The 121896-nt window shown below is 44.7% G+C and overlaps 2 protein-coding genes across 5 annotated transcripts; both read left to right on the top strand.

Annotated features, from left to right (window-relative positions):
• The first annotated feature begins 14040 nt into the window (after positions 1–14040).
• On the top strand, positions 14041–18231 carry LOC120903417 (structural maintenance of chromosomes protein 5). Of its 3 annotated transcripts, none has more exons than XM_040312841.1 (5): positions 14041–14243; positions 14318–14459; positions 14525–15081; positions 15157–17131; positions 17211–18231. In XM_040312841.1, exons 1-5 carry the CDS (start codon positions 14191–14193, stop codon positions 17589–17591), a joined length of 3108 nt encoding a protein of 1035 aa, XP_040168775.1. In that variant the 5' UTR covers positions 14041–14190; the 3' UTR covers positions 17592–18231. The 3 variants fall into 3 exon arrangements, 2 of the variants coding, with proteins under 2 accessions (XP_040168775.1, XP_040168773.1); XR_005739597.1 differs by lacking the exon at positions 14041–14243 and having other exon boundaries at positions 14262–14459; positions 17211–17650; positions 17722–18231; XM_040312839.1 differs by lacking the exon at positions 14041–14243 and having other exon boundaries at positions 14262–14459.
• Positions 18232–24728: 6497 nt separating this feature from the next.
• On the top strand, positions 24729–63729 carry LOC120903766 (protein cortex). 2 transcript variants are annotated; one of them, XM_040313372.1, is made up of 6 exons: positions 24729–24975; positions 60033–60164; positions 60256–61102; positions 61201–61350; positions 62753–62872; positions 62957–63729. In XM_040313372.1, exons 1-6 carry the CDS (start codon positions 24922–24924, stop codon positions 63199–63201), a joined length of 1548 nt encoding a protein of 515 aa, XP_040169306.1. In that variant the 5' UTR covers positions 24729–24921; the 3' UTR covers positions 63202–63729. The 2 variants fall into 2 exon arrangements, with proteins under 2 accessions (XP_040169306.1, XP_040169304.1); XM_040313370.1 differs by having other exon boundaries at positions 60253–61102.
• Positions 63730–121896: the final 58167 nt, after the last annotated feature.

Genomic DNA, 121896 nt, shown 5'->3' with positions numbered 1-121896 from the left:
TTTAAACTTCTTTCGGTTGCTTTCTAACCATTGATTTGCTTCCATTAAAGCTCCAGCACAGCATAAGTTGTCTTTTGCAAAGATGCAATTATATCGAAACCATCAGATTTTGTGCCCGAAAACGTATAATGAACGCCTTATTACATTATTTCATTCAATTAGCTAATCATATCCATTTGGGCGATTAGGACAGTGGCCCAGCCATCGGTGGCACATTGTGCTTCCACAAATCCGATGGCTTGGAAACGCGAGAAACACATGATTTTAATTTGATTGAATATTTCCACCGTTCTACACCGGGGCCGGAAAATTCTCATAATCTGAACACACACACACACGATCACTGGCTTCACACACAAGAAGTGGTTCAGCAGCAACAGCAGCATCAGCTAAAAAAGGATCCATCGCTCGAGGACATCACATTGCCGCACTGTGCCAACACGGGATGAGCTGCACTGTTTGTGCAGAAGCTCAGCAACGCACGAACGCACTCCGCACAGCCAGAAAATCAGCCAGAAATGATAGTTCAGTGTAATAATGAACGAATGAAAAAAACCCCTCCCCAAACACATCAAAACTGAAGGGCCTCGCACCGATGATGCATGCACTGATGCGGATTTGATTCAGTATTAATTCCAGCCTTGCTTGCTTGCTTGCTGCGGAAAGCTGCAAAAGCGATGAAGCAAGCGGGTGGAAGCGAACGGGAAGAGCAAACAAACCCGGACGGGACCTAATCTCTTCCAAAACCCGACCCCTGTGTGACCCCTTTGCTTTGGGTTGAGCATGTTTGGCAGCTTGTTGTGCAGCAAAATGGAAACAAACCCATATGGGCTAATAATGGTGAAGTGGTGTTCAAAGGATTAGTGCCACTTGGGACAGAGGGACATGCACAGTGCTTTGCGTGCGGTGCGACATTAATCGGTGGCAATTAATTAGAATATGTTGCACAATGGCATACACGGACTAAAGCACACACACAAAAAATGCTTCCCTTTTAAAGAAGGACGAATGTTTACAAACTTTTATCAACAACTCATGCGTTTTTCCGCTCCTTTCAACACCATCTGTGATCTGTCCTTCTTAGGATACGCTTATCCACCCTTGCTGCTGCGGTTCGTCGCTTACCGAAGGTCGTTCTAAAAAGATTCTTGCAATCAGACGAAAATAAAAGCAAAAGTAAATAAACATCGTCCTATCTTCAGGAAGGGTCCCTGATTCTGATTTTTGATCAATTTAAAACAGATAAATCTATTGATTTGAGGCACAAGATTTCACTCCCAAAACGTCTCAGCAACGCATCTCAGGACGATGAGCAAGCCGGGGTGGAGAGTGGTTTCGCGACGGTACAAGAATGGGGAAGCGAAAAGAAATGAAGTGATCAAAGATTCAATTTACATTTCAAATGTGAATTTTTCTTTCGTTTTCCCCCGCGGTTGTTGCCGGACGTTGCCAACTGAAGTTCCCCTGCCTGCCGCCTGACGCCCTTCCGTAACGGTCGGTGTTGTACGATTTTTTTTAGTTTAGATTTTGGAAGTGTATATGTATTTTTGTTCGCTTTTATCGTGATTTATGATAATGATCACAATACCCTGCGGTGCTGCTTTCCCGTTGTTACGTTACCGAAAACAATCTGTAATTTTCTCATATTAAAAAGTCATAAAGTGCAACTCCACAAACGCCCCCATTTACAGTGCGGGGCGTAAAATATGAAGCACCTTTGAGTTAATCTATTTTTATATTGTTTTTGAATTACTATGAAGTCCGTTTTTAGTATAGGTGTTGAGTTGTCGTCAATAATTTATTTTACTTTGGTGGATCCTTTGGCTTTCTTTTCCACAACTAAGACTTTTGCTACGATGGATGTAACATTGTAATTGTTACCACCGAACATGGTAATTTTTGTAACAAAAAGTGTGTTTTAGCGGGGAACTCTGCTCCAATATTTAAATATGAAGAAAAAAACCGAAAGGGCCTATTTGACACACTTTGAATATCTTGTTCTTCTATTTGGAATAATGTCCTAAGCGGACATACCGGCCACCTACATATGCTTTCGGAAATTATTCAGTACCACACGGTCGAATAGTCAGTTCTTGTAACGGGGGATGGTCCAAATGATGCTTGAATCCATGATGGGACATGTAATTGAGTCGTATGAATGGACGATTGTACCATGGTTTTTCACCTTTGAGGAACTGCTCCAACGGCATCCTCAAAAAGTACTAAAAACATTGAAAATGGAAGTTTTATTCCTCCGCTGTGTAGCCTAAACATTGAATTTTCGAATTATTGTCTGTTATAGTCAATGGAACACAATCTGGCTGATCGAATTAGGATTAGTTAAAGAAAAATGAATAAACAAATAAATAAATGAATGAACAAATAAATATATAAATCAACTTATAACTCAACAAATCAACAAACAAATAAATAACTATTTAAATAAATAAATATATAAAAAATTAAATAAAAAAAATTAATAAATATATAAATAACTTAATAAACTACAGATAAATAAAATGATGCAAAGATAAGTCAATAAATAAATTTATGCATAAAAAAATAAATATATAAATCAATAATTAAATGAATCAATACATCAATAAATCCGTAAATGAACATAAATCAAACAAATAAATAAATTCGCCATCAAAACCATGCATTGCCAAAAAAGATGGAAAAATAATATTAAACGACAAAAAATATTTTGAACATTGAAATTATCAACAAATATTGTTACAAAAAAAAAAAAAATCTCAACTAAAGCAAACGAATCTATTTATAGGTTATTAATGTAGTAAACCCCTAACGATGTTTTCATGTTTCTTCATGAGTTTATGTGCTTACTATTATTTTATCTGTAAACGTTATATTTTCTGATTAGTTGCATTTTTCAACATAGTGTTTGTTATGTTTTCAATTTGATTTTATTTATAGTATGTTTATTTATTTCATGGTTAGCAACAATGATATTCCTTTGATTTATCATTGGCAGTACCATTTTATTGCATGAAATGTATCACAAATCCCCTGTAATGAAGTGTGTCACACACTGTCGACACCCAAAGGTGATTTCTACTGCTCCTTTTTTATTACATCTTTAAAGTTTCGCTTGATTAACCTCCCCACTGCAGAGGGGGGAGCAGAAGCATGTGGGTACTGGGGAAAACTCTACCGGCCGCAAAACTTTGTCCCACGCCCCGCAGAAACCAGGAAGAGTGGCGCTCATCGCCATGGTAATGCGATTTTAATGATGATTAAAGCACATTAGAATGTCGTTCAAAGTTGGTCGGTGTGCGGGTGGCACTAGCTCCCAGCTCATCGCCCAGCTTGACAGTGCGACCAGGCCAGCCACTGCCACTTGACCTGCCGAGCTTGCGGGGAACAGAAAAAGGGAAAAACCATCCTGTGGGCATTAACAATTGTCACCAGCAAAAGGTGCGCACCGTGCCACACATTCATGCATACCGCCCCAATGAATGTGACGATCGGTTTTTGGCAAACAAATGAACACATTCGCCCAAACGGGAACAGCAGCAGCAGGGCCACAGTAAGGTAGGGGGCGAAAAAAACCTCCTAAAGCACCAGATATCTATGCTTCACGTGCCTTATCCCGACAAGGGGGCCTTTGGGCCGTGTGGCAGTGGCGGGTATGTGACACATCTGCAAATAGCATCCGCCCAGGAGGATCGATTAGCGCAGCCCCTGCCAGCCGAGGGGCTCATATGTCCACAGATTTTCAAACAAGTTGTCAAATTCACCCCTACAGGTTCATGAAAAGGGACATTTAATCCTTCATCAAAGGGAATAAAGGCGGAAAACGGCGTGTGGGTTACCGTAAGCGACAACGACCTGTTCCGTGGAAAAGCGTTTCCGGTGATGCGCTCGGTAGTGTTCTGCTGAATGTCTGCTGCTGATCGCTGTTGTTGTCGTCCAATGTGCTTTGTTACGGTTCCGTTTTATTTTTTTCACCGGTGTGACACTTCTTGGATGCGTTTGTATAAATTAAACAATTTTATTATTAGGTTTGAAAATGCAACATTGTGTTAAACTACAAGGAACAGATAATAGTATGAATCGAAAGTCAAGTTATAATTAACTGTTTTGTTTTCAATTTTGGTAGTTTTGGAATTATTAGGCTTGTATGTTTTTTTTTGTGTGGTTTACTTATTAATCTAAAAATATGTGATTATTATTTGAGAATATACTATTATAATCTTTGTTTTGGTTTGATATTTAATTATATTTAAATCATATTTATGACTTTCCATGTTATGTTTTTCGGTGTCAACTTTTCTACGTTTTCTCTTTATTTGAAAATATTTCTTACCTTTACTTGACATTTGTATTTCTTTTCTTTCTTACTTACTTACACATTATGAAAGTCTTATTTCTTTCTCAACGTTCCAACCTCAATATGCTCATTACACATCTGTATATGTTATTGCAATTTGTCGCCTGGTAACCACCAGGATGAATTGCTTCTCTTTAAGATGGGTGGATTAAATACAACTCCCATCAAACACCGAACAGCGCAAAGAACCGCCATGCTCACGACCATTACAACTGAATGCGTCGTGAGCATTAATTGAATCCCAAATTGAGGGTGTAATAGCGTATTAAATAGTTTGGTTTCACAGTTTTAGGTATGTCACCCTCGCGTTCAAAAGTGGAAAAGTGCTTGTCCCTTTAAAATCTCTGGTGCGAGAAGGACGAAGCGAACAGTAAAGCAAGGGGGAGAAGCAGATAAAACATCCAATCCTGCCCCTATCCACCTCCGGGACATCGAGTGTTTTTAGATTTACTTTTCCGGGGAGAGTTTCTTTACCCCCTCTATAGGGGAAGGCAGCAAACTTATTTGTGTTTTGATGTGTTTATTTTACGGTTCCCTGTTTTTTATTCACCAGCTTGGCACGTTCGTTTCACGGTGTGACGCATTTTCTAGTGTCTCTGTCGGCTGCGTACTTACCATTTTGTGAGCAAAATAATGAACTACCAATGCGATACGGAACAGCGTGCGGCCGCTCTGGCTATGGAAAAGCAATTTTTCACTCATTTGCAGTAAGGACGAATTGACATTACGAGTTGAGTTTGAGCAAAGCGGAGAAAAACCTCCTGCGTAGAGGAAAGGTAGAAGTCGAGCAAAGGAAATCCACCTCTCCCCGAACAAAGATATCAAAGTCCTAATTTCAATTACAGCAATTGAGCCATAATAACAATAATGAGACAATCGTTCCTCATGAGCTAACAATTTATCTTTTTTTGGTTTGTTTCGCTGTCCACGCTAACGCACCTCCACCGGCGGGACAGCCAAATTCGTACCGCGATCAAGCGAATGACAGCGAAATGGTGGCTTTGGCTGGAAACTACTGCTCAAATTAGATCACCAATGATCCTCACCATTAGGGCTGAAGCTGTACGCACCAAAACGGCTCGGAGGCGGACGCATGTTGCCCCCCCCCCCTTTCCGCCTAATGACAATGGTATTAAAGCCAAATTATCACCGAAAGAAAATAATCATTTCCCTTCGGGTGGTGAACCTCGCACACAGGTTGTTGATAATCTTTGTTGTCGATGAAATGGAAACCATTCCCAGATGCTTAATCCTTTCTGTTCCGTTTTGAAGCAACAACATTTAATCGAATCTGCCCAAACCTGCCAGCAAGCATGGGGATTATGAACAAGTAGCTGCTGCTGCAAGGATTGCGCCGGAACGCCGCGTACGGTGGACGTTGAGATGCTTCCTCGCGCGGGATGCAATCTTCTCGCAAGGCGCCTCATCCCGGCACGATGGTTTTGCTCTTCAATTCGCCAAAAACTACACTTAATTATACGTGCTGGGAGGCTATGATAGCTGGGTTTTGTGCTAAGCGAACGACATAATTGAGACAAGTTGGGCTCGATGCGGACTAAATGGGAGCTTTTGTGTGAATGTTTCGGACAAGTTAAATATGCGCGAAATAAAACATTTATCTTCGATCTGCTGCGAATGACAAACGAGCGTCCGAGTGGAGCGTGAAGTGTCGAGATGGTTAACGGAGCAGTTTGCGGGGAGTTTGAATTGATTTTAGTGTGTTTTTTTGTAGTGTTTGGCTGTTAATTTGACAGTTAGTGAATGATATTCCTTTGAAATCTTTGTTTTTTGTGAGCACCTTAGGCTTATTTGGTTTAACCTAAGAGGCAAACCTGTATTTTTGAAAAATGTGTATTTTTTCAGATTCAGATCATATCAGATCCACGCTTACAATACCATTTGGACATATTATTCAAACTCCCACTTCACACACTAGAAATAATAGTAATTTTGCTATGAAATAAGATTATATCACAAAATTCCTTTATCTAACTGCCTATATCTGAAGATGTGCTAGATATAACCAGCACAATTCCTATCAAACAATATTATATACAATTCAACATTATGTGTTTAGTTGGTTCAGTTCAGCTTAATTATCTTATTAACAAAAAAAAAATCATTAAAATACAAATAATTATGTGTCTACAAATCTACATATTGTATCAACAAAACATAAACACAGATAAACCTAAACAGATGTGTATTGAGGGCTTGTAGGTTGGTTCATTTTATTGCGATAAAACACCAATCGTCGTATGATATTTGCCTCAAATGTAGAAAAGCTAGAAAACATATAATAATTGCGCAAAGATTCTTGTGGTTTTGGATACAAAACGAAGCTGAAAATAAATTGTTTGTAATATTATGCACACTAACAGTTCACTTTACTAATAGTTGGTGTACGATATCATATAAAATCATCAAGATTGAACCTTCAACTCTTATCTCTAGCTTGTCTCATTTGAGGATAATTAAAGACATAATACCTTAGTTCTAATTTTCGAGAGAAGAAATATTTGGCGAAATTCAACGGTTTGGAATATTTCAGAAGGTGTTTTCATTTCATTTTGATAAATATTTTACTATTCAGCAGATTTGAAGAGCTTTGATAATATATTCCGAAAATAATACTGTTTAATAACTAACAATAAGTAAACCCTAAAATCATTAAGAATTTGAACTGGGATATTTATGTTGCAACCTACTGCTACTGCTACTGAACAATACTGTTACTGTTTCAAAAGAATCTCGGAATGAAAATCGAGCGAAAATAGAGAGGATTTCAAGTTTTGAAGGCATACACAAGCTGTAGGAGTCATAAAGTGGGTTTAAATCATAAATAATAGCAAACATATTTATGAAAACTCAAATGTAAACACTAGTGATGGAAATCGATCCGGCCAGCTCAGAAGTTTTTTTTTTAAAATCGATTCTGTATACTAGGTCCGGAATCAGTTTCTGGAATCGATTCTGGAATCGAAATCGGCTCCGAAATTGGAATCGATTTCGGAATCGAAATCGACTCCGGAACCTACGCTCCGGATTGCTACGTATTGGCTCCAAAATGCTACGTATTCATATCTGAAAAAACAAAATTCACTAGTAAACGATCCATTATCATGGAGATTCCCCGACTGATTTCGCTTCTTATTTCAATTCAAGAACTAATTCCAATGTCGGAGCTAATTCCATTTGTGGGGTCAATTCTGATTCCGTAAACCGGAGCAAATTGCGATTCTTGTGGTTATGAGGTTAAATCCGACTCTGAAACCGATTCTGATGGAGGAACCAATTCCGAGCGTGGAATCAAATTCCGGAGCCGACTCCGGAATCTGCTCCAGAGCCGGTTCCGGAACTGGCTCCGAAGTCATCTCCGGAATCGGCTCCGGATGGGTCCAATTCCGTGGTTCCACCACTTTTTGCTGAAGATTTGAGATTTTAGTTCAGTTTTAGTTTTAGTTTAGTTCAGAATTCATTGTGTAAGAAGAAGTCAACTCATTCTACATATGAGCTCACGGTTTAATAAAACCATAACACATATGTCTACTGACTTTATGTTCTACTCCCCAAAATTAATGATTTTATGTTTCATTTCAATGATTGCTTCTCTCCTCTTACTCCTTTTTGCATGTAAATTCAGAATAATAACTTGATACACTCACTTGCAATTAACAATCGCAGCAGGTCCTTAGTTTGTTCTCTTACATCAGACACACACACACACTTCCGGAAAACCTAAAATAAACTTTATATTTATTTTCGCTGCTCCGTAGTACCCTATCCCACGTACTCATCATCGCCAATTAGTGGGCGCGTGAACCGACTTCTGTGTGGAAGTTAAAGTCAGCGGCGAAGGCGTGAGCAGAATACGCTCGCCGGAGCACCGAACGTTCGTCACCCAGCAGGATACGTTCGATGCCCGAAAGGCGTACGTGACCGGGCGTCTCAGGGAAGGGCGTGTGTGTGTGTGTGTGTGTGTGCTTTTTTTTCGTCCAACCTGTCTATGCTCGCTTTAACCAGCAGGAGCCGCAAGAATTAAACTAAACCACAGCCGACCCAATACCCAAACCCACACAACTGGCCACTTTTTTTCGGTTTGCCCGAAGGCAAACGCCGTCACCGATTCCCTGGTGGCGGGTGGGCGCGCTCCTTCGTTTGACGACTTGCCGTTCATCACCATCACCATCATTGGGTGTCACTTTCAACGGTGACGGTTTTGTTTGGTGACGGATTCGGTTCGGTGCTAGATTGATCTTGTTGGCTTTCCGAAAACCCACCACACCATTATTCATCCCCTTAGCCTGGGCGGATAGGTAGTGATTATCGATTGGAGTAAATCATAGTGTGGACAAATGGTCGCGGTAGCACGGTTTCGAGAAACACCACACCACACATTTTATACGCCTACACTTTGCATGGTTGTGTAACATGTAATTTCTGTTCTGTTTTTTCATGTGTTTTTGGTGTAAGTTACCCACGGGGGTGGTAGTAAAAAACAGTCTTCCTGTTTTCTCGTTTGTTTCCCCGCTCGGTGCGAGAAGCATATAACAGCAGCATCCGTGAAGCCGGTACACAACCGTATGCACCTTCTGGGCAGCGCCGTGTGTGCACGCTGCAAGATCGTTACAATATTAAAACGACACCTCCAACCAGCTCTTCGCTCTTCCGAATGCGTTTGTTTGTTGATAAGCATTTTACACGCAAATGAACGCAACACATGTCGCACACACTGGCGAAGAAAAAACACACGGCTTTCGGTTTACTTTTTCGTATTCGCTTTTCCACCACGCATTTACCAACAAAGTTGACTACCGGAGGGCAAAAGAAGTTGGCGGGTGTGTGTGTGTTTTATTTTTCTGAAAACTCTTGAGGCTGGGGTTCACTTTTCGGGCGGAAAACATATCCCTCTCATGCATACGTTACGCGAAGGATACTTTTTTACACACAATTCTTCGTGGAAAACTATTTTCCAGGTAGCGAACACACTCATGCACCGTCTTTCTCTTTCCTGCCCGAGCGTCGACGATCATCGCATTTGTGGTTTTGTACTACACGCTTACCAACACGCTCGGTGGCACTTGGCAATGGCACAGGGTGTTTGCCTTCCGGGTGTCGATGTAATAGAGACTCAATTAGGAATGGTAATAAGGCAATGGTAGAAATTATTATTGTGAACACGCCGCGTGTGCGGTTAAGCAAAGCAGGACCTTTCATGTGGTGGTTAAGTTTTTTTTTTCTATCATAAATGGGAAGGAAATTGGGTTGAGCGGGCCAAATTGTTGGCTAAGGGCTTTTGTGTTGTTTCCACTATGACTGGGGAAGGAGCATGTAAGTGTGTATTAAATAATGGAAAATATTATAAGAAGTTTACCTTAAGAGACTTAAGTCAAGGAGCACAAATTGCCAGAGTCAGACAAATTCTAAGATGCTCTTCAGTGTACATCGAATATGATGAATATAACATATGGAGTTATCATTGTTACTTTCTGCTTCCTTCAACCTAGCACTCAATCTAAAAAGTTGGATGACATTTTTAAGAAAGTCTCATAAGAATGAATTAGAATTAGAGTTGTCTGGTTTATGTTTCGATATATTAATCCTAACCTTTGAACCTTATATGGCCCTTATAAACTGACCTTTAACCCGTATTTGAATCCTTGGGTTGTTATAGCAGCAGGTGCATCATCTACTCGCTAGATACCTGAGGATATATTGAATTTCCTAACACAGCTATTTAGCGAGTTATTGTTATTATTGCACCGAGGCCGTCTGTAACCTCAGACAGCCCGAGACGAAGTCATTCGGAGTTTGGAGTCTAGTTGAACCATCCGAAGCTAGGCGAAGTCGAAGACAGACAGAAGGCGGCCTGTAAAATGGGTTTGAGATCTGGCCAGTGATCAGCAAATGAAGACTCATCAGTTGTAGCTCTTTGATGCCTAAATGGCAGCTCTGGTTTGCATTAGAACCTCCCACACTGACTTAGACGCGTTCCGGATGATTTTGAATCCGGCGGGTTGGATAAATTCCTGTGGAGTCCGGAATGGACTATTCTGAAAGATGGTAATTGACTCCTGATGATTCCGGAGCTGGTTCCAATAATTTTGGAGCATAACAGGGGTTGACTCCTGTTCTTTTTTTGCCAGCTTTGCCATCACTGCAGCTAGTATGTTACGATTTTTATTTGGTTCTATGTTTGAGTAGCACTGTTTTGTAATTTTATTCAACAAATTACTTTGTGCTTTTCATGCTTTATTTTGATATTTTGTCTTTATGTATTATTTTTCTTTTTTAGTCACTTTATATTTTCTTTTTCATGATATTTTTTTATAATTCTAATCTTTTTCGTTTTATTCCGAGTCTTTTAAAATGGTTTTAAAGACCTTAAATCTACTCACAGATATTGCTACATTTTGATTTCATACCTTGGAGTAATTAATAAACCAGGCTAGTCTATTTGAAAGATAGAAGGTTACCATTATGATCCACTTATGCAATGCTCTGTTTCACTTATCACCTTACAAAACGATTAACTGTCGCCTGAACCTATAAGTAACAGCAATCAACCCAGTGACAACCACACCCACCCAACCTGCTTAACCGATGCACGCGAAAGACTAAACATTATGATACTTACCGCGCGTACTTAAGCGACCGTATCGGTGGGTGCGCGTGCGGCTCTCCCTCATTAGGTATTGGTAATTTATTCCGCAAAACCCCGTATCACCACATATTGCGGCATATTGCGGGTTGAAGCAAGTGTCGCTCGGTGCCATCGACACAAAGGCGCGCGATTTCTTAGCGCCACTTTTTTCCCATGGGACGGACCGAACCGCCTGGCACGGATCGCGATGCGCTGCTAAAATGCATACATAATCCCATCAGCGGTCTCGCGACCGCGCTTATCTCGCAGTCAGACCCTCCGTTTACTCCCCGGCCCGGGTGCGGGTCGGTATTTGCATGTGTCCCGGCGGTGCTGCAAGATGTAACGATATCATAATCAAATTATGAGGATTATCATTAGTCGCGCTCGGTTGCATTGCTTTATCGTGCCAAGGAGCTTTACCCACCGAAGGCAACCATAAAATGGGCTTATGAATGCAAATTATTGCCCAGCGATACATACACGTATCATATCGCTTCTCTCAATGCTGGATGCCCCGGAAGCAGGTCCGAAACGTTCGCAGCCGAAAACCCGCGTCGAGCGATGGTGCTGAGAATATTCCCATCCGAACGGCCTGCATCATTAGCGCTAACTACCGGAGAATAACTAATTGGATCATCGGCACCACTCTTCGGCAATTGGGCATTGGGAGATGGGTAACACTGGCGAGCATCCTTGCACGGCTCTACGCTTGGTTCGAAAATTATTACGCCTCACTGCAGCCTCGCCAACAAAGCCCTTGCCGGTCTGGAAGAAAGTGAGCAAGTACTTAGGCTGCAATAGAAAAGAAATGCAAAACACACACCAATGGAATGGAAGAAATTTCACGCTCCTTATGGTGGGATCGGTCGAGGACGTAAGGATTAACCTTGCTCTCGAGGACGAGCGATCCGTTCTAATCCTTTCCACAAACAGCTTTAGTTGGAACGTTTTTCGGTTACCGCCAAATGGCAGTCTCTGCATGCTGTGCTGAGTTTATATGTGTGTGTTTGTGCACAGGTTTTTGGTGCCTTTTCGTCCAAGACGCATCCTAGTGTGGGTGAGAAAATGGAAAGTGAAGGATAATCCAATTTCGATCGTACACAAACATATCCTTTTTTCCGGCTTCCCCCGTGTGCTCTCAGGGGTCTGCACTGTTGATGTGAAAACCGACCGACATCGGCTACACAAGCCGGTACCTAATCTAATAACGTCTCCAACAAACGATGAGAATGACGATGACGAGTCCAATTGCTCGCATGGCTGGCGCATGTATGAGACTAGGGAAGGAAATTTTCTGGAACGTTGAATTTCTTCCTTTTTTTTGGAGGGTATATTGAATTGATTGTTGGTACGAAATGGGAAATAACAAATGCGATAAATGAAAAATTATTAGATATTTTTTGTAGATTTTGCGTTTATATTACAATGTAAAGTTATGCAACATTTATTTTTACTCATTATGTAAAAACCAACTTTTAACTGTTCAGAGCAATACATATTTGGTTTAATGATAAAATACTTTAAAGGTGTGATGTATTTTTGCACAACGAAACATGGGACACTTGATTAATGGTTTTAAAGTATAATTCATGTGTTAATAAATAACTCATTTGTGCTCTGAAATCTGCAGCGAAAGTTACGGGAAAATTGATTCTGAATCCTATCTTACCATTGATAATGGTCAATTGACCTCAGGTATTAATACCGTACAATACATGACTTAACAACATGCCCATTTTTAATTCAAAACATAAACGGACACAACTCTCACATACGGAGAGTTCCAAGCCTATCGTAGACAAAGATTTTTTCGGATTTGTTTTTAACGGAAATAACAATTATAGCAGCAACGAGCACAAATATGAAATGATGATGATGATGGTTTGAGTTTTCATTTAATTTTGATTTAAGCATGTCTTCAACCATCGTTGAATATTTTATACAGAAGAAACTTAACTGTGCTATAAAATAACTGCTATTTTGAAATGTGTGGTGTGGTGTTACTGTTTTTCCGTTAATCCGTGATTACGGATAACCCGATAGCGATTATTAGCGGACCCAAACAGCATGCTATAAATGGTTGGGTATCTCACCAACAGATGGCGCCAATAGCTTTTTTCACTATCTCTAGAATGCATCAGTCGTTCACCGTCTGCTAAACGAAGTCTTTCTATATTCCGTTTAGGTAGAGAGTTTAAGCCATTAAGAGCCCGTTTAGTGGTCGTTTGATGGATTTGAGGCACTTGGATACTTTTAGCATGTTCATTTATTTTTACAATACGTAAAACATTTATTAAAACATTTATTATTTTATTTATGTACATAGTCATTGTTTGCTGTGTATACCGTTAAAATTGAAATCTTTTTTACTTATTTTATCACAAGTTATACTTTACGTGCAGTTTTCTGCATAAAAACACTCATGAAACAAAAGAAAACAAACAATTATTGCATCTCGGTGAGATGTGAACAGCAAAGCTTTCTCACTCATGTATTAGCGCAGTGTAAACACCACTGAATAAGCCGTTTCGTTCATTGGGTAGTTCAATGTTAAGCTACAGCCAGAGTGACCAGAAATAGCTATGCATGTATATCTAGGCTTTGAAGGAATTAATCTCATTTTTTTAATCATTGAATTCTAAAACTCAACCAAATAAACAAATCCAGCGAAAATCAAATGACAACACGTTTGATAAAATAGTATCCAATGAAGCACTGTAGCGACCCTATGCGGTCGCTTGGAGCCCCGAAAAAAAGAACTTGCCTCCACAGAGAAGAAAATGTGCATCTTAGTTCTTCTTTGGCTTAGAATTCCTGATACAATTTTCAGATCAACACTTCATAAAAACCTTCGTTTGTGTAACCACTGAACCAAATCTTATTCATATCCTAGATGAAGGATGCATATTATTTTTTGTTACTGAGTTTCGAGTTTTAACCTACCGAAAACTACAATTAAAATGTTGGTGCTCCTACCGAAATGTGCCAAAATAATCTGGCCACACTGCCTACAGCTGTCATTTGCTTGTTGACGTTTTTTTTACTGGAACAAAAATTTCAAAGCCGCAACCAACGCGCGAAAAATAACGAAAAAGTAAAGATTGTGTGTTGATCATAGTTTGTGTTATTTTGCCATTGAATTGCTACTTGAACCGCAAAACTCTCAGTGCGTTCAAACCAACAGTCCACCATGTCTACATCGATCGTAGGGAAGATAGCGTCCGTGTCGTTGCAGAACTTTGTGTATGTTTATCTTCTGGAATGGCTGCTGTAATTGCTTCGAAAGTGTGTGCTCTAATCTTTATAATCCTTTTCAGCACTTACGATTCGGTGGTGCTGTACCCGGAGGAGTATTTGAACATAATTCTTGGCCCAAACGGAACCGGCAAATCAGCCATTGTGGCCGGCATCGTGCTCGGGATGGGTGGCAACTGCAAGCTGCTCTCCAGATGTGATAACGTAATATATATAGCCAGCGTAAGGCACGTGAAAGCTTGTTTATGTATGTGCTTTTCCCATTGCAGATCGACAGCTACATCAAGAACGGGAAGGACAGCGCCACGATCCGGATTTCGATCTACCGCAACAACGAGCGAGCCGTCCGGTGGTTTAGCCGGTCGTTCGATCACAGCGCCAAGAGCACGTTCGTGATCGACAACCAAACCGTGTCCCAGCAGGCGTACCTGCAGCAGATCCGCGCCTTCAACATTCAGGTGGACAATCTGTGTCAGTTTCTCCCGCAGGACCGGGTGCAGGACTTTACCAAGATGAATCCGCGCGAACTGCTGCTCAATACGCAGTCGTCCGTGTGTACGCCCGAGGTGCAGCAATGGTTCGAGGAGCTGAAGGAGAAGCGTTCGCTGCAGGAAAAGAGCACCAACCAGGGCGCGGAAGGTACTGCCCGGGTGCGCGAACTGGAAGCCCGGCTGGAGGCCCTGGAGGCACAGCTGCAGTCGATGCGGGCACGCGAAGAGTTCCAGCAGCAGATTCACGTGTGTATGGCCCGGAAGGCTTGGTTAGAGTACGAGGAGCTGTTTTTGCTGTACTCGGCAACGCTGAAGGACCTAAAGCTGGCAAAGAAGTGAGTCATCAGCAGCCCACCTTCCGTAACATTAGTTTTCTCACCGATTCCATCGTTTGCCCACCACATTTATAGATGCACCGAAGAGAAGGAACAGCAGTACAATCAGTTTAAGCAGGAAATGGAAGCAATACTGGCCCGCAAGAAGGAGCTGGAAACGTCGAAAGCGAAACAGGTAGCGATCGGCCAGCGCAGCACGGACGAAATCAACAGTCTGGAGGAAAAGACGGAACGGCTGGAAGATGCCATCAGCAAGCAGAAGCGCGAGCTGATGGACGCACTCGCCAAGGCAGACGAGCGCAAGACCGAGCTGGACGAGGCCAAGGTCATGCTGGCCGCCTTCGTGCAGGACTGTGCCGATTCGGCGACCGCGCTCGGGTCGGAGGACCAGGTGCGGCAGGAGATTTCCGTGCTGGATGGGAAGGAGGCCAAAATTCGGGCCGATAACGATCTGCTGATGGGGCGCCGGCAGGAGCTGAATCAAAAGATCGACACGGAGCTAAAACCGGAGATGATGAGCATCGAGCGCAGCATCGAAACGATCGAAAACGTGGCCAACAACAAGCTGCGCATCCTGCAGACACGCTTCGAGGGCACGTACAAGGCGGTGCTGTGGTTGCGCGAGCACAAGCACCTCTTCCAGGGGAAGATCTACGAGCCGATGATACTGGAGCTGAATGTGCCGGCGCTGGAGAATGTGCAGTTTCTGGAGAATACGATCGGCGTGCGCGACCTGATCGCGTTTACGTGCGAAAGCACGCAGGACATGAATCTGTTTCTGCGCAAAACGCGCGAAGAGCTGCGGATCGACGGTGTGAACGCGATCCAGAGCGATCCGGCGGACAAGCTGCACTACACCGCCCGGCATCCGATCGGCAGTCTGAAGCGCTTCGGCTTCCACACCTACCTGATCGATATGGTGCAGGGCCCGTACCCGGTGCTGAACGGGCTGTGCAAGCTGTACGGGCTCCACAACATACCGGTCGGTGGGGCCGACTCGGCCAAGTACGTGTCCGCCCTGCCGGACGAGATCGGGCTGTTCTTCACGCCGTCGCACCGCTTCCAGGTGTCGAAATCGCGCTACACGGGCGAAAAATCAACGCGCAGCGATGCGCTGCGCACGCTGAACCTGCTGAACCGCTCGACGGACCACGCGCTGCTGGCGCAGAAGCGCCAGGAGCACCAGCGGCTCGTGCGCGAGTGTGACAAGATCCGCAACCAGCGGGGCCAGATCGAGAACAGCATCAAGGAGCTGCAGGAGCGCTGCGCGGAGCTGCGCGAGCAGAAGCGCGACCTGCAGGAGCAGCTGTCCAAGTACCAGCAGACGAAGATGAAGGTGAAGCGGCAGGAGCAAAAGTGTAAGGAGCTGACCGCCCGGCTGGTGAACGTGGACGAGGAGAAGGTCAAGTTTGAGCGGTCGTGCCACACCATCATCGAGCAGCTGCTAGACCAGCAGCGGCGGAAGGTGGCGGCGCTGGAGCGGTACGCAGCCGCCAGCCGGGAGCACGATCTGCTCGAGCAGCGGATACGCCTGTTCGAGGAGCGAAACAACGATCGGGAGGCAAACTTTCGGCTGCTGGAGGACGCCTACCAGTCGGCTAAGAAGACGCTGGCCAACGTGGAGAAAAAGCTGGCCGAGGTGAAGGCAAAATCGTCCGACAAAAACAGCACGGCGCGGGCACTGTGCGCAAACAAAACGCCGGACAAGCCGGACTTCCCGTACAGGAAAGAGTTTACCGAACTGCCCGACACGATCGAGCTGGTCGATGCGCATCTGGAGGAGCTGCGCGTCCGGTTCGAGTGTCTACCGCAGGCGAACGAGTCGGTCGCCGACGAGTACGCCCAGAAGAAGCGTCAGCTGGAGCAGTTGCGGGCGGGCGTGGCCTGTTCCGAGCAGACGGTGGCCACTTTGGAGCAGCAGATGGCGGAACTGCACGACCGCTGGTACCCCGAGATACAGAGCGTGGTGCAGTGCATTAACGCGAAGTTTTCCCATTTCATGAGCTCGATGGGCTTCGCCGGGGAGGTGGAGCTGATCCGGCAGGGAGAGGTAAGAGAGAGGTCAACATGTTTCGACATTGAAATGTTATTTCGTGTTTATTAAATGCAAATTTGCTTTTTTTCTGCAGCGCGATTACGACGAGTACGGCATCCGCATCTACGTGAAGTATCGCAACGAGGAGAAGCTTAGCGCGCTCGATCGGAAGCTACAGTCCGGGGGGGAGCGTGCGGTGGCCATCGCGATCTACACCCTCTCGCTGCAGCACATGACGCAGGTACCGTTCCGGTGTGTCGACGAGATCAACCAGGGTATGGATCCGACGAACGAGCGGAAGGTGTTCAACATGCTGGTGGAGGAAACGTGCCGCACCGGACAGTCGCAGTACTTTTTCGTCACGCCCAAGCTGCTGCCGCGGCTCAAGTGCAACGCCAATATGAACGTGATCGTCGTGCACAATGGGAAGTACATCGCGAATCCGGATGTGTTCATACCGGATGTGAAGCCGTGACGGGGGTAACACTGTGCCGACAGATTTTGGATGTGTAGACACAAACCAACGTTTGCAATGTAAGTAAGAACACGGACTAGGGTTACTTGAAAGCGTAATTTTTCTTTCGTTTCCTTTATGCTTTTTTTAGAACAAGTAGCATTATAAGGCGTCTATTTCAGGTTCAAATCTAGACATATATATTTATAATCACATCTTTGTTCCATAGTCATTGTCTCGGACAATCCATCTATTTGAGGATAAATGTTGGACGTTAGCGATATTACGCAGGAGTTTAGACACCTTTGTTACATGACAGATAAACATTGTTAGATCATAACGCAAAGTTTTTATAGTAATGTATAATGTTCAGAATCAGTATCACATCAATTGAATCCAGCCATATCATTACCATTACAATGTTACTTAGTATTAGCATGTACTTCATAGGTGCGACACGATACGATATATAAATCGTTTTAAATTCAAGTACAATCCAAGCCTAACGAACAAAGTTTCACAAATTAAACGAGCAAATCCTTTGCGATTCTGAAGCTGAAAATACTTTCCGTGATTTTGCATGGTTACATTACATTCACCTTAGTATATTCGCCAAGCTCTAAAGCTAAGAATGAACGGAATAAGAATCTATCTGTTTAAATCCTTCTTTTTGATGTTTTCAATAATTACTAAGTTAGTTCATCGAAATAAAACGCTTTGCGTTACGACTCCGAACGACTCCGAACGACTCCGACTCCGAACGACTCCGGACGACTCCGAACGACTCCGAACGACTCCGAACGACTCCGGATGACTCCGACTCCGGGCGACTCCGGACGACTCCGGACGATTCCGGACGGCTCCGAACGACTCCGAATGACTCCGAACGACTCCGAACGACTCCGGGCGACTCCGGGCGACTCCGTACGACTCCGGACGATTCCGAACGACTCCGGATATTGCAGCGCGGACCTACCTTCCGGAGTCGATTCCGAATTTATCGGAGTCGGTTCGGAGTCGACTCCCGATTTTTGCCAACTTTACCCATCACTAGTGTGGATGTCTCCAGAAAAGTGACACCTGTGTATGGAAATTATTTCTTAACAATTTGGGAATTTTATGCTGTGTGTAGTACTTCACGTTCTCGAAATTCAATTAATTTGGTCCTAAAAGCAATGCAGTATTTCCATTTATTACCGACATATCTTGCACAACAATTTCAAAAGTTTTCCATTTCCTGACGCTTGGAAGGCACGTAATGAAACTAAAAACAATGATCATAATGATTAGTTGTTTTTTTGTTAACATAAACATGTAAATACATTGTCTTGTGATTTTCTAATCTCTTATCGTTAAACCTCTGCGACTTTCAAATAGTTGAGAAAGGCTAATAACGATGATTTACCATCCGTCTAACTCGTGCTCGATCAACGCAAGAATATGATACCATGACATTCGAATTTAATTTTAAAAATTTCCTGTAATGTTTTTATTATGTTCCATTCTTGTCTTAATAATACATTTCACGTTACTTCTCTTTTCTTCAGTAGATTTGCAGATTATCGGCAATTATGCTGTTATCATCCCATACAATATTTTTTACAAAAAGCTGTCCTTTCAGAAATCTAAACATATTTCGGATCAGTATTCCTCGGTTGGCATTGGAAGCAGCGTGAGAGAATAGGGTTGTGTTGACTTGTAGTGATTATATTTCTCAAACTCAAAATAACACATAATTTCGGATGATTTTTATGTATTAGTTGCTTGTAAAGCCAATATTAAAGGCAAAGAAAAGTATTTCAAAACGAATAACAGCAGCAAACAGGTGCCTGTAGGAACAAATCGTAATTCAAAGGTGGATACATTTAATTAGTTTGAACAACTCAAGTTAAAGGACTCTAATCACGTGTGCCTCTGTGCCTTAGCTAGAAAAGGAAGGTACAAATAATGCACATTTATCGAGGAACTTTGCTCTCGGGAAGATAGAAAGAATGTTGATAGTGATTTGATGCCAGTAAACGTTGGATGTACGTATGTTTTATGACCATGCCACGCTTCCCCGGGGCTTTTAATGTATTGCTTTAAAATTAATATCGCCATTAATGGAGCCGCTGTTATCAGGTAACCTTCGCTATCGTTGCGTACCGAAACTTTCTCATCGGCAGTTGCGCCACAGATCCGCGTGCTTCACGAAGAACCGTTCGTTCGGCCACTATCAGCTGCGTGTAGGAATTTGTCGTCCCATCATGCGGATCATGCGCAAAACCACCACTACAAGGCGACCGTGCCGCCGCGCAACAGGTTCTCCCTGGACCGCGCGAGCTGGTTTCGCGCGGGCTCAAGATAACGCGACAACCATTTGCGTACTCACACGCGACGACGACGACTACACTGCAAGCGGTCAGTACACTCCCGGTGCGAAGATTAAAAACCGTTCGATCGTCGTCTTCGTCGTCGTCGCCGTTCCGCGCAATCGATCGCGATCGATCGATCGCGAAATGGCTAATAGCGATCGCCAATACAAACAAGACAGGCAGCGGGCGGGCGCATACTATTTATGTCAAACGGTGCGGACAGAAGCTGGCACGATTTATAAGAACATGACACGAAAAGTCAATTAAAAAAAAAAAAGAAGGAGGGAAGCCCAAACCGCCGGGGTGTCGAAAAGCGATTGTTGGGGATGGCGTTTTCATGGCTTCTTATCGCGCACCGTAGCCCGATGTTCGATGTCACTCCCCGATCGATCGGCTGATGATAATGATGACTTTTGAGCGGGGTTTTCGATGGTGGTGGAGTGGTGCATCCGCCTGCACAACAACCCAAACCCCAGGCCGCATCACCTGTCACCCGTCGCCGGCAAACATCATCCAGCGCTGACACAGCGACACAGGGGCCCTGGAAGGAGCCATAAAATTAATCCTATTAGAGCAGCATGCCGCGAATGTGCCAATTATGGAGCAGATTGATTTAATTGCCAAATGATGATGATGCGTACCGCTAATGCGTCCCCGGGCCGTCATCCGGCAGCATCATCCTGCGCCGGGTAGTTCGCCGCGTAATTGCATTCGCGTCCTAATTACCGCCTCTCGCTTCAACGGTGGACAAATTACTCGTCAACGCTACCATTATCAAACTGTAGCGCCTGTTGAGCACTTAGCGCGCGAGCGCTGTTCTCCCCCCGCCTGGAGGGGTGGCATTATAATGCGGATCTCAGGTCAATAGACGTAGCATGTCCGATCGGATCGGTTCGACCCAGACGGCGGGGAGGAGGAGGGTTCTGGGGAGCAAAATCGGTCGGTCGGAAAAGAAATTTTGCCCTCGGGGCGATCGGGTGAATCGGGCGCGCGATCCCCTGTTGGGGTGCGTTCGCATCCATCTTTTCTAGCCCGGATCAATCACAGTGCGGGACAACAGGCACGGCGGGGAGAGGACAGCGGGTGATTGGATGCATGTGGAGTGGCCACCACGCATGCTAATGGATGCGGACGCCCGGAATCGTCACTTATGCGGTGCAATTAAGTGACCGGTGGCTCGTTTCGCTTCCGGTGTTACGCCGAGACGTCAGATCATGATGTCTGACATCGACATCGGCCACTTGGGTTGGGTTGGGGCGTCGTTGTTGGTATGAAATCGATACGAGGACACGGGGAGTGGATGGATAGCCGACGGACATGAGCCGGGCAGAGATGAGTTATCGTGCAAAGTAAGCTGTTGATTAGAGAAAGATGTATGTTATTACGGAATTAAGATGCTGCGCTAGTGACAATTTTCTCATTTCGTGCAGTACGCTTTATCAGATGTTGCATTCAAAGGTGCCTGTAATTCTTTAATGCCAGATTTTAACGGACTTACAATGGAAATCTTTTGTTAGCTTTGATAGTTATAGCTGGAATTGGTTTTATTTAGTCCAAATCTTGTAACAGTCACTTTTGAGCTATCGAAGCAAGTTCCAGGAATTATAAGCAATATCTATATTACAATTTGTGAAAGGGGTATGTCAATTTGCTGTGTTATTCTTGCCAATATCAGCATACTGTCAGTAAAATGTTTTCTTCTTTTGCCGCCTGACTAATCGTGTACTCCTGTAGTGGTTAAAGTTAGTGATACTGCTCCAGGAAGAGATTAAAGAACCTCAGAATCCATCAGTTCAGTCCAATTACCCTGACTTGAGTCTCGAGTTGTATTGAGATGGCTTTATATCAGAGAATAAAGCTCAAGGAAGCTGGTGAGCGAAGTGATAGCTGATGCTGAAGATATTCGGAACATTTTCAATGCTATCCCGAATCTCTTTTTGAAACGATATTTCAGACTACTCTAAATCTTTAACCTCCGTTGGAAACAGGCAATAATTGATTTATTATATACAGCTGGTACATTAGATATTTTCACATTATTGGTTATATTGCATCGCAGCTATCCTTTCACATATACGTCGTTAGCAGAAGTATGAATCTGTATTGTTTTCCAATGATGGAATAAAGGATATTACCGATGAAAGTAGCAATAATGACTGTAACAACATCTACCTCATGAACTGAAGAATACACAAGAAAATCGTTTAAACGACTTTTCCAGAATCAATATCAGGCCTTTCTTAACATTCATGAGGATTCTGTTTATGGTCACATTCTACGGGACAAGCAAAACTGCTTCTTCTCTTATAGGCGACTTACTTCTAGGCACTCCTTAACGAATTAGTCAAAGACAATGACATCGGACGTTAAATACTAGTTGGATGTTGGTGGCAACATGTAATTCTATAAGACTTGTGAGTGATAAGATAGGCGGAGCAGAAAAGGTTCCTGGTAACTCCGATCCTTCAAAGCACCCTGGCAATGTTAACTTGACAAGTAAAGATAGCAATATATATGCTAATCAGATCGATTAAACTTGCCCAACGCCTTTTTCTTGCAGAGGAGTTCTCTCGCACCATCGGCCTCCTGATTACGTTCCTGATCGATGCGCAACGGAGTGACATTGGTTCTCTCGATAAGATTCCACCGAGAAGAATCGTTTGGGTGTCAATAAAATTATTAAATTTTTAATTGATTCTGTGCTCCCTCGAGGGCAGAGTTAAGGACTTGCGCATCTTATCGTGTAGTTCGCTCGGCGAACCAGCTCTGGAATGCCCCATGAGGTGATGTGGTTTGTCGTGTTCGTCCAGTGCGCTCCCGAGCTCGGTGAAGATAAACGTAAATGACTTCATTTATTATGTCGATAATTATACGCTTCATCATTTCGGCATCCCAATGGTATGACAGCGGCCAGCGCAAGGTTGGGCCTCAACGCAATGACACAACCGTAAGGGTGGTCTGCCGTTCACTACGCAGAAGGCGCATGTGGCGATTGCCTGAACAACTGTCAGAGAAAGAGAGAAAGAGACAGCTCCCTTCGATTGAAAATAATTATTCACAAATTATCTTCGGCGGCCAGCACCGTCAACGGGGGCACTCTCAGCACACTCGGGCACAGAGTCGGGCGCGCAAATGACCGCTACCAATCACTGTCAACGCGATCCACCCGGGACGTCCTGCCGGTTTTAGTCATTCCGCAATACGCAAACCACCCGGGCTAGCGCAACGCGCAACGTGTAATGGTGTCGTTGAGTTTCGGAATCGGGCGGCATCTTTATCCGGCAGATCGGTGACCACCGGGTTTGCCGGGAAAACCGTTTGGTTCTTTTGATATCGTTTATTATGACTTGCACGGACGGTCGGTCGACCTGCTGCTGAGTGTGTTACAAATTAAACGCCAATCGGTGAACCATTTCGAGTGCTGGCGGGCTGCGCAGGTTAGGAGCACCTGTGAAATAGGAGACGGTTGCAAGAAGGCTCCAAGGGAAAGCGATCTAATCTGGTAATGATATGAAAGATTTAGGTTTTTTGTAGCTCTGGTGCATTAATTCCGTCCTTAAATGGGAGTGGAAGGCCTATTAAAAAAGGGGAGCAATGTGATTAAACAGTGCAAATGACTTTAAGATTAAGCGTGTGCTGTCGTGTGGTGCGATTGTAATAGGCGTGTGTAGAGCTGTTAAAAATGATAATTGGAGGTTGCTCCTGAAGGGTTGATTAATTGCATTGGCTTAATGAACCTAATCATCCAGTAGGTTTAGTTTTGGTTGAGGTAATGCAAGATCAAACGATGTGCTCCAAAAAGGAGATTAATGATCTGTTGAATATGCTGTTAGGAGTACTAAAAGGTTGGATGTTTGATGTTAGATCTTAATATCACTTGAGATTCGTTAGAATATCTTTGCCGATCATGTCTCACATCGTAGGCACGATGGGAAGACGGAATGGTAAAGGTTTTCGTCGGATTTGGACAGCGTCCATATCCCAGAGGCGTATGTGAGAGAGGCGTCATCCGTCGCGACACGTTCTTTGAGGTGAACTGCTTTGAGGTGAGGCTGTAGAAAGACCGGTTGGCATCCAGCATTCTTGCGCGCAATACAGCTTCTATGCTATTGTCGTTTCTGACCGTTGACCCGAGATAGGTGAATTCAGGGAAGGCTCCAAAAGTGCGTCCACCTATGTGTACGTCACATTTACGTAGGTTTGGATTCTTTTGGATCTGTTTGGTCTTTGCCTCGTCTGCCTGCAATCTGAGGTTCTCTGCCGATCCCTCGATCCCTTGGTATGCTTCTGCTACATAAGAGAGCCGCAGACCAATGATGTCTATATCATCAGCGTATACCAGGATCTGGGTTGACTTATAGAAGTAGTTTAAGTTAGCCGTAGTCTCCACCCCCAAGTCCCAGATGACCCTCTCTAGCGCCTAGTTTCATGGATAACAGGTAAGCATGTCCCCCTGGCGTAGACCTTTGGTGGTAGCAATTTTATTGTTTTATGTATTTGTTGTTTAACAGAAAAAGAAAAAGCAAATGAAAAATGATAAAACTCAAAAGTAAGTCATTGTATTTTTCTATAAAAATCATTAACAAAAAACACTTCACACATGCCTTCACACAAAACAAGGAACAAAAAAATTTGTCTTAAAATTAATGAAAAGCACCAGCAGTATAAAGGATTTAATGTCCAAATCACGTCGTATTCCTTTTTTTGACCGCCACTGTAAGCTTTTTTTGTAAAAAAAACACACACGCACTAATAACTCGATCACTCGGGCTAACGATCTGTCACACGAGATCAATCCTATCGTTATCTCACAAACACATTTACCACCATTACAGCACCGGATGGCTGGCACGCATCATTTTATCGGCTACACTTATCAGCGTACTTATTTATTTCGTTCGACTTAGTCAGTTTTTGTAGGACACAAAGATTAAAAAACCGCATTATTTCGACCCTTGTGTGTACTAGTCTGTCCGTGAAGACAAAGCTAAGTGAATATGGCATTCGCGGTAAAGAAGCGCACCAACAACCGGCTGAACGAGATCGAAAAGGTAAAGTGTGTGCGCTGCACTGGTTTTGTGATATGGTGGTGACGTGCAACGTTTTGGGATTTCCAAGGGCATTACGAAGTGTGTTTAACTGCGAGTTGCATGGGTAAGCATTGGTAAGCAGGTGCACTCACAATGACACTGGCAAGGAAACGTTAATGTCTCTCGAAAATCCCAACACAGTGCAGACAGGCAGAAAACCGATCCTCGGAACAGGAAAGCAAACATACACGCACGTCGTCGTCGTCGTTGTAACACATTTCCAAACAAGTTGGGACTTAGTAGGCCAGTAGCATTTATCGTACGCAGAATGGAAATCTTCTGGTCCACAAAATCCCAGTTCGATTGAAAATTTTGCTTTATACACTTCCGCGGTTCCTGTAATAGGTGTAGTGAACGATGATGTGAAACGCTTCGAAAACACAGGGAGTAGTGTGGAGGGCGTGTTATTTCTATCGAAAGGTGGTCGGTGAGGTCGATCGAGATTACACGCCCGCAGGGAAGCATCTGTGCAGAGGACGCGCACCGTACCGTGTACAGTACATTTACCACAAAGGTACAAGTCTTGCGTTTACATCGTACAGTCCCAATCAACCTGTAGAGGAGTAGAATAGAAGCTGAAAATAGACACACAAGGTGGTGATCGTTTGGGTTGGTGAAATCCATGAACCATTCGGATGCGATCGGATCAACAAAACCCTCCATGGAATGGAGGTGATGGTGGTCGAGGCCAAAACAGTCCCCCAGGCGCCGTTGCGTCCACTTTAGTCCCGGTAGTGTTCGGGCAATTACTCAGCGTCTCGGCGGTTGTGGTTCGGGTACCTCGGGTATGCCGAATCGTTCCCGGCGGCACTCTGTACCGATAAATAATAGCAAAATCATTTGTACCGAATCTTTGCATCTGCCGGGCCCCGTCTGCTACTCCGTTGGGTTGGGAGAAGCTGGAGCCGAAAAGTGATCGCTGTATCGCCGTACCGGATCGGTGGGGAATGCCAGCACAGCTTCGATGGGATTTCTGCAACAACAGCAAAAAAAGACGGAGAGAAAACCATTGATGTTAGGGAAAAACTGCACACACAAAATGATTGCTATAAATCTGGACAAAATTTATTGTCGAGCGATGGATAGAGGCGGCCGCTAGAGGGGTGTTTCGGGTTGGTTCTCCATATCGTGTTACCCCACAAAACAATCACAACAACCGCGGCCTGTATGTTTATGCGGTTACTCTTCAAACTATTCCCCTCAGGGTGGAGGGGTTTGGGATAAACAGCTAACGATCATTCTTTCAGTGTCGTTTGTTCTCTCCCCTCCCCCGCTTAGTGTCCCGAGACCGTTAAAATGTTGTGTACCATATGACTTCTGGAATGCTGCCGGCATACCGAACAACCATATATCCTTCGTTCGCATGAGGTTCGTTGCGGATCGTGCGGAAGCGTTTAAAAATGAATCGCCGTGTACGTTATACCGTAGCCCGCTGTAGGCGTATGCATAAATCATCTCCTGGGAAGAATGGTTGTGCAAGAAAGCCGCGTGTGGGGAGAGGTTTTGATTTTTTTCCCACTCCACGAAACGTCACCGTTTTACGTTAATCAGAAATTAAACTCCCTCGCTCCACTCCATCCCGAGGATGCTGTTGGCGGGTGACATGTTAAAGATAATTATGTACAAATTTGAACAATCCCTGCTTTGCCAACGGTTTCACAGCGGTGTGGTGCAAAAACGGAAGGCATAAGCAACAGTTCTCGATTGGGGGTGTACAGTTTATTGGTTTCGGTGCTTGACGGTGCTTGACATGTCGGGCATAAGGAGGGCGTTAAATGAACTTGTATCGTTTTCCTCCAAGTGGCACTGCTAGTACTGCTTGCAGGCGTTTCTGTCGCTACACTGGGTGTAGAGTATGTGACAGGCCATGCCGTTGCCGTTGGGTAAAGTAGTTGTTTGTTTTACCAAGACGTCACTTTAACACACACTGCACGTTTGACACATAAAAGTGGATCGTCATCGTGATCCCGAGACGAGTGTGGAAAGGATTATAACCCAACTAAAAAGGGTAAAGTGGGGCAAAAATGTGCACCAAGTGATAGAATTTGAGTTTTAGCGATTGAAAATAATTTATATACAACGTCCATCTTTTCAAAAGATTGACATATTATGATATAATATTTAACAAAGTAAAATATGCATTATAGTCATATTTGTATCAGAAAGGGTGATATTCGGACGAACTAACAATTCAAACTGCTTATCATTATGGGTTTCAGCGATTTGTTGTCAAAATATAAAAAGATTTTTATTCACGATAAAGCTCTCGTGGTTACATTATGACTTCCAAAACTGAACTGAACGCCCTGGTCCTAGTCCTAATTAGCTCGGGCAAATCACGCCGATGCTTAACACTGTCTGCTTTGAAAAGATGCTCCACAATGTTATCCTCGGGTAGATGCTGCTGATCGCTGTTCCATCGCGTATGACACATTTTATGCCAACTTCGCATTTTATGCCAACACTATTTAAGCAGTCTATTTCAATGTGATTGAAAGGTCATTTTATCGAGTTTTTCAAGTCACCTTCGAATGTGCAAATTATTATTCGCCACCTCCAAGATGTTTTTCAACAGCTGTAAAATGGTATATTTACATAATAATAAAAATTCAATTCTTAGACATGATTTTCAACACATTCTAAAGAACTGTCATACTCAATCTAGCTTGAAAATTTTGAAAATTTTACATAATAATAAAAATTCAATTCTTAGACATGATTTTCAACACATTCTAAAGAACTGTCATACTCAATCTAGCTTGAAAATTTTGAAGATTATCTTTAAGAGCTCATAAATTAAGTTTCCTGTTGTAATTTATTTGACAGCTGTTGAAAAACATCTCGCAATCAATGAAAAATGTTGTAGACATTAGAAATTGACTCGGAAACCCTGCAGTACTTTATTAATAATAATGAAGAATATGTGTTTTATTACTAGAATTGAATCAGTGAGCATCTTTAGTAGCTTAAGCGCGACATTTAAAAACATAATTTGTTGAAAATGAATCATTCACACGTTTGCCCCGGTATACTCAAATACTCGGCTAACTGTGACTCGGCTTGCCCGTGAGAGGAGCTTTCACCGTTGTTTAGTTTTGTTGCCACTTTTTTATGATTTCGCTACCATTTCGCTACCATTCCGCTTTACCGTACTCCATCATCTTCAAGGAGAAACCCTCGGAAGAAACATTTGTGCGCCCATTCACATTTTGTGCAAGTGTCATGCATGTTGTCAGTCACGGCCCCAGCACTAGCGTACCGCAGCCATCCTTCCACCGGCGCGCCGCGTAGGACTTAAAATTAAATCATCAACAAATGAAGTCCGTATCATTCCGCATCCGAATCAATTCAATTCATTCCACACCATTAGCCCAGCTACCAGCGGGCGAGCTGAAGCGAGTCGCAGTTTGAAGTGCCGCGTTTGATCATGATGGCTGGGCTGGGCTGGTGGAAGTGCGATCACGACGACGACGACGACGACGACTCGTTCCGTTGGAGTTGGAGAACACTTCTGCTCCACGTTCGCTGCTGCTCCTCAACATTGCGAGCGCGGATCGCTTCTTCTGCTCTGGTTTCGATTAACCTTTATTGTAATGATACGTAATTTAAATAGCATTAGCAATCGTCCAAGGAGCAGCTCCTCTCGCTACGGTCGGCAAGGAATTACTTGTTTCACGGATCATAAACATGAATGTCACGAATCACGAGCGTGGTTTGGTAGTTCAAATTAGCTACAAAGAAGGTACAGTGTAGCGCTTGGCACGCTGGTCGGTACTTTGTGTCTAGCGCTTCAATTTAGCGCTTTTTCTTCTCAAACCCAAAGATTACTGATAACGAAGCATCTGGAGCAACAATTGTTGCCCCATTGCTAAACCATTACATCGCAAGCGGGATGATTTTGTTGTGTTGTCTCTTCAGGCTTATTCCCTTCGCTCCGGAAGAAGATTACACACTCCCGTAACTGGGAACTGGACATTACACTGCACACACACACATATACACAGATAGACGTAGCATCCCACCTACATATTATTTGTGCCACCGGGGGCTTTTTTTTAATACACGCGTGGCAGCCATTCCCTTGCGGTCAGTTCCGCGATCATAAATTATGTAATTTCTATGCTACACAGAACGATTGATCGTGCTGGCCGGAGCAATGGGCGGTATCTTTCGGGGTGGTATTCTGGGGCGTTGCGTTTCGAATGATACTCTCGTTTTGGTGGCTCGTTGGTTGGCCAAGGGGTTTGGCGCGTAATGATTGGGTTTGTCGTTCGCATTTCGTACGATTACGGTTGGGCAAAACAGATGTACGTAGTACGTATGTGTGTTATTTTTCCAAAGCAAGAACACATTGTAGTGGGATGCAGATATGAAGACTAATGCTAGCAGATCAATTGCCGTTGCAGAGGTAACATTTACCAGTGGGGGGCATTAATCAGATAACAGTGATCGGTAATTGCACCGATGGGCGAGGTGCGAGTTAACCAGGAATGGTATACACATTGGAAATATTGCGGATTGCGAATAAGCTTTGCTGATTAGTCAATTGAATGAAATGATTCGAATGATTGTATTTTAATTTTACTTTTTCTTTTGATATTTTTATTGCCTTTTTATAACTCTTTTTCTTGTTGTGCATTTGTTAATATTTTTCAATGTTTTGGTCGATTTCTTGAATTGAATCATTGTGTATCCTCAATTTTAATCATTTTTATTAGTTTTTATATATTATGTTTTATTATTTCAGTTTGATGTCGATTTTACCATTTACTTACTCACATGAACTATTTATTCTATACGTTAAATCTTCTTTGTCTAGTAAGATATCGTCTAGAAAGAACCTTCCGTAGCAAGGACTCGCTTTGCTGTGATTAACAAGGATTTAAAGTTGAAGAGAGCTCTACGCACATCTATTTTCGAAAATAGTTGAAAATCAAGTGATTGGATAGGTATGGCCAAGCTAAATCCCTAAAGGTATGGTATGTATGGCTAAATGATCATTAACTAAAGGGCAATGATTCCTATTATGAAAGGCTTTTGCTCAATATGAACTCATTAGAAATAAAAGGGAAACCTTGTTTCGAGCAAAGCTCCAGAAAAAAGTCTTTGAAGTCTGATGACTCTAAACTATTACAACAATGACCAACACTAGAATTTGAGTTAATTCAAAACCACGTATACAAGGTGTCTAAAGATCATTGAGATGGCTGCAATGCTACAGTACAAAATGATAAATATATTTTGGCTTTGTCAAGAGTGTTGCTCAAACTCTGAAGTTCTTATTTTGAAGAATAAGATTTGAAACATTTTATTTCCTCTGAAATCTAAATTCAATTGCCATAAAATTAAAAAAAAAAAACTTTGGCAATAGCAGTATTCCATCCATAACGATTCCTCCGAAACATTTTAGTTTGAATATTCCAATACTTTCAGCACATTATTTTAAGATCACACAAGAAATTACATAGAGTAAGGGTCCTTTACTGCACAATGTACACAGCTTATCACAAGAAATTGCCCAAACTCATCAAGTTATCACTATTACTTGTGCCTTGAAGCTATAAAATTACAAAACGATCCATTAAAGAAAGGCGTTAAGTATGTCACTAAGGTTCGAGGAAGTTTAAAATCTCCTGAAAAGGCAGTTAGCGTAGAAGACACACTGTTAAAAGAAGTTCAGGTGGATCCTGGTGGATAGTGTAACAGTTTTGGAATGCGAATTAAATTCAAATATTTTAAGGAACCATTCAACTGTGACAGGAGAAGTTCTCAAACTTTTTTAAAAATCTTAAAAGATCTCAACAGTCTTTAAAAAGACTATAAATATATCGTAACTGTACTGGTCAACATCTCACACTCAGCCTATTGGTGACCACCGACGATTATTAGCCCATACATTGTATTGCGCCCGGGCCGCGTCCTATCCATAAATAATCCATTTAGGAAGGTATGGTTGTAGTCGTGGTTTTCTAAAAACTACACCTCGTTACATTTAGTTACGCTCCGGTTACCGCCGCCGCAGTTCACGCAACCAAGACACACGGGACACCCTGTATCCCTTGAGCACGGGCGACGCGGGTGCATGATGAAGCGACGGCGAAGGTGAATTTATTGCACCCTTCAAACCATTTACAGCGCGAAAAACAAAAACAAAAAAAAAACACATGAAAACAGAAAAAAGCGCTCTGTTCGGTCTCCAGGCTCTCAGGGCTCCGGGTGGTGCGTACACGTCTTCCGCCGGGACGTCGTGTTAAGCCAGGGGGTTGAAAGGTTTGACATCTCCTCGGTGGCGGGCGATGTGCTGCGGCAAGCGCACACTTGTTACTGTTGACACATCCTTAACCCGCTCCTAATTATATATTCGTGTAATGAGTCGCGCAAAACACATCTCGTTTGTGTGTGTTGTGGCCGGGCCAGTTCGGCATTCAAATTGTGTGGTGTGCGATCGATGCACACCCCACTGCTGGCGATGATGCTCGTTTTGGGTGCAAGGTTTGGAGGCACGACGATCGCTTCTCGTCGAGGGGCGGGGGGGGGACCACCACCGATCCGCGTTCTCGGTAGGGCTTTTTGCAAATTATTTATGACGCGGGGCCATGCTTCGCACCTTTCGACGCCTTGTGTTTTTTTTCCCCCGTTCTGCTGCGTTTAGGGCGGCCAGGCGTTTCTCTCCGGAGCTCACGAGCTCGGCCCAGCCAAACGTGGAGCGCGCGCCGGTTTGTGTGTGTGTGTTCACGCACTAAATAAATTGTGTGTTCGCTAATAAGTGCAAGATTTTGCTTTTTAGTACGACGGCCATTAATTTCACACCTCTTCTTCACCACAGCTTCCCGTCCAGCGGGAGGTCCTGCCGGGAGGGCCTCCCTTTGGGTCCGGTTTTTCCAGCTGCTGAACTGCTGCTGCGGTTCCATCCTCCCGACCGACCGAGCCGGGGGTTGGGTATGTGGGCGTCCACGTTTGTCGCGACACCGACTGTGTGTGTGTGTATGTGTATCATTAGGAAATGACATTTCAATAGGTGATTATTATCACGCGTTTGCTGCGTATGCTGTTTTTGCTCCACCGTCTTCCCACAGACCGTTGCAAGCGCTCGACCGTACCATTATTTGTATCAGATGCAAACATCCAGCGCTTGGTGGATGAGGCTTTTGAGGACTGTGTGTGTGTGTGCGCGCGCTCCAGTTACACATCACCCTTGCGAGGAAAAGCCTACGCGTGCAGCGAGTGTTATTGAACTCTGTGGAACGCCCGTGGTACTAATCCTATCCGCACTACTGGAAAAGGGTACCTGCGAAGGCCTGGAAGTACCTAAAGGGGCAGGGAAATATTACAATGTAATCAATAAATTCTCTGCTCTACGCCTGGGACAGCGAATTTATGGCACTTTCGTTCCGCGCGCTCCATCCGTAGATAGGCATAGGGCTACGGTTACGCATAACCAGCGCGAAATGGTAAGGCAGCAAAAAAGAAAGAAAAAATCGGTCCCATAAATTGTAGATTATGCACGAGTAGTGTTTGGCGAGAGTAGTGTTGTGTTCCATGCTTCCCCAACCAGAATGGCACTCGCGACGTCCCCAAGGGATGTGGAAGCGTTTCGGTAGCGGGCTACCGAAGTTTATCAGGAAGGTTGACATCCGGTTGGCAGATTGTGGCGATGTTTGTTGATTGCGAACGATTTCATTTCTAAATTGTCACTGACATTAGTGAATGGTGCCGTGCGGGGGGGACATAATTGTGTGCGCTGCAACCGCCATTACCAAGCGTATAACAGTTTGCCTGTATAACAGTGGCACTGGAGCATTTCTGGTGCGATTACTGTGCATTCTTTTGGTGCAACGACGCTGCTGGTGAAGCGTCCAACATCCTCTGGAAATGGTAATTACAACCAGCAGCAGCACACGGTGTAGAAGAAATAATTCAATTTCCTGCACCTCCGATGCCGATTAGATTAGATTCGCCATAATATTCTTCGGACGAGAACATGCTCCAAACGTTTCCTCTTTTTGTGTGTGTGTGTGTAACGCTTGCTTCTCGTTTAATGTGGTTCCAGTGGTGTAAGCAAAAACTGGCTTTCCCCGGCAAGGTTGCGTTTGCGTGTGCAATTTGCGTTCGGAGTGAGTGTTGCGTAGGTGTCCCGGATCGCCCGCGATGGCCACCACCGCAGTGGAGCATTGCATGCGCTGCGCAGGGCACGCATATCGATCGTCCGGAGAATATGGCACATGGTCCGGTTTTGGAGCTCGTACCCACGGGGATACAGACAACATCAGTCTGGGGGCTTTCTGCCCTCCGCGCCCGTATCGCCAGCTCATTCGCACTTGAGAACGGCCCCATCTTTAGGGGGCAAAGGAACTCCCCGATCTTGGAGTGGAGTAAAAGTCCGGCGGGGCAGTAAGTAATTTAAATACAATATCAAGATTGGCGGAGCATGGCGTTTGGGTTATTCCTACGCACGCCAAAAAAACACATACACACACACGCTGGAATGGCTCACAGGGTCTGGGCTGGTGGCATTGGGAAATCGGACAAAAAATCCGATGGCGTCCGAGGCGTTCCACCCGAGATACCAATTAAAATTCCTGCACCGAAGTGCGACATCTTGGCGCTTTCGGAAGCACACGCATCGCATTTTTTTGGACGCCTCCAGAAGGGTTGGAGTTCGGTCGGGGTGAGAAACGTGTGGAGAATTCGATTCGATGAGGGGGCTACAAATACTGTAATAGTACTCCTGCAAATACTGGAAGGTAATTAGCAAATCGTTGAAATTGGAGGAGATGAAGTGAACACAGGGCAAAGTTACTAAACATAAGCTTAAACTAGGGATTATCAAATCAGAATAAGATCTACTGAAGATGTGCTTACGATGTATAAAGGAAGCCTGTGTTTTGATTGGGCAAAATTTATTAGTATCTTTAACCTTATGTCTATGTCCTAGAATAAGGTCCAGACATCTTGAAAATTGAAAAGTTGTGATTATGTCAAATCCATTTAATCAAAGTATGTGAAGATCCTATTCCTATTCATTCATTCTTAGAGGCATGTTCCTACTCATGTACTGGTAATTCTAGTTTGTGAGGCCACATAAACAGATATCTCGATATTCTAAAAATTGGTATAAGTCTTCTGAGATTTCAAACTTCAATATTCCTGAAGTATTTATGGATTAAGGTTAATCCATACATATTCTTGACAGAGGAAATATCAAAAACTTATAAAGTACAATCAGTTATGATCAAATCTTGAAGATCTTCCGGTAGAAGAATAGTATAATAATATTAGTTCATATATAAATGAAATAATCTATGAAGATGTTTTCACGACAGAAATGCAAACTTAATAAAATCAAGCCTTTAACCTTGATACGCCTACTACCAATCCTCCTTTAAAGCATCAATCCCCATCGATCGGTGATGAGTTGCACCGTTGGCATGACAAGTTTGACCCAGACCGTACTGTCCCGTAATGTCCACTGTTCGCACGAATCTCTCCATCACACCTCAACGACTCACTCGCTCACCAGCAAAAAGGAAAAGCTATGCTAATCCATCACCTTTATGTCTGTGTACGCATTTCCCATGGGACTCACCGAGCGCACTCCGTCCGCCCCGTGATGGACACAAACGGCTCATTCAATTTCAAAACCTCGTCACGTAGGCCCAGACTGATAGACACTATCGCTCAGACGCATCGTCAACGTGTGGATTTGTGAGTGTGCAGACATGCGCTCAATATTTATGAAGTCCTCAGCGTCGGGAAGATGCTGTGAATCGCGATGGTGGCTTGGGAAGTTATGAAATTTTTCAATCAACGCCAAACACCCATGGGAAAAAGCGGGCGTGCGAGAAAGGACGTATTGAAACGGGCAAGCGACGCCGTGCTAGGTGTCATCCCGATCAACACCTCAATAGTGGAATCTTGCGTCCAGCGTTCTTTTAATTAATACTATCTATTCCCAGAAAAAAATGAGAGCAAACATTCCAATCATAGAGACCATTAATCACGACATTGTATGAAATATCACACTGACTATCCCCGACTTTGGAGCATCTCTCGTGCAAGAATGAACAAAATAAGAGGTTCCTCTCCGGGCAAACCCGTTCCAAAGGTTCTCTCCCTACATGGACAACGACATTCCCGGCTACCGAATGCTCGCTCACACATAAATCATAAACCATCAAACCAAACCGATAAAAGCCTCATCCGGCTGCCACCTTATGGGAGCGTACGCAGCACATAAATTGATGCCGATCGCATAGCCGCGGATGGGGTGAATGCCGCATAATGATGTGCTGCTCGCGTGGATGTTTTTTTTTATTGTTTAAGATGGACCAGCAGATGAATTCAATTTAACCGATCGCCATCCACAACGTGAAACCCAGCGTCGATCGATGCATAAATGCATCCACAATGATGATCTCACGAACGCGATGGGTGATGGGTGAGCAACCGAGAGACGTTCCCCACAAGTCGCGATCGATACTCGTGATGCATGGGGATTTGGAAAACGGGAACAGCATAGGTTTTGCCTGCGATAGGTGCTGAAAATGGTGAGTGAGATAAAACCGTTTGCACCCCCTTGCTTATGATTATACTCCTCGCCATGTTAAAATGAGGTGGACATCTTGAGGTCTTTTTCTTGCCCGCACGCAAGATGATGAAAAACTCAATCATAAATGGTGCGAACGGCATAACTGAGCATGAGAAGCAGCCGCTTCTCCGTTCGGTGTAATGGGGCATGGTAATGGGTGAAGGTGATCTGGGAGCTGCTCATCTTGATTTGTTGTATCTTGCGGTGATCGATTGGACATTGGCAGTATTCTTCTCGTTAGCAGAGCACCACACGGAAATGGTTGAAATGTTGTCACCGTTCTGGGAAGTCTTGATGACATCCAAAATAAGCGAGCCGGGAAAAAAGGGCTTGTAGCGTAGGAAAATAATAAATAAGGAAATAAAGGTACCGTGAGATACTGAGAGGAGTATCTTCGAGCAAGCTGATAAAAAAAAAAGTTTCCCTCTGAACTAAAGCCTTCATCCGGCGCAGTATCGAACATTGAAACCATTGAAAGGCATTGCACGAGACAGCTTTTCACAACGGTTTGTTTTTCTTGTGTGATTTTCTATTTAAAAAAACGTCACCGGTGTCGGTTGATCCCGTCCTGGGGGAGATTTCAATGTCCCGCTAATGATCGGTGCAACTGATTTATCATGCAAAAGTGATGGTGGTGATGGTTTGAGAGCTCAGCAAATCACTGTTGACATTAGTGCGAAGTTGCGTCATGTTTCTGGTATGGGACGACAGCGTCCTCTAGCGGACGGCGGTCGGAAATGTCAGTTTTATTGACATCTCGCACCCTCGCAGTAAACGGGGCAACGGGGTACACCCGGGACATTCTTCTACCGTTTCTGCAAAGGGAAGAAAAAAAATCCTCTCCACCGGAGCCGGTCGGTGTCGGTCAGCACAGTGGATAATGGATGGACTTTACACACTACCCCAGCAGTACTGTCGCACACAGCACACTTGAACCAGACGGTTTTGTAACGGGTTCTTCGCTACACTCCATTTTACTCGTTCCCGCGCAGACGAGCGGAGTTGAATCAATTTTAATGAACTCTATTATTCTTTCCCGCACACAATAATGGTCACATGCGGTGAAATATCCCATTTATATGTGCTTCCTTCGTGTTTTTCTGCTGTTGTGGTTGTTGTTGATCGTAGCCGTAGCGACCGCCGCTTATCCGCCACATTTTATGACTTGTTTATGATATTAAGACGTTTCAATAGTGTACTCACCGGGGATTGAGGTGCTTTCTATCGCACTTCCACTGTCCAGGTGACCAGATGGGCTGGGACAGGAATTCCCTGCCGGGTGTTGGCGGCCATCACCCGGGTCATATTATGTCTCATTGTCCGCCTGCGCGCGCGCACGCGGACAGCGAAAACGAACGCAGGGGACCTTAACACTCAACTCACTCCGGGCAACTCTCAAACGGTTCCGTTTCGATCGTTTTGTTGATCGAGTCGTTGTTGTTGCTGCTCTCTTTCGCGCTCGCTGCAGTTTGATGGCGTTAGGTTTGATGCTTCGCGGGGGGTTGCGGATGAACAGAAGACGATAATGACATTTCACGACACAGTCCTTTCGATCGTAGTTGCCCCGTTTGCATCGCTGCAACTTCCCGCACTTGGAACGTTGGGGACGTTGGAAAAGCTGCGAAGCAAAACAGAGAATAGGGGCCGATAGTGCGATATAATAATCAATAAATTATGGAACATTTCAATTTATTGGAATATACGATCAAATTAATATGACATCTATTTCTGAGGGGCCGCCAACACCGCTTGGAGGGCCGATTGGGTCGATTGTGTTGCCGATGCGGGACTGTCTTTGCCTCGGTGTGTGTGTGTTTGTTAGTGTAGGTAGGTGTTGTTACGATCGTTTTTGAGCCCGTTTGGGGCACAGCACAGCACCAAACAATAGACCATCAATTATCGTTCGACATTGTACGGGAGGATCTCTCTCTCGCTTAAGCGCTTGTGTCGCTAGATGTCTCAGATTGGAATGTGCCCAAAAGCCTACAAAACACACTCAAGTAATGCATCCAGAGCAGACTGCAGTCGTTTTCTTGACGGTGTTACTCCCCGCCTTGCAATGAAAGGGACCTCTGCCGTCTAGCGCTGCCTCTGCAAACAACGCCTCCGGGAAACCGGGGCGAGAAAGAATGGAGAAAAATCTCACCCCATATGTCTTCACGGCGCCCTCGATCGCCCGGGCAGTTGATTATCCTTTGCGGCGATATGGCGAATTTGTGTGTATGTTTAGCGTTTACCGTGTGTATGATGCGTGTGCCAATTTAAAGCCATCTGGGCTCTAGGGCCATGCCAAGCAGGAGAACGGGACCGGTGCGGTAGATCTATAAATCACGGACCGGTAAAGTGGGAAAATGTGTTTAGCAGTTTATATGGCTTAACGGAGAGGCGGGCAGACTAACGCACACACCGACACACACACGCTCAGGTGAGGTGATCGTTTAGACATGGGAATTTTAGAAGAAATTGCTAGTAGCTTGTAGAGGCGTTCGAGTAGAAAATGGAGCTCGTTAGCTCGTTGACGTGTGTGGAGCGGTTGAATTGGTGTGTATACAAAATTCCATTGCTTTACAACATTTTTCAAAAGTGCTCCAAATTCCACCGAAAGAAGTGTTTGCATTGGTAAAGATGAATTTTAACATTACATCAACGCAATCTACTCCCTGTTCAGAGCGATATCTTCAAACTTTTCTTCAGCATCTTTCATCAAGGGAAGGAAATTCACTCATCTCTTCTCGGGATCGTGCCACAGCCATTAATTATAAGCCTCAACCGTTTGCCAAGCTGCGACGCAAGAAATATGCGCGGATCGTGTACGTAGCAGTGCGCCCCATTTGGCATGCAATGTCGACAATGGGAGAGGAGAGCAAAACCCCGTCCGAAACACGCGGAACATTGACGTGCAACACCGGAATTCTGTTTCCGTGTGATTATAGTTAGATCACGAAGCTTTTTGCTGCCCAGACGACGACGACGACGACGGCGGGTGGGCTAGATCTTCGGTCGATCTTCACTCCCTTTGCTGCAACCAGTTCCGCATCTAGGGCCTGCTGCTGCAGTCGATTTGCAACGGGCGATTTGACCCGCCGCTTATGATGATGACGGCCACCACCGACCGGGTATCACCAACTCCATAGCACGGGAGGTTGGTGCGTGATAATTTCCGCACCACTACCACCATTCGGAAGGGCCATAGACAGCTTTTCTCCCAGTGAATGAATGCTTTTTGTATTTATGTGTGTGTGTGTGTGTGTATGCGTCGGGTTAAAAAATTTATGGCCGAATTGAAAAATCAATTTTAAATTTACTACCGTTTTGTTGAGCATCTCGAGCTCACCTCACGCGGGTACATTTTTCATTTGTCTAGGTTCGGGCAACCGCCAGCCTGCACGGGTTGCGCATAAATGGGTTGCGTTAAATTTTCGCGTAATGTGCGCGCGCACGCTTTTGCACGCCGTCTGCCATCTGGGGTGCGAAACGTGTCGGTGGATGGTTAGGAGACGGTTTCTGGGGCGGTTTTGAATGCGGCGATAAATTATCGTACATCGAGAGTGTCACCGGCGTAACGACATGGCGTTGTAAGTGGTTACACGTACGGCTGGGTGAAGATGTGGGAAGGAGCGCTTGGGAAGAATTTTGCGTACGTTGTAGCAGGATTGTTAGTGTCGGTAAAAATAATTATTCCCGAAGAAGAAAATACTGCGAGGAAAGTTGGGCTTGATGGAATTATTGAACAGTTGTAGGAATAATTGGTGAAATACTTCAGAAAAACTTGTTCTAGTTGTATTTCAGTTATTGAAATAGTGGTTACTTTAGCATTAGTAGCAATTAAGTAGCCGAAGCAGGTGATCGATACTATAGAAGTAGCGGAAATAGGTGTAGTATGTTCTGTACTAATAGAATAATCCACTACAATAATAAAAACAGGATTCACTTATCAGTCTCACGTGATTGGAACAGGTTTAGGTCAACTTCAAATAATATAAGAATGGCTGCACCTCTTGTGATGATCTAATGCATCATGTTTTGTCTTTCAGTCAACCACAATGTTTCTACCTCTCCATATAGTTTATGATAATAACCGGTATCTCATCTCATTTGATCTGATTTGATGTGTTACATTTATAATCATCTATTTATTACGATTTTGGAATTAAAGTTAAAAAATGTTTTGCAGCTTTGCTTGCTGGCATGGGAAATTCCTTTTACATTAAAAATGATCCTGTTTAACAAAGGTGCCGTCCAACATCCTATAACAATGAGACAATATTGCAGTAGGCACCCTTATCATTAGGCCACAGGATATTAGGATCTAGCATTTGTAAAAACTTTTAATGACTTATATACTAAACAAAAGTCTACTTAAAAGGGATTAGTGGAAACCCAATGAACCCAGAATTTAAGATTAGATTTAGATGCAGTTATATCTAGACAGGATTTTTTTGAAAATAGATTGCTTTTATTGCAACATTTATGCCCATTCATCAGTAGTAATGGTCATCTCATGAAATAGTAAGAACTCTTGAGACTTTGACTATTTTCCTTGCTTCGAACTGGAAGAGCTGCAGCTACTGCTATAAAATATGATCATGGTTGTTTTTACTATGCAGATCTATCGATCCGACAGTGCATAAAACCCCTTCAAAAAAGCTCCCATACACTAGTCTTTCGTTAAGAAATCTTCACTGAATCGCACAGAAAACGTGATGTTCGTACCCCAATTGACCGTTTTTTTGTGTGTTTGTGTCGCTGATGTTGCTGTGCTGTACATGTCACGGACGAGTTGTTAGTACATGCTCTAATACGGCCCCATCCGCCTGGTCGGTTCCCCGGAACGAAATCAAAACACATACCGCCACTAAGGCGTGCCATTACCGACAAGGGAGTCGATCAATACACCCTCTCCTCCACCGTGGCGCGCGTAATCGTGGTGGTGGAATCACAAAAATTAAAATATTTACATGGCCAGCATCGAATCCGGTCCCGGTTCCGACGTTCCGGGGTGTTGCTCGGGGTTTTTTTTTTGTGTGTGTGCTCTGATGTTTGTTGCCACAGTGCGACAGCACACGGTGCGGAGAAATTATTGACCCGGTTGGCATTACCATCGCGCGGAGATTCGGGCTGACGCTGTACGCTGTTTTAGAGCGAACTCGATGGGGGAAGAAAAAATCGATCATGGTGGGCAAAAAGGCTACGCTGAGCGTCGATTGCTTTTACTGGGGGAGCAGTAGGGTAGGTGCCATGCAGGGCCGATTGAGTACAAAAACCCCGCGTTGACACAAGAAAATGGTCCTCCGATATACCAATTTACATACATCGATACATCGATCGAGGGCACTAAATCTAGCGAGTGTGTCGTTTCATTCGTTCCGGGGAAGAGGGTCGGAGTGGGTTTTTTCGGTCTATTGCGACAAACCACCCTTAGCATGCTCTTACCCATTCCCCCGCGTTTGGTTGCCCGGTGTGTGTGTGTGTCTGAACTGCCCCAGAATGAATGATCGTCTCGTGCTGCGCGCGCTACATCGCAGCCACACATCGTCGCCACATCGTCGGCGGCTTCTTATTTCGCGAGCTTCTGGCACACTCGCACAACACCGCCAACTGCATATGATAAAAAGAGGCGGCCAGGGCAGCGACAGCGGCAACGGGAAATTAGAATCGACTCAATGTGGAAGTGACCGAATGTGTTCATTCCGTGTGCGCATGTAGCACAAATTAATTAAACTGATTTATGTGCAACAGAAGCGGCGGCAGCAGCGGCAGCAGTAACAGCAGAAGCGGGATTTGTGGTGACGATCGTGTTAACAATGCCGTCGCTCCTGTACCCCGCATTTGGTGGTTGGAATGGTTAGGCAATGGAGAGATTGCCACGGTACCGTTACCGTATGTGTTGTTTAGCGATTTTGCATAGGAAAATTTGATCTCGGAAATGAATCATCGCTCGGTTGGACCGCTTAGGTTGGAAGCTGAAATATTGTTTTGTGATTTGTATGGGATTTATTGGATTGTTTGTAAGTGACTGGTTTTATGGACGGACATGACAGCATACATATTGTTTTTAGTATTTTTTAATGCACTTTTCAGGTGATGTCTTAACCGTACAATGAAGTTTGAAGTAAAATAAATCTTGAAACTTATTAGAGGGTTACGGATGTAAATTATTTAGTTTTATTCTCATTTTATCTTCAACTGTTTTATAAATTTTCAATAATCCAATTCAGATTATAACATATTACTTTTGTACTGCAAATCGTAAAAATCTTATATCTCTACAAAAAGTTTATAATCTTGTCTCCAATGTTACTACAGCTTTGCAAGAATAATAAAATATTCTGCATTTTTTTATGTATCATTTCAAATAAGACATCATATCGAAACAATTGTCAAAAAAAAAAAGGTTAATTTGTTATATCTGATGATGTTGTTTAAATATTTTGCCATATTGTACACAAATCTTAAGAAGGAACTATGGCAATAAATTGAAACAATTTACGTATCAAGACAACTGAACCTAGGAATCTTCTTGACACTAATTTTAGGAGTTTTGATAGAATAGCTATTTGAAGGTTTTATCGATTGAAATATTCTTGAACTCCAATAGATATTGAGTCGTATTTGCATTCGGGATATCTACACGACGAGTTTAAGAATATTTGATCAATATAATAGAATATACCTGAGAATAGCTCAAGCTTAAGATGACTCAATGGTTTCCGATTGAAGACTTTTAGGAATCTCTTCTGTTAGTCTTCATATGATCGACATCGCAATGACAAATGCATCATTCATCTGTGGCTCTCTTCTGAAACTGTAGCCTAGCAAATGCTAACCTATGAAAAGGAACATCAGATCACAGGTTACCAAGCTTCAAACAAAATAATAGGTAGCATCATCATCAATCTCCAACAAACTTTCCAGAATAACTCAGCTTGTGAGATCCTATTAGACATTTTTAAATGTACTTGTAGATATGTACACAACTGATCAAGAATAATCCTTCTGGAGTTACAGTCCATAGACAATAATGTGTGGGATTAGCTGTTGGAAGATAGTGGCTTGGAATCGTAACTGGTTTTAGTCACGATTGAAGAATGCTGATCCTTTATCGTGTGTTTAAGCTTTCAGCTAATAAGCTTTCAGCAACTACTGAAAAAAGCTGAATCGGCAGTAAGATTTACGACTATGCTGCCTTTCCTGGAAAGTAGATCAATATATTACAAACAAACTGGTGCATTTATTAAGAAAGGATCTCAAATGAGGAACACATATTAAAGAATATCTACACTGTCATGTAGTTTGAGTGCAATTTAATGTCACCTAAATGTTTACTATCATTTGTTCATAAACGGTCCTGCTTTGTGCATTAATGAGCAATCCAACTGGTATCATCAAGCGTACCTTACTCAATGAGTACACCTGCTGGACGCCCACAGCAACAGTTTCAAACAAACCATAAATGTGTGCTCCTTAATAGCCTCCGCTCATAATGACCAGCCGCGAAATAGCACCAACCGGGCCCTCCAGCAATGATACTACAATGCTGCCTGCACTTCGACAGCCTCAAACTCAAACCCCCGATAGGCAGGCAGATACTTTCAGGGGCTGTGAGCATTAATGAGCACCCCGTTGTTTAATCGAACGATCCATCCCGAACGATCGTACCGAAGCGCGTGCCGTCGTGTGCCTGAACTTTGCTGCCCCAAACCATCCTCATATGTGCGCTGCATGGAGGCGTGGATGTCGGCTGCCTGCACACGCGGCCCGATTCGTAAGTATCGATATTATTACCCTTTTATTGGGTTCATTAACATAATCTCATTGCGATTCTGATATATTTTACATGTACGGGGACGCCTGCGCACGCTTCGGTCACGGGGATCGTTTCGCTGGCGGGTAAATAGAATGTATCTGTAACGCTGTAGCATACTCCGGGGTGTGTTTGTTGGGAGCAATTTCTTGCGTCGTCGCATCCGGGGACGATCGACGGCTTGCCTCCGTTTTCTTCCCGTGATGTTTCCCCCATCGATGCTCCGGAATGTCTGCCCGGTGCGCACGGGCACAGGTTGGAATTTATTCGCCCTTCACCTCAGTGTCAAGTGAACCTCTTTACCACCTCTTTCGGGTGAGTGTAAACTTCATTCTTCTGCTAGACAGTGTGCCGTTCGCCGTCCGCTGAGGAGATGGTCGCCCCCGGGCACGAGTCACGCGTAGAAACTGACCTGCGCTAGCTTGGGATACTGTTGCTTCAGTTTTTCCTTCGTGGCCCCGTTGGTGAACGATGAAACTCCATTCCAACTGTACTGAAAAAAAAAACACCCATCCGTACACACGTTTGTTGTACCCACTAAATGAACGATTTCAATCACGTTGTTTTCACGCTCGAGGATTCATTTTTTTGTGTTGCTGTCTCTCTCTATTCCTTCGCATGCGAAGCTGTGAGGGAAGATAAAAAAATCGCACCTAACGCGCTTTTGCGATCGGCACTAATTGTGCCGTCATCATCGGTGAAACCGAGCGGCAGCAGCAGCAGCAGTTTCGCCCAGGACGCTTATAAATTGGGTCAGACGCTGGTACACATGGTGCCCGGTGCAAAATGTCAGCGGTCGCGGGGCCGTCGTCTCGTTCAAATGATGGTGATTAAAATGACCGGACAAGGTGCAGCGATGGACACCGAGGGTGGATGATGAGTGGTGGAGAGATGGGGGAAATTTTATATTTTTCCACCTCCCACACTATCCCACACCATGAAGCATGAAGCGGCCAATCATTTCTTTCTGCGCACCGTAAACCGTTCTGTTGGCCGGCTTGATCATGCCGGGCCAGGACCCGCGGGTGCAGCGATTTTTCGTGCGCTTCAAGCATAATAAGCTGCTATCAACATTCCACAAAATTACAGTGGTTCACTTTAGCACAGCATTGCAAGTATATTTACCATCAACCTAACTAGCTAGGGATTGGGAGGTTTTTTTGTTGGAATTAAACATGGAGCTTGATGTTGGGTTGCGCGATGAAATGGAACGAAATGGAGCTGGTTTTGAAGGAAGCTACCATTTAGAGTTCGATTTCGGTGGAACAAAACATCACGACTTGAGCCGTAAAATGCTCATTATGATTGAGAAGAAGCATCCGCAACGTTTGTAGTCATTTGGATGCAACATAAGATCTACATCTGAAGCTGTCGAATTCAAAGTTATCTCTTACTATCAAGTCGCTTATAGCGTGCATCTCGTACTGTAGCTAATTATTTTAGGTTGATCTTTGAACTTGAAAGTAGCCCTATCCTGTGCTAGAAACGGATTACGGTGCTGGCCAAACATCACAACAGATCAAATCGAGTAATGTTTTGCCTAAATAATAACACAAATTTAGGAATGTGCGGGAAAGATTCCAGCAAATCACTGTGTTCAATGAGCAGTTACAGTTGTTGTTCGCTAAAAATGTGATGAAAACTAATCAGACGGGATTAAACTGAAGTCTTTTCTGCGCTAAATGGACTTGTCTTCAAACACTGCCTACCATGCTACAACGTCATGATTTATTGTTTGTTACCTTAAGTCATTGGAATCATAGACACCGTTTAAATATAGCTCCATCAAGCGGCATCCAGTTGTCTGTGGATTAATCTTCGATCAAACGAGCCTCGGTCAGCTTACAGTTTGCTGACATAAAGACAGCAATGGAAAATCTCGGCTGCGAGCTACATCCGGAGTCTCGTGAGATGACTTAAGATGACTTGCAAATTGCGATGATTGCGCTGTAATTAAAGCAGAAGTGTGCCCATGCTATTAATCAATTGCTGCTTCATTTCGATCGATGGCACGATACGACTTCGGGGCTAAACAGCTCGATCTTTCCTGTGCCCAGAGTGAGGGCAAGCAATCTGGTCCAGGTTGTGTTAATCGTGCACAAGACCCGCAACATTGTACCCGCAGTGCGGAAGGTATGAATGTGTAATGGAATTATAATTTATCATTACACACACGAACGAGACAGTTATGTTACGATTCTGGGAAAAGCGTGCGCTACCCTCCAGGCTGATTGAGGACGCGATCCCGGCATGATGTCTACCCGATGGCTCAGCAGCACCAAACAGCAGTGCATCATGGGAGATGATTCCTGAGCTTTTATAAGCCCCAACCAGTTGGAAAAGTGTTACTGTGTTGTATCCAAGCAGACCATTGCGAGTGTGCACTGTGACGCAGCTTCTGGATGTGACGGCGATTAATCTCAGAATCAAACGACGCAGATGCAGGGATGAGCAGCGTCAGTTCGCTCAGCGACCTCACGCAACGATGCCATCGGGGTGTCTCTGCCGCTGCTTGTCTAATTATTATCTCCCACTGGTAGCACAAGGCTTATTATCATTCCGACGATCGCTGGAGCGCTGGAGCCACCGGCCTGACAACCAACCAATGACATGGGGATGCTGTGTTCGTGTACCCAAGGGGGTCTTAGTACGCTGACTGCCCATAACGTGCTACTGAATGTGTTTGGGACGAACATGGCCAAGATGAGACGCAAGACAACATCGCCTTCAAGGTGTGACCGATGCAAAGTGCTTACAAATTGAGCAGTACCCGTGTGATCACTTCGTTTCATGCGCCAAGATACGGGGAAAATCGTGGAAAAGGGATAAACCAAAGGCGCCTATCGTATCTTGATTTGGACAATGTGAAACCGGTCGTGAAGTGATCAAACTATGCATATAAGATGACCGAAAGAGACTCGAATAAAGATCGGGAGAATGGATAAGGATAATTTCACATTGTGGCCATAAACAAAGGATGCCGATGGCGCTATTAGTTCAAGAATAGTTTGATAAGCATCTATTGATCGATAATTAGGCTGTAAAAGAATAACGTGGTTTTCAAGTAGGGTTTTATTTCGCACATTGCTGAACCATGAAAATATGATCCAAATTCTTATGTTCACTGCACATGAACGATCATCTCCTTTACAGTCAGCTCGTTACAACACGTAGACACCTGTGCAAACATTCGTGAACTTCCATTTAATGGCACCTGTTTCGATCCCTCCGAGCGGCCCCAAAAGACTCACCTCAGCCCAACCATTACTAAACGTATCACCATCATGAATCATACAAAACCCAACCACACGAACACGGTCCAACGAGCAACGACAACGACAGCGACGGTATGACTGCCCTCGGCCACCACGGATTCTACGCGTTCGCACAGTAAGGTGCAAATGGGCATGTTTTTGTGTGGGCCGAAACATATCATCAAGATAGGCGGCTCGGACCAGGCCCATAGCCTCGACGGGATTACCAAACACATTCCAGCAGTATTTGCATTGGTCAGATTTATGCACAGCCCCGTGGAAATTGTATGACTAACTCACGGAGTAACTTCCACGACCGTTCAAACGAGGTTAGGAGTTTAAGGGTTTTTTAGGGATCGCTAAAGATACACTCTCTGGAATGGAATGTGTTGTTGTTGTTGTAGGGACTGCTTTGCACTTGTCCGGAAGGGATTCTGTGTTGTCGCTGACACACTGTTGACAATCTGATCGAACCAGACAATGAACGAACTTTCGAGTAACAAGAGATTGGACGATTCATAAAAAACGGACAAAGAATCATAACGTTGGAGTATCATAGTTGGACCTCCTTGCCGAAGTCTACTTCCTTGTGGATGAACTTTGATTTTCTCCCTTCAAGTTGTGCTACTTTTCTTATACTGCAGCCAAGATGCTTGTATCATACAAGTAAGTCCACAGCACAGAAGGAACTGTCTCCGCAGCCGGCATGTCAAAGGAACGATAATTGTACAATTATGGGCCATTCCGTGGAGGAAACGTTTCAATTAATGCTTCTCTTTGATATTCGAGGACATTGCTATCAAATCTCAGAGCTTATGCAGATTCAACGACGGCCATTTTTTCTTTGCAAAATATCATCTTCGTGTGTGTCTAAGCACTGGTCTTACGGTTGCCGACGATGATAAGCTAATTTTTATCATTAGACGCAATTACTATTTTTCAACTACCAATGATCGTTGACGTTGGAGCTTCTTGTCGTGTGACAAGATTATGGAGCAGTTTAAGGCAAGACTAATGTTGTACGTTTAAGCGTTTTCTTTGCCCACTGAGCAGAAGGTTTCGATGCAACAGGCCAATCCTTTAGTGGTTTGTTTGGACCGGGACACTCAATTCAATCAATTCGTACCGATTGCTCCTTGGTTTGAGGCAAACTTCGCTTGAGACGTTGTCACTTTGCGGACGGGTGAGTCGTGAGTCGAACAGCAGCGCGGTGCAATAAACGACCACCAGAAGCACTCAACTGGCGCACAAGTTTATGCATCCGAGTGACATAATAATTAGCGCCGCTACCATACCAACGGCAACCGACGGCGACAGCAACCGCGATCGGGACGGACACACGATTGCGCTCACGATTTGCGCGAGATATCACGCAGAAATGGGGTCGTTAATTATTGTAATTGTGTACTCTTTTTTACATTCTGCACACAATTTCCTGACCCACAATTATCCAAAGCTTTACGATATCGCGACAACGGAGCGGACGGGTTTTTGCGAAATAATTTGTTTAGTGGTGATTGCTTGAGTTGCAGAAGAAATGGCCCTTACACAGGGTAACATACTTTATTAACCCAAATACTTCCACTAAAATACGACACACACACACACCCCCATACACACACCATGCACACAAACGAACGATAAAGAGAGACATCGCGTGCCTCGCGCAAACAAACAGCGAACGCGATTTCATTTCAATAATGGACTGTTTGTTTTATGAAACATTGAGCTGGCGCGCCCAGTATCAAGCTGATCGGATCTCGACTTGTGGTCTTCGGGACGAGACTCCAAGCAAACCAAGCAAGCAAGCATCTCGCTTTGGGGGGTCTTCCTCTCTCACCCTAGGGACGGCTACTGGAAGACGTCCCATCGTTTCGCAACCGTTCGCGCACATTTCATTTGTGCCATTTTACAACATTTGTATTTAAATTAGCCTTGTATCTGTTTCAATTCCAGCCACCGAGCGTCCTGAAAGCGATCTAAATATATAGAAAATAAAGAATAAATAGCGGAGGAATATGACGTCCTGGGGACGGGACAAGACTGCCCAGTTGGGTCATGCTGTGGACTGTGGGTTGAAGAAGCATTTGGAGTTGTTTCCAAGAAATCGTAGGCTGAGACATTGCTGAATAATATCTCCATCGTGAGATTTGCAGCACTAATAAGAAAAGGAAAAGGAAATGCAGAAGACGTTCAAAACCAAATAGAAAGATGTGGGTTTGCTCTATTTTTGATAAGTAAGTGGCTCCGTTCGCTAATGAAGCTAAAGCGAACTGATAAGTCCATGATTTCTGAAGTATATGGGGTATTGTGTTGATGCCTAAGTGAGCATGGATGCAATATTGGTTCAATGCAATGATTTCGCTTCCTATAATAGGAGCACTCGACATTTTTCTCTATTCTGCGATTGGTTTTAATGGGACTTATTGCATCTAGCCCGCAATTATTTGTTGCTTTTATCAAAGGAACTATTTTAATGCTCCATAGAATGCACAAAACCACATATTTTACACCACAATTAAGCGTTATCAGTGTGTTTAATGTTCACCTTTGAAGGAATTCCACCTTTAACTACCAAATGCTCACTCGCAACCTCGAACTTTCAGCCACTTCTGTAACCTGGACTAACTCCACCTCTGCATTCCGCACGGCAAAGGAATTCGTTTTCTGTTTGAGACCTTCCCAGTCAAGGGAAAGTGTGAAGAGTCAGCAGGGGTTGGAAAGGTGTTCCTTTGCTACCCTCGACTGTACAGTTTCTTGGCCCGGCATGCTCCAACTCCAGTGACAGTTCGGTTTGGCTGGCTAAGAAGGTGGTTCGAACGATCGTTGGTTCGTTGGTTGGGATTAAAACGAGCCGTGGTCAGATGCTTTGGGGTGGTTCGCGGATTGGCAGTAGGGAAAGAGTTGTGGTCGTTGATAAGATTGCCAATGCCTAAGGGTATGTTGGTTCCGGAGTAGCGGAAACCTTTTAACGGCGAAGAGCTCAATTCGTTGTGCAAAGACGATTTTTGAAATTTACTTTAGTTTTCTGTGACAAAGAATGCACACAGAGTATTTTGTATACATTGTATATAGCTGATATTCTTTAAATATTTATTGTATATGTGATCTTAAGTTATTCATTCCGCTGCATGATCGTCCAGCCACGCTCGACATCATTCCTGGTGCTTGTTTTTATTGCAACAAGTAATTAAAACTCCAACCAATCGCGGAATATTAAACAAAGCACCTGCAATAAAGTAAACCCCTTGGCATAATTACAAACACGGCGTGATTAAAGCATTAAAGCTCGGGTGTGGACCGTGTTTCCGACCGACAAGAACATGCACACAGAACAACGTTTAACATATGATAATTTGATCAGCGTCCTGCCTTGATTACTTAACGGGCGACATTTATAACATCTCTTTTTTATGACCCGACCGCACCTGCTGATCGCGGCATGTGCAGGCAGAAAATCAATTACATGAAAATGATTTCTTAGCACATAAATTAGTGACTCAGAGCAAACGGGAAGAGTGTGTCGTTGTACCTCTGTGTATGATATCCTCTTGCAATTTAAAACATGGAAAATATTCTGTTTCGAAGTTTAAGAAAACGCTTAGGAAAATCAATTAGTGACAAGATTTATGGATAATTTTAAAACCTCAAAACAAAATTCCTCGATCAAGCTTTTGTTTGCCCTTTTGAAACAGGTACTTCTTCAGCAGGGTGGGAAATATAAATCTGTCACGCGACCTATGAATATTCATTATGCTCAAGTGCATATTTCAATTACTTATTCATTTCACGTGTGATGTACGACATCTTGTAACACAGTCACCAGGAAGCAACTCTCGGCAAGAGCCGCATTGATCTTCACTCAGCCTCACGCAACGCAAGGATAACATGCACGCAAATGCTAATAACTGTCCCAAACATCGACAGGATATCCTTGCCGATACGGTACGCTTGTCTTGTGAGATGTCTTTTGCATATCGGTTCAGACTTGTCTTGCGTTGCGTGATTTATCTCCCGACAAAACACTCTCCACCCATCAAGCGGACAGGGCGAACCTGTTCCACGCGATGACGCGCACCGAGACCGATTTCGTTCAGGTTCGACAGGAAAAAAAATCAGCTGTTGTCACATGCGAAGGAACTGTACCGGTAAAACCTGTCCCAAAATTGCTGGAAGTGAATCAAGAGGAGACAAGAAGAAAATTGCTGTTGATGCAGTGATCCTTCTACTTTTAATACTTCGAGTTTTGCAGTTGGAACTGACCTGTTGTACTGGGTGAAGATTCAAAACTGGATAGTGATGAAGTCATTTTGGCTACTGTCAAATAAGATTGAACGATTGGATCGTTGTTTGTTTGAGCAAGGGTTGTTCTACAAAACGGTTCGTTGTTTAATGTTCCAGCACACGTCAAGATTCAGAGATAGATTTGGAGATTGAATAGCGAGAATGAAACACATCATTGCGTAGAATATTGTTCCTTAGAGCTAAGACCACACACATCTCCAGAAGGGAATGTCTTGCGTGTTTGTAATGATGATTAAATGAACCAAACGTAGCAGCGGAACAGGAAACTGGAATACTTTTGCTCCATATTTGGCAGCGTATCGTTGAGCGATAATTAAAACATGATTCAACGCACGCGAATGATCGGCTGTCGATCGGGAATACCTTTTAGGGCAGTCGTAGAATAAGCAGCAGGTACCTGAACTTCTGCCACGCGTCTGTAACATTCTTAACCGAGGAGGAAAATGTTTGCCCCTGAAACATTATCAATTAAACTCGAATTCGCTTGAAATTCCAGCAGCATCAAGCTGGAAGCTCGAAGGCTCGTGCCTCGTGCTTGTCGTATCTTGCCAATATCTTACGTCTCCAAATAAGGAATGGTATTTAATTAACATAGTTCGTCTTTCGTTCGCTTCCTACCAGAAGGCAAACGCGAGAGGGCATCAAACACCAACTGCACTGGGGTTTGCTCTGTGATTTCAATTAAATTTTAATGGTAAGATCGGTCAGATTGTTATTGCGCACTGATTCGCTGGCAATAGATAGCTTCTTGGATGGTTTACGTTTCGCTTCCCGCACTGCGGTGGGATCGAAATGCAGGTGGTGAATTATTTTAGCGACCTCCCTCTTTTTCTCGCTTCGGTAGCTTCCCAGTGAGGCGTGTAATGCTTCACGACGCGCACCGCGCGCACTTTGGTAGGGATGTGAACAAACGCCTCGGCTACTGTTTTGTATGAAAAGAGGGGCTGCAGTACCTGCATGCATATGGCCATTAGTATTTGGACACCGAGCGCCGCGCAACACGTATGGTCAATATTGGTTCCCCTTCCAATGCGCCAGCAATTAGGTGCGATCGTCATGGGTGAAGTGTCTCCCGAGTATGGAGATACGTTTTACACACTGCAGTTTTCAAAGGCGTGGTTTATAGTTCATCCATGTTGTTGGAATGCCACGAAATGTATATAAAACAACTTAAGATACCAATCAAGACGGTTAACATGAACTCGGAAACGCATAACGTAACATCGGTACCATAATTATCATCTCTTTCTGTTTACCATCGATGGCAAAACGAACGGCCGCGGTAGAAGTGTTTAACCAGATTTATTAAGCTTCAATTAATCAACTTCATGCTGGGCTGATATGAGACTGCAGATAATTTCCCAAATCAGCTGCGCAACATCGCGGTGTATCATGCTGGGAAGCATAAAGAGCGCCCTAATACGTTTAGGAGCTACACGAGTGAGGCTATAGCACAGCAAGAGTTCCATTCGATCCACGAGTGCTGTGGACCATACGGTGGAGATGATGCTTCCCTCGGTGGTAGGTTGTGGTGCTGTGTGAAATATTGCCATGTCATAGAAATTAATAGAAACATTGTCTTACCAGCTAACATGATTGACTTTTATCGACACTCTGAAATCATCGATACGGCGGGGTGAGTGTTTGACATCGTTAACTACGGTTGTGATGTTTCTATTTTTGAGGAATGTTTCTGCAAGGCAAGAGGAACTGCGCTATTCCTGGAATGCTCGTTGGTGTAGTCGATCGGACAGACGATTACAGGGATGGGGAGAGCTTTTTGCATATGCTTTATCAATTTATGTTTGCAAAATCACTGGAAAGCAGTGGTGGGGAATGTTTTGGATGTGTTTGGTGATGAAGATAAATGGTTGATTGATATGTAGGTACGCTTGCTTTATCCTTTTTCACGGTGTGGAGAAATGCGGGGCCATTTTTGCGTTTAGGTCAAACAATGATTATTCGTGTGATTATATATTTTTATTCCAAAATTATTTGCGTATTGCTCATTTGGAATCCAATTGGAATTTCTAAAAGGAATTTTCGGAAAAGCGTGCCTTAGAATCTAATTCCCAACTCACCCGTAATAGACAGTCAAGAAACTGTCCCAGCATTATAAGAACCCCTGAAAACCCCTGTAGTGTATTTAAAAACTTAATATGAGATGCATTTGATCATCTAGGGAGTATTTTCGGGAGCTTGTTGTCACCATATGCCACCATATGCACTCGATAATCATAGTGTGAGGGAACGCTGGAAGTACTTTCAGTAACAGAGTGCACACCTTTCATTTTGGTGGCTCCATCATATCCACCTGGCCCGGTAGCAGCATGATATTTATCACTTGATTGATGAACGTCGTTTGGAAAGGGGCAAAAACTGCGTGGAAGCAATCGAACACCAGAAAAAACAAAATCAACTTTCCCCCTTCTGCAAGGAAAACTGTTACCACCCTGGGGGCAAAAGTTTGATTGATGAGACTCGTTTCAAGCCGATCGTCAAACGGAAACAAAATTCAATTAAACAACCATTTTGATCACTGACAACAAAAGGCGCAGCACACCGTTTGCCTGCGTATCACTTTCATGCCAATAATTCCAAAGAAAAATACCTCTTGCATACTAAAGCTTACCAAAAGATAAAAAGGCACCAAGAAGTAAAGTTGGCAAGGAGTATCATTAAAAAATGGCACAATTCGGAACGATTGTGATTGATTGAGTAGGTGATTTCGACGGCAGGCGGTTGGCTGCCACTTGGGCTGTGGTGAAATTATACACCAACTCTTATCATCTCTGCTCAATCTCAGCTACTGGGCATTTTGCTTTATAGCTGCAGGGGTATTAACAGGGAGTAGAAAAGAAGAAAAAAGCCCCAAACTGCATCCGGCTGCCGCTCCATGCGTTCATTATCGTACCCATAAAAGGTGCAGATCGAATGGCGCTGAACGGTGCGCTGAAAGGAAACAACTTAATGTGGCCCGATGATCGGTTTTCGGGGATTCGATTTATGTATGCGGAGCAGTGTTCGCTGATTTGGCCGTGCATGCTGATTGCGCAAATCATGCCGCAGTGTGCAGTGGCAGTCAATAATTATAATTAACCGAAATGTGCCACCAAAATTAACACATTTCGGCATCGTTTCGGCGATCGATTGGAGGAAATCCTTTCTACTTGGACGATTGTAACTGAAATTGGCAAACAGCCCTTTGGGCAAGAAGTTTAATTTGAGTTGATTCTTACTGCTCCGAGCAATGCAAGAGTGAGTGGTGGGAAGTAAAAAACTAAAAGCAAGTGAATTGCTTTATACAGTTCACATACACATCTTTAAATCTTCCCACGTAGCGCATTATAAAACACTGATTACACCTCGTACCGATAATCACACCTCAACGGGGCAGATTATATCCTTGACTCTGCAGCCTCTTGCAAAGCTTATGACCCAGCAATCACTGGCACGGTATGCTTTCTGGCTTTAATTAAAAGCATACACCAATCGTCATAAACGTCTGCCTCATCGGGATGCGATGGACGGCCCTTCGATCTCATCCCCAGCCGCGGTTTGCAACTGCCGGGGAATGTTTTAATGATGGGCAAAATGAGGAGTAAATATCCACACGGACAAACAGACAGACAGGCTGAGAGGCCCGCGAGTGCTGCATTGGGTCGTGATTGTGCAGTCTAATAACTTAATTACAGACGAATGAATTCATCCCATTTAATGCGTCAGTCATCCGAGTGAGATGCCATCCTATCCATGGGATCGTCTTCTTATTAAAGACTCCCAAGAGTCCTCAACTACCTACAGAATTATGCGTTTTTTTGGTCACACAATACTGACCACAGACAACCGTTTCCCGCCTTGGAAATGGAACAGGTTTTGTGGTGTCCCGTTGTGGGGAGACGAGTGCGTAATTGGTGTCGGAAATGGAACCACAACCTCCACGGCCGTAATCGATGCTCATACATTTATATGAGCGCTGATGATTGTTTGCGGTAAATCGTGCATTTAACAAAAACATTAACGCCTTCTCACACAGCCACCGGACCACCTAATGGTACTCGCAAAGCTCGGACAATACTGGAGAGCGCTGTGTGAGGTGGAAAACTGTACCAGTTGAACGGGTAATTGCTGTAGAACAGGAAATCGGACCATCCTGTTAATTGGTCCGGTAAAACAACCAATGCACTCTTTCTCCCCTGGGTGACACTCTTCTTCCTTTACTCTGAATTAATTCAACAATGTACCTTTAACGGAGAGTATGGTCACGGAATGCCAGCATCGATCTTTATGATATCGATATTCTCTTTTGCTTCTGCTGTACCACTGCGACTAAATGGAATCTACTTTTCTTTATTTCTGATGATGATGGATCTTCCCCATTGTTGTTATGTTACTCCCGCTCGCCTTCCTCTTCGCTGATCATGACTTTAATTAAAGGTTGTGAAGTTATGCTCGGGCGAAATAATTAGTCGCTTTTAACATTAACGCTCCTCTCCTTGCTGGCTCGGCGTGTCAAGTCGGTCAACGAGGTTTGATTTCTAAAGCATAACAAAATGCTCTCCTGCGCTACCGACCTCGATCGAAAAAAGCATCGTTTTCATCATCATCTCCGGCCAGCCCGGAGAGAGAGTGCTGATGCCATTTTTATCAGCTCACGTTTATCATTCGAAAGTGATCGTCGGAGTTGCTTCGACACTACCCAGGGGCTATTTGAAGGGCTCGTTCGTGCCTTCTCCGGGCACTGTCTAGTAGAGAGCTTAGGTTGAGAAAAAATCGCGCGCACAACCCAGTAGGTTGGTTGATAGAAGGGGTTGTTATTAAAATTCAATTTAAAAGCAGTTCCGCAAGGCACTTTAGCACATGGCATTTGCACGCCCGGGGTCGCCCATAGTCGATGGGCTGGGACATTGGACACCCCTACATTCCATACACTGCTGGAATAGAGGGGAAACGGTTGAGTAGGTTGAAGCAGAGCTTGTGACGCTTGTAAAAGTTATTATTATCATTCGCAAAAATGTTAATCAATGGCCTGGGGAATGATAACAAATGCTCCGATCGTTGCTTTTGATCATGGAGAAAACACAGAATTCTTGTCTAAAAAGGGTCTTTGGTCCTGCAGAGGTAACAGATTTAATCCAACTGATCCAATTTACGGGTGAAACGTGTGTCTAATAAGCTCAGAAAATAGCCATCCACCCGCTTAAAGAAACGTCCAATTTCATGCCCAAGCATAGCCGACACAAATTTTCGATTCATTTTCTGCTCAAAATCCAATGGTCAAACACGCCTTTCAATATTTCATTCAACATGATCGGCCACTTCGTCTAAAACGAGTTTTTTTGTTTCGTTGTCCGCTACTGCATATACAGGTAGACATCATTTCACTCTTATGATCTCGTTTTGGACAGCGTAAAAAGGGGAGAGAAAGAAAAAGACACCAATGGGAGGGGGAGGTGAAGAATCTATCATCCCGTTTGGTGCCATGTTTGAATAGGCAGTTCATCATACCGTTCGGCGAGGGAGTCAGGGCGGAGAGGAGTGGCAGGCATTCGGTAGATTGATAGGCCCTGTCTGCTGGAGTTAATATTCGGGTTCACCTCATCAACTGGACAAAGGGTCCTACTATTGTGAACGAACGGTGGCAGCTTGCGCTGAAGCCGCCGCTGTATTCAGCCATGGACAGTGTTCGATTTTAGGAGCTGGCTTCTGGACAAGCGGAACTGACAGGGCGTCAGGTTCAGACGCTTCCAGCAAGACTGGTGTCGTGTAAAATTTATGCTAATCATGGAAATCTTGAACAGTTTAACCGAGGATTAAAAAAAAAATACTCACCATGAAACTAGATGAAGCTACGACCCGTAGCTTTTGTAAAGACTGTCTTCAACATTGGAGTTTTGTTTTCTGAGTTAATTTTGAAGGAGCTCTTAAATCACATTTTTGCATAAGTATTACCAGCACAGTTATTATTTTCTGTTTTATAATTTTTCACAAAACCACTTGAAGAAGGATATTGATAGAATAGTTTGGCTGAAGTTCACTAAATGAAGAAGTGGATTTCATAAAATAATAATATCACTTTCACAGATTCAACTAAACTTGTCTCAAATCGTGTTTTCTAATAAGTTAAACCACTTTTATAACTCTTCAAAGGAAAGTGTGGCCCAATTACCTCCAACCTTTTCCTCTTTTCATAATAGGAAAATTTCCGTTCGCTTTAAACACTTCGACAATTGCCAACGCTTGCAGTCACTCGTTTCCTGCCAACTTCCTCTCGGGCAACTTCCTTTTCCCAGCAACGGAACGCACCGTGTTTCATCACTCACAACATCACTGTGCGCCTCACTTTAACAGCTTAATCATTACATCCAAGCTGCACCGGAGCAGCAAACGGCACTGATCGAACAAGAAAGAAAAAAGAGTCGCGCTAGGTGAAAGGCGTCACACGTCCGGTTCGGGGCGCGTCATGTAAGCCTGGGACCGCTCGACCGCTTTCATCAAACACTGCATATTCACTGAACTGCATCGCGTCCGTCAGATGCACCGTATGCTCTGGTTACATACTGTTTTTTCTGGGTTAACTGCTGCTGCTTTCCTGCATGTGATCGCCACGATCATCGAACCACACCGCTCGGGATGCAGGGGACAAACTGCAGCAGTCGGCAATGCTTCCACTTGCACGAATGGTTCAATTGTTCGCGTTTAAACTAGGACCTCGGTTCGGCTCACGATCGGGCTTGATCTCGTTTGTCTAGCGCTTTTCTCGAGGCACGGCAAGACACGGGAAGCAAGGCACCTAGACAGTTCGGGGTTGCTGTTTTGCTGGCTCTTCGTCTTTCGCCTGCTCTAGTTCTCTCTGTACGCGGGGAAACGGTTAATCTAGTCTCAGTGTCTCTCTCTGCTTTCCTTCAATCTAGGAGCTTTTTGTACGCCGTCCAATACAGCCTCCCAAGAGCCACAGAGAGAGAGTGCATTAGAACTAGGTAGGAGATCAAATGGTAACAACAACCCCACCGCGAACCTTAGGAGCCTTTGAGACAGTTTGCTCGCTGCTCTCCAGCCTTACTAGTAAAGGCAATAGGAGCAAAACATAGATAATCCTCTCTGTAGAGTCGATTCGAGTAGACCCACCAGTGCTCGTGTTTCTCTTCATGTTTCCAAAACACAATTCAAGTCTCTCCTGCATCCCAGCAGCATCCAGCGTGTGGCCTGTCGCACGTGTTGGCCCGCCTCAGAGACCCGTTGGTTTTGCCTTGTTCGCGTCAATGAACGCGCGCGACGCTCGAACGACCTCCAGAATTGCTCATCAGCTGACCGTGCTGGTGCTGCTTCGGAGGGGGGAGTTTCCAGGCGCGGTCGGCACCAAGGCACATCTCGGCACGCGTGTGCTGCCCTCGCCCATTCGGTGCACGCGCCATTGCTGCGTTTGGCTGAACGGCGGGTGCTGCTTCGTTCGAGGGGAAAACTTGCGTCGGAAGAGCGAGCACGTAAAGAGCGTTGGCGCACAAGTGCGCTCACCGGTAAGCCCGTGCTCGGATCGGGTCGCACCGAAACGGTAGACGCTGCTGTAGTGGGGTTCGTCGCTTGCAGTTTCAACGAAAGACTTCAATCGCTGGAATGGCTTGGTAGGGCAATGACGCTGAAGTTGTCGTTTTTTTCTCGCTATTGACGTGTTTCAGATTGTTTGTTTGCTTGCAATTAGCGCCATACATGTATAATTTAATATTATCAATGTTTGTAATGATTAGAAAAGATTAATTTTATATTTGATTATTATTTGAAATTAATTGTAGGATTGCTTGACCCTGCGAATTAAATCATTTGTCAACATTTTTTTTGACCCTTTCTAAGCTTTAGTGGGTTTGTAGTATATTTCATAATTTTATTTCTATTTCATTTTGGATAGCTTAACCCTGCGAATTCAATCGTTTTCAACCATACTTTTGTTCTGTTTTTGCCCATTCCTTCCATTGGTTTTTTTAGCAATAATTATTTATGTTAATTGTGTGGTTCTTTTAGTTTAGAGTTTTTCTTTGAATGATTTACACGCATCAAACGCTTTGTTTTAACCAGTATTGTGTATGTTTATAAATTCTCGGTAGTTTGGAATAGCAAAGAAAAAAAACTTCAACTTGTTTGGATTTGTTATTTTGTTATGTCTTGGGAGAGACTAGCTTGAACAACATTTTCTAATAATTGTGGAACGAATGGCATAGCTGAAGCTTTAGGTTTTTGGCATATATTTCATCTAAATTGTTACAGTTTGTGATAAATTTCAATTGTGTTTTGGCATAACCGTTTCTTCAAATAACCTAATTAATACTTTAATTAAAAAAAGTATCTAACTACACATAAATTGTATGTTTACACAGCTGTTACATAGTTCTTAATACATATGCATTTCGTTCAATAATTAAATCAACTTTGACAAGCATTTTAACACATTCTTGCCAGCCTGTTCGTATTGCCAAGCTGAGCCAGAACAGCAAAATCACTCCAAAAACCACTCATGATTTCGCAACCTGTTAAGCGAGAAACGGTGTACGGCGTGTTATCAATTCCCCCCTGCCCGGTGCGGTCTCTCGCTCCGCCGGACTGCCATAAATTACGCCGAAAGCACGACAAAACATAGGCCGTGGCACGTGCCCATGAGCCCACCCTCGCCCCGGCGCGCAGCATTGCGCTTCAAAGAAAAAGCGCCGATGGGCAGAGTGTGTCTGGATCAGGAAGAGTTGCGCAGAACGTGTGCGCTACACTTGTGTGTCGCCCTGCTGGAAGCATAATTTATGAGGCCACGCTTGCCACTTTGGACACGAAGCCATCGCGGTTCCCAATTCCATCACGCATGGCCCGGCCCGACCGCGTGCGGTTTTTCAGGTGCATTGAAAAGGCTAATGGTATCGGACGGCTTTTGCTGGAGTTGCCCCACGAGCATGACACGCACACGCCGGCTAAAGCCATTACCATTTGAGAGACTCGAGCCCCAACGATATTGCACACCGAAAAGGTGTACTTACGTCTGCTTGGTATTCGAGTTGTGATAGCGTGAATGTTCTTACTTCTTCCACAGCTTCAACAGCCGGCGAACTTTTTGCCCAATTCCTACGGTGATCGATTTATTCCCCGTCGATACGCACTGTCCCGATCGAGCCGGTTCAAGGCGGAAAGCATGCCGGAACAGAAAACGGATCCAATGGTGATGGTACGTCGATTGAAACATTTTAACGTATATAATACAAAAAACAAAACAGAACGACTACACCCACATAAAAAAAAACGATTCGTTTCAGAAGGAGATGCCTGGCTACTGGCGTACCCATCACTATTCGAGCGTGCTGAAAAGCCAGCTCGGGCTGGTCTCGACGCACGATAAGATACTGTCCTTCCGGGATAGCACCAGCCGGCAGGTTTGCAAACGGCTCGCCAACAAGCGCCCGCTAGAGTGCATCGTCCGCCCCACGTACAGTAACCAGCAGAAGCTGGACTGGAGCTGCCATCCGCGCACCAAACCGATCGGGTTCATCGAAGCCGTGCACGATCTGCCCAACATCAAGACGTACTATCACAAAATCATCGACTGGTCCGCGGCCGGGCAGATTGCGGCAATCTTCAGCAAAAAGCTCGTCATCTGGACACCCAACACGGACGAGATCATTGGGCTGGGGGCCCAGTACGCGACGTCGATCGCGTTCGAGCCGGCGGGCACCCGGCTGGCCATGGGCATTTTTATGATGAACCGACCGTGGCTGAACATCTTCGACGACCCGGCCAGGCCGCAGTCGGAGCGGCACGGCTCGCTCAAGATGCTCGACCCGCTGGACCACCCGATCAGCTGTCTGACCTGGGACGGTAGCGGACTGTACGTGCTGTGCGGGTTTGGCAATGGTCAGATTTCGATCGTGCGCATCCGGCCGGCGGCCAACATTAACCAGTGCGAAAGCAAGTACTGCGTGCACAAGGGTTCGATCATCGCGATCAAGTTCTCGTGCGGGTGCCGGTACATGGCGACCGCGGACGATCTCGGCCAGCTGTACCTGTGGCACTGGAGCGCCGGCAACCTAACGCCCATTACGAACTGGGACAGCTCGATGTGCGCCTTCTTCGACTGGCATCCGTGGCGCGAGGATGAGATTGTGATCGGTGAGTGTGGTTGGGCTGGTTGATATGGGCCGAACGCAAATGGCCGCACACACACACACACACACACACTTACAAAACAGGATGTTTAATTTTATTAGCCGACAGCGAACCGATCCTGATCGCACTGTACCACGTCCCGAGCCGCCAGGTGCTGTCGTACTATCAACGGCGCGAGAGTGATTGTATCTTGACAACGCTTTCGTTCAACAAGCTTTCCGGCGAGCTGGTCGTGTGCTACTCCTTCACGGGTAAGTAGTAATTAAACGTCATTACGCGATTAATCGTTCGCGGTTGGTAGATTGTTGCGCGGGGCAGATGCATCTGCGTGCGCGACATGTGGGCTGTACGTCGATGAGGTGTCGGGCGCGAGAATGGTTTGGTTGAAACTGTTAGGACACGGTAGGTTAGATTTATCATTGATGGTGTTTCTATCGAGACACACAGTTTGGTGTTGAACGAAATGGTCATAATCGCAGAAATGATCTGAACATGTACGATCAAGTGTTGTTGTTGTAGTTGGATGTTTTCACCAATGATTTTTACCATTTTTTATTGAAACTGTACTGAAGTATCTTGGCATTTGATAAAGCATAAAAAAATAATTTAAAATAATTTTGCAACCTGCTGATCTAAGCCATTCTGAGATTTTGATGTGCAAGATAGAGTGAGCATATTGTCTATATTTTACACATTTTTACAGATTGCCTATTGGTTGGTTGCGTTGATTTCATTTTAGCTTTTTGATCACACTTCAATACAAATGTTATCAACATCGACCTATCATAAGAACTACACTTGAAAATAATTTTACAAAAAGTTTTTGTGTATTTAAGCCTTAATCATTTATTATAGCAACCTTTCGTACCAAGGCAACATTGTAACAGACTGTAGAACCTGTAGAGAACTATACGATAAATGATCTTAAAAATGTGTTTAAATGTAAGGAAGCAAACATAAAAGACGCTTACAATTGTGTAAACAACTTAAAACATTAATATTGAATGGATTACAAGCTCTTTGCCCATTTGCAACTTTGTAACAAACCATCGGAATTTCCCTGCCAATGAATATACAGTCTCCTGTTAGGAAATATTGAAAGTCTATGAGCTTTAGTGTTAACAACTCGGGCTCCTGCTACGATCGAGAGTCCATATTTCACTTGATACAAACTCAAATTTGTCTACTGATCCCTTTCTCGCTTACATTCACCCAAGCTCATTCCACTTTCTGCTCCCTATGTAATAAAACTAATAATCATGATCAAGTGCTCCACAAAGCTATCGGCTACAGTCTGCTCAAGCATGTGCCCTCTCTTATAATTATTGATATTGCTACCTTCCAACCACCGTCCCATAAGATCCCTTCCTTCCCTGTGGCCATTACGATTGGTTTAGCGCTACACACCCAGCGCCAGCGGTTGTGTCCTCCACATCGGTTCGATCAATGAGCATGGGTAAACCACGGCAAGAACGCGAAACGGGAAGCAATTTCGCTCCGGCCAACATAGTTTTTAATGATACAAATTTAATAAAGCAGCAAACGGTGCAGGAGCAAAGGGCATCGATGTAATGCCGTTTGCTGAGTCGGATTAAATTGAATCCCCATTTCTTTTGCTTCTTGTTGTTTTCTCTGTTCTACCTCCAACCATAGATCTCAGCAAACCACCCGAAATACTTGTTCTCGCGTCGATGGATCGCGTGGTGGATGTGATGCGCAATCACGATGACTGCATCGTACACCTCCTGTGGAGTCCGGATGGAAAGCAACTGGGTTGGTTTTGAGTTGTTCTAGATCCATGGCCTCCATTCGGAAGTATCTATTAATCCTTATTCTTGCGTGTTTTCTCTCTTTTAGCAAGTGTAGGGTATGATGAAACGCTCACGATTTGGAACTTCTTCGGTACCTCACCCACAAACGAATGCAAGAAGAGGAAGCTGCAATGCGAACCGCCGGTCAGTAGCGGTAGCTCACGGACCGATGGAAGAGCGTGTGGGAATGCTGGCAGTTCCTGGGACGCATCTCGCATCCCGTGCAACCGTAACAAAGAAGCCACCTATCGTGATCTGGCCTCGAGTTTTCTTTTCAAGGCAATGCGCTGATGCTGCTGTTCTTCAGAATGCCCAGCCCGTAGAGTCTAACAGGAAAAGCAAAGGTACAGAAGTCCCCTTGATGGAGTCAACTTGCATCGAATGCGAGTAGGTAATTAAATTAGAGACATAAATAATTGCAAATGGGAGGAAGGAAATGAAGACAAGTTTTTTCCACCTACGCTCCGGAGAAGATGAGGCAAGATAGGGGACACATTCGGACTGAGTTTGTTTACAGGCTGCTGAGCGGCCTTTCGATAACACAGCAGAGCAGATAGACTGCAAACGTTGTATAGGCATAGGTCCGGTATTATAGTCGTAATGTTCCAGTTTGTTTATTTATTTTATATTTAAAGTTCATTGTAAAGTTCATAAACCATCAAGAAGTTTGTTAAACCATTTTACCGAGGCCTTCGTGCTTTATACTCATCAACTCTGATCATAAGACTAGTTCTTTATTATTTGATTTGTCTGGCGCAACTACCACAAGCCTATTAAAACATTGTTAGCAACAAGTGACCTTTTGTGTTGAAAAAAATAGTCCCGAACAACCGTGTAATATTTTCATACATACTGAACATGTTGTCGTTTCGCATCCACTGCTGTGCGGTCGTGCAACGGCCTGAGTGGGATAAAACCTCGCACTCGGAACCACGAAGGTGCAGCATGTTAAGCTGCTGGCAAACGTATTTTGTACACCTGACAGCACCATGCCAAGCGGATCTGCCACCGTGCACACTCCCCCAGCCATGGTGTCCGTATAATCAATTAGTAAAACTTCTACTCCCGTAACCTGTCAACTTTAATCCAAACTCTACATACTCATATTTGTGAGGGACTTTTTCGCACAATGTCACCGTGAACAGCAAACGGTAGGACATGTCTTTTCATTTGTTGATTTGTGTATTTGTCATTAAGTGTCTTGCACCGGTTTGCTGAGTTGTTGAGGTTAAACAATATTTGGTATATTTTGTAGCATTTTTATCGTTTGGTTTATAGGCATGTACAGATATTGAGAACGTAGGTAGCTCACGTGACCTGAGCGGTCGTTCAGGAGCATAAAAAATGAGTTTTTCTTACAGGTAGGGAGAGCCTATGTTCCCGCGAATCTCAAGAGTTTACCCGATTACAAATCATAACATCCTATTGTATAATGGTGAATCAAGTATCATAGCAAGATCCCTGACTGATGACAAGCGAGACAACTTGTGTCTGAATGTAATTGAGCTATATTTATCCACACAGTGGCCTAGTTGGTTTGCCAATATGATTTAACATGATTTGATCGAATTTATTGATACGAACATCAAGTTCAACTGCGGTTGAACAGTTGTGACAGATTTTTTAGAGTTCTTAGACTAATTACAATTTCTATTACCAAAACAAAGTGACTTTAAAGTTTGTATGAATATTTATTTTTATACTATTATACTATTCCGCAGGAGTCAATATATGGATCAAATACAATTAAATGCTTATCATATACATTCTATTAGGCTCCTTTTTGTTGCGATACCTTACACACCTGTAAGGTATTTTATTGTATTTTGTATTTTATTTTGTGTTTTTATTGAGTGACTAAAATGTTCACTACTTGTCGCAGTGTGCGCCTGTTCCTCCAGAGCCTTAGTTTGTTACTGACGCTGGTAGCGCACTCTGGAACCGATGCGATTAGGCAAAGTGAAAGCTTGCTTTATGGCGGTTAGACAGGGCAAAATTGTAGCTTCACGGTGTGGTTAAGCCGGGAGCTTAGTTTGATTTTCTGCGATATGGTAGCCATTGGATGGGATGGGCATGGTCCATTCCAGCACTGTGTTGCCTGCCCTGTCTCATTATCATGGTACGGTTCCATGTAAATGGCATCGTGATTGTATTGCAGGATAGAAAATGTTGTACATTAAGGAGTGTTTTGCATGTAGGATACTTATATTGCAAGTGTTTTTTTTTTATTGAAGCAATATGACTTCAGGATAACATCAGACGATTGGAGCCTCGTCTCTCGTTTCGATGGTTTCTAAAATAATAATTAAGAAGGTACAATTACCTTCCTGTCAACCGGATCGTCTCGCTAATCAGTCGATTCTATCCGCTTAGTACTCTTTTGCGGGTGCGTGCCACTGTACCATAATGATGCGTTCGGAATGCTCGATCCCTCCCGAATCGACGGTAATGATCTGGATAGAAGACTCTCTGCGCTCGTCACGCCACGCCATTTATTAGTGTGCTGAAATGTGGCTTTCCGATCGCAAAACAGGTTCTTCGTTCGCCATCCCGGGACGAACCAACCTTAAGATGCACCCCGCGTTTATCTTTGTTCTGCGATCTTTTATGATAACCTCTACCGCCGGTTCTGGCTTCAGCACGACAAAGCGTACCGGTGGTACGTGGTGGCGGGCTTTTCGGCTTGCGTTCGATTCCTGTAATTGCCCGACTCCCTGCTAGTGACGATCTTTGACGACCGGCCGTGATGCGTTCGATGCGGCGTGGTGGAGATGCTTGTGGCGATCTCTCGTGACTGAAATTTCATCTTGATTGATTTAGATTGAGCCATCACGAGCCCTCGATGAAAGTGAGGCCGTAAATCTTGACAAACGCTGACCGACCGGTGGGTTGGTTGAAAGGGGCTAGGTGATGTCACGTCATTTCAGTGCCCCAATTAATTCAAAACGTTTTGTAGCGTGCTCAAGAAAGCGAAGGATGCACCTGAAATGGTACAAAGCGAAAGATATCTCAATAGTAGCACTAGCTTTCGGATAGGTTCTGTTCACCTGTCCGGGCACGGTATTGCAGGTCACGATATTGACCCTGTGGAACGATTCCAACTTATGCAATGCACGATCTAGCTAGAGGAGGCAGCGTTTTGAAAAGAAATGCAATATTCACTCACCGAGTTTTCCTCTCATTAAACGTAATAGTAATACCCCGAAGGTGCAGGCGTGTAGGACAGGATTGAGGCGAGATCATTCCATTTAACCTGTCCGCACACGATGGCTTTTGGCAGGCAATTCAATTACAGGCAACTGTAGCACACTTCTTTTTTACTGTTATTACACTTAATGCAAACCAGGCAATATTGAAACAACAAAAAAAAAAAAAAACGCCACAGAAAATCGTGCATTTAATCGTGCTCGATCGGTTAAACCAATTTTTCCAATCGATAACAAAACTTAACCCACCTTGCAGTGCGGGCTGTGTGAAGGATCTTTCATTACGCTTATCTGACCTACAGCATTAACAGGCAACATTAACCATTCACGCGCGTAATGAAATGATGCCCATCCATCTTCGCGCTATTTTCCAGGACGCACACAGCTAATGCTTCCGCACAAATTGAAATCAGATCTCGAGCAACCGATGAAGCACCGTATCGTAGAATGTCTGTGGAGTTGTGGGCTGTTGTACAAGCTTGCCTCTCCCAGTGAGGTTCGACCCCGGGTGCACAACACTTGACGTGATCACGATGTAGTTTTCAAATTATCAACACCTTTTCGCGCGGTGTCGTGACTGGACTTCCAGACCACTGGTCGCGGCGCAAAGTTGCTTATGCATATCCGTAAATATTGTGTTAACACCGGTAGCGGTTGGAAGGAGGCATGCCACACGAATCATGCCACCGATGGACCACTGGACTCAACGCTAGGCAAGGCTGAGAAGTTGAATAAAAACTCATCTCCCGATTAAGATGGTGGAAAAGCGGATCCCACACTTGGGAATGATTGAATTGACAAGACTCCTCCAGCAGCAAGGAGTGAGAAGTTAAACGTGTGTCAGCATTGGAAATTGAATCGAAAGTCAAACCATCCCTCACGGCAAGTGCTTTTCAAGCAATAGGGCGATAAAAAGGCGTACACCAGAAGCGCATCAACGATGGGTGGGAGAGGGCTTAAAATTAGAGCATCTCAAGTCGATGGCCTTCCAACGCTACTTAACAGGTTGTCAGATTGAGCGTCCTGCATCGGAAACGGGCTGTAAAACCAGCTGACTCATTGGAAGCAAACTCTCGAACGCGCGAACAACGTGTACCTCTTTCGTTCACCGAGGCTCGAGAGGTTCATTATGGTTTATTGGCATGTTGCGGCCCTTCTTTGGAGTGGCGTAATTAATTTAGCGCAAATCACTTGTCATGTCACGATCGTCAGGATCAGCCATGTCATCCGCGGACAGACGGACTCGTCAGTCAGTACGGTTGGGGAACTTCCCTTTTATCGGATATCGGGTTTCATGTTGCGTTGCGTCCCTTGAACGAACTGGTCTCTAGAGGGATCGAGTTGAAATGGTGGAAATAGGTTATAATTTGTTGCCTTGTAAAGATTATGCGTTTTTGGGCCGTTTTGCAATTAAACACTACTTTCGCGGAGTTGTTAGTTAATTGTCAATCACTAATTGTCCCTTAGATGGTAGCAAAACAATTCAAGGTAGCTAAATTGAACATTTGACTCTGTTTGGAATGTAGATAGCGTAAACAACTGTTCCATAGTTGAAGGAATGTCACTCATACTGGAAGAAATATGAAGAAATAGGAAATACTCCATCAACAAACACAGCTTACAGGACTTAAAAGCATGATATGCTGCCTGTTTGATGGTTAGTCCACTTCAGGATCTTGTTGCGTGTTCGCATCGAGCTATTGAAACTAACTAAAATGTCTTCAGGCATCTATGCCCCATGAGCACATGAGACACAAAACCCCAAACCTCAAGCACCTCACCCATCGATTAGTTCCTCATGCCTCATCGGACACAGCTAGCGATATAAATCTTCGCCCTTTCAACAGTTGAATTCCGCCTGTCGTTCGGCGTGCTCCAAAACATTCCAGGCACGGCGTGAGTGTGTGTGTGCGTTTTGTACGTGCATTTCACGGTGAATGTTTGCTAGGCTTAACAGGCGAAAGGAAGAAGAAATTAGAGAAGAAAACTCTGAAAGAGAGTCAGCACAGCACCGCTAACCAAGACAATTAAGACATCAAATAGTGGTAGAGTTGGGGCAAAGCACCCCCTACGTACATTGCCGACGGGACCGCATCGTGGAGGCATATGGTATGCTTCAGATGAGGGTCGCATGGGTCCTTTTGGCGATCGGCGATCGGAAAGAACACGAAGATCGGTTGGCTTTGATAGTGAGATCCCCTCGCCGGTTTACAAGTCTTGCACGCACGAAATATAGATGTCGATCTCTGCAGATCGATGTGATTGGAAGCCAAACGCGGTTTGAGGAGGGAGATTTCTGGAGGGATTATAATTAATCGATAGTTGAAAGAGATCCAATATCTGTAGCACGCGTGAGATCTTTATTTAGAGCTTCCATGTATCACCACTGCCAACCTCTGGCAGTGGTAATGTTAAATTCAAACGTCAATTGCAATGTGTCTTAAACATATTGTTCCTAACTATCTGCGTACCTACAGATCTCAAGTACATGTACGTCAGACCGCTGGACCACAAACTGGACCTCAAATCCAGAAAGGTGTGGAAAATGTTGCAAACCCCTTGTGGGCCACTGTGGGCGTTAATGGTTTCACATAGCATCAGACACTGCGGGGTTTGCGTTTGTGCCGGAATCAAAATACAGCAACATTGTTGTGGGCCAGTTCGGTGTACATGCTCAAACACACAGACATGTTTTATTTCTCTTCTTGCATCGTTCGCTTCCCGTTTGCGCGCATGTCTCACATCATAACAAGAGATTATCATGCTGTCATATCATAGTCATAAGTAGCGCGATAATTGCGGCCTGCTATTGCGGTTATGAAAATAAACTCCCAAAGGCCTCCAGTTAGGTTGTCACAAAAGCTTCTCCAAGGGTGACCATTTACACCGTCACGGGACGGCGGGAAATAGTGCCCAAGGGTGTGTTGGATGGAGGTTTAGCCTTGCCTGCACTATTTGCAACACATTGTACAGACTCGCGGTTTCCGAGCATGTGTCTTGTGTGGACGACATTAGATTGTGTCACCTTGGGAATGTTTGCAGTGTGAGCGCGCTTAACAAGAGGAAGATTTATTTTCCCTGCAAATCAGTGTAACATCTCCGGAATGGGCCATAAAAATGTTACTTAGTGTAGAACCGGCACATAGTAATGAGGGTGACAGTCTCGTACTCTACTCACGCCTCATGATGAAGGGTATTCAATTACGTTACGATCTGATCGGGATGATTGATCCACACGAGAGCTTGATGATTGATTGAGATGCTTGATCCGTCCAGTGAACTTCTCGTACGGAAGCTTTCCCTCTCACGGATGATTAACGTGTTTGATGTTTTTGTCACCACCTACTCTTCTGTCCTCTCTTCCATCTCACCGAACACAGATGCACTCCCTCATCGACACGAATTGTTGCAATTGATTCTGAGTTTTGTCTCAAGTTGATCGTTTCGCTTCCTACGCCTCGTCACCCACCTCCTTCATCCGCCCTAATGGAACTTGATGTCTCTGTTCACGTACACTCAATGTACGCGATACAGGCTCTACTGGAGATCGTCTGCTAATGGAGCTCGAGGTAGATCTCCTCACCTTTCCGCTTTTCCTCGTCCTGCTGGGCAAATATTTTATCAACGGAACGATTTTTATTGCTTGATCCTCGGTTGCCGTTTTTCGTTTGGCTCGATCATTCCCCATTGAGCGTGGATTTTCGCGTCTTTTTCCAACGGACGGACGAGCGTCCATAAATCTTGTACAAACCTTGCGCACACGTTCCTCACCACACTCCACAGAAACAGCGATTGAGATCGCTCACACACACACGGAGGAGAGAAGGAATTTCCATTTCCCAACCTGTGCGTTTGGAGCTCGAGGTCGCTCTAGGAATGTACCAGTGCGCTTCTCGCCCTCCCCCATCTATCGCTCCGTGGCGGAGAGAAATATTACAAAAGTAGTAGAATTGGACCATAAATAACACTTAACTTTAATACGGTGCAACTGATGCGGTGCAGCATACGGGTACGGCCAATAAATCATGCATTATATTAATGTGCATTTTCTTTTTCACTTAATTGTGGATATTATCGGGATATTACTTCCTAGCGCTTCAGGTGGGAGAGCAGACGGTTTCACTGGAACCCGGCAGAGCTGTTGGTGTGTTCCGGCAATAAGTCCTTTGATGTCTGGAGTGTGTCGCAGTGCATGGAGCGTGCTTGGTTTAGTCGGTAGATCCACCATAATCACGTATCAGCGATTTGGGGACATATTATTGTGGATGTCTAGGGGTGGCGTTTGAAAATAAAGACACATTGGACGTAAAAAATGGCCTCCACCAGGTACACATTGTGACTGGAGTTGTCCGGAATGTAGCACCACAAAGTACAACTGGGTTGTAGCAAGGTGCATAACAGGCTTCTAGGATTGATTGGATTGGACGTGAGGAGACAATCTTGGAGCTTCAAGAGATCATGCGATAATTATCACTTCTTCAGGTCGTAAGGATCGCAGGCAATGGCTATGGAATGTTTAGGCAATGTGTCATTAAATAATTAACACGTTATTACCTTAAACGGACAAATAGTTTTGCAGATCACCAAAGGTTTTAATTTCCCACGACGATCATTTGTTGCGTTGCGCGAGAGCAAAACAATACGTGCAGGAATGCAGCCCGCTACAACAAACTATGCAGTAGAATCCTTGTGATGTGATATTCGTGGCACGTACGCGATCGGCAATCCAACATCATGCTGATAGGTTGGATCGAAGGTTATTGATCAAAGCTTCTCCGGTGTAACACATTCTTTGCCTGCTAAATGGCAAATCAAATATGACAAACTGTGAGAAAAGCGGCAACAGCTGCAACTTTGTACCACTGATTTGCCTCAACACCCCAAGGCTATAGGCCGCTTTGGCAAACTCGATATTAAATTCATCAATATCTGCCAGAAGCGTACCCAGCGCGTTGGTTCCGGAAAGGAGAGTTTTAGTGTTCCAGTTGACCGAACCTGTGTCTTTGCTGCCCGTAAGTAACCAGCGGACGCACGGCAAATTAAAACTGCAAACGCAAAGGCTCACATGGCGGCTGCTCAAACGCGCGTCACACCGTGTCACCGTGTGTTTAATTAAAACTTGTTCGCTACACTGTTGCAGCGTGGTGCGTTTTATGTAGCCGGTTGATTGCGTTAATCATCGTCGGGCCGCTCGGCAGCGGCTACATTCGGCGTACGGCGCATCAGGCAGGCGCAAAGCATCATCGACAGCCAGCTTTCATCCGCTAAACCTGCCCCGAGGGGGAAGAAGTAGAGCGAACCCGAGCTATTGATTTTCACCACCTCCTCTCGGCCGGTGTTGTCGTTTGGTTTCCCCATAAGCATCGGTTGAGAAAATCTGCACAAGCGAATCGGGGTCCCCGGTCGGTTGCCGTGATCGGACCATCGAATAATCAGCACTATTGATTAATAATGACAATTAAACCACTATCCCTTAGGGTTCGGCACTGCGCTCGATCTGCCTGATGCCATTACAAATCGAAACACCCCGATTTTCTACCCTTTTTGTTCTGCAGACAACCGCTCCCTGGCAATCCCCTTGAGGGGATCTGCACACTCGCTCGGATGGTGCTCGGTGCTGACCATCGCCACTGCCAAATGACTTAAACGCTTTTTTCTCCTCCGCTGCCCTTCGGTGCGGCCATTTTTCAGCAAAATATCGACAGTTGCGCGAAACCTTTCGTTTGCGAAACTTCTTCCCTCGCTCGAAAATAGCCCCTTCGGGGGGGTTTGATCCCTTCGTGTGTCGCGTAAAAAAAGGCCACGTTTGGCAGCCAGCTCTGCTGCTGCTGCTGCTGCCGTGGAAGCTGTCGTTGCAATTAGTAAGGATTAAAACCCCGGAAGGGAGAGAGCTGCAGTGGGGGAAGAAGTGGACGTTAAAAAAAGCAATCTGTAGCTAACAATAAAACGGTCCTTTTCAAAACTGGCGGCGGCATCGTTCGGCTCGATCGAAGATATCGGGCATTAGCTCACCGACGCCGAGCAAGAAGAAGCTTACTTCTTGGCCAAGCTCTTCTGCAGCTTCGAGCTCGATCGCGCATTGATTTTATCGGTGCCGGGAGGCTTGTCTCTAAACAACCTGATCCACGCCAGGCCGATGTTGCTCTCGGTTATGAGTTTGCACACTCCACCCACTCCAAACCCGACCCTCTTGAGCATCGTCAGCGCTGCAAGTAGAGCGCGGCAAGGCTAAAGCAAAAAAAAAGGCAAGATTGCTGAAACGGAAATCAATATGCCAGCAGCAGCCAATAACAATGAGTATAAAGGGTACGCTAATTGAAGTGCAGAAGTTGCAGCAGGGTGCTTTAATTTGTGCAACATGCAATTAAATGTAGCGCGTGACAATTGTATGGCTTGTGTCGATGACTCTGTCACGACGGCGGAACAAATCGACGTGGAACGGCAATAACGGGCGGCTGCAAGTGGCAATGTTTTGCCAGACATTAAAGCGTGTTGAACAATTAATGTCAGCTGGCGTAGTGAGAGAGAGAGAGAAAGATTTTGTAATTGATTTTGCGGTAAAAGAAAACATTTAGTAGTTCTTGTAGGACGAAGATGCTCTGTCCTGTGTAATTTCAAGAAACAGAATGAACCACATCAGATAAGGAAGATAGTTTTGGCTCGAAAGCACAACTATCGCACCACATACAACGCGAATGTCAATGATATCTTTCCCGTGCTTCAACTTATCAGGTGCTTTGAGTGCTCTGTAAAGTGCATCCTTGCTTCAGTTGACTGTTTCTCCAGTATTTCTCCGGCAGTGGGGTCGTCAATCAACAGGTACGAAGCGTCGACAGAAATGATTTGATTGGTGCGAGACGTATTTAAAACCAAATTAATCCCGTGAAAGTAAACGATGATAAACGCCACGGAGCACGGCTGCCGGGAACACGGCATAACTAGCGTAACGCGACGCCGCCCAAGCTCATTATACCGGAGCCCTCTCCGTTCTACCCTCCGGGCGGTCTTCCCATGCCAAAGTGTCTCACGTAAGCACGCCACACTCGCAGCAAAACGATTCAATCAATCTCGCGCGAAGCCCCACTTGCACGGCGGTTTGATTAGCCGCCACCGATCCAGTTTTAACTGCCATAACCACCCAAAACACAAAACCACTGCTCCACTGCTTCCTGCTTTCCCGGAACCCGCACGCCAGCCGCTCGGTGTATTAACGAAGCGCAAAATATCTCGCAGGGAATTTGTTTCACGGTGTCCCGATCCCGACACCCCGATACCGTGGCGGTTGCGCGTTGCGTGGCGTGCGAAGTACAATTATTATTTTCCCATTTTCAACGGATTGCTGGACCAACCGCGGCATCAGTGAAAATCGGTGTCCGCCTCAAGGGAGAGCACATTTAGCTGCGGCTCGTGGGGAGCTCAGGTGGGCGAGAGCCTCTGGGCGAGACTTGTAGAAGGCTGCAGAGGCAGGACTTCCCTTGAGGGGCGAAATGTTTGGTTTGGTGTGTCTGGTGCGAAGCGGTGTAAAAAGGTGGCTTGCCGTATAGATCGCTAATCAAGTGCGAATTGGACTGACGGCTTGACAAATTACAATCGAGCGCTAAAAGGGACGCAAAGCCTTGATTGCGTTTGGGTGTTTCGGGATTAAACGGATGATCGAGCATGGAGGGGAATGGAATGAGTTGTTTTTTTGTTGTTGCAGATTGTTACAAGCACTTCTAAAGAAAAATAGTTTCAAGATGCCTTCTCATTAGCGCTATTTTGCGTATTGGCGTAGGTGCAAGTCTACGTTATTCATACTTTTCGAAGATCTACGCACAAATGTTAATATTTAGAATCTAGTTTCAAATTGTTATTTCAAGAATAATTTCTTCCACTCAGTTATACGTAGGTAACATAATTAGACATGCGCGGGCCAGTTAGCTTCTTTAATACTGAGAATAATTATCAGCAAATAGATCGTTGAAAAGTCTTGTAGAGTTGTCTTTATCTTAGATTTAGGCTTTATTCTATAAGTTATTTCTGGGGCGATTTCACGCTGTCTCATCTGTTCAAGGATAAACCAGTTATAATGCATTGAATCGGTCCTCAATACCAATCTTGAACTTTATGTGTTTATGTATATTGGCTAGACAACTCGACTTACCTTTAGGCCCTTATATGCCACTAGACTTGGTCCTGGTCTCGCTTCTGATAGTAGTCTTTACCTTATAAATCATGTTTTAGGATCAGCTGTATGCTCCAATTCTTGATATTTAATCTCTAAATATTCTTATAACCAGAATGAAGACATCTGTAACCCATCTAGAAGTCATGTCTCGTGTCATAATTTTCTAATTTTGAAATAGATAGTAACTTTCTCATTGTATCCTTGAATTATTGTATTCTTTGTGGATTATTTGTTATAAAAAGGCCATCATATTTGACATCTAGCTCAAATCGAGATATCTTGAGGCATAACTCATGCATTTTTGGATGAACAATTTTACTTTGATGTTCATTTTCTCAACTCAACTCTAAGTCTGGTGATCTCCTATTTAAAAATTTAGTGTATTGATTTCAGATGTTATTACGCTGTACCAAAAACACCATACAGGCTATTTTCAATATCATAATTCAAGTTAACATTATCAATTTCATTACAGATCACAATAAAGACCAATCATTGTGAGGAATTCAATGTTTGGAGTATATATAATTGCTATAAAAACGTTTTCCATTAGCTGAAATCTCACAAATCTCACATCTCTTCCGTACAAGCATTCTTGAAGAAGAGCACCAGGCAACCTGAAATGAATTAAATTTGTAAGAGTGCTTGTTTTAATTTAAATTAAAGATTTATTAACCACATATAAGAACATTATAGATGCAACCGGTTTTTGCAGTCATGTCCATACACAGATGCCATGTTTACTCAAAGGTTGCTTTACGCCTGGAACTTAGCTACAACGTCCGCGCAATGATGTACAATGCAGTTATGAATGAAACCGACTTCTGTCCTCTCACTACTCCTACTTACCTCGCTGCTAAATGGCGTGACACAGCTCATTTTGACATGACCATCGCAAGGGCCGAACGTTGTGCCACTTACTACTGCACAAATAACGTTCACCGAACTGAAAGGTGGATGCAAAGGATCGAGCCCCACATTACGATGAACAAGTTTTATGAACCACCAAACAGCTGTTTTATCGGGCTATCAATAATATTTCTCCTTCCGCCCTCACATTTTTCTTTCATTTCTCGCGTAACGAGTGAGAACTTAATCCACCGTTTCGCTTCCCGCTTACCCTGGCGCTGGCGTTGTTACAATGTTGCAATGTTTGGACCAGCGGTGCATACTTGATGTACGATCGAATTCGTTTCTGCTACGGTTGTTCCATCATGTGTGTGTGTGTGTGTATGTGTGTTTGTTCGGTTGCTCCCGCTGCCTTCGAATTGGATATTTATTGCCTTTTTATCTCGATGATCCACGTCCTCCGCCCGGTACACAGTGGTTTCACAGCGAGCCTTTACCGTTCAGCGCAACTCATCTACTCTACAAGATTCATGGTTTGAGCTGGCAGGCGCGCTAATCTTGTCTGGAAGGATAAAAGAAAACAGTTCGAAAAACGGTCCTGAACTATCTGGCTTACTTAGCGTAAACTCGCCTCCAGTCTAGACGGTACAGCCAATCCGTTACGTTTAATGTGGCTCATCAACCCATTGACACCGAACAAAACGAAGCAGCACTGTGGACGCTCTCCGGATGGGCATTTTTACGACCAATTTATGGTGTGCTAAGGTGTGAAGTGGTTGATCGGTTCGGAACTTGCGAACTGGAAAGCATCATCACCGTAAAACTACCACTCTATAAATTTCCATCTCATTTCGATGGCACGCAGTCGGGGCCTGGCATGGCACGGACCGTCATTTGAATCAACTGGTCGTAAAAGGTTAGGGATAGAAAACACCTTTATTGCTTCCCGGGTTTACTAGCTGCAGTTGGGTGATTTAAGATGGCCAGTGGGGATGGTTCGAATGTTTTGCAATGGAATGCGACTATCTTGCAACCTCAATTGGCGCAACAGTGAAGGGAATCTAAGCAGGTGCACTCTTATTTGGATATTGTAGCAAATTAGTTTCTTGTAATTGCAATTTCAATCATTGGAAATAGAACCTACTTTATTCCCATTTCAGTACGCTGTAATAGATTTGAAATTTCAATAACTTATCTCTACTAACTCTCTAACTAACGAACGCTCTTACAAAAATGACCCTCACTGTATTAGAAGTGGAAGAATTTCGGTTTACTGATCTTGAAAACGTTGAGAAGGAACCACAGCATTGGTGATTTGTTGATCGATGACGTGACAACACCACAGCGCACGCGCTCACCCGCCATCGGCTCGCTGAAGGTTTGAACAATTACACTATCATAAATATTCATTGCTGTCGTTTAATTGAATTCGGGACATAAAAATCGCTTTGCATAATTTATTGCACGTCATGCGGCAAACATACGGGCGCACGAGCCACCCAGGGAGGGCACACCGCACAGGCGAAAGGGTGTTTTGTCTTTCGTTCAGAGTTCGGGGTGTTCTTTCTCTCCGTTACCGATCCTTGCACCCCCAACCCTTGATCAATCTTCTGCACCTTGTCCTTTCGGTCTGGGCCCACAGCACATGGCATCTCTCTTTAGCAGGTCTTCCAAGTACAAAACATGACCATCGGTACGCTGCTTCTGGCTGTCCCGGCGAAAAAAAAAAAACCATTCTGCCATTGCACCATAAAGTGCACGACACTGCGCTGGGGCCCGCTCGCTTTTAAACTGTGGGGTGTGTCGCTCGCTAAAGCTTCACCAGCAAAAAACTCAAAAAAAAAAAAAAACGACCATGCGCGCGCTTCGAAACAAAGCGTTAAATTATGCTGAACGTGTAATTTATGTGCTCACCGGACCGTTTTAGGATTAATGTCAAAAGTCTCATAATTTGGTGTTTTAAAGTCGTTATCCTCGGTGTGCGAAGGTGCACCGGGAGGGCGGCATTTCTAAGTGCATGTTCTTAAATTGGAGTGTATTTTTCAAACAACACCCATCGAATGGGATTAAAATTGTAGCAGACAGTTACTGCACGGGCCGGTACAGTAACGCCACAGTGTGACACCGGTTTCCTCCGGGGCTTCCAATCTCGGCACGGTCGGCATGTAGGGTCTGTGTTTCACTCTGGTAGCCGATATCGCACACAATAGATCACAGCAGAGCATGATGTTGTGCAAGGTTTCTGCTGTTGTTGTTTCGATGGACGTGCTAGAGCTTTGGAAGTTTTGGACGTGACGTTGGATGGTTTGCGATCCTGGTGCAGTTTGTCTTTACACGGCCGTTCCTGTTCGTGTCCACCCTCCAACGAGTACAGATGAAAGAGGCAAGCACCGACGGAACGAGTACTACCGTGCTAGACTCAGAAGGAAGATTCGTTTCCCTTTGGAACCGTTCGAATGGGTGACAATCGCGTGTAAAGTGAGGTCAGCAATGGTCGTGTCATCGTGCCGATCGACTACCGGGAAAACGTGTCGGGAAAAAAGAAAATAGCCGGAATGCGAGAGGAAGGTAATTGGGTGCAGCTTTACAAATTTAATGTCGAATTAAATGTTGTTGGTTTTTTAAAGTTTCTATCGATCTATGTACTACGAGGATGTGTCGCAGGAGTTAATTTCATTACTCGAGTTAGCTGTAAAAGAGTTCTTTATGTTTCTGTGAGAGATGTCCATTAATCTGTATTATATTAAATTTATGTCGAACTGGCAGATGGATGCATAATATATTTAAAAACTTAAAAGTTCTTCTCTACAAAAATAATTGAGTTCATTGTACGATAGTACAAAACATTTCAAAACAGCTTATTGATCATTCCGAGTAACAATCAAGTTAATTTGGGTACAAGAGGCTTATTTTGGGCAAGCGTACCAAGTATTTCATACACATCACGAGCACATATTGGGTTTTCCAAGTCACTTTCGAATATGCACATCATTATTCACCACTTTAAGCCGGTCTCGTAGTACAGTCGTCAACTCGTACGACTTAACAACATGCCCGTCATGGGTTCAATCCCCAAATAGACCGTGCCGCCATACGTAGGACTGACTATCCTGCTATGGGGGGAAATCAATTAGTCACTGAAAGCCAAGCCCACAAGAGGTACAGGCAGGCCTTGACCGACAACGGTTGTTGAGCCAAAGAAGATTCACCACTTTCAAGATGTTTTTCAACAGCAGTCAACATTGTGATTGCATCATAATAAAATTTAAATTCTTCCATATAATTTTTAACACATCACACAGAACTGTCAAACTCAATCCTGCTTGAGCCGTGTTGAAAATTATGTGGAAGAACTTAAAAAATATTGTGATTCGAATACAATTTTAGACAGTTGTCGACAATCAGCTCGGAAGCAATGAAAAATGTTGTTGACATTAGAAATTAACTGGAAAATGACAAAAAGAACTGAACTCATAGACAAATATAACTATGATATAACTCTTCACATCTGTATCTGTAACTTCATGTTAAAAAACAACTGTCTACTTGTTTTATTTGATTGATGTAATGAATGCAAGATTCGTAAAATTCACGACATTCTTTTCAAATTGCCTTCAAAATTATAACATGTAATATATTTCTTGTCATATTTGTTTTATGAAAAATCATAATTTAATACCTTTGTGAAGAAGTGCTGGTATAGCTGAGAAGTAAAGAATTTTCCCCGATATACGACAAAATTGACATAAACGATATGCTAATATTGACAGTTATTTGAATAAATTGCACTGATTTGACACATTAATTGTCAAGTGCAAAATAATGGCCTTTTGATAGAATGTCAAAAACCATTTTAAAAGGTATAACAGTGTAATCTTCAGATGAAATTAGAGCAAATAACTAATTTAGTCCGCATTAATAATGTATATCGCGGAATACTTGTAATAATATTCAGCTGATCCTTGTGATTGACTGATTGATGCAAATAATTTGGTTCCAAACAGTCTGTTGATATTAAACAATCCTTTGCATGAATGCTTCATTCCATAGACCATAGAAATAATTATTATCAGACACGGTTCCAATCTCCTCCCCTACCAAATTGTTCAATTTTAAACCCCGACTTTAACAAAGGCAGCAATGTTTAACCGTTTCAGATCAAGCTGCTCTTCGTTAATTCCAGTAAGATCTTTAATTATTTCCACCTATCAAAGTCAAACACTATCAAAAGGTCAAACACTGGCCCGATCGCAATCTAAACAAGCCGCCTCGGACAGTAGCTGCATTCCCTGTTTGTAAATTTATCATCCGATAAGCGCGCGATAAAACCGTCCGCATCGCGCCGATCGCCTTTACACGGCGCAACACAGCGATAACGATGGTCGGACCTGGGCCGAGCGCGCACTGCACTGCATTTGCAGTGCGCCAGATCTTACCCGGGCTACACCCCCGGGGAAATCAGCCAAACCATCTTGCAGCTTGCGTCTTCGCCTCCGACACACAGATAAAGAGCAATTATTCACACGGCGGACGCGGGCGAGAAGTGTTAAATTACAATTTGTTTTGCGCTCGCACTACTTACCCGTGGCCACCAAAATAATTCATCGGCTTTCACCTGCGTTTGGGGTGCCGCGTTGTTGTCACTTGTGTACACACTGACCACTCACATCTGACTCACATGTACGTCCCCGCGGAACCGGTATTCACTCGGGCTGGAATGCAAAACGCGAGCCGGATAAACTGATATCAGTCAGGCTATGGGGCTGTGACTCTTCGGCGTTCCAGATACTAGCTCCAGCAGGTCCGCGGCTTGGTCCCAGCAGGTGGCACTACCCTTCCAAGACGAGACAGGACGGCACAGTGCGCGTTGCTGATGTGCTCCGAGCACGTGGACGAGGGTGGTAATTTGATGCGCTCTCCCTCGCCAACTGGGATGTGACGAAGAATTAAGCACAAAACACGTGAACTCTGCCACGGGGTGTCATTTCGCAAGGCGTGCAGCGCGCTGGAGGAAAATAAAAACAACAGCTGGAGATGCTTTAGATGCGATGACCATAAACTGTCCTTCACGCATTACGCTGGCCGGGGAGCTTCACCGCATGATCTTTACCAACGCTAGCGCATGGACGCTTGGAAAAAAAGAGGCCCACGGAGTGTCAGCTTTAGCGCTAGCGTACACCGCAGCGAGTACCTCACTTAGATCAAGTGCGTGGACAGCATCCATAAATATTTGCCAACGCACACTCACACGCGCGCGGATCTAGTTTTGCACTGTGTGACACGCCAGTACGTGTGATGTTTTATTTTTTTTTTACGGAAAAACAAAGATTCTTCGCCAGATTCCGTGAGTGACAGTCGTTGCCGAGGCAGGAGAGTGCAGAAGAGCCCGACTGCTAGAAGACAAATTGCATTCCAATGGTGGGTTTTAGTGGTGGAGCAGGCTGAAGTTCCTCCCCTGCCGAACGCTTAGTTTTAATTAAGCCTCTTTCATGTCACGTGAAGATTATCGGAGGTGCTTAAGCTGAAAAGAAGGTTTGCGTGTCTTGTGCCGGAGAGTGAAACTCGCCGTTTAACGCGACCCATTATGGTGCGTTTCGTACCAGACAACTGCCAAACGTTGGGCGGTTTGGAAAGACATCAGAGCGAAACTATTCATTAAAAACACTAATGTCTCATTATTCAGGAAGCTGATTCGTTTTAAGGGTTTAAAATCCATCTCAACCGGAACGACACCCTCTTGGAGCTTTAAGACACGAACCGCAACACACACACAAAGAGCACGCTATACCACTTACTGCACATAATTCAATTTTCCTCGATGATCCAACCGCACCGATAGAGTGTGGCATTACATGATTTGTGCAGCTCGGAATTAAATTAATTGAAACTTTGTTCCACTTTTTACCCGAGCCTTGGCTCCAGTACAACAACATGCCGGCATGCCGGGCTCGAGTGGAACAAGCGTTCGTGGCTCGTGCTAAGGCTGCTGCTTCCCCAGCTGACTTCCTGAGCTCAGCCCAACAGCGGCAGCGGCACTGCGACGCAACCGACACGACAACGCCGCGGAGAGCATCTAAATCATGATCGGTTTAAATTAAATTGCGAATGACGAGCGCATACCGTTCCAGTAGCGGCAGCAGTTGGTTTGTTAAGCCAGCGTGCCAGCCCTGCAGAACGAGACAAAAGCGCAGGACACTCTTCCCCAATGTGAGCAGCAGTGAGAACGCGTGAATAATTAGATATTCATTGATTCTTTTGCTCACGGTGTCGGCACCGTACGGCACGATCTGTTTGACACCCCGGCCACAACAGATCCTGAAGCCACCGTAGGGTATGGTCGTGCGGTTTGGGTTTCGCTGTTTCTGCACTACTGAAAACAGAAAACAGATTGATCGCTGAGGGTGCCTTGCTGCAGGCCCGCAAGCAAACGGTGAACTTTTGGCGCGCTCGCTGATGTGACGAAGAGGTTACGACGTCGGTAGTCGCCGAAAGCGTCCATGATCACTTCCTAGACTGCGACAGCTGCAAGCTGGAGTTGAACGGTCGTCGGCTGGTTAAATTTATCTGTCATCCTCGCTGACGATCTTTAATTTATTCGCATTTATAAATCATAACTCTCGTTAGCTCTCAGTTTTTTTTTCTGCTTCGTTTTAATGGTGGAACTAGATGACTTCGGATATGTTGTGTGTGTGTGTGTTGGAGGTGAACAACTCTACCCCATTGGAGTTGGCGTACCAATGCAGGCCAGGTGTTGCATAGCGCTGTTTTCTTTCTGCTCCCGCGTTTTGCTTAGAATGATGTCGGTGCAGTGATAGCGGGCAACGAGTATTTCCAGTTTCAGGATTGGATTAAAACAAAGACACACAGACACTTATTTGGCTTTGTGGTGGACTCGGGAAATGCGGGAGAAGGGAAGAGAATGCAATTAAGTGTGCCGATCGTGACAAGATCCGGCCGATAGGGAAGGTATTGAGTAATCGGTGCAGAAAGGAAGGATCAACTCCATGGCATTCCATGAATACGGAGATTAGCGTTGTTTTATTTTGCAATTATCAATTGGAACCTGATTAGTAATGTTATGGATACAACTGGAATCATATAGAATTCTAGTACAAGGAGCTTCCTTGTATCTCAAAAAAATTGATAATTTAAAAAATTGTATTTTCAAATGTTCAAAGTTTTAAAAAAAATTATACAGTTTTCAGTCAATAATTCCAATTCCAATTGAAGAACATTAAAAGAAAATTAATTTAAAAAACAGGTAACATGCTCAAATTATGTTGTCAATATACTTTTGTTGAGGATTTTATGATTTTATGATAACTGATAGCTATACTTAATATAAATTTCATGCGTTTTGTAACCTTTTCTTTTTCAAATCTATAAATTTCGAATGTTCGGGATCACGTTCTTGTATATTAATAAGTTTTCTTTCCAGTTGAAGTATTTTTAAAACTAATTCCAAGCATTAAATATTTTTTCGATGAATAATTGCGTATATTGACATCGGAAGTGAATTTCATTCAAAAGATCATGTTAACAAACGTTATGTGCTTAAAAATCATGAATTTATCTAAAAAAAATAATTATATACTAATTTTTACCAAAGTTCTTGTGTTTTGATTGTTGCATTCTTGTTTCGTTCATTAAACTATGAAGAAACGTTAAAAAGGAAGCAAAATAGACTTCTTGGTTTTTATTGATTTATTGTTTTCCTTCCGTGTACCTCACAATCGATAGTACGGCCTTAAACAAGAAAGGAAGAAAATTAACCATACAAAACGCAAAATCGATAACTCTTCCCGTACCGATTCATTGGGTGGTGAAATGTTTGACTCTAATGGCCGTTGTTGTCCTGCTGGTCGATCTAAAAGGTAATGCAAATCGTTTAGCCAAAGGGTTTCCCTCCCCAACCTTTAAGCGTGCATGGCGATCCTCTGAATGAATGTGTGGAAAAGATAAACTAATGAATTATTTTCGAACCCATTTCGGTACACGTACCGTACCACAGCTTTGTTTGGCTTTGCGTTTCCCGAGCTATCGATAGAAAACGCTCACGATCACCCAGGTCTCGCTAACAGTTGGGCCAACACGGGTGCAGAATTTCTCAAATTTGCATATCATAATTTTATGGTCAGTAAACTTCCCAACCGTAACCACGTACTCTCCAACGTTCCAAAGGTTGGCAAAGCTCTTCTGGCACATGGCACCCCCAGCTTGCCGCCGCACTGCCAACTAACTACTCGCCCTAGCTTCTGTACACGCGAAACCGGAGCATTTTTAAATATGCATCTGAATGCTTGATTACGGCCGCTTCGTACTAAACTTATTCCACCCGGTGTGGTCTCGATCCTCAGGGAGTCACCGACCGACCTCATGGGTGGCGTTTAGTGTGAGCAGGTCTTTGGCCCTCGTCCAAACACCGGCACGGCCCTGTTGTCGATACTTGCTCAAACAATTTGCTGATAACCCGTGTATGGACGAATGGCATTGGTCAAATGGCTTTGGGGAAGATGCAGTGGCGTCGACTCAATGGCCAGCCGACCGAGTCCGCGAGGTCCATTCTCAAATCGAGCTCCACAATCGCAATCGATTACTCCGTGCAAAATTGTGACTAAAAGCGTTGGCTGAATAATTTGAATATTTATAATATGTTCGCATGGCAGAAGGAGAGCCTTTTAGCGCAGGGAAACGGGGAGATCCCAATATGGCCCTACATCAAATCTGATGCGAGAAGTACTAGAGGGCCGAGCCCGGACCACAGGCAATGTCCATGACTAATGAGGGTGAGGACAAATTTCACGATTTTCCCTCCCGCAGTGTGCAGATCAGATTGGAGCATTGTGTGGAGTTGGACTTCCAGGTTGACAGTGATATTCGTCCACAAGCCAGCGCTGGCCGCACGAGCTCACATTGTGTGTGTGATGGATTACTGAAACAATCGGGGCGTAATTTATAATGCCGACATGATCTATATCAAGAGCCGTTTGGCTGGAGGGTTACCTGAGGTGGACAATCTGGCACTCGTCGGTGGCTTACATGTCATGATATTTATTGGTCGGAAATGTGTTTTTGATCTTTCGATTCGGACGCGGAGCAAAACAATAAATAACATCACCACGATCAATCGTGCGCTCGATCGACCGTGTGTGTGACAAAACAAACAATGCTTCTGTGTACATTTTATTGGTGCAAGCAGCATGGTCTGCTGCTGTGCCGTGATCATGATTTAACGTGTTTGATAGAGTCATATAAGCTTCTGAATAATGTTTTATGTCACAAGGAGTATGCAGCGACTGTTTTCTTGCTTCAAATTTGTCAAAGATCCATCTCTGATCGGTTGCAGCTCAGCTAAACAATTCCAATTCGCGTTTCCATATGCAAATTTACTTGGACCTTCTTCTTACCGATATCATCCGATTCAAAGGAGAAATGCAGATACGATATGCTGCTGAGATGCATCCATAACCGGTGCTATCACTTTATGCAAATGCATGTTGGCCTTCTTTCGCCGTAGCTCCAACCGTGCCAAACGAGTTGTTGAAGTCCGGTTAATGGATGTAACTGTCCCAATAAATCAAAACCGTAATGTACACGTCGCACCGAAAAGGCAATGATGTGATCCCATTACACAGCGACATAGGAGCGGTCAGCCCGATTGATTCTAGCCTCCTCGTCTCGATGGCCAATTTGCGAATGGAGAGATTATTGGAACGCCTCGGGGTAGACTCTTGACTTTATTCAATTGTGGGGCTTTCGGGCGCATTGCTCGCGAATTCCTCGCCAATGACTCTCCGTGAGGTCCCCGTGAGGAGATTGGTACGGTGAACACTACGGGCTTCCATATGGTGTGGACAGAATGAATAAATAAATCAATAAGCTAATAAATCTAATGGCTTAACTCCTTGGAGACCGATCTCCTCGGGGAACGGATCGATTGCATCAACATTCCTGGTCAGCGCTAGCTGGGAGGTACTTGGAAATCACCCGCAGTGTATAAAATGGATTCCAATTCATCGTTGGCCGACCAGAAACTGTTTGAATAGCCAAGGACCTTGTTAGGAAACCTCCGCCCGTATTATGAATAGATCAGCTCTATTCAAAATAATTGATCTTTTAATTATCGAAGATAGCAAGAGATAGTCTACTGGAAAAGATAAAGAAACTCATTGGTGCTGCAGTTCAACATTCCTTCGTTTTCTGCAAAGGACTCGTTCACTCGCTTGAGTTCCTGCTTGCGTCAAATATGATAAAACTCGATCCATAAAGCCGATTATTGCAGATTGTTTGGGTATTTGGTGCCATTATGAGCGATGAGAATATCAATTGCTCCATTGCTGGAATGAGTCCTTCGTGCTTACTCCAAATTAATTTCGCATTATTTCACATCTTTGGCCATTAAAATGCTCCAAACGAATGGCTGGCAATCGACTTTTGTGCAGTTTTCATCACTTATCGCAGCATACAACTACTGTCAAAGTGGTTTGAACAGATTTTGGAAAAACGAGAGTCTTTTCCTTACTCGAGACCTCGGAAAACCAATAATGCAATTAATCCAAACGAATGTTTTAGAAACAGATACAGCTCGGGGCCCCCTCTCGCGCCCAAGATCACGGCACCAAGTTTGGGTAACGATAAATTACACTCCACTCACGAATTAATCACCCTCACTATAAATCTATCGCTCACGGCACGCCACGTCCTAGCGGAACAGCAGAGATCGCGTTTTTCTACCCCGCTCGCAGTTGTTGTTGCGAGTTCTTGCCGTGGTGCTGTACGATTATGCTTGCGCGGGAAATGTCGCTGCGTTTTAGTCATCCAGGTGAGGTACATTTCAACGCCCTCGGGCATACAGACACACTCGAACGTTTCGAGCAGGAGTTGAAAAATCCAATAAATCACACGTCACGCCGGACGTCCAGTGTGCGGCGGTGGTGTCAGTGCCATGGTAGTGTCCGGACGCGTTCACGCGCACTAATTGATTACTTATTTAATTATTATTTATGTTGGTCGGCTTCCTTACACGCGACCTCTTGTCTTGGCGCAGTGCTGATATGCGCTTGTCGTTTTATTTGCGCCAGCTGATCGCTCCATGTTCCGTCGAAGTCGAAGCCGTGTTCGCTCCAGATTGGAAACTTCCTGCCAAGGGTTGGTTACGGGGGTCTTTGTTACGGTGATTTAGTGGGGCGAGGAAACTGATTGTCATGCTACTTCAAAAGGTGCTTTGCGATCAAGACGGGTCAAACAGCAGTCGGAAAGGGTTGTGTACGTCGTAGCGATCTTGGTGATGTGATGAATTCATTAGCAGCTTTCAATGGTGTTCACATGGATACGGTTGGCACTGTAAAGCTCTGTTGCATTGACTTTCAATGGCATAGGATTAGTATAGCTACGCCCAGAGACAACGTGCAGCTTATTAACAACGCAGTTTCCTGTATATATCAGAAATCGGATGAGAAGTAAAAGCGGATATCCGTTTTGTTTTGAGAAGTTGTTTTTCTCACGCGTACTCAGAGGACTTAATGTTCATGAAAAGAAAATGATATTATTGTATCATATTGTCGAACCATGTTTAAAACTGTATGATTGAAATAAACGACAAACAGAAGAAATGTCAATGTATTAGTTAAATAATATCGCAAAGAATTTGTGGTGGAAAATATGGCATTTATGATGATGATATGATGATAGATCTCACCTTATACCCCAACACAGGTTTGAGAAGGACGATGTATCGTAAGATGTAAAATAAAGTGGTGTTAGTTATGCTTATTCAAATTAATATTGAGCAAGTGGTCAGATCACAGATTTTAAAAGCAATAGCATGACAAGGCAAACAAATCAAATTTATGTTTTCAGTTCATTAAATCAACCTAGAGGTAATTGTTATTAAAGCCTGGAAGCAATTTTTAAATTCAAATTTGACAATGACAATCTTCTTCTTCCTCTTCTTTGGCACAATAACCGTTTGTCAATCAAGGCCTGCCTGTACCCACTAATGAAGTGAGCTTGGCTTTCAGTTACTTATTGCTATCATAACAGGATAGTCAATCCTACGTATGGGGGGCTTGAACCCATGACGGACGTTTTGTTAAATCGTACGAGATGACGACTGTACCACCAGACTGGCCCAAATGATACAATGACTGTTGAAAACGGTGTGGATTTTTTTAGATAACACTTATTGTGCTGATTTTATTGTGGTGTAATCAAAAAATTAGTCCACTGTTCCTGGTTTCCGTTTCAACTAAAAGGGCGAGGGCAGGCGCATCCTGCCCTTTTATCGCCAAACTTATCGTTTTCCCTATCTTTCCTCTCGCTCGCTTGACTTCCCTTTCACTCTTTCTTCATCTATCCATTTCTTCTCTCGCGCTGTGACCTGGCAGATTGTTGGGCACTCACGAGTTTCCAACAATGACAATGATAACAATGACAAATATCGAACACTTATCGAATGACAAAGAACGCTTATCGTATGATATCTAATAACATTAACCTGTTTTACTTGTGCGAGCAGCAAGTGGTAGATGTCGTCCATTCACCTTAGCCACTTTCCATCTGAATAAGGCACTAAGCACACGTATGAAAGTGTACTTGCATCTCATTACACCGTTTCCAGAAGCTACTACAGAAGCTACAGAAGGACGATATAACCTTTTTAATACCCAAGCGGCACAGCAAGAACAGGAGCGTAAAGCAGAGCACCTTGCTTTCATGATATATGGATTGCATCGCTGCAGCATGGCAACGTTACGCACTCGAACAATCACTATGCATAAACATGTTTGTATGTTTATGGAAAACAACCATTCCTAAACGCTTCATTCACCGTACCGAGTGCCATTATTCACGGCGCAAAGGGCTATAAATAATATCGAATGATGTTTTCACACCTTCCACTGGCAGGTCCTACCGTTTCAGGTGCAGAAAGATGCCATCCCCATGCCTTTAAGGGGCATCTGAAAAGTAAAACTAAGCTACTTTATGAAGCAATAATTCAACCTTTTCAAGAACGGCACATTTAGGCTATATTTTTGCTAAAAACAACTTTATAGAAGCGCACGAACAATTTCGTTAAATAGCAACAAAGTGTCATTTGAAAGTGTCTGAATGCATCCAGTGAACCAAATAATTTCATAAATTGAATAGTGTGCCATAAAACACGACACCTTGAAGATTCATAGATGTTCACCGAAAGCGTAATGATTTATAGTTCACGCCTATCGATTTCACATTTAGCAACCGGGGGCCATTGTATCGCAGTCTGCACCTACTTTCCGAGTATAGATTGCTGGTGGTTAAAGAAGATCGGGCATGGGCTACACTCCGAAAGCGTAGAACATGTGTGCATGCGAGCGCCAAGACCCATTTGTGGAAAGTTTCTACCCATGTCGAGCCCAAAACCGGCAGCTCACGAGTTCCACCCCGCTGGAATGCACACGCTAGTGCCGCAGGAAATGTCTAAAATAGTAAGCTTACAGCAAGCCTTGACCGACACGATCGGTTAACACAAGCCACAGCCCACTGTGGAGAAATGCTGTTCGAAAGGCATCCAAACCCCGGCGTCCGCCTCGAATGATGCCTGGAGATTAACACTCCGCACACGCTGCCGAACGATAGCACCAGATCACACCAGATAGTGTCGGCGGCACTGTAAAACAGTGACAATCACACTTGTCATCCGACGGTCGAGAAGGTGCCTCCTGGAACGGAGCAAGTGAGAGGCGTTTGGGTGTTTTGATGCAGCCGATTTCCCGGGGATAAACGACCAAAGCAAACAAGCTGCCGAGTTGACGCGAATGATCTCATATATGGGATTATCTTAACGCCATCGATTATTCATTAGCCGTCCCCAGACGATGGCTATCGAGCGGGTCATTAAGGTGATCCCGAGGGCGACACTCACCGATCGTAATTTGACAGCAGCGACATGTGGCTTTGCGGGATTAGATATTCCTTACCCCTGCCGGGATCACACTCTATCTCTTTTTCGATGGAGCTGCGATGCGTCCTTCTTGAGCCCTTTCCAGACATACCAGACAAATTTTGCAAGCAAACGGCAAACACCTCGCTCCCTCCACGGACAACTTTATTGCATAACCGGACATCAATAGCATAAATCGTTCCTCCGATGATGACTGGTACCACTCACCAGACAAAAGCCCACGCGCACTCTTTATCCCGCGCGAGTCTGCACATACAGATTGAAAATTATGAAAATCAACAGCACACGAGGCTACAGAATCATTCGACGTGGCGCCTGGATCGGGCATCAGGAATAATCGTATTTCTGTCATCGAGCTCTCGTGAGCTAAGGTCTCGCGATGCAGGGATCCCCACTAAGAGACTCGGGAGTAGAGGTGGAAAACGTGAGCTTCTGAAGAAACGCAATGACTGACGCGCGATAACGGACGTGTGTAGCTGTAGGAACGCCTTGGTCGACTCCTTATAGCTAGTAGAATGGAAATGTGATGCCCAATGGACCTCAGCCACAAAGAACCACGTGGATGCGATTGCGTGGGCTTGTAGGTTCTCGTACCACATGTCGCCAATAATCGGTGCAAGGGGGATAGATTTATCGTCTGCTGTCATCTGAGGATTGAGTTGAGGAACCTTCTGTCAGATGGAATGTCAAACTGGCACTTAAGTACAGGCCGATTAATACATGCTTGACACACATTTCACGTTCATTGTCTCGGTGGTTTAATATGAAAGTATTTGCGTATGTTTTTGTTGTTGGCGCTTGGTTGTTCAGTTCTAAGGTGCTATACGTTAAAGTGCTTTTGGATGTGTCATATGTGTTACAATTAAGGCACTTTATAGCTCCATTATTACGTGTCCCCGACGAATACAAAGTATTTAAATGATCCAACGCAATAACGTGCCTTTTGGGTTGGTCGAGTTCTTCGTTTTAGGAGTTACCCCTTCAGCACAAAGCGATAAGCGCAAAACGCACAAAGAAAATCCTCAATCTGCAAAACATCTCATCGCGTCCACCCTCCATGAACATGAAACAAGCCCCACTACGCCCAAGCAAACCGTTTTGTACATCGTATCAGCTCACCGCGATGGCTCGCTCCACTGGTAATTTGGCCCAATCGAATCGAAAGCCTGAATGCATCTCGTTCCAGACCAGACTGCGCCTATTGTGTTGCTCCCGTGGAATGCAGATCTATTGCCAGATATTAGCGTGAATCGTGCGGCCGCCCGAACGCACCCGCACACGTCCTGGACAGCGTAACGATGGGTCGCAAACATTTTTGCAACACCGAATTTGGGAGTGTCCGTTCGAGCGTAGCGCGAATACATCTCCCCAGCCTTATCCGAAGAAGGCAAGGCCTCGGGTAACGAGACGAGCGTTGGAAGATATTGGGCAGGCATTCTCATTATCTTGCCTAATGGTGGCACGATTCCCGACGGTGGAGACAAGCGCACACACACACACACAAACACACACCCGTTGGCAGGGAGGGTAAGGTCAATTCGATCAACCTGATGGCTTCTGCATTGCCGCATTGCACTTTATGTTTCGGTATTTCGATTGCCAATAAAGTGGTTTGGTCAATAGGGTCTCTGGTACCCGGTGTAAAGCTGGAGAAGTGAGAGATGTGATCGGTTTTTAGAATGGTTTGGGTTTTCGATTAAAGCCAATGGAACTGTTTGTGGAAGCAGCGTTGTGTTATAATTGACAAAAAAGGAAATGCTGAGTTTTAGGAACGGTGGTACATTGTGTGCCTTCGAATTAGTAAAGGGAAATTTAAAACGGCAAAAAGTAACGTTAAGAGCCTAAAATAAGTTTTCAGAAAACATTTATCTATGATAATGCTTTCTGTGAACACCTTCAACAAACGATGGTTTATTAAATATATAAAATATGATCTTTACAATTATAACAGGAATTAGCCAAAAAAAGTAATTGCTGAATTTCGGAATTAAAAGGAAAATTATTTATTTACAGTCTTATAAAGAAAACTAAACATCTGCTTCGTATGTATAAACTGCTTCAAAAGCTTCCGATTTTCCAGACAGGATGCATGTTACAAACAGATTATTTTCAAAGTGTTTTGCGATATCTTGAAGGGTAACCACGACACAAGATGTCCGTTGGAATAGCGTCGCTTTGTTCGCTGTCTCCACAAGCATAGGGAGAAACGCAATAGGCAGCAACAGCTCCGAAACGTAAGTCAAAATGTCAATTTTGTACGATTTGTTTCGGTGTCGATCGCGTCGTTTGTTGTGCTGCTGCATTCTGTTTGCCGAACGTGCGTAGGAGTTTGCATTGAAGTACGTTTTGTCGATCTTCTTACGGTGTGTGATCTTTTCCAGTTGCCTTATGCCCCCGGGGTAGCTGTACCATGACGAATGTCGTGTGTGCGTGTGTGTGACTTCTGTTGCGATTTGTTCATGCGCGCGATCAAGAGGTTCGAAGCAATGAAGGCGGGAATTATTTACATATAAACATGCAAACCAATCAAATTGCTTCGGTAAACAATAGATCAACATTTTAATCAAACTCCATTTTTCCCCTCCTATATAACTAAATAAAACTCAGCGATATCATGAAATTGTTGTATGGGCAGCTTATATTTCGACAGAATCCTATTAAAATTGAAATTGATCGACTTTCAGCATGGGATCTGCCGAGCCAAGGCACAATAAAATCGACAGTGAGGTGGGTTCGGAGCCCGTGAACAATTCACGATCTCACGGCGTCTCCGATCGCACAGTGGGCGATTGAAAGTAAAACGTGCTGGAATGCAAACCTCGATCAACAACGCGAGCGAGGAAATTGACAGTTGTAAACTAATTGAACGAATTGAACTTATTTTTTTGCATTGGCATGTTCGTGATTTGAAGACATTCGGTTTGTATCGGTAGATGTTGTGAGATTGCAGAATATTTATAACTAATTTTATTTCATAAACTTCACAATTATTTAAATCAACCTATTCATCAAATCGTTTCTTATAAAGTGAAATAAAGTTTGGTGAAATTCGTCAGAATCAATTCGTCCTATGATCTTCGTAGCAGTCATGTCGCACTATTTTATCTTCATAAGAATGCTTAACTCGTGTTCCTTTTCTGCACACCATAGCCAATCGTTGCACTTTCGCTTTGGTGCGATCGGCAGTAGGCGATAAATGAAAAACGACAACGGTATGGTCCGTTCCAACCATCACCATTGCGAAGGGAACGACCAATCCATTAGCCACAGAAAGCTATGAACCTTACCGGTGTTGATCGCCTCCCGGCCATTGATCGTGCTCGATCGATCCGAGAGGCGATTAGGCTGATCCGTTGCAACGATATCACGAGCTCCTTTGCTCATCGGGTGGCTGGAGACGTTGGCCGCAGTGCAAAGAGTTGGAAAACGATCCCTGGCTGGTAGTTGTCCATCATACGACACCGACGCCTTACGTACGGCATAATGCATCTCGGTCGGTATGTGTTTACTACAGCAGAGGCTTTCGACAGAAGAACAGGCTTATGCAATTAGCTTTGGATGGAGTGTTGTACGCTTTTAAACGGTACAAGAAGCGTGGATCATGTCCAGCACGTGCCTTGATCGTTTCAAGAGCGAGAAGACTTGCTCAGCCTACTTGGCTAGTAGAAAAGATGCGTTCAGATATTCGAATCGTTTGACAAATATAGGTCATTGTATTGATTTGGAAAGGGCTTTTATTCAAAAATATCCACGATTTGTCGTCTCAAGCCATTCACAGGATTCCTTGGACATGTTTTGAGGCATTGCATTCGATCTCCCTTCCAACACGACTCACGTTAGCGCCTCTGGGCTGTCGAACCTATGGAATAATTGCGCCCATCAGGGCTCAACTACACACCGGAATATTGTGATGGACATTAAGACAAAACACCTTACAACTCTATTGCTTGTCATGAGGAATGTACACGCCTTCGAATTTGGAAAGGGCGCTTCATGCAATCCCTTCCTTTATGTAGCTCTATGTTCCGTGGAATTGCCCCAACCGTCGAGACCGACATGAATCGAATTAAGACATTACGTCCGTTGTGTTGTGGTCCACAACATACGCCGAAACATGGCTCGGACCATAGCAAACCACATGTAATGTTCGCAACACGTTCAAACAATTCGCAAGGCGAGACAACACTGCATCTGAAATGAATCGAATGAAGCGTAATTGGATTTAGTTATGGCTTTAGGCGGCTTAGTCTATGGTTACATTCCAAATACTAATTGGCGAGAATATTTATACTCTAAAATAACTTCTCCACGATGGCTCTCAGGTTCTTATGATCAATACTTTGGAACTACATGCTATTTATTCATCATTTTAAAATTGCTGTCCCTGTTTTGTTGGTACAATTTTAAAATAAAAAATATTAAAAAAAAACAGAACAAATGAAAAGAAAACAAGCAAATGAAAAATAAAACATGACGAAAACAAGGATAGGACTAAAGTGATTGACTACTGAATTTTATTATTTTTCCACTCATTTAAATCTAAAATTAAACTGTAATAACGATCCTTTGCTTCAAGTAAAATATGAAGTGGCTAAAAATCGATAATTATGCAGCACCTAGAACTCACGGCTCGGTTCAGCTCCCGTTTCAAATACCTCATGAACACACATTCAACTGCAGGTGGGTACACCACCATCGGTCAACCTGTTCTTCCAAAGGAGCCTCTGCTCATTTGGGTTAGTTACCCGGGTGCTCAAACACAAATAATTAAAGACCCACCACGTGCTGCTCCACCGACTTGCACCAGCTTCGCTCGGGGTTGTCTTCGGTCGTGTTAAATTACCCAGTCACTGAGATAGATCACCGCGCCAGTCCTAGGATCAGCAGCCGCGCAGCTGATGCGTCGACCACGAAATGACCGGGCCATGGTTTCAACAAAACGACGTTAACTGATGGCGATGTTTGCTGATCACGACAGCCATACATACCGTGCTACCGTGCTGGTAGCAGTGCTTGTGGTTGTCAGTGAGAGCTGCCCCGGTTCTCGGTGATGTTGACGGCATGTTTGACGTGGTCCTCGAGAGTTACCGAACCGAACTGCCTGGCCAGATAAGATCACTTCGGGTCCGAAAACAAATCCATCCAATCCATCGTCCGACAACAGAGATCTTCGCCAGCATAACGACGCATTTTCTCCGACGACACGATCACGATCGCGTTCACTCTCGCCAAGGTTTGAAACTGATCGATTCGGCCAGCAGAAAGGTGACACAAACTGTCGTCTTATTAGCGGAGCAAATAATCCACCCTCACATGGATCCTTTATCTAACGCTAATGGATTACAAAACACATCAGCCCAACTCTTATCGCACTGATCATGTGACTCTCACCCAAAGCCACCAACATGATACGCGCTACAAATCAATGAAACTCTATCCTCCCAGAATGCTGCCAAGAGTAATTAGTCATCTGCTCTATTCTCGGCCCGGTACACTGAATGTCTCGGACCGAGTCTCGGGTCTGATTTATGAATTATGTTTCGCCGAGTGCATATGATCTGCATTCCGTTCAGTGCTCACTGTTCTGGTTGCAATGTCGGTAGATAATCTGCCAGATCGTAAGCCTCAGACTAGTTTGCAATCTATAAATGATCATTCTAAGTGTCGGCGGGCGGCAACTTCAAACCGGCAGCTACAACTGCACGAACACAGCGTGTTCCTGCCACCCCCTCCACCCTGGTCTACCTAGCGATCATCACGAACGATTGGTTGGTGATCATGTTCAAGGCTCTTTTCCTCCGGCGCTGGCTGATATTGGTCCGCAATGTGCATTCCGAGCGTCTTCCAGATGCTCCAGCGACAAAAGATTCACGTTCATGTATGATCCATTTTTCATGAATTCTATGTTTTCACTCTCCGTACCCTTCCTATTTCCAATGCGGCCAGTGTGTCTTGTGCCGCGACGAATCCTGACGCCATCGCCGCAGACCACACATGGAGCGGCATGCGGCCGCCCTCGTCCGTTGCTCGTCTCGAAGAATCATAAAATTGTAAAACATTTCTCCCAGATCGTACCGATGCAAATCAGCCGGATGGGTATCTGGGTGAGTGCGAGAGGCGTTGACTCCATCAACAAATCACGAGCCACCTGGAAGATAACCCGACGCGAGCCATCTTCTTCGTGCTGCTCCCTAGCGTCGCTCCGCTTTCCGCTCCTGCTCTTGTGTCCGTTTGATGATCTTTGCCGATTATCTTCCGCGATCAAATCGATGAGCTGTAACCGGAGTCGTTTGATTGAGCTGCGGACATGATTCCGGGCCCTCCGTCGATGCGTTGAAGGGGCCAATCGAATTTATTGCCAGCGCGAATCGATCCGCGTCGAATGGTTGTTGCAGGGTGCAGACGACTTACATGCATACAAATTGATACGATACAGCCGTGGACATCGAACGCTAGTTTATAGAGCTGTTCACATGTTGAGCGTGTAATTTAGGACCTTCTGTGTGGATCTGAGATGGAGCTGAGTTGGTGTGTATACTTGTGTGGATACAACTAAGTTCATGTTGCCCTAGATCAGGGAAGAAATCATCACAAGACATTGCGAAGACCAAGGAATCATTTGACCAATCAAAATTACTACTCACACAACTCAGAACGCACAATGAGTCACCACGTGTTCTGGAGGGAAGTGATTAATGACACCCAAGACCTCCACTCCTTGTCCTCGTGGCTTGCCAGAAAACAGGCGCTAGGAAACGATGTACATGCTTTATTTGCTTGTTTCAGCAGTCGATCGACGCCTCTGTGTCTGAACACAGCTCGGCCCACACTCGTCCACCGCAAGACGGCAAGACCACCGTACGTCTCACAAGTCGGTAGTAATTAAATTTAAAAGCATTATGTAACTGTCTGCGTCTAGGCGCTAAGTGCGTCAGGCTCACCGTCCCCGCGTACATCAGCGCGTATGATTTATTGGCTCGCGTCGAAAGGATCGGGTACGGTACGGCACTGGCCACGTGTTTCGCGGTAACCCGATCGATCGACAACGTTTCAGAACGCAGGCGTCAAAGTTCTCGGGCGATTGACATTCAAGAAGAGTGAGTGAGCGGGCGCAAGCGCGTGCGAGACCACCAAGATAAACACTTGTTATGGCAAATTGCTAACATAATTCAAACAGTGGAGCAATGGTGTCTTGTTTTAGTGACCAGTCACACATGTCATGATATTTTATATGAGTTTAAAGATGAGTTTCACTTTTTTTAATTTTTGTAGGATAATTTTTGATCCGTGCAGTTTCTGTAGCTTTTATGCAATCTGAACTTTACGCTATTTTATTAAACTTTGAGCCCTATCTGTAAGGATTCTCAGTTTTCCCTTTAAACTGCATCTACTTTCTTTTTCAATTTATGCTGGTAGAGTTACAAACTCAATAGAAGTCACGATTTTTAATACAAATTGTAATTGAACTCCGGCTGGTACTTATCTTGCCCAGGTCGTAGTGCCCTTCGAGATCACGAACAAATCGTTAATTGCAACGGTCCATTTCCAGCTTCCTCTAAAAGCGTTAAGTTCACCGGCAACCAAACTACCACTGGGTCGAAGGATCACTTAATCAGGGACGATAAATTGTTGCATTGAAAGCCATCAGACCGGCAGTGCAACGACTGCGCCAGATGATCTTCTGGCAGGCCTTTTCTACGCTCCGTTCTGTAATTACAACTCGACGGTTGTGGGCTGTGACCATGATGCTTCGATCCTTCCCACTTTTGCCGGACGATTGAGTCTGATTTATGTTTGTAGATTCCGAGGGGAAGCTACGATCGTCTGTCGATCGATCCATTACAGGCGCCGCTAAATAGGCTTTAGCGTGTTTGGCGAGGTTCAAAGCGGAATGATAGTTGTTTTGTGCATTTGTGGTATCAATTAATTTATTGATCATTTTTGACGTTATGTTGAGCTGAAGTTTTACTTTGCCGATGGTGTGATGTCTCGTTAGGGACATGTTCAGAGTATCAAACAAGTTGAAACAACAGTTAAGCTTGCTGAAGCAGACACTTGTAAACATCATCTTAAACTACCTCAAAATAACTTAAGAATAATTTGACTATAATAAAATTTTCTAAACCACTTTGGCCTCAATACCCCAAACCAGCCCTTGCTTAATTTCATTCAATTTAATAATCCACCATCTATCAAGCTTGCTTGCTGTACAGTGTATAGTGCTTATATCCTTAACCCTACAGCGACTGATATTAAATCATTTGTTTGCATAAATAGAGCCCCGCCCAGGGCGCACCGAACACTAATGGCAGCACAATTTGACGTTGCCGCAGTTACTGAAGTAGATCGCCGGTGTTTATTTTTCCGACCACTCTCCAAACCACCGCTGCAGCCTACGCGACCGTCCAGCAACGCGATTCAATTACATTGTTGCAGTAAAATCGGTGTCTGACGGTGTGTTTCATTTTCATATTTATAACATTAAGTCACTCTCGCCATGCTGGCATTTTGGTCTTTCCTATCGTTCTGTCCTGCTCCGTCGATTAGATTGTGCTTAAGTTGAAGGCATAGTTAATGGTTCCCGAATCAAACGCATTAACACCACCATCATCCGCGACGACTTCTCACCTTAAGAGCCCCCATTGAATACATCATGTACCTCCACACTTCCTTTCGGGTAGGTATGTTTGTGCCACAGCGTTTAGTCATTCCGCATGAATTATGTTAGCAATTTGCCATTACAAGCGTTTATCTTGGTGGTCTCGCACGCGCTCGCGCCCGCTCACTCACTCTTCTCGAATGTCAATCGACCGAGAACTTTGACGCCTGCGTTCTGAAAAGTTGTCGATCGATCGGGTTACCGCGAAACACGTGGCCAGTGCCGTGCCGTATCCGATCCTTTCGACGCGAGTCAATAAATCATACGCGCTGATGTACGCGGGGACGGTGAGCCTGACGCACTTAGCGCCTAGACGCAGACAGTTACATAATGCTTTTAAATTTAATTACTACCGACTTGTGAGACGTACGGTGGTCTTGCCGTCTTGCGGTGGACGAGTGTGGGCCGAGTTGTGTTCAGACACAGAGGCGTCGATCGACTGCTGAAACAAGCAAATAAAGTATGTACATCGTTTCCTAGCGCCTGTTTTCTGGCGAGCCACGAGGACAAGGAGTGGAGGTCTTGGGTGTCATTAATCACTTCCCTCCAGAACACGTGGTGACTCATTGTGCGTTCTGAGTTGTGCGAGTTTTAATTTTGTTTGGTCAAATGACTCCTTGGTCTTCGTAATGTCTTGTGATGATTTCTTCCCTGATCTAGGGCAACATGAACTTAGTTGCATCCACACAAGCATACACACCAACTCCGCTCCATCTCAGATCCACACAGAAGGTCCTAAATTACACGCTCAACATGTGAACAGCTCCATAAACTAGCGTTCGATGTCCACGGCTGTATCGTATCAATTTGTATGCATGTAAGTCGTCTGCACCCTGCAACAACCATTCGACGCGGATCGATTCGCGCTGGCAATAAATTCTATTGGCCCCTTCAACGCATCGACGGAGGGCCCGGAATCATGTCCGCAGCTCAATCAAACGACTCCGGTTACAGCTCATCGATTTGATCGCGGAAGATAATCGGCAAAGATCATCAAACGGACACAAGAGCAGGAGCGGAAAGCGGAGCGACGCTAGGGAGCAGCACGAAGAAGATGGCTTGCGTCGGGTTATCTTCCAGGTGGCTCGTGATTTGTTGATGGAGTCAACGCCTCTCGCACTCACCCAGATACCCATCCGGCTGATTTGCATCGGTACGATCCGGGAGAAATGTTTTACAATTTTATGATTCTTCGAGACGAGCAACGGACGAGGGCGGCCGCATGCCGCTCCATGTGTGGTCTGCGGCGATGGCGTCAGGATTCGTCGCGGCACAAGACACACTGGCCGCATTGGAAATAGGAAGGGTACGGAGAGTGAAAACATAGAATTCATGAAAAATGGATCATACATGAACGTGAATCTTTTGTCGCTGGAGCATCTGGAAGACGCTCGGAATGCACATTGCGGACCAATATCAGCCAGCGCCGGAGGAAAAGAGCCTTGAACATGATCACCAGCCAATCGTTCGTGATGATCGCTAGGTAGACCAGGGTGGAGGGGGGTGGCAGGAACACGCTGTGTTCGTGCAGTTGTAGCTGCCGGTTTGAAGTTGCCGCCCGCCGACACTTAGAATGATCATTTATAGATTGCAAACTAGTCTGAGGCTTACGATCTGGCAGATTATCTACCGACATTGCAACCAGAACAGTGAGCACTGAACGGAATGCAGATCATATGCACTCGGCAAAACATAATTCATAAATCAGACCCGAGACTCGGTCCGAGACATTCAGTGTACCGGGCCGAGAATAGAGCAGATGACTAATTACTCTTGGCAGCATTCTGGGAGGATAGAGTTTCATTGATTTGTAGCGCGTATCATGTTGGTGGCTTTGGGTGAGAGTCACATGATCAGTGCGATAAGAGTTGGGCTGATGTGTTTTGTAATCCATTAGCGTTAGATAAAGGATCCATGTGAGGGTGGATTATTTGCTCCGCTAATAAGACGACAGTTTGTGTCACCTTTCTGCTGGCCGAATCGATCAGTTTCAAACTTTGGCGAGAGTGAACGCGATCGTGATCGTGTCGTCGGAGAAAATGCGTCGTTATACTGGCGAAGATCTCTGTTGTCGGATGATAGATTGGATGGATTTGTTTTCGGACCCGAAGTGATTTTATCTGACCAGGCAGTTCGGTTCGGTAACTCTCGGGGACCACGTCAAACATGCCGTCAACATCACCGAGAACCGGGGCAGCTCTCACTGACAACCACAAGCACTGCTACCAGCACGGTAGCACGGTATGTATGGCTGTCGTGATCAGCAAACATCGCCATCAGTTAACGTCGTTTTGTAGAAACCATGGCCCGGTCATTTCGTGGTCGACGCATCAGCCGCGCGGCTGCTGATCCTAGGACTGGCGCGGTGATCTATCTCAGTGACTGGGTAATTTAACACGACCGAAGACAACCCCGAGCGAAGCTGGTGCAAGTCGGTGGAGCAGCACGTGGTGGGTCTTTAATTATTTGTGTTTGAGCACCCGGGGGCAACTAACCCAAATGAGCGGAGGCTCCTTTGGAAGAACAGGTTGACCGATGGTGGTGTACCCACCTGCAGTTGAATGTGTGTTCATGAGGTATTTGAAACGGGAGCTGAACCGAGCCGTGAGTTCTAGGTGCTGCATAATTATCGGTCCAGCACAAAAAGGGCCTGCTAAAGTAAATGGATTGTAGAATAGGTAATGCGTTGGGGAGCTTGCACCTAAATCAGGTTGTAATCTATCAAGATAAAATATCTTTTGCAGATTTTTAAGGATTTTTGATTTAATAAAAATGTATGATTTTCTTGGAATGATTTTCTAGGAGAAAATTATATGATTCCTCTGAATTTAGTGTGGACTTTTTCATATTTTAGTTCATATTTCAAAACATGTCGTCAATTCTTTGTCTTCTGGATGTTGCGGCTCTACCCAGTTGGTAAACTCTTTCGAGCCCATTATCAGACAAGTGCCGTTTCTATTTTATAGTCTTCAATGGAAACCCCCTTGAGCATTCCGCTCCTATTCCTCCAAAGCCGATTATCGATCGTCCACTTATTATGTTCCTGGCAGCAAAATATTGCATTCCTGACTTAGGGCATCTATAATCACTATGGACGGATGCCGGCACACCAAAAGGTGTGCAACCTTGCATGAACGGCACCGATCGTAACACGCCGATAGCGCTACGCGAACGCGATAAACGAGCCGGGAGAAAAATGCTTATAATTTTCCCATCAACCGAATGAGCTAGTTTTGTTAATTCGATTCTGATAAATTAGATTGTGCCGTGCCGATTAGTTGCTCCCGTGGCCGGTTACACCAGCGCCGATGTGCACCTCGTGGCTCTAGTGGTGAGGTACTAATTTTAGAGCTAGAAGCAACCCGAGCCGGTGTAAATGCGCGTTTGGAAAACGTAAGGCGTCGTTTTGTTCTGAATTTATTGTGTGTAGACGGAGTGCAGCGCAAGGTTAAGTCGTATCTTAGCGTAACGCAAACAGGACTCTGCTTAGTGGGTGAGCAGGCGTCTATTATTAGGTTAGCTACCGCACCCTCATAGGTCCGTGGACGAAGAAATGTGTTGTACATGAAGAGTCTTTCAATTCGCTTCCTCTTTAATTTAAGCTTCGCTGCTTTTGATTAAGCAAATTGGCTGACCGTTAAATTATAAACAAAATAATTCGATGCATTTATCACACGCCTCGGTATCGCCTCCCATTGGTGTAGCAGAGATTAATCTTCCCGCACACGCTACATCTCGATCGAAACGCAGGGATAGCTCATGTTTACCAGCTTGAGGGCAGCTGCAGCGCATGATTACTTAATTTGTTTGCAATTATGTCGATTCGCGTCAGTCATGCGCCGTTCATGGGCAGGGAACGGTACAACGGGATGGGATGGCCTTTGTCAAATAACTGCCAGGCCAGATGGCCGATCGAAATCAAAAGCATTCCGCAGGGTGCATTATCCATCATAAACTAAATCCCGTCGGAACGGACACTTCAATAGTAAATCGATCGGTCCGGACGATCGGCGAACGCAGGAATAAATCTTCCACTGCGTTTGGGGTCGCATGTTTAATCTTCCCGAGCGGGCCAGCGATGGCCCGTAGGTCTAATGTCGCGTTTGCTCCCCGGAGGGATCGATCGTTATCATGCCGTCAAGCTGGCTTCGTGACCCAGTTCGAGCGAAGCGTCGGTAAACGAATGCGTGAGCAAGGGTTCATTTAAATTCACGCACGCTATCGCTGGATGCTGTCGCTGCATTGGCGTGAGGGACGTCTTCCGGTGTGAGCAGAGAGGTGAATGAAATGTATCGATGTTGAGGATTGCATTGCAAAATGCAGGGTTAGCTAGAATAATTTACAACAATTCCAAGGAGCTGTGTCGATAAAGGTCATATGCATCCAATCACAACGAGTCAACTTTCTGTACACAAAAATGTACTGTAAAAAATATTATTACATTGCATTTAAGCTTGAATGTACGATATGTGAAGTTATAACAATTTCAGAAATTGTGAAATATGAAGTTTGACCGGTTATGCCTCATTATTAAATCCACACTCCAAACCAAACCACATGGCAAACTATGAACGTTTCTGTCTATATTTTTGCAGTCTTTAAATATGCGACCTCAAATGTTCAATTTTAAAATAGACATGTACCAAACCTGTCGTCACTCAATTAGAACCTCCACAAGAGCGAAAAAGAACCCGACAAACTACCCTAAGGCCATAAACAATTGCATTCTGCTGATGTATTTCAGGGACCGTGTACTTCAATTTGTGGGAACACCACATCAAACCCAACCGAACCGTTCGAATACGATTCCGTGTTGTCTCGCCTTGCGAATTGTTTGAACGTGTTGCGAACATTACATGTGGTTTGCTATGTGTCCATGGAAAACATTCTTCCTGCCACAGTCCGAGCCATGTTTCGGCGCATGTTTTCGACTATAACACAACGGACGTAATGTCTTAATTCGATTCAGGAAACATTCAGGACGGTCTGGACGGTTGGGGCTGTTCTGCGGAACATAGAGCTACAAAAAGGAAGGGATTGCATGAAGCGCCCTTTCCAAATTCGAAAGCGTGTACATTCCTCATGACAAGCAATAGCAATTGTAAGGTGTTTTGTCTTAATGTCCATCACAATGTCCCGGTATGTAGTTGAATTCCGATGGGCGCAATTATTCCATAGGTTTGACAGCCCAGAGGCGCTAACGTGAGTCGTGTTGGAAGAGAGATCAAATGCAATGCCTCAAAACATGTCCAAGGAATGCTGGGAATGGCTTGAGACGACAAATCGTGGATATTTTTGAATAAAAGCCCTTTCCAAATCAATACAATGACCTATATTTGTCAAACGATTCGTATATCTGAACGCATCTTTTCTACTAGCCAAGTAGGCTGAGCAAGTCTTCTCGCTCTTGAAACGATCAAGGCACGTGCTGGACATGATCCACGCTTCTTGTACCGTTTAAAAGCGTACAACACTCCATCCAAAGCTAATTGCATAAGCCTGTTCTTCTGTCGAAAGCCTCTGCTGTAGAAAACACATACCGACCGAGATGCATTATGCCGTACGTAAGGCGTCGGTGTCGTATGATGGACAACTACCAGCCAGGGATCGTTTTCCAACTCTTTGCACTGCGGCCAACGTCTCCAGCCACCCGATGAGCAAAGGAGCTCGTGATATCGTTGCAACGGATCAGCCTAATCGCCTCTCGGATCGATCGAGCACGATCAATGGCCGGGAGGCGTTCAACATCGGTAAGGTTCATAGCTTTCTGTGGATTGGTCGTTCCTTTTGCAATGGTATGGTTGGAACGGACCATACCGTTGTCGTTTTTCATTTATCGCCTACTGCCGATCGCACCGAAGCGAAAGTGCAACGATTGGCTATGGTGTGCAGAAATAGGACGCGGGACTAGAACGCTTGTGCAGAGTAGTTGTTGAGCAGGGTTTTGATTGAATGCAACGTGACTAAAATGTTGAATGAGAAAGAGAATTACCTTTAAAACAGCTTGTCTGCAATCCTTAACATAAACGTCAACGGTCATCGAGATGCTTTGCAATACTACACCGTTGATTGAATCATCAATACGTACAGGGAACATTTCAATCTTCCAAGAGGTCTTCTTCTTCCTCATAAAACGTTCTAACATTTTCATCAGAATATCAACCGAGAAAAAGCTCTTCGCGTGTAGCTACAAAACCTTCTGCACAATCATTACTCGAATTCCACTCGAGCAGAAGTTACAATATCAATAAAGCAAGCGATGCATTAGCGTCCCGCAACGCCCAACAAACGCTGGTTTCAGCTCCCATCCCATACGATCGCTGCTGAAGACACTTGATCGCGTGCTGAAATTACCCGTAACTAAAGCTAAATCGTTTCCTGCTGCCACCAGCAGCCGACGTTGATATGCCCGGTACGTACGTACGCCACCGAAGACCTGTCAATTGTCTGCGAGTATATTTATTGGCGCTGAAAGGGGAATATTGACCGGACGTTTCGTGGATTCCGCTTCCAAGGGCCGGTGTTGTTGTCTGAATTGCAACGCGATGAAGTGGATGAGCATGACAGTGGACTAGGTGGTGCTTTTCAATGGCAGCAAGTTTTAGTTAGCGGTTGTAATACTTTTGCAATCCAGTTCTATGATATTGTGGTAAACTGGCAATCTTCCCTTGAAAATGGTTGAGTTTAAGATTTCTTTTAAAAATGGTACAAAAATAAGCCAAAATCCCACAAAGAAATATCTCAACCGAAAGCCCACTGTTCGTAACTGGCAATAGTTCTTACTCACGTCCGTCGATCTGTCCATAAAACGAAAGTGGCACTCGCATGCACACACATAGTACCGATCTTCGGCATGCTCCGATCGAAGATCCCTTCTTCTTCTTCTCCGCCCATAAAGAGTTCCCCAAAAGTCAGCCTCACCGCCCATCGCCAAGGGTATGTATGTACACACATTCAAAATGCGCATGACTAAACGCAACGGAAGCCGCTGGATGGTTGGGTGGGTGTTGCAGCGCAAAATTGCAACTCGCTCAGAGCACCCCCCCCCCCCCCATTCGATGCCGGAGGGCAAAACGAAACGGTAAAAGTTCATACCGTGACCGTACGACAAAACGAACGACCGATTGCGAACTTCCAATGCGGACTCGTTGTTTGAGCGAAAGACGCGCGCGGAATGCGCTGCACGACAAACGGAGCGAAAAAGGGGAGTGTGTGCGAGCGCGCGCGCGCTCACCCGCGATCGGCACCGAAACGAAACAAATCGGACTAAATTGACATTTTGACTTATGTTTCGGCATCCTTCCCGTGGTTTCGGCCCGCTGCCAGCGCGCCAAGCTGCCAAGCTGCGGAGTGAAGTTTGCTGGTCATCTCGTGCCGTGGTCTCACATTCCAGCGCGATTGGAATCGCACACCGCGATGTGTGGAGAGCGCGATCGAGATTCCATTTTGCCCGCCGAACTGTGTCGTATCGCGCCTTGATGTCACCAGCGTACATAGCCTGGGTATAGAGGGGGAAGAAGGGGACTCCCTTTAAAGATCTTGCTCAGATCGCGGGATTGAGGCGAATGGTCGAATGTGCGATTTATTTCTTAATTAAATTGCGACATTTCTTTCGATTCGTCCTGAACTGTCCCGCACTTACGAGGTCCCCATTGTCCGGACAAGTTTATTTCGACGAGGCAAATGGTCGACATCTCAATGTCCAGATCGTGTGTTTGAAGGAACTGTTAGTAGATCGTACGGGTGTGATATATGTTTGTTTCTAATGGATAATTATTTGCTAGTTGGTTATCCGAGCTGGAGTGGTGGAGTGAAATTAATTGCATCAGCACAGCGTGGAACAAGCTGATCCAATCAACGTTCCTGATTGGATCGGTTGAGATTAAGCGTACGATCATCAGGTTGTTCCCGCCGCCACCAGCAATCCCTATCGCGGGGAATGGTATTTTTAAATAATTCAAGACACGATCCATTGCAACAAATCAAGCATCAGCCACGTACCGCGCAAGGATCAAAGTTCAAGTCTTTTGAAGAGGGGAAAACATTCTCATTACCACATGCAGTACTCTCCGGCGGACCTATTCACCGGCGTATGATCGATAGATTTTTGTATAATAAACACTCTAACGAAGGATCACACATCCCGCATCTGGGTCAAGTGTGCCAATTGCAACAATTACGCCTGTACCTTCACAGCGCAAGCTCAAGTAGTCACAGTCACGATCAGTAACGATCAGTAACGGTAGCCAACAGCACCACGAGCCGGTACCCGCTGTAATCGATTGAGTATTTTGGAAAACAGTCGCCATTTATTTCCAACCGCAGTCCATTTATCTTCGCATATTTTTTCACACTTTAGCACGGGGGCATTGCGATCGTTTTCCCCATTCCTGAGCAGCAGCAACAAAAAAAACTACCTCTCGAACAAAACAAAATCTGGGCGGTGCCGAAAACGATCTATTTGTAATATCCATCCACGCCACAAGGATACGCCTTCCCGCTGGCGGCGGGTGACTGTGATTTGCTGTGTGCAAGCAATGTGAGCCTTCATTAATCTCGGGTGCCGGGGTGCGAAAACCGCAACGAGCAGTCATGACCGTTCCGGGCGATATCATTCTCTAGCGCATACTCTATTTTTTGCACACAATTGCAACAATGTAGCTAAGGTCGAAAGCAAGTCTACACTCAAAACATGTGCTTTTGGAGCTTCGGCTTACCGCCTTGCCATAGGAAGAATGGAAAAGATTGTTGTCGGTGATCCGTCGTTTGAACTGTTGTGCGCGCTCAGAACCGATCAAATCAACTGCTGGAATGTGGAACGCTTACCATTTCTAGGTGCGATCAAAATACAAGCGCTCGCGCGCACAGTGGGGAAAAGGTCTAGCGGGCTTTGAAAAATGAGCCTAATCGGGGAAAATATTGTTTGCTAATTGTAAGACGATAGCCTTGTGCGGGCTTAAGGGCAGACCAGGTAGGCTTTTAGCGAGCACTTCTGCAGCCTGGAATTAGGTTCGCGAGTGACAAATCTGCTGATAATGCATTAGCTTCGTCTGGTGAGCTGGGAAAAGTGTGTCAAGCATGTATTTAGCAGTGCCAAAGCCTGAGGCAGAGGTGTCGTATGACATTCCATCTGACAGAGGGTTCCAAATCGAACCCGTGTTGTACTTCAGCTCCTAAACCTCCCAGCAGTAAACACATCCCTGGGCAACGCGTTGGCTTCAATCTCCAGATGACAGCAGACGATAAATCCATCCCGTTTGCGCCGATTATTGGCGACATGTGGTGCGAGAACCTACAAGCCCACGCAATCGCATCCACGTGGTTCTTTGTGGCTGAGGTCCATTGGGCATCACATTTCCATTCTACGAGCCAGCAGGAGTGGACGAAGGCGTTCCTACAGCTACACACGTCCGTTATCGCGCGTCAGTCATTGCGTTTCTTCAGAAGCTCACGTTTTTCACCTCTACTCCCCAGACTCTTAGTGGGGATCCCTGCATCGCGAGACCTTAGCTCACGAGAGCTCGATGACAGAAATACGATTATTCCTGATGCCCGATCCAGGCGCCACGTCGAATGATTCTGCAGCCTCGTGTGCTGTTGATTTTCATAATTTTCAATCTGTATGTACAGACTCGCGCGGGATAAAGAGCGCGCGTGGGCTTTTGTCTGGTGAGTGGTACCAGTCATCATCGGAGGAACGATTTATGCTATTGATGTCCGGTTATGCAATAAAGTTGTCCGCGGAGGGAGCGAGGTGTTTGCCGTTTGCTTGCAAAATTTGTCTGGTATGTCTGGAAAGGGCTCAAGAAGGACGCATCGCAGCACCATCGAAAAGAGATAGAGTGTGATCCCGGCAGGGGTAAGGAATATCTAATCCCGCAAAGCCACATGTCGCTGCTGTCAAATTACGATCGGTGAGTGTCGCCCTCGGGATCACCTTAATGACCCGCTCGATAGCCATCGTCTGGGGACGGCTAATGAATAATCGATGGCGTTAAGATAATCCCATATATGAGATCATTCGCGTCAACTCGGCAGTTTGTTGCTTTGGTCGTTTATCCCCGGGAAATCGGCTGCATCAAAACACCCAAACGCCTCTCACTTGCTCCGTTCCAGGAGGCACCTTCTCGACCGTCGGATGACAAGTGTGATTGTCACTGTTTTACAGTGCCGCCGACAGTATCTGGTGTGATCTAGTGCTATCGGTCGACAGCGTGTGCGGAGTGTTAATCTCCAGACATCATTTAAGGCGAACGCCATGGAATCAGGCCTGCCTTTTACTCGGTGTGTCTCCGCATTGGGTGATAACTGATCGTGTCGGTCAAGACGTGTAGGGAGGATGGTTTCCTTATTTCCTGTACATTTTTTACAGTGTGTGTTTTATCACAAGAGAGGAATTCTAACATATCCATCAATTTAAAAGTATTTTAAAGCCAATAGGATGGCCAGTTATAACATTTATATTGTGCATAGATTTTTCCCTTTTCGGTCTTACAATCAATGGCATTAGAAAAAATCTTCACTTGTGTGAATCAGGAGCGTAAAAGTCTATGAAGCATTGAAAGCTGCTAATGAATTCATCACATCACCAAGATTGCTACGACATACACAACCCTTTCCGACTGCTGTTTGACCCGTCTCGATCGCAAAGCACCTTTTGAAGTAGCGTGACAATCAGTTTCCTCGCCCCACTAAATCACCGTAACAAAGACCCCCGTAACCAACCATTGGCAGGAAGTTTCCAATCTGGAGCGAACATGGCTTCGACTTCGACGGAACATGGAGCGATCAGCTGGCGCAAATAAAACGACAAGCGCCTATCAGGACTGCGCCAAGACAAGAGGTCGCGTGTAAGGAAGCCGACCAACATAAATAATAATTAAATAAGTAATCAATTAGTGCGCGTGAACGCGTCCGGACACTACCATGGCACTGACACCACCGCCGCACACTGGACGTCCGGCGTGACGTGTGATTTATTGGATTTTTCAACTCCTGCTCGAAACGTTCGAGTGTGTCTGTATGCCCGAGGGCGTTGAAATGTACCTCACCTGGATGACTAAAACGCAGCGACATTTCCCGCGCAAGCATAATCGCACAGCACCACAGCAAGAACTCGCAACAACAACTGCGAGCGGGGTAGAAAAACGCGATCTCTGCTGTTCCGCTAGGACGTGGCGTGCCGTGAGCGATAGATTTATAGTGAGGGTGATTAATTCGTGAGTGGAGTGTAATTTATCGTTACCCAAACTTGGTGCCGTGATCTTGGGCGCGCGAGGGGGGCCCGAGCTGTATCTGTTTCTAAAACATTCGTTCGGATTAATTGCATTATTGGTTTTCCGAGGTCTCGAGCAAGGAAAAGGCTCTCGTTTTTCCAAAATCTGTTCAAACCAACTTGGCAGTAGTTGCTTGCTGCGATAAGTGATGAAAACTGCACAAAAGTCGATTGCCAGCCATTCGTCTGGAGCATTTTAATGGCCAACGATGTGAAATAATGCGAAATTAATTTGGAGTAAGCACGAAGGACTCATTCCAGCAATTAATATTCTCATCGCTCATAATGACACCAAATACCCAAACAATCTGCAATAATCGGCTTTATGGATCGAGTTTTATCATATTTGACTCAAGCAGGAGCTCAAGCGAGTGAGATCGAGTGAACGAGTCCTTAGCAGAAAACGAAGGAATGTTGAACTGCAGCACCATTGAGCTTCTTTATCTTTTCCAGTAGACTATCGCTTGCTACCTTCGATAATTAAAAGATCAATTATTTTGAATAGAGGTGATCTATTCATAATATGGGCGGAGGTTTCCTAACAAGGTCCTTGGCTATTCAAACAGTTTCTGATCGGCCAACGATAAATTGGAATCCATTTTATACACTGCGGGTGATTTCCAAGTACCTCCCAGCTAGCGCTGACCAGGAATGTTGATGCAATCGATCCGTTCCCCGAGGAGATCGGTCTCCAAGGAGTTAAGCCATTAGATTTATTAGCTTATTGATTTATTTATTCATTCTGTCCACACCATATGGAAGCCCGTAGTGTTCACCGTACCAATCTCCTCACGGGGACCTCACGGAGAGTCATTGGCGAGGAATTCGCGAGCACTGCGCCCGAAAGCCCCACAATTGAATAAAGTCATGAGTCTACCCCGAGGCGTTCCAATAATCTCTCCATTCGCAAATTGGCCATCGAGACGAGGAGGCTAGAATCAATCGGGCTGACCGCTCCTATGTCGCTGTGTAATGGGATCACATCATTGCCTTTTCGGTGCGACGTGTACATTATGGTTTTGATTTATTGGGACAGTTACATCCATTAACCGGACTTCAACAACTCGTTTGGCACGGTTGGAGCTACGGCGAAAGAAGGCCAACATGCATTTGCATAAAGTGATAGCACCGGTTATGGATGCATCTCAGCAGCATATCGTATCTGCATTTCTCCTTTGAGTTGGGTAATATCGGTAAGAAGAAGGTCCAAGTAAATTTGCATATGGAAACGCGAATTGGATTTGTTTAGCTGAGCTGCAACCGATCAGAGATGGATCTTTGACAAATTTGAAGCAAGAAAAGAGTCGCTGCATACTCCTTGTGACATAAAACATTGTTCAGAAGCTTATATGACTCTATCAAACACGTTAAATCATGATCACGGCACAGCAGCAGACCATGCTGCTTGCCCCAATAAAATGTACACAGAAGCATTGTTTGTTTTACCACACACATAGTCGATCGAGCGCACGATTGATCGTGGTGATGTTATTTATTGTTTTGCTCCACGTCCGAATCGAAAGATCAAAAACACATTTCCGACCAATAAATATCATGACATGTAAGCCACCGACGAGTGCCAGATTGTCCACCCCAAGCAACCCTCCAGCCAAACGGCTCTTGATATAGATCATGTCGGCATTATAAATTACGCCCCGATTGTTTCAGTAATCCATCACACACACAATGTGAGCTCGTGCGGCCAGCGCTGGCTTGTGGACGAATATCACTGTCAACCTGGAAGTCCAACTCCACACAATGCTCCAATCTGATCTGCACACTGCGGGAGGGAAAATCGTGAAATTTGTCCTCACCCTCATTAGTCATGGACATTGCCTGTGGTCTGGGCTCGGCCCTCTGGTACTTCTCGCATCAGATCTGATGTAGGGCCATATTGGGATCTCCCCGTTTCCCTGCGCTAAAAGGTTCTCCTTCTGCCATGCGAACATATTATAAATATTCAAATTATTCAGCCAACGCTTTTAGTCACAATTTTGCACGGAGTAATCGATTGCGATTGTGAAGCTCGATTTGGGACCGAGGCTCGTGGACTCGGTCGGCTGGTCATTGAGTCGACGCCACTGCATCTTCCCCAAAGCCATTTGACCAGCGCCATTCGTCCATAAACGGGTTATCAGCAAATTGTTTGAGCAAGTATCGACAACAGGGCCGTGCCGGTGTTTGGACGACAGCCAAAGACCTGCTCACACTAAACGCCACCCATGAGGTCGGTCGGTGACTCCCTGAGGATCGAGACCACACCGGGTGGAATAAGTTTAGTACGAAGCGGCCGTAATCAAGCATTCAGATGCATATTTAAAAATGCTCCGGTTTCGCGTGTACAGAAGCTAGGGCGAGTAGTTAGTTGGCAGTGCGGCGGCAAGCTGGGGGTGCCATGTGCCAGAAGAGCTTTGCCAACCTTTGGAACGCTTGAGAGTACGTGGTTACGGTTGGGAAGTTTACTGGCCATAAAATTATGATATGCAAATGCAATACATTGGATTGCTTTCCAACTTATTAGATTTAAGCTTGAATTATTTGAAGATTTGTGTATTTGTACAATTGAAATTGTCTGGTTATTTTATTTGTCTCTTTATTCCTCATCATATTTGCAGTACATTTTGCAGACATGTTAAGTTGGCAGACACTTAAGTAAACTTTTGTGGCTGTTGCCTAGGCTTCTGCTTTCCTTCCTGAAATAGCTCAAATCAAGAGCAGCGGCAATGCAACGCAACCGACACGACAACGCCGCGGAGAGCATCTAAATAATGATCGGTTTAAATTAAATAGCGAATGACGAGCGCATACCGTTCCAGTAGCGGCAGCAGTCGGTTTGTTAAGCCAGCGTGCCAGCCCTGCAGAACGAAACAAAAGCGCAGGACACTCTTCCCCAATGTGAGCAGCAGTGAGAACGCGTGAATAATTAGATATTCATTGATTCTTTTGCTCACGGTGTCGGCACCGTACGGCACGATCTGTTTGACACCCCGGCCACAACAGATCCTGAAGCCACCGTAGGGTATGGTCGTGCGGTTTGGGTTTCGCTGTTTCTGCACTACTGAAAACAGAAAACAGATTGATCGCTGAGGATGCCTTGGTGCAGGCCCGCTAGCAAAGAAACCAAAAGCGTTATTATTTCGCCTTCGTTATGGCGTTTTGAGACTGTGCTACAGTCTGTTGGTATTTCATGGTAAGTTTAACAATGAATCAGTGTTATAAAATTGTTGAACATCTTTTATCATTATCCTATATCAATATTTAACAAAATGACCAGTTTTGAATGATTAGTAGAGCTAAGCATATAAAATTTGAAGCAAATATAATGCAAACAAAATGTGACCTAAATTTGAATGATTTAACACACATCCCCCTTTGCAAACATGCAAACACGTAACATCTCCACCTGAAGCCACAGTAGCACCAAGTTTCCTTGCCTTGCTCGTTCCCGTTCTCGTACCATTCTGGACCCATCCCCCCGGAGCCATAAATGCCACGACCGATTTCATGTTCGACACTAAACACGTCTTCGCCGGTAGTCGATCGGCACACGATGACACGACGCTGTTGACCTCTCTTACACGCGATTGTCACCCCTTCGGAGGATCCGTCGCGTAGCCGGTAGGTTCTTTCGTTTTTTTGAGCGCAAGCACGCCACACAATCGGCAACCCGAGGCGAGCACGTGCGGAAAACATGTAATGACAAGGGACTGAACCCTACTGCGGTGGTAGTCGCATCTCGTGAAGTCCAATCTCCCTGCCTCGAACACCCTGCCACGAAGTCTTCGGGCAAACATGTGCCGACATTAAACTGTTCTTCGTTTCCAGGAAAAAAGGCTAAGCGGCACCACAGAAAGTACATGCAGCAGTGGTTGTTTAATTGCTTGCTAGAGGATGTTTGTTTAAATGCGGCAAACAAAACAGAGCACGGTGAGTTGAGTGTTGAGCATCGGAAAGGAGTAAATGTATGGATGCTGGGATTTCTTTTTTTGAAATTTCATTTAGTTTGTATTCAACGTTAGAAACGTTTTATATAGAAATGAATCATAAAAAAAGTTTCCGTACTATGCAAGAGATCTTTACCAATGTTTTGAGTCAGTCAGAATGATGGCGCCTTGCACGATGTTTGTCTTTACACCCGTACACATTCCATCCCGAGGTTATTTCCTATCATCATTGGCTTTGACTCGTCCACCGATGACGTTCACCTCGGTGAAGCAAATCATAAATGTCGCCCGTAACGTCCTTTCGAGCGGGAAATGTGTCGCCATCTCGCAGCCAGAAAACGACATTGGCATGCACGTAACCGTGCGCACAATTTCAAGCAGGGCCCGGACATTACGACCCTCCGACGACAGTGCGCACACGGGGCGCGCACACCAGTGGTGCACATAAAATACTAATTTATTTATTATCACTGCGACTATTATCAGTCATTACGGATGCTTTCGGTATCTGGGGCTTAATTACCGTTAAATGTCTTAATTATCGTGGTGGCTCACGACAACGGTGCGTTGGTTGCGGTGCTGTTTACTACTACTGACCTGTGCTGCTGCTGCTGCTGCTGCCGCCGGAGGAGATCGTATTCGTGCCTGAGATGACAAAACTTGAGTACAAACTTTTATATTGAACCCGTTGTGTCTGTGTCATTCCCGCTGACGACAACACAGCTTACAAGCGGCGCTGAAGAATAATTATTTAAACGATAGTTTGTTGCACGCATTTCTGCTTCCTGCAGAATCCCTTCGGGGCATAGCATCACGAATTCTGTGTCCCCCCACATAGTGAGAAACCCGGTTTCGAAGCTTAATGATCGTCGTGGGAATTGACGATCCACAATTACCGGTCCATATTAGGTAATAACGTGTTAATTATTTAATGACACATTGCCCAAACATTCCACTTCGCCATTGCGCACGATCCTTACGGCTTGAAGAAGTGATAATTATCGCATGATCTCCTTGAGCGCTCCATGGCGCCTTCCAAGAGTGTCTCCTCACGTCCGATCCAATCAAACCTGGAAGCTTGTTGATGCACCTTGCGCACGTTGCCACAACTCAGTTGTACTTTGTGGTGCTACATTCCGGACAACTCCAGTCACAATGTGGTCCCTCTGGAGGCCATTTTTTATGTCCAATGTGTCTTTATTTCTAAACGCCACCCCTAGACATCCACAATAATATGTCCCCAAATCGCTGATACGTGATTATGGTGGATCTACCGACTAAACCAAGCACGCTCCATGCACTGCGACACACTCCAGACATCAAAGGACTTATTGCCGGAACATACCAACAGCAATGCCGGTTCCAGTGAAACCGTCTGCTCTCCCACCTGAAGCGCTAGGAAGTAATATCCCGATAATATCCACAATTAAGTGAAAAAGAAAATGCACATTAATATAATGCATGATTTATTGGCCGTACCCGTATGCTGCACCGCATCAGTTGCACCGTATTAAAGTTAAGTGTTATTTATGGTCCAATTCTACTACTTTTGTAATATTTCTCTCCGCCACGGAGCGATAGATGGAGGAGAAGCGAGCTGGAACATTCCTAGAGCGACCTCGAGCTCCAAACGCACAGGTTGGGAAATGGAAATTCCTTCTCCTCTCCGTGTGTGTGCGATCGATCCCAATCGCTGTTTCTGTGGAGTGTGGTGAGGAACGTGTGCGCAAGGTTTGTGCAAGATTTATGGACGCTCGTCCGTCCGTTGGAAAAAGACGCGAAAATCCACGCTCAACGGGGAATGATCGAGCCAAACGAAAAACGGCAACCGAGGATCAAGCAATAAAAATCGTTCCGTTGATAAAATATTTGCCCAGCAGGGCGAGGAAAAGTGGAAAGGTGAGGAGATCTACCTCGAGCTCCATTAGCAGACGATCTCCAGTAGAGCCAGCATCGCGTACATTGAATGTACGTGAACAGAGACATCAAGTTCCATTAGGGCGGATGAAGGAGGTGGGTGACGAGGCGTAGGAAGCGAAACGATCAACTTGAGACAAAACTCAGAATCAATTGCAACAATTCGTGTCGATGAGGGAGTGCATCTGTGTTCGGTGGGATGGAAGAGAGGACAGAAGAGCAGGTGGTGACAAAAACATCACTTTAATCATCTGTGAAAAAGCAAGCTTCCGTACGAGCTCAGAGCGTAATTCACTGAACGGATCAAGCATCTCAATCAATCATCAGCGCTCGTAGCATCTATTAGATCAATCGCGATCGAGATCCATCAAATTATCTCTTGCTTTCAGCAAGCGTTCGTAATAAAAAGCATAATCTACATCGTGATCATCGTTAAGAGTTGTTAAAATCGTTTGACAACGCATGATCCTAAAACGCAGCGCAGATTTCTAAATCAATTTCCAGTGCTTGCGTGAATCTCATTCCAAGAAAACCCCTCAGCGGCGTTGCTCTCGTGATGCATGATTTATAGTGTCACATTTGTCTCTACATCCTCATATTTTTATCGATTGGCATCTTCCGTCCTCGGGTTTTTTTTTGCTTCATCCATTGGACCAGCATGAATGGACGTGTATGGTGAGGTTTGGTGTGCGACAGTGTAAACGTGTATGATTTAGTGTCACCTTTACCAAGTCCCGACTTTGATGCCATTAATTGTGCTGGAATAAGCAAGAAACTCAACGCACGTGCTCTTCCATTTCTGAGAACAACCAATGGGATGGAATCTTGTCTATATGATTGAGGTTTTTTCTGCTTATCGGTACATCGTTGGGCGATGTCGCTGGTCAGGTCGCAGTTTGAGTTATTGCTTGGCCGATGTTTTATTAGATCGATGTACAGAAATCAACGATCATAATAATTGACCTTAATTGTGTGCTGTGTAGCTGACAAGAACTCGTACTTTACGTATGTGAAAGAAAGTGCTTATGATGTTTAATATGTTATGATGTATGTTTAATACTTTGTATGTACCTAAAGAAAGAATATTTCATTTGTTGTGTTTGTTCTTCAATAGGATCTTTGGCAATCTCCTGAAGTTTATTTTGTTTAATAGAAGTATAATGCATTTTTTGCAGTATTTTGCATTTGCAGTATTTTGCATTTTTTTACAGTCGGATTTCTCTTCCATTACATATTTATTACATTACCATTTTAAATTCAACACACTTTGCATTCATTTTGCCTCCCTTTACATCGAGCGCCATCTTTACGTGTTACGCCTTGTGTACATAATTTAACCGTTGAGTGTACCTGCACAGCGAACACTTGTACCGGTTTTACAGAATAATTACACGAAGAACCGTATCGGATGATTACCTTTGCATGTCTACCCGGGTAGAACATATAACCTAGCAGTGCGGTTTGCTTCCCTTTTTTTATCACCATTCAACGTTGCCTGCTGGTCCGGCCCGAGCATGCCAGCTTATAGACTTGTACCGGGTCCAGCTGCCGGACATCAGTCGCGGCTCGCGCTCGCCGCAAAACCAGATAAAAATTGGATCGGTGGGTCAATATCGTGACCTGCAGTAGGCTTTGGGCGTGGGCGGAAGTAGCAATGTTTCGTGCCAAGATCACTGCCGCATACTGTTCTCCTCCTGTGCGCTCTCGCCTGCCATTCTGTTCTTTCACTGGCATCGCGGAACTTTCCAATCACGGTCAAACCCGTCGGTTCGGTCAGGTGCGCTGTGTTCCGGCCCGGGGAACGCCCCGTCGGAGCGCAGTGTGGTCTCGTCGGTGTGGATGTGTTTTTACTGCTCAACTACCGGTACCGTACCTGTTGCAGATCGTTCGTCAGCGATATGATCCGCACCCATAGTCGCCTGCACCAGTGGACTAGTTGACTGGTCGTCGTTTTTCTACCGAGGCAAAGAAAAAGTGACGAGAAAAGTATAACAAAAAAGCATTCGGCGAGGCGGCTACAGCTAAGAAACACTGTTCAACGATCGACTTAGTTGGTAAGTCGGTTCGATAAGTAGATATTTTCATCATCCACATGGTTTGATAAAGAGTTGGTAATTAAATGAGATTTTCTGCCGCTTTCCCCCCTTACATTAGCGTTGTGCGACTTTTGATTGGAATTGAATTATAGCCGAGTTTAATTTAATACATCATTAGCTATTATTTCATGTGAGCATTAACATCACCGTCGAACAATATGATTAAAAAGAAAACGCACTGTACGCTCCGTGCAGCGAGGCTCTACTAGATCTGTGTGGAAACTGGTTCAAACGCTTCAAAGGCAGCCGATAGTTATCTCTCCGCATCCATCGATTCGTGATGGCTCAATCTAAATCAATCAAGATCAAAGGCGCTCGCCAGGGGAAGATCCGTTCCGATCGATCACGTATGCCGAAAGGCTTCCTCGTATCCACATAAAAGAGGGCACAGGGTCTGCGCTTTCCTAGCGGTTTGCTGTTTTCCGCTCCGAAAAGGGCGTCACACCCTTACCAAGCGACGAACCTGTTCCGCTCGAATCGATTGATTCCTTTCAAACACCCTCCCCGAGCCACCCGAGAAGCCGCCCTCCTCTCGCCCTTAGTGTGCGGCAATAAATCGCCATGCGGAATGCACACAGTACCACCGCCTGGTATAAATGCTGCTTTACCCGGTCCATGCTTTATGCGATCTTAACACGCACCCATAATGTGCGGAGGAATATTAAGCAATAATGTGATAGCACCGGTCTCGGTTGTGGACACACACACACACACACTGGTTGGGTAACCGTTTTGCCTGCTCGCTGCTTGCGCGGAGAGTTTCATGTCCATGGCAAACAGAAGAAAGTGGTAAAGCTTAGGGTAGTGGTATCGTTTTTTTGTTATTAATATTAAGTAGAAACTAGAGGATCATGTTTCTTCCTCGGGATGCTATAAAACCAATACCCTCCGTAAAGCGTTCGGGTTTATCTGTCCGCATTCACGACCGTCAGAGTTAAGCAGTCCGAGCAGGGGCATCGGTGGTGTACTGCCCAGTCAAACAGTTGCATTTAAAGAAGCTATTTCATAAATCATCCTGACCGCGAAAAGCATAAACAGTGACCGCACACAAGTACATTAAAACCGTGTGTGCATATGCGTACGCAAGGTAAAGTTTCTGTTTGGTGCCGTTTGTCTGCAAGGAATCATTTCCTGAATGATCTTCAAACATACGCGCACATAAATCCACCCAAAAGAGGAGTGGAAGTGTTAATATTGGTTCTTTCTTTTGAAGTTAATATACTATGTTAAATAAAGTACCTGAAATGTTTCGTGAAAAGAGTTTTAGTAGCTTTCGTTTGGAATAATAAACATCAATCTTAAGCCCAATTTTGACAGTTCATTCAGTAAGAACATTATATATTTTTGAAAGCATTTTGATCACAATTGAAGTCAAACTTTCCTTTGTTAAACATTCAACCATTTCATAGTATTGATTTTATTTTAAGAGTAATTTAACATTGAGTAACTTTTCCTTGATTAAGTGATTCTTCAACAACCTCCATTCCATCCAGAAACATTCATCACACAGGAAACATATACGTACCGAACAGATGTAAAACAGCACCGTATCGAGTTCGAGCAAACCATTAATGACACGGTCGATATCGTGGACGATCGATTTACGGACAGAACCGTTTGCTGCAGGCAGAACCGATGCACTCAGCTTCCACACCCAATAGACGTTCCGATGTTTCCCTTATCTTGCCTCAACCACCGTTGAAGCGTAGGTGGAAAAAGCTTGTCTTCATTTCCTTCCTCCCGTTTGCAATTATTTATGTCTCTAATTTAATTACCTACTCGCATTCGATGCCCGTTGACTGCATCAAAGGGCCTTTTCCGTTGCATTTGCTGCTGGGCGGCCTGAAGAATAGCAGCATCAGCGCATTGCCTTGAAAAGAAAACTCGAGGCCAGATCACGATAGGTGGCTTCTTTGTTACGGTTGCACGGGATGCGAGATGCGTCCCAGGAACTGCCAGCATTCCCACACGCTCTTCCATCGGTCCGTGAGCTACCGCTACTGACCGGCGGTTTGCATTGCAGCTTCCACTTCTTGCATTCGTTTGTGGGTGAGGTACCGAAGAAGTTCCAAATCGTGAGCGTTTCATCATACCCTACACTTGCTAAAAGAGGGAAAACACGCAAGAATAAGGATTAATAGATACTTCCGAACGGAGGTCATAGTTTTAGAACAACTCAAAACCAACCCAGTTGCTTTCCATCCGGACTCCACAGGAGGTGTACGATGCAGTCATCGTGATTGCGCATCACATCCACCACGCGATCCATCGACGCGAGAACAAGTATTTCGGGTGGTTTGCTGAGATCTATGGTTGGTGGTATAACAGAGAAAACAACAAGAAGCTAAAGAAATGGGGATTCAATTTAATCCGACTCAGCAAACGGCATTACATCGATGCCCTTTGCTCCTGCACCGTTTGCTGCTTTATTAAATTTGTATCATTAAAAACTATGTTGGCCGGAGCGAAATTGCTTGCGTTTCGCGTTCTTGCCGTGGTTTACCCATGCTCATTGATCGAACCGATGTGGAGGACACAACCGCTGGGCGCTGGGTGTGTAGCGTTAAGCCAATCGTAATGGCCACAGGGAAGGAAAGGAACTTACGGGATGTTGGTTGGAAGGTAGCAATATCAATAATTATAAGAGAGGGCACATGCTTGAGCAGACTGTAGCCGATAGCTTTATGGAGCACTTGATCATGATTATTAGTTTTATTATATAGGGAGCAAAAATGAGAAGAGTGGAATGAGATTGTGATTGGAGAGTCAACTGAGTGAAAGTTTAGAAGTCTTATGTTAGTTTGAAACAAGTGAAATATGAACACTACATGGTATCAGGGAATATCACAACCTAGGTTTGATAGCAAAAGGCAATTCAAGAATTAATTATTTCCGTAAAAAAATATCTACAACTGTTGATGCTTTGTTACGAAACACGTATCTGATTTCACTTAAAAACTATTCAAAATTATCATATTTTTCACAATGCTGCCACACATTTTAGGCTTCTCAGAGGCTTGCTCTAACTTAGATATCATCAGACATTGTATACCAATAACCTTTTAATTTCTTATTTTTGTATCAATTAAACTTTTTTATTTGTATCAAGTACACAAGTCGGTCTTATGGCTTTTACATAAACCAAAACAACGGCACACGATACGTACGCGTCAGGATCTTTCCTCCGATTATGAGTCCAGTCTGGTCCAGCGCCAGCCCGCGTTGAAAACACCATCGATGATAAATCGAACACATCCAGTCCCATGCAGAACATGGATCCAGCCCCGGCACGACACCTCAACGAATGGGCAGACCCACGTTTCGTACGGTCGTCTCCAAATCTTGGCACATCTCTCATCTGCAATCTACAACCGCGAACGATTAATCGCGTAATGACGTTTAATTACTACTTAGCCGCGCGAAGGAATAGCACACGATCCAGCACGCCGGAAATCTTATTGAAGCGAGCGAGCGTCATCACGATACAATCACACTGCTGACGTCGAAAGTACGACACCGGTACGCAGTGGAACTGTTCGTGCGATCGTGATTAGTTTGCTGTCGGCTAATAAAATTAAACATCCTGTGTTGCAGCAAGTGTGCATCAGGGGCCATTGGCGTGCAGCCCGTGCCAGAAAACCACACTCACCGATAATAATCTCATCATCGCGCCACGGGTGCCAGTCCAGAACGGCACACACGTTGACCAAATCCAGCTACCCGTTCCCTGTGGATGCACAGATTGTCGAAATCCAGTGGCCAGTGTACCAGGACCCGCACGAGCACTTGATCGCGATGATCGAACCCTCGTGGACGCGATGGTAGTTGTTGTCGCTGGCCGCGGGATCGATGCGTTCAATCGAGATCTGACCGAACCTGAACACCGCTTACAGTCCAGATAAGGGATAGTTGTCCAAATTACTGTTCAATTAGTATTTTTATTCATTGTTTTACATTTGCCTTTCTAAGAACTGCTAACCATTGATGTTGTGTGAAATAGCCCGCGCCGTTTGTAATACCGTTTTGTGGGAACAATCTTACAAGTGAACCTGTGCCAGTGAAAACTCCACTTCCAACAGATACGATACCCAATATCGCAATGGTAATGGATCATTAGCTACCGATCTCGAATAGACGCGCACTCGCAGCGCTATTTCGGGACAAAGCCGAATCTGGAGAGGCACAAAAGTTCCCATAGATTTGCTATAGCGCGCTACCTGCCCTTCTTTCTGCGCCAGATAACCCTTAAAAGCTACCTTCAAATGATAACATTATGTCGCTCCCGAGCGGAAAGAAACAGGTCCCCTTGCGGAACCCGAACCTGATAACATTCAGCGGACGGCAAGCGATATAGGTCGAAAACGGAACGGCACACGGCTAATCTGCACTGTTCTGTGCGCTGTAATTACAAACCGCGCAGTGGACAACGCGCGGCAGCTTCTGGTGTTTTTGGCCCAGGCGGCACCCGTTTTGCATACCGAGCCGCGGAACCCCTTTGAAGAGTCGCATCGGCAAGGGGACTCGAGCCTTTGTGTGTCCATTTTAGATTCGAACCCATTTATCTGCGGTGGGTGCGTCGGCAAGCTTTTAATTTAATACGCTCATTATGTGCGTATGTGAATGTGTGTGTGTGTGTACGGTAGTGAGGCATACGATTGATTATTCCCACTGTGTAAACCCGCGGGTGCGCTATTCAATTACGCTATCCTAACTCCGGTCCTCGTCCTGTCCGGCTCGGGAGACAGGAGAGTAGTTTCATCGCGAACTCTATTGAATGGTTTTATTTTTAGCTTAAAAGCTTGGAACGGTCTAAGCTGGAAGAAATGAGGCGCGCAGGGCATTAAAGCAAGAGTTCCATTTGACACTTTAATCGCTTGATCAATGGCTGTCGTTGATCTTGAAATTTAAATTAATATAAAACCATATAC

Source organism: Anopheles arabiensis, chromosome 3 (assembly GCF_016920715.1).
Source record: "Anopheles arabiensis isolate DONGOLA chromosome 3, AaraD3, whole genome shotgun sequence".
Classification (NCBI taxonomy): domain Eukaryota; kingdom Metazoa; phylum Arthropoda; class Insecta; order Diptera; family Culicidae; genus Anopheles; species Anopheles arabiensis.
This window is presented reverse-complemented; position numbering and strand designations above follow the sequence as displayed.

Bases quoted from the DNA above. Each gene is read 5' to 3' on its own strand.
- LOC120903766 (XM_040313370.1), top strand. From the start codon at position 24,922: ATGGCATTCGCGGTAAAGAAGCGCACCAACAACCGGCTGAACGAGATC. The intron at 24,976-60,032 runs GTAAAGTGTGTG...CTTCTTCCACAG, and splicing joins GGCTGAACGAGATCGAAAAG to CTTCAACAGCCGGCGAACTT. The intron at 61,103-61,200 runs GTGAGTGTGGTT...TAATTTTATTAG, and splicing joins CGAGGATGAGATTGTGATCG to CCGACAGCGAACCGATCCTG.
- LOC120903417 (XM_040312839.1), top strand. From the start codon at position 14,262: ATGGCTGCTGTAATTGCTTCGAAAGTGTGTGCTCTAATCTTTATAATC. The intron at 15,082-15,156 runs GTGAGTCATCAG...CCACATTTATAG, and splicing joins GACCTAAAGCTGGCAAAGAA to ATGCACCGAAGAGAAGGAAC. The intron at 17,132-17,210 runs GTAAGAGAGAGG...TTTTTTCTGCAG, and splicing joins AGCTGATCCGGCAGGGAGAG to CGCGATTACGACGAGTACGG.